Here is a 128837-nt window from a genome sequence, read left to right as displayed (position 1 = left end):
GCGAGAAGGGCGATTGGGTCTAGATGAAGAACCACATCGATCAGGGTTACAATTAGGGCGACCACATCGATGACAAAGAGAAGTGACTTCATCCAGAGAATGCCAGGTAAAACCAACTTTCTTGCGCATGAAATAGATTTAGCATTTTCCATAGCCGTTTCGGAGGCAAAGTGGCAATAGGCGTAAGGTTTGGGATTGTAGGAATTCATAGAGAAGGGAACATTGATAGATTTAGCGGAAATTTCATCGGCAATTTCAGCAAGATCGGCCGCTATAGTACCACGCGGAAGACCGGCAAGTAAAGCAACATAAGCGCGTCTTTCAGCACGTTGGTCGGGGAGAGAAAGTAGCGGGGCAAATTCGCAAACAATGTCCTCCACAAAGGACGCCCCAGGTAGAGTCGAGGTTCTGTAAAGCACCAGTAGATTCAAAAGTAATGTATGCAGTACGATAAAGTTTAGATAAACGGGTATGGCAACGAGTAATATTGCCGTAACGAGAAAAGGTACCACGCAAGAAGAGCGTCAGATAGAAAAAGGGGGATATCGGTAACCACCAGGGTACGCGCGTGTTCATCAGCCTTAATAGCCTGGGGATCGTATGCTATGGAAATGCAAGCCAAACAAAGATTCCATAGGGGAAGCTGTGGCTGTGTCAAGATCATCCTTTTTTCGGAAGTGGACGATGATCCTCTTCAAATCGTTGGATCCACTACACGTGGCACGACTACCATAAGAGGAGAACAAGGAAAGTTGTCGATCAACCGCGTCGCACGCGTCGCGGTTCGAAGCGAAGTGATTCCAAAAGCCATCGACGTCATTAGGAGCGGCCGAGGCGTAGAAAAGTGTAGGTTGAGATTGTACTGCAGCTTGGGACGCGTCGGAGAGGCAGCACGTTCAGGAAAGGAGAGACTGCGGGAGTAATTTCAGGGCTTTTGCCTTTATCGTTGTTGTTAGCAGGGGCGTGTTGCGAAGCATCGAGAGAGGAGGCATCGGGTTGAGAAGGTATCTCAGCGGAAGTTGTCTCAACAGGGCCAGGAGGCGTGAGAGGTTTATCAACATCCATGACAGAGTCTTCAGCACTGACTCTGGTACGTTTATTAGTAGAGGTGGTCGAAGGTGGAGTGTTCGAAGGGCCAGACATAGAGGAACCTTGACCAGAAACGTTGCCAGTTGGAGAGCTAGAGGCAGGACGTTTAGACGTAGTATCTTTGTTAGACTGGTTATTTTTCTTTTTGTTATCTTTACCCATTTGTAAAGTGTCGTAGTAGTTATCTAAAATAAAGAAATTATAAAGAAAAAGTAATAAAAAACTCCGAAAAAATTTTTTATTTTTTTCGTAAATATTGTCAAGTGAGCAGAACGGGAGAGAGTTAGTTTTATCCTTTTAGTTTTATCCTTTTCCGATCACTGGCTGACGAGTTATTCAACAAAATGTTAAACATCGGCATTATAATATTTCTTGATTTACGTTTACTGTGCCATTTAACATTTTGCTAGATTTCTCAGTACCTAGTGATTGTAAAAAGACGATTTATAGCTCGTTGGAATCGCCTCATCGAGACGAATCGAATGGTGGTAAGCACATCTCTCTGTGATCAATATTGACGGAGTTATTACTTAAAAACCATTTAATATTTTTTAATTTCGGAAATTGATCTAGTGATTGGATTTCGATGTATCTTATACCATTAGATTCGTCTCATCAAGACGAATCGAATGGTAGTAAGATCGTCTTTCTAGGATCAATATTGGCAGAGTTATTACACAAAAACCATTAATATTTTTTTAATTTCAGAAATTAATCTAGTGATTGGATTTCGATGTAGTTTATACCATTAGAACCGTCTCATCAAGACGAATCGAATGGCGGTAAGATCATCTCTCTACGATTAATATTGGCGAAGTTACGATACAATAAAGTTTTAAGTATAATTCTAGCTAAAATTATGTTAATTTTTGGCCGGAATTATGATATACAAATATAAGAAATTTTTTATATAGTCACATCTCTTTATAATCACCAAATATGAACTGTCCCAAATGTGTGACTATAAAGAGAGTTGACTGTATATACTATTTTTAGCACAAAGTTTATTACACAGATACGTAAAATTTTATTACACAGACCGTAAAATTTATTATACTATTTTTAGTATAAGTTTATTACACAGACACGTAAAATTTCATTACACAGACACATAAAATTTATGTTTATTACACAGACACATAAAATTTATATTTATTACACAGACACATAAAATTTATTATACTATTTTTAGTACAAGTTTATTACACAGACACGTAAATTTATTATACTATTTTTAGTACAAGTTTATTACACAAACACGTAAATTTATTATACTATTTTTAGTACAAGTTTATTACACAGACACGTAAAATTTTATTACACAAACACGTAAAATTTATTATACTATTTTTAGTACAAGTTTATTATACAGACACATAAAATTTTATTACACAAACACGTAAAATTTATTATATTATTTTTAGTTACAAGTTTATTATTATACGGACACGTAAATAAAATTTTATTACACAAACATGTAAAATTTATTATATTATTTTTAGCATAAGTTCATTATACAGACACATAAAATTTCATTACACAAATATAGACATGTATAAATTTATTACACAAACACGTAAAATTAAAAAAATAAATACAGTTGCCACTGGCTATAACAAACCTGTTTGTACCGAAAACTTGTTATATTGAACCAAGTTTCACAGAACTGATTTTTTTATAATTAATTGCACTGGATATAACGAAATCACATAATAAATTACTATATACCGCATCCGAACTTATTTTAGCCAGCCCAAGTATATTAGTTACATATTTAGTATACCGAATTATCACGTGACTTTAATTAGTAATATAAAAGAATGGACTACCGGAAAAATTATTTCTGCTAGTATCAGATAAAATTTTCATTTGAATAGCTGGTAAATACTTAAAAAATCGATGAACACATAAATTTTAAATAAAACATAGTGTTATCTGTTATAGTAAGTCATGTAATCATCCGAACTTTAAATATTACAGTATATGCTGCTATAATTTAATTGGATAAAATTCATATACCGAACAGTTCGGTATATAATATGAATATCATATATCGAATTCACCATATACTGAACCAAAACACTTGGAACGGCAGGTTTGTTATATCCAGTGGCGACTGTATGTAAAAAAAAATTTTTTATGGATATCCGTGTAATATAAAAAATTATAAAATAAAGCAAAAAATGGAAAGGGTATGATGCGTAACATCTAAAGTCATCAACAGTCTGAAATTTCAAAATGACGATTGTCACATAATTTATCATGTACAACAATTTTTATTGGATAAGGATAGCTTATACAAATGAATTTCGTTACATTGTTACATAAAAAAAAAATCATTAAAAACAAATTTAATCATTTGTAAATTTATTTAACTCTTCCAAAACACACTCTGAAATTCTTCTGTGAGATTTATATTTTTTTATAGCATACTCCACCAATTTTCCATCAATACCTTTTCTATAAAGGTCCATATAACACCAACATTTTCTTGAGAACTTTCTAATAGTTGTTAAGTTTACCGAATTAAGACTTTCAGGAACAATTTTTTGTAACCCTTCCCGCGAATAATCACAATTTTCACGCGAATATCTTTTAGCAGCACCCAATACCTCTCAATAAAGTTTAATTCGCAGTGAAATTTAGGGGGAAAAATGCATTTATGGCCTGCATTTTCAATTAATTCCTCAATAGCGCCTTTTTGAGCAATAAAATCTGGTTTCAAAGATATTACTCGACGTGCACAACAGGTAGTTCTTGAAATGTCTTGAATCTTTTCTTTGCATTCTTTGCAGACTAATATTAATCCTCCAGGTGGCCATTTTTCACGCTCTATTAATACTTGTTTATTAATTCCCTTAGGTTTACCACGAAGTTTTTCATCATGATATGTTATTGGAAACACCATTGTTTGTAACTGATTATTTGGCCCAAAGTAAGTATTCCGCATAACTGGTTGTTTACCGCTTAGGTTTAGGTTCATTCGGCTTGCAACTAAGGCATCTTTGCTAAAAGCAGCATGATTGGAACTATTATCAAAAGCAAACACAGCTACGCAATCTGAATATAAAGCTTCAAAAATAGGGATTACTTTACATTCAATTTGTTCAAGAAGATGTTCTGCTATCCAATAACCCTCTTGATTTATGCCAGGTTTTAAAAAACATCATGCTTCTTCAGGTACATAGGGATGCTTTTCTATATCAGCTTGTTTTAAATGTAGGCGTCCATCAATCTCAGTTAGAAACTCGCTTACTACTTTACAGAAACCTCAAAATTTTAAACAATGCCAAATTGATATAATAATGATGTTAATTCTATATCGTAGTGATATCGATTTGCAGATGATATCATTATAATATTAGGATAATATCGTTCCAATATTGATTTGATATATCAAAAAGATATCGTAGAGATATTTATTTAAATAAATATCAAATCGATATCACTTTAATATCGTCAAAATGACAATGATATTTTTTAAAAAAAATGTGAAAAAACACGATATTGATATAATATCAATTCAGTATTAAAAATATATCATAACGATATTATTTTAAAAATGTTAAATCAATAATATGTTGATATCGCTAAAACAACAAATAATTATCATATTGATATCGGTTTAATATTGCTAAAACGATTTTTTTACACTAGTTGAAAAAAGACAAGTCAAATTAAGGTCAAATTTTTTGGCGCAGTTTGGATGCCAATCGTCTTATACGGAAAGAATATTCAACTATCATTACACTACCGTTCAACCTAAATTTGACTATAGGTCTAATAGTAGTCAAATTAAGGCACAAGTTCGGATAAATATTATTCGACAAAATTTTAAGGTCTAAAGATGACCAATTTATTCTTCAATATTTTTTTTATTAATTTAGTTTAATATTAGTTCAATTTCAAATTTATTAATTTATTAAACGCTACAGTACACGTATATTAGCATTTATCTAATATTATAAATAAAAAAAAGATAAAGTTCAAATCACGTGATCGCATCTTGAAAAGAACGAATGTTAAAAGTCGTCTAACTATACCTAAAGAAAAAAAATAAAGTCCAAGTCCGATCTGAAATAAAAATTCGGAAAAATTAAACTTAAAAAAAAAGTTTCAAAATGAACCGTTTTGAAACTTACTGATCCGGGATAAGGAAGCCGAAACTACAAAAAAAGATAATAAAAAAATTAAATAATAATAAAAAAAAATTTTAAAAAAAGTTTTAAGTGAAAAAACTTACTAATTTGATCCGGGAAGTGTGAAACCATCGATTTTTACAAATTAAAAGATAAAAAAATTAATAAAAAAATTAATAAAAAAATTAATAAAAAAAAATCAAAATTAATAATAAAAAAATAAAACTTACCAATTCCAAGACATCTACACGTCCTACACGTAACATTTGCGAGTTATGCAACACGAAGGATTCCGTTTTCCTAGCGTACATGGTGGCTATGGTGTAAAAAAAAAAATTTTATCTAATTACTATGAAAAAACACCAGCTGCACCTCCCTTTCCCAGAAATAAATTTTTCAAAAGAAACTTACCAAAGCTGAAGAAAATTCCAAGGAACCGTCCTACAAACGTAAGAAATTATTAAAAAAAAGAAAGGAACGGTTAGTTCCAAAATAATAAAAAAAAACAAAAATCAAGATTCGTACTCGTACTTACGAATCTTGGTTCCTTCGATCTTCGGAAGCCAACCGAACCTATAAAAATAAAAGAAAAAGAACGGTTAGAAACCGTTCATAATAATAAAAAAATCCAAGGTTCGTAACGAACCTTAGTTCTCCTTTTTCCGATCCTCGGAAGCCCACAAACCTATAAAAAAAAGAAAGAATGGTTAGTAAACCATTCGTAATAATAAAAAATAAAAACAAAGTAAAGATTCGTACTTACGAATCTTTGGGTTTTCGTTCTTCGGAAGCCCACCCGAACCTATAAAAAATATACAAAAACGGTTAGTAAACCGTTTGTAATAATAAATAAATAAAAAATTAAAGATTCGTACTTACGAATCTTTGGGTTTTCCGTTCTTCGGAAGCCCACCTGAACCTAAAAAAAGAAAGAACGGTTAGTAACCGTTCATAATATTAAAAAAAAATAAACAAAACCAAGATTCGTACTTACGAATCTTGGTCCTCTTTTTCCGTTCTTCGGAAGACACCCGAACCTAAAAAAATAAAGAAAAAAACGGTTATTAGTAACCGTTAATAATATTTAAAAAAAAGACAAAACCAAGATTCGTACTTACTTACGAATCTTAGTTTTTCTGTTCTTCGGAACTCGGAAGCTCCACCAAAACCTAAAAAAAGAAAGGAACGGTTATTAGTAACCGTTCCATAATATTAAAAAAAAAAATAAATAAACCAAGATTCGTACTCGTACTTACGAATCTTGGTTCATCCATTCATCGGAAATACACCGAGCCTATAAAAAAAAGAAAGGAACAGTTAGTAAACCGTTCCAAAATAATAAAAAAAATAAATAAATAAAACCAAGATTCTTAAGAATCTTAGGTTCCAAAACCCCTTCCTCCTTCCCCTTTCCCCGTTTTTTACCTTAAAGTCCAGTTTCGTGAACAAGCCGGCGTCCTCCTACACGTCCTATAAAAAAAATAACGAAAAGAAACGTTAGTTCGTTTCTTAATTAAAATTAAAAAGATTAAAAAAAAAATTAAAAAAAAAGATATGTAAGTTTCGAAACGAAACTTACATTACTTCCAAGAAAAAGAGGCGGAAGAAGGTGTGAGAAAAGGGGAGAACGAAAGGGGAAGGGAAGGACGAAAGGGAAAGGGAGGATGAACGAAAGGAGGGAAAGTGGAAGGGGAAAGGGGAGTTTAAAAAAGATGATCCTTTTTTAAACTTTAAATACGCGTGACGTTTAATTAGTGCATTATTCGACCAATATCTAATGTAGATCATGGTCGAATTTTTGATTTTAGTCTCCTGCATCACCATCAAATCTGTGGTGGTACAGTTGGGTTCGATCATTTTTAAAAAGTCAGGTTTGAGAATATAGTCAAAAGTGATCAAAATCAGCAAATGAAATTAGAAGTATTTATACTAATAGTATTTATTAATTAAAATAGCAATAAAAATAAAAATAAAAACTACAATAATAAAAATCCCCAAATAAGAAAAAATGCAGAATTTTCCAAAAGATTATCATATTTCTTTTCCAATTCATAGGATTTATCTTTTCATCTTCTTTCTTCTTTGTCTTTTTGACGATGAGTATGACGCTGGAAATAGGTCTTTCTCGTCCTTTTTCTTGATGATCCAGGTGGCGACATGCTTTAATCAATTAATTGTTAATAGTAGCTTATGAATTGTCTCTCTATATGAATTGTCAATTATTAAATTCGTACCTAAAAAAATTTTTTCTGCTGCTGACTGCGCGTTGAATTAATAAAAAAAAAAATTAAAACCACTGCTTTGATTTTTCTATTAAATAAATTATCAATAAAAATAAATTAAATTATTGAAGTCAATTTATATAAAGAAAAAATTTTATAAATTCATACCTAAAAAATTTTCTTCCGCTACGTTAGAGTACTAAAAAAATAATCATTTTTTTGTTCTTATATACAAAAAAAAAGAGATAGCCTTGAGATCATTAATCGAACGATCAAACTCGAGGAATATTATCATTTTAGGAAATATTTATTTTATAAAAAAAATGACTTGTTTACATAATTATCACATAAAAAAATTCATCAATATTTTAAAAAATGTATACATATAAAAAAAACATGAAAAAACCATGTGAAAAAAGTTTTTTATTAGCGGATAAAAAAAATTCATAACTAGTAAAAAAGATTCACGTGTAATAACAATAAAAAAAAGTTTAATTGTTTGCTTCAGCTTCATTCTTTTCAATTTTAGTAGTACCCGTTTGCTACTAGCATATTACTAGTACCCAGGTTGTACGACGAGGACGTCGGTACTAATGACAACCCAAAAAAAAATGATACCAGTTATACAATGTCCATCGTTAGACGAAATGGTAGAGCAGAGCTAGATCTACCAATTGTACAACGCCTATTGCTAGGATGGTAACGATTTGTAACTACAATAAAAAATTTAATAATTTATAAAAAACTGTGAATTATGGGATTGAAGTATGCAATTACAAATATTCATGTTAAAATATCTAAAATATATTGTATGATTCTTTTTCCTTGAAGGAGAGGTCATGTTTTAATAATAAATATATAACTATATATTTACACTGATGCTGCTGACCTGTAACTTATATCATTACGTTTCAATCCAAGATTTTTTTTTTTTAACCTCCTTAAAAAAAATTTTTTTTGGATTTATTAATTAATTAAAAAAATCATTTCACAAAATTTATTTGAAAAAAAAATGTTACAGTTCCTTATACGGACGTTTAATATAATGGCAAGTGATTGCCTCGTGAGAATGATAATGAAATAATGAAGTCTCATGCCTCATGATGTTTTTTCCATAGGGAAAATGAAAATTCGAGGCTCCTTCTTTTCAATTATTAAATTATCAATTTTTTTCAACGATCGAATTTAACGAATTTTGAATTTTTGAATGAATTTGAAAAAAAAGAAGATTTCTAACATTATAAAAAAAGGTATAAAAAGTCATCATCCTTTAGATTTTTTCATTAATTTCATGTAAAAAAATATTTTAACAAAAAAACTTTTTACACCAATTGCACCCGAACCTCCACAAATACCATTTATCAAAAAATGTCCAAGTTTCTACATGGTTCTAGCGAAAGGCTCACTCAAGAGTAAGAGGTTACGGCTGTGTCAATATTAGACGCCAATGATCCAAAAAAATAATTATTTGAAAATCAAAGCCTTCATTCGGATAGGAATATTGAGAAAGATTTTGAAAAGGGAGATGTGATATTCGTTAGGAAAAAATTTATAGCGTGCAGGAGTTAGCAACGCGTATTAGACAAGGAAACAGAAATAGGTTTGTTACTAAAGTATATATAATTCGTTGACGAACCCTAATCAATTAATTAATTATTGTCTATCTATAAATAAAATTAAGATTATAAATAAACCTATAATAAATTCTTTAAATATTTTTCTTACATATATATAAAGATCATAAAATTCACGAAATTCACGTACAGTATAATATAAACATTTTGTAAATTTATTTGTAACAACCGTTACATGGCTTATCTAATTATGCATGATCGTTTTAGCGTTCACACAATATTTTGGATATTGTTCTACAATTGGGCTACGGTTAATTTTAACTACATCTTTTCTTTTTGGGTCAATATCAATACCAATTCTTTTATTTGGAGGAACGTTACAGTATACTAAAAAGTCGAATACACTGTATATTATTGTATATAAAATATGTTTTTTATGTTGTTTTTTATATCATTGCTCTTAAACGAAAAAAAATTTTAAAATATAAATAAAATACATATTAGTTACTACCTAAATCGGGTTTATAGCACAATGATTATGTTCCAAATTAATAATACACAAATTTTTTTCCTTTTTATCTTATGAAAATTTCCCAGGATACATACTTTGATCACGTAAGTTACCGGGTTGATTTGGGTTATCCGCTTTGCATTTCGGCCCCTTAAATTTTTTTTTGTACTCCTTGCACTGCACTCCTTTTTCAAATTTTTTTTTTTAAAAAAAATTTTTTTTTTTTTTGACTTCATTCTTTTATCATTTGATCTTATATGTGCATATCTTTGCCCAATTATTTAATATTCTTACATTACTTTAAATAATATGCGATAGGTCAATGATTACAGCAGTTAAGTGCATAACCGGAAAATTTTGTTATCGTGACTGCAGTATATAAACAGATCGATCTGTTGATCCGTTTACGATATATGTACATCTGTATCAGCCAATTTCCGATTTATGGAAACAAAGTATTTATCACAATAATTCTCATCCATTATCTATTACACAGTTTATAATAAATCATATGAATTAAAAGAGATTACAGTATATTATTTTATATTTCGGGAAATTGCCCATTCGGGATATTGGGTATAAGGATATATTAGGTTTCGGGATTTGGGAAATTGAGCATCAGGAATTTGGAATTCAGGAAATACAGATTCGTGAATATTTCAGGGAAAGATCCTATTTGGAAAATTGGCATTTTAGATAATTGATTTCGGGAGAAGTATATTCAGAAAAGTGGCATTCAGAAAATGGTTTGACAAGGCATGATTACCAATAAACAGGTTCTTATACTGCTAGAGTCAGATATAAATACAATAGAGCAAGAGACACTTTATTTTCCCAAGGGTTAAGATTTTTCTGATCTGATTGGTATTCTTAAATCATGGTTCGATCAAGTAATATTTGAATATTTTTTGGTTCCTTTTTTTTGATTTTTTTTGATTTTTGAATAGCGGTTTTAATGCTATCTATATAACAGAACCTACTAAAAAGTCAAAGTCCGCGGCAAGTCAAATTAAAGCTGCAGGAATTGCTCAAAGTCAATCAAAAGCTGCGAAAACTAATCAAGGTCGAGCAAAAACTGTATCGGGAACAGACGAAGAAGTTAATGATGAATTTAACGATGAGGATGGAGGAATTAACGATGAAATAAGCAATGAGGATGACGAAATAGATTTTCTCGGAGGTCAGTCATAGAATCTTAATTTATGAATTTAATGAATTTTGCATTTTATTATATACAATTGAAGATATTAATTTTTACTTAAAAACTATTAAAAACAAACAATAATAACACACAATAATAAAACAATAATAAATAATGATAAGATCTTTCCAAAGATCAGCAGAATCCTCACCATGGTCGTCAAGAACAAGAAGTACGAGAACGTCAGAATCCCCACCGTGATCGTCAAGAACAAGAAGTACGAGAACGTCAGAATCCCCACCGTGATCGTCAAGAACAAGAACGAGAATGTCAGAATCCTCACCGTGGTCGTCAAGAACAAGAACGAGAACGTCAGAATCCTCACCGTGGTCGTCAAGAACAAGAACGAGAACGTCAGAATCCCTCGTTCGTCGTCGAGAACAAGAAGGACGAGAAATAGAGAATAGAGAAAGAATTAAGAGGAGAAGAAATGAAAGAAGAAGATGATCAAGATTATAGAGAAAAAGAAGACGATAACTATTCTGGTAAAATCTTGTTTAATACAATATTTTGTTATACATAAATATCTTCATTTATTATTAATAAAATAAATATGACGTTAAGTTCCCTCCAATTCGAATCAATGACAAACCAATTGCAAATCTGCAATTGGCTAGTTGATCATCCGGATATCCTGCAGCTAGCCACTCAAATGTTAAATATGAAGGATAATACGTCACAATTAGCACTAGCAGTGCAGCAGCCAGCACACGCGCCATCAACCGCATCCAATGTAAGCGTTTATTGTATTTCAATCGATACATTCAGTTGTTGTGACTATAATTTTCATAAATATTTCACAAAAACTTTTATTATTATTTAGGAAAAATATAGGTTAATCGACGAAGAAATAAAATGTCTTTTTTTAAGATCTCGGTTCCCACCTGGTCTCGTTTTTGAAAAACTAGTACGAAAAATTTTTCCCGAATTTGAAACTTATAGTAGCACAGCGAAATCAATTATAGATCGATGTAGAAAATCCTTTTCAGACTATCGTTATCAGCTTAGGGTGTCAATTGAAGAATTAGTCCGAGAATTTCAAAAAAAATTAGAAAGGTAATCAATATAATATTATTTGCATTTATAATTGTATTTATAACTAATGTCAATATGAATTTCTTTCCTTTTTTTTTAAAGAGGAGGAACTACTACAGAAACAGAAACTCAAGTTGAGATTACCAATTTTATTTCATGTGAAGTCGCTATTAAGAGAATTCTTAACCGCTATTTTTCTGCGGTTGATATTTCTGAAATTTCAGAAATATCAATGGACAAACTAATTGAATTTTCGAGAGAATGTTTTAGTATTGCGTGGGAGGAAAGGAACGAAACCAACACTAAGGCTTTCTATAATCAAATCAAAAGATTAGATAAAAATACGGAAAATTTAGAAATTCCGTCCCGTAGTGGAAAGAATTTTGCTAGCTCACTGAAATTTTAATAAAAAAATGTAATAAAATGTAGTGAAGTTGCAATATATTCCCTATAAAAAAAGTCTGTGTGATTTTTGTTGAAAAATCATTCAATTAAATTCACTACGATTTCTGTATATTTGACCATACAATAATTGTGCTAAAAATTGCAATAAATCACACAATTATTGCATGGTAATTCATTCAATAATTATCCTATTTTTGACCTGAATTTATACAATTATTGTGTGATTTTTGAGCCAAATTTTTTTAGGCCATATTTTAGGAATTATAGGTTAAATTTTACAGTAATAACAGGCAATTTATAAAGTGAAATTATGAATTTTTTTTATTGACTTAAAATATAAAAAATATACACAATATTTCATAAATAAAATACTAAATTTGATATAATCATAAATATAAAAATTTGTAAGAAAATAAAATAAATAAAGTATGTTAGTAACGTGAAAGTAAATTAGTATTATCAAAGAAGAAAGTAAATTATTAGTGTAAGTAAATTATTAGTATTAAATAAAAAAGTATGAAGTTAGTGAAGAAAGCAAATTAGTAGTGTTAAAAAGTACTAAATTATTAGTGTTAGTAATAAAAAAGTATGAAGTTAGTGAAGAAAGCAAATTAGTAGTGTTAAAAAGTAAATTATTAGTATTAGTAATAAAAAAAAGTATGAAGTTAGTGAAGAAAGCAAGTTAGTAACATTAAAATGTAAAAAGTTAGGAAAATAAAAAGATAAAGAACACAAGTTTTTCTTACCTGATATTTTAAAAGAAAGTTGAAGAAAAGTTAAAAGGTTAAAAAAACATAAACAAAAACATTTCGCGTCGTCATATTTATTTTGACGATCAGATCACGTGATCAACATATATAATTTTAAGAGTTGATTTTTACCGCATAATTCTGGCCAAATTATAATTCCGGTCAGAACTAATTGTGTAACCTAATAAAAAGTTTTTGACTTTTTTTTAGTTACAAGATGATACAAAAATTTCACCAATGGGTCCAGAAGATGCCCATTTATAAGCAATTATGCAGTTGAATTTTATGTAACCTTACTGCATAAATCACTTTACTTAGGAAAATCTATTTGTAATGGTTAAAAGTGGTCTATTCGACCCTAAAAGTGGTCAAATGTAACCATACAGGTAAGATGGAAAGTAGTATAGTAGGATTACCCAAAAATTGCTTTCTGTATCCTAAATTTAAGTCTATTTTCAAGTTGTACAATAATCACAATTTTTATTGTACAAAAATTGAATGTTTTCTGTATCCTAAATTTAAGTTGTATAAAAATCACACAAAAATTGAACATTTTCTATATCTTAAATTTAAGTTGTACAAAAATTGCATACTTTTAATATGCTTTGAAAAACTTCATAGCTATTTTTATCCAAAAATCTGCAATAATTGTACAATTTCCACACGGACTTGAACAAATATTGTACAAAAATTGGATGATTTTTTTTCATAGGGATTGTAATAAAAATTATTGGTGTGATATTATTGTTGTGACAGAATATTATTGATGTATGATGTGATGATATATAAAGTAATATCATCATTGAGAATTCTTTTTTCTTAATAACAAATAATACACGATGATGCATAAGATAAATTTTGTTAAAGTGATATTTGATAAAATCTGCATGTTGTAGATTATGTGACGCAAGTAGATGTAATTACTACAAGGTCACCTGATTTATTTAATAATACCGATTGATAATAAAAATAAAATAATTTACCGATTGATTTCTGGCTAGGAAGAACAATATTGTATAAAACCTTATATAGAATACTGATCTACCGATGATTAATTCACGATTAATATTTAATTATGCAGACTTCAATTTTTACAATAGTTTTACAATTAAAATATATTATATGCAATTCTGTACGAAATACATTAACATTGTTAAATAACAATCATTGGTATCATACCACACCGATAATCGGTGTTGGCTTGACTTTTTTTTATTTTATATTTCCAACTTTATCGTCTCCTTTTTATTCTTTTATTCCCCTTTAAATTTATTTTTCCAACTTCACTAATAAATTTACATATATTAAAAAACATTATTATATTTATTTTATTGTTTTATTGTAATATTTTTATTTTATTTACGTGCTGTGATTTGATCGATGCGAAAGTAATACAACTAAAATAATTGTGTCACGTTCTATCAAGAAAAATGCATCCGTTGTGTTTGACTCATATATGTTTGTGTATTTTGATTATCTTTATCAAGAAAAGGACATATTAAGGTGAAACCGGGATTTTGTTGAATTTCGAGATATCAATATAAAAAAGATTGGTGTATTTTTTACTTGGCGATTCAGAGATTCAGCTTTCAGCTTAGCTCAGTCAACATACGTATATTTCAGTCACTATAGCCACCATATAGGTCAGTATAATAATATTTATTGCATTATAAGCAAATATACGAATAAGGCATTAATTTTTGTATATTCATAAAAATTTAGAATTTTGATTTTGATTGTTAACAATGTTGCGAAATAGAGCACGAAGGGATACTACTACATTACCTTTTCGTATTCGAAATAATTTTAGAAGGCAACCACAAGGTACAATAGTACCACCAAATGATGATAATGGTAGTGACAATTTTGATAATAGTAATGAACAACGAAATAATTATAATGTTGATATGCAATTAGAAAATGAAGAATATGACGATGATGAGGATGCAGGAAATGATGATATTTATGCAACATCATCAGAAAATAGTGATAATTATACAGCATCTTCAGAAAACGAAGAATATGATGATTATGGGAATGCAGGAAATGATGATTATGCAACATCGTCAGAAAATGATGATAATTATACAGCATCTTCAGAAAACGAAGAATATGATGATTATAATAGCGATACAGGAAGAACATCTCTAGAAGGTGAAAACCATGTTTATGCATCATCACAAAGTGATACAACAACATCTTGAAAGCGGAGAAAATATTGCTAATCCCTCATCGAGGAAAAAAATATTCATTGATAGAGCGCTAGATGAAAGCAATTTACCAAATTTTAATGGCAATTTTGCACTATATTTCCAAGATTTTACTACTGCTGCTTTATTTTGTTGGATTCATAAACATGATATCTCAACAAATGCGTATGAAGATCTTGTTGATATTATTATGAATCAAGAATTCAATAGGAATCATATTGTAAGAAATATCCGAAGATTTCGAACATGGAGGCAACATCTTCCTCTTCTTTCAATATCTGCAAAATCTATCCCAATTTCATCAAAAAAAACACCATCAACTTCTAAAAACTCAAAATTAGCATATCAACTTTCAATAAATGATATTATTTGGCATGTCCTTAGTAATCCATCATTAGTTAATAATATGTATTTTGGTCCAGGTATTCATTCAGAAATAAAATCTGAATACTGGCATGGAACTTTATGGGCAGAATGCGACTTTTTGGCCAAGAACAATTAACAATATTACAAGGTAATGATCATATAATCATATTTGTTATTTATTCTTATTCATAATTTGTGTAAAATAATTCTATTGTTTTTTTATATCTAATAGAGACATATAGATGTGGAGATTTTGTTTATTATTATGATAATGACAATAATGAACAATTACACCTTGGTAGATTGAGAGCAATATTAATGAATGAAGTTGATAAGCAATATTAGCTAAGAATCCAAAAAGTTCTATATTATAATGATTTGCCTGGAGCTTTTAAGGGAGTACTAAGATGGAACCGTTCTCTTACTGGTGAAGTTTGGTTACAAGACCTATCTTTTCAAATAATTGGAATATCACAAATTTCTAAAAAAGCTACTGTGATGATGATATTCCAGCATAATCTCATTCCTGAAGAAACATTGCATATTACTGAAATAGTTTATAGACATAATAGTTACTGGCGCATTCGTAATGTAGATTTTTCATATAAACACCCTGCTGATTATATCATAACAAGACTACCACCATCTCCTTCCATGAAAGTCTGCAAACTATTTTTGGATCTTTATTATGATGATTTTGGCACATACCGAAATGTCTACCATTCATTAAGAGGTGTTTATATACAATTTGGAAATATGCCAAGTCATCAAAGGAAGTTGCTTAAAAATCACTTTGTCCTTGGATTTGTCCCATTTGGTGGTGATTTTAATGAGTTTATAAAACCTTTTATTTCTGAAATAAAAGAACTTGAAAAAGGAAAAGTAATGAATATACAAGGACAGGATGTTTGGGTAATTGCAAGCATAGGAGTTGTAACAGCTGACTTACCCCAAGGTAATGATTTGGCTGGTGTATTGCGACAAAATGCTAATAAGGGGTGTAGAAGTTGTACTATAAGTAAAGATTCATTTACTGATTTTACTCAAGATATAGCTTTAACTTCTCGATATCATCACTTGACAGATTCTGAATTTGCTTTAATATCTGCTGAAACAGTTATTTCTCAAAAAAAACAACTTAGTAGGAAATATGGATTGAAATTACAGCCTAATATTTTAGATGAACTGAAAAGAGAGAGATATTTGCAAACACCACAAGATATTTACCATGTTACTGCAGGAAAAATTGGACGTCTACTCAAATTAACTTGTGAATTATTTTCACAAGAAGGAGAAAATGATTTCATTAAAACCTGGAAAGATTTTGAGAAACCAAAGACATGGTCACGTATACCAAATCCCATTAGCCACCGGGAAAGTTTTATGATGTCTGATTACCTTCGGCTTGCTATAATAATGCCTTTCATATTAAATCGGTTTTTAAAAATAACTAGTTTGAAGAATAATGAGGCAAAAAATATCCAACAACGAACTGGTGCATCACGTATTAATTTAGTAAAAAATATAATAATAACTTGTTGGGTTCATATAGCAAAAACAATGAGTATGGTCTTTAAAAGCAAGTTTACAATAAATTCTTATGAAGAATTACAGCAAAGTCTTAAAGAAGAAATGAATATTCTTCCAAAGGTATAAATAATTACTTAGTATAGCAATTTGAATTAATTATTTACTAATAATAAATGATTTTTAGGTTTTCTCTGAATTTGTCAACTTGCCAAATCTGCATGTTAGTGTTCATTTACTAATGCATGCAAAAACTTATGGTACTCTTATAAATACTCAATGTGGTATCAAAGAAATGGTACACCGGGTCTTTAAAGCAATGGTACCCGGACAAATCGCAAGAATATTGAATTAGATTTATTAAAACGATATACCACACTTTTTGCAATTCGTCATCTAGTAGATGGTGGTATAGATTATAGGTTATCTCAAAGTTGTAATGGGTTTGCTTCTCTGACATCAAATTTTAGGCATATATTAACCAATTGGTATATTACTGAAAACAAAGAAACATCAAATGAACATGATGAACAAGATAATGGTTTGTATTGTAATTTTATTATTTACTAAGTAATTCTAATCAAGAAAAATTTGTGCAAAATTTTTTGATACTATTTTTTTTTTTAAATTCAAATCTGATTACTGAATGATTAATTTTATACATTGTAATTTTATTATAGTAACTTCTCCAGTAAACTTTATTACACATATTACTTTAAAAAAGGGGGTATCCCAACAAGATCGTGAAAATATTATGTTGAACTTGCCACATTTCAATTCTGAGTTGCTCCTTTCATTTGAAGATATTGGATTTAAGTCAGCACTTATATATTCTCAAATGAGTTGGTATAAATTGGCAACCTATATAATAGAAGAAACTACTAGTGGTGTCTTCTCCAAAATCCATCTTCATATTGGTGACTTTGTAACAATACAAGAAGAAAATCATGATGAATGTTATGCAATTATAAAAGGAATCTTCAAATATAAAGCCAACAATAATAAATTTTATGCATTTATTATTATTGATTGGTTTGAAGAAATTAAGAGAGTTCACCATGTATTGAAATGTCCTCTTTATCGTATTCAGGCAACCTATGATACATGTTGGAGAAGAATATTCCCAATATCAGTAATTGACCGTGTGCAAAAGGTTCACTTTGTTTATGATGCAACGAATGAATGCTGGATAAAAAATGATTTTTTTTTTACTGCTATATGACTTTATAATAAGGACTTTTATTATATTTATTTGTAATTAGTAGGATGAAATTAATGGTGGTATCATTTAGTGTTATTTAAAATAATGCATTTAGCGATCGATCTTCATATTCGTGACTTAGCAATGCTATTTCACGTGACTGGATCTGATTAACCAATAAAAACCTTAAATTTTTTGTTTTTTGTTTTACTGATAAAATCCCTCTACGCCAAACTTTTTATTTTTAAATATTTATTTAAAGTTAAATAATTACCAGTTTCTTTGAAATTTGATACCTTTGAAGTTTGAAGTAAGTTATTTTTCAGATTAACTACTGTTTTTTTTCACAATATTAAGAAACCTAACGACAACAACTATAAAGGAAGAAATGAGAGTAATACTTGGAAAGGGAAGAATCAACCTGCGGGAAACGACAACCAGGGTGGCCAGTCAAACCGCCAGAGCTAAACAGCATAACGAAAGTAGCTACAAATCTTCAAAAATTCTAACGCGTTCAATACAACCACTTCAAGATGTACTAGACCTAGTAAAGTCATTGTTGAGACGCGGCTATTTTATGGTCACTATCGACCTCAATCAAGCTTTTTCTATCACATACCGCTAGCAGAGTTCCAACGAAAATATTTTGCATTCGATTTCCTCATGTTTACCGTTCGGCTTGACAACAAGTCCCAGAATATCGAGCTCAGAGGATAAGGATAGTGGATTATCTAAACGACCTGTTGATAATGGCTTCATCAAAAGAACAGGCTCAAGACCATGCTTCGATTATCGTAAAATTGCTAGTAGAACCATGGGTTCATAGTAAACGAAAACAAATCTTATCTAACTCCCTCCTGATGAACTTTTTGATAGCGCCTCCAGTTCTCATAGGACAACATCTTCATTCCTAATCATCCTCAGCAACAGGATCCTCTCCGGGAAAATCCTTGCGTGCAATATCTCCAGTCATGGTATGAAGTGAAAGGCTTGTTATCGATCTTCTCATCTCAACAATGAATCTAAATTTTACAAAGATAATGTTCTCGGCTCTCAGATCATGGATTTCTTGGTGCGAACTTGCCGATCACATCCTGATATTTAAAAATTATGAAGGCTGTTCATGTTAAAATCCTCCTACATCGCATGGTGATGAAGCTATAGATATTAGGACTTTATTCGTAATCTCGGCGATAAAATATTGCAAAAGGTTATTAATAAACAAAGTTTTTATAATATCAAAAATTATAAGTAAATTATATTATTACTCACTCGTTATCTTTATATCATATTCAACTAGAGTATTTTTAGGAACAATTGGAGATGTTGCTTCCATAGACTTGGCGGTAAAATCAAAACAATCATTCCATGTCCATCAGGGATTTAGTATGTGTTAAAACAGCACTTGTGTCTGCAATTGTTGCATCTTATTTTCGGTAAGTATGGTAGGTATTATTATTAATTACACGTATTTTTTAAAAACCGAATGGTATTATTAAATAATTGTAAATGCTTTAAATTTCACATATACTATGGAAATAAAGTTAGTTCTAGTAATTTCACTAGTAACGATGTTGTAATTATTATTTATGATCAGATATGTAATAAGTAAATTTTGATTATTAATAAAATTGATACTTTAATTATTGTCATAATACCAAGCTGATAACATTTAAATATCGTTAAGATATCATGATTGATATTCTGAATAATCATTAGTTGTTTTCTATACATCTCAACGACATCAATATGGGAACATATTGGTTTTATGCCGATTTTTAAATGATAACATGCTGATACAGTTATGATAATGTAATAATACTGCGACGATATCGTGCTGATACCAAAATGATGCTATCTTAGTGTCGGGATAATATCGTTTTGCTATCATTCACCGTATTGTCACTGTATTATTGCTGCGACGATATTGTGCTGATACCAAAATGATGCTATCTTAGTGTTGGGATAATATCGTTTTGCTATCATTCACTGTATTGTCACTGTATCATTGCTGCGACGATATCGTGCTGATACTAAAATGATGCTATTTCAGTATCAATAAATATCTGGATGATATCGTTTTGTTATCATTCACTGTATCGTCACAGTATTATTACGTTATCGTTAAGAGAGTCGTAACTATATCAATATGTTATCATTTTAGAAAATCGTCATGAAATCGTTACGATCTCATAATGATATCGTTAAGATATTATTTTAGATTTGAATATTTCAGTAAAGTATTATAGATCTCCCGTTTCCTTTTTTTCGAAGTGGCATCTCACCATTTTTAGTCCATAATCCACGTTTCCCATCATTTGAATAAAAAATGCATTCATCATGAACCACAAGAACTCTTTCTTTTTCTCCTTCAGGTAAGGTATATCCGATCCATAAATTCACCTTCATATTTGGACATGTATTTCTCATGATTAAATATATTTTCTAAAAATTTTTTTCGATATTGTAAAATGTCTTCTCTTTCATGTCCATCATAGTAGATTCCACGACGGTATTGTTGAAATGAGTAACCAAGAACCTTAAGCCCTTTATTTTTATATAACCAACAAATTTATTAATATTAATTAATATAATACTTGCATATTTAATCTTTGAATACTTACATCTCGTTGTAGTCATTATAGTAATAGATTTTTCTTTAGCAATTCCAATAGCAGGAAATAATTCATTTTCAACAAATTTTTTAAATGTAGCTGGTGTAGTATTGAAGTTTTGTTTTCGAATCCAAATATGACATCTTTCTGCAACATCTTCATCATCAATTACTCTGATCGTTTTTTGATATTTTCCGTGTCTAGATTCTGGAAGTTTATTATTAAGTAACCAGTACTTTGTAAAGTTTCAAATTTTTTGTGCTTTCCATACACCACCATCAATATAAATTTTTTGAACAACCTTCAAACTAATATCCACTTTTTCACATCCGTTATTATTATTTAACAAGGTAAGATATTCAAATATTGCTCTTTTATAATTGTATTCAATAACTGTTAATTGATTATGTTGTTTTTCTAACTGTTCTTTTAAATCTTTTATTTTTTCAGTTATTTGGTAATTACGTGAACAAACAACTTCATTTTATGAATTACTTGAATCTGTATCACTTAAAATATCATTTAATGTATCTTGATTAAACAATTGTAAATTGGTAGCTTGGATATCACTGTTATTAAAAAAATTTGTAATTTTTTTTGTGCCAGCTGCTGCTTTAGTTAATGAACCACTTGGATCATATTTATCATAATATGTTGACTTCAGTGTTTTACCTATCTTATATGGTCCATTAGTCCTCGTTTTATTTTTTCTAAATGATTGTCATCTTTCCATACCAAGCCAAAATTTTTTTATTTTTTGATAAATCTTAAGTTCAGCTTCCATATTCTCCAGATCATCCCATTCATTATCATCATCATCACCCCAATCTTCATTTTCATCAAAGAATTCTTCAACCAACGCATCACCACTATTATTATCAATTAATTGCTGGCTATTCTTATTTGCTTTTTTATCAAATTTACCATCTATAGTGTGTGTTTGCTCCTTTAATTTTCTTTTTTGTTTGGAAAGAAGCGGCATTTGCAATTTTTTATTGTCAAAAAAAAAAAATTTTAACAATATTTTATAGCGATTGATTGTTGTCGCGTGATTATGATCTCGCATTTTTATTGGTCAATTTGTAGATTTACCCCTGTAAATACCCCTGCAAAATTAGTCTGAATTTGGCCAACTAATATTAATGTACCATATTTTTAAATGCTAATAACTTCATAAATAATTAAGTTAATTGAAAATGTAAGCCGATTTTCTGAAAGAGAACAGCATAAACTATATAAAAATCAGTTTAATTATTTAATAATATACAAATTAAAAAATTAGATACATTTTAAATATATGCTAAATTTTTGATGACTTTAGATATTACGCACCATAGGTAGGATAAATTAAAGTTATTTTTATTTATTTTTTTTTTGTCGAAAAAATAATATATATGTTTGTAATTATTGATCAATTTTAAATAGGAACTTTTTTACATTTTTTTAAAATAATTATATCTAAAAATTAGGCCAATTTTGAAAGAAATAAAAACTACTAAATGTATAAAATAAATATAATCTATAATTATAAATGTTACTGAACTTGTAAGGTAAAAATATATGTGATTTAAAAATGTAACTGGAAAGGTAATAAAATTACTTAATAGAAGGAAAATTTGGAGTAAGGTAAATTTACATATAAATCTTAAAAATTTTACGGTGACCTCTATTAGAAGTAAGCAGAGTTCTGGTGTGACATAATGCAGCTACGATAAAAAATAAAACCCTTTCATAATTATCTGAATTTTAATATTTTAGCATTCTTTAAACTTTGTAAAAGAGTTAAATATGGTAAAAAAATTTATTTACAATTTCATTTAACTTATTATTTTTTTTTTCTGCAGTTTTATTAAAGTAAAAAAAACAAATTAGAAGAAACTATATATAAAATAAAGTTCTAATAATATCTACTCTAATATAATTAAACTACAAATCACTCGTCATACATATAGTACCCCACATGTGTACTGTCAAGTGATCATTTGACTCGATAGGTAGACTTCATTTAAAAACGAGTCATCTTAACTATAAGGTCCTATCTTCAACGTCAGATGATCACGAGATCTTCTACGCTGCATATTTATTATTATTATTATTATTATTATTATTATAATTTGTTATCTGTTGATTGGAGAATTTTCTGGATTTCCAAGGAGCTAATATACCAGTCGTAACCATGTTGAATAAGTGCTCTTTACATCTTTGTAGACGCATCATTGAGTTTTGAAAGTTTGCATTCTTTGTATACGGTTGAGGTGATCTGATTCCAATCATATTGAACATCTATACTTCTTTAATCGTTCTTGAAGTCTTAAGTTTATCTGGAGATTTAATATTTAGAGATGTTTTGAGTTTAATCATCATGTATTTAAATTACAATGTGATTTTCACATATAATTTCTAAATAAAGGCTGCGTAAAAATATTTAATAATTTTGTATGATAAATAAAAAGCAATCTTTCGTAATGTGAGCCTCCTAAGTTTCTTCACAATTGTGATAGAAATCAATCCTTACACATTTAACTTATTATTAAATTAAAATATTTAATAAATTAGTTGGTTTTTTTCCATTATTTTTTTATTTTTATAATTAGTTTTATTTTTTTGCAGAAATATTTAATAATTAATTATTATTAGTGTTTTGCAAATAATCTGATATCAAATTAAATTAATTTAAGTTTGATTTAAATTCAATTTAATTTAATGCCAATTTTTGATTTGTAAATCAAATCCAAATTTCAAATTTAAATTTGAGATTGAAGTGAATCAAATCCAAATTTCAAATTCAAATTTAAGATTGAATCTATCAAAAAAAATTTGATTTGAAATCAAATTAAATTTAAATTAACCTAAATTAAACTACTTAAATCAATTCAATTTGACTGAATCATTTGCAAAATACTAATTGAATCACAAATTTTAAAATTAAATTAAGTTTACTTGCCAAAATTATAGGATTTTACAAGTATATGCAAAACTATTAAAACTAATTTTACAAAATTACTCTAAAATGCTAAATGTTAAAATTTGTAAAATTATTTTAATATTTTATTATTATATATCATATAATATATATATAGTTTTAACAGTATATCAGATTTTTATTTTCTAATCAATTTCAGTATTAATCATATAACTTATCATTTACCAACATTAGAAAACATATATCACATAATAACAAAACTTATTTTTTTTTAATAAGTTTTAAATAAACTTTTTAAAACTTTTTTATATATAAAATTTCAAAAAATTTTTTATAATTTTTTTTAAGAATTTTAAACCTTTGAAATTTATTTATTTAAATTATTTAATTGCTGATCCACATGTGATCGATAGAATTTACATAGTAAAATGTGACGTTATGTTAATTAATAAAAAAAATGCCATTTGAAATCTCTGTTTCCCCAAGAAACAACAACGTCAAATACATACATAACTCCTAAAAAACTTGTTGCAACTGGCGCTATTATATCAGAACTTCATTATTATGTCCATATTTATATGACTTGTTTATTATTTTTTAAAAAAAAATTCAAGATAACTATTTCTATTTTGAGATTACGCTAAAACTTAATAAAAGTCCTTTTATTATTCATATATTTCATTATATTCATATTTTTTACAAACTGGACATATTTGTGAAAGAAAAAGAGATATAAAAGTGCGTAGTGTTATTAAAAATGTAATAGTTGACAGAAATAATAATCAAAAAAAGTTTTATAAGCGTCAAAGAAAAGTTAAAGAACTAGAAATCGTTTATACCATAGAAGTAAAATAGTAGTAAATACTATGAAATCTCCGTTTCCCACATATAAAACTTTATAAACTGCAAAGAAAAAAAACTTTTTATAAAAAAATTTTTTTTTTCTAAGATCTTAAACGTATATTGCAGGTGTTAAATTACGTAATTGTATAACAATATAGTTGCATTTTATTTGATATAAAAACATGATCGACATGGCTTATATATAAATGTTGCGCCGCATTTTATTATATAAATTCTATCGATCACATGCGGATCGGCAATTAAATTTTTTTTTATATAAAATTTGATTTTTTAAAACTTCAGTAATATGATAAAGCTTCAAACTTTAAAATTTATTTTTTAAATTTTATATCATATAAAGTTTTAATTTTAAAGTTTTAAACTTTTGAAACTTATTTTTTAAAAACTTTTTTATACATAAAGTTTTAAACTGAAAATATCAATATTGCCATAATAAAAAACTGTTATTTTATGAAATTACTACTTTGAAATTTATTGTTATATCATATATGTTATTGACTTTACTTTATAAAATGCAAAAAAAAAGTTAAAGATAAGTAAAATTTCAGAACTTTTTATTTTATTTAAAAAAAAGCATTAATTGACTAATATTTTTTTATTTTTTTTGTAAGTTTTTTTTTCAATTTTATACAAAATTATAAGTGCTAATAAGTTTCATAACTTCAAAACTTTATTTTTAACTTTTATTTAAAGAAATATAAACTAATTTTATTTGTAACTTAAATTTTAGATTTTTAAATAAATAACTTATACTTCAAAAAAAAAACTTTTATAATGCTTTTAAAAATAAAGAAACTAATGGGAAAACTTTACATTAGTGCAGAGTTCAAAGTTCAGCTATCCTATACATAACTATTATAACTTTCAACCTAGTAGGAGAAAAGCTTTGCAGAAGTAAAATGATCTTTAGTAAGAACTGTTCTATAGTTTTATAACTCCACTAAAAGTTTGAGTTAAAAGTTTGTTTGAATTTTGAAAGAATCTCTAAAAAGTTTCAAATAAAATAAAAGTACTCTATATTCATTTAAGTAAGAAAAACTAAAGTTTTTTCTTCAGTAACTTTTTACTGAAAAAATGGCTAAATGATTAATAGATGAAAAATATAGTTGATTATCTATAAAATTAAAAAAAATATTTACTAATTTTCTATTTTTTTTTTAATATAATTTTTTTAAAAAATATAAAATAAATTTTATAAATATTTTAAACCAAATTTTTTTTACTTAAAAATATTATTCTATTTTTCTTATAAAATTTTATATTTAAACTATTTAAAATATTTTCAAATAAGAAAAAAATCTGTTTTATATTATTTAAATATAATTTAATATATAAATATTTAAATAAAATTGATACGTATCACCACTGGTGTTACACCACCAGTATCATGTGTAGCCGCAGAATTATACAATATGATGTAATACTGATGTAAGATTGATAATAAATTAAGCTTTCGTTAAACTTTCTTAACCACTTATCCTCTCTCCCCTCTCCATTTAACGTCATAATTACACTTATTTGTTTTTATCCTTTCCTTCCAAATTTAACTCATAATATACAAATCATGAATAGTGAAATTGTTTTAAATAATACCAACCAAGATGATACATATGAAATAAAACTTCAGGTTGGTGATTTATTTGATGATTGGAATTCTGTTTATATTGCAGTTGAAGCATATGCAAAACAGCAGGGTTTTGTTGCTAATAAATACCGCAAGGATCTTGATTCTATTGACAAGTCCATTATTCGATATCAAGAATATGTCTGTTGGAAATTTGGAATAAATCGAACTAAGAAAGTTGAGGATATTAATACTCATCGCGATACTGTTTCAGGCAAAACAAATTGCCCATGACATGTTAATTTTTACTTTGGAAAACGTGCAAGTGCTATAAAACTCACCCAACTTTCAGATTATTATAATCATCAATGTAATTCAGAAATTATTGACTTAGCACCAAAAAATTTAAAACTTCCACATACTATCTTGAGTAAGATTGAGCATTATACTGTTTCCAGTTATTTAGGAGCTGGTCAGCAATATGATCTCCTGACTAAAGAATTTCCAGAACATCATATTAAAAAGAAGAATTTATATAATGCAATCAGCAAATTTAGAGGTGTACGAATCCATAATGAATTTGATGCTGCTGAAATGTTATCATATCTTCTGAAGCAGCGTGATATAGATTAAGATTATATAGTTATACCACGTTTGAAGAGTCCAAATAATGAACTTACAGGCCTTTTCTGGATGACTAGCCAACAGCATAATGATTTATGGCCAAAATATAATGACGTGATTATCCATGATAATACAGCAAAGACAAATCGTTATGATATGGCATTAAGTTTATTTGTTTGTATTGATAATAATTTCAAAACGAGAATTATTGGACAAGCCTTAATTAAATATGAAACCCAAGCTGCTTATGAATGGATTTTCCAATGTATGTTAGAATCAGTTGATAATGTTTCACCTAAAGTAATTTTTACAGACGGTGATCCTGCAGTGATTGCTGCTATTCAAGTATTACTCATCTCCAAACACAACATTTGTTATGTATTTATCATATTGTTGAGAATGTTAAAAAGAAGGCTAAGTCAAAATTACATGGTGATTCAGTAAAGAAGTTTGTTGAAGATTTTTATCATATGCGAAACAGCTATAGCCAAGAAGAATTTGAGTTAAGATATCAAAATATGTTAATAAGATATGAACCTTGTCGTTCTTATCTTAAAAATAAGCTTTATCCTAATCGGGCTGCTTGGGCAAGATATTCAATTACAAAGATTTTTACAGCAGGAGTTGAATCTACTCAATGTGTAGAGTCTATTAATGGGGTTCTGAAAAAACATGTTGATCGTGGTACTTTGTTAAAGGAATTAGTGATAGCAATTGAATGTGAATTAGAAAAAGAAGTTTCATATCTTTCGTATTAAAGATTATTATGGATCAAATCCATCTGTTGGACTTCCATCAACCTATAACAGTATATTCAAGGAGATTGATAATGTGTTAAAAGTTAATTTAGCTCCTATTCCTTTATCTCTTCAAAGAGCACAAATGAAACAAGCACTGCTATATCAAGAAATGATGATTTCTATTAATCAAGTAAGTTTATTGAGAACTATTAAGGTTAGTTAGGGTTAGGGTTAGGTTAGGGTTTGTTAGGATTAGGGTTAGGGTTAGTTAGGTTAGGGTTTGTCAAGGTTAGGGTCAGGGTTAGTTAAGGTAGGATTATTTTGGTTAGTTTACGAGCCTTTATGCTAATTATACAGAGGAACTAACTCTTTCGTTATTTTTTTATTTTTAGGCTAAAGAATCGAATAATGCACCTGATGGTATAATTGAACAATTATATGATGTACCACAAATTCGTTTAAAAGAATTACTATCTGGCATACTTTCCGACGATATTCAAGAACTTATGGAAGATTTGAAGATAAGACCTGCTTCAGATAAGCCTTTTAGACCACACTACGTCATTATTTTGAAAGATTCATCATCACTTTGTACTTGTATGTATATTATAAATCAGGGAATGCTATGTAGATACCAGTATTGAATTTTAATCCAATCAGAAAAAGCAGTATTTCATTTATCTCTTATTTATGGTCGTTGGTTTGAATCAATTCCATCAGAAGCATCAAATATTACAATTGTCAAAGGAAAAACAAGTAACACAGCTACACCTTTACATTATATTAATCAAATTAGACTTAACAATGTTTATACACCAGCTGCAAGAGAACGTGTTAATAAAAAAGTTCAATATGGGAATACAATGTCTTTGGCTAAAACAAGTATTCAAATAGCTGTAGCAGAAAGTGCTACTGCAGAATTGATTGGAATTTTGATGCAATTTATTATGAAGTATCGTAACAATACAGGTTTAGGCATTGAAGAAGTTTATCAGTTTAGTTCATTACAAAACAATGTATTGCAAGAGTCACTTATTAATACTGAAATTTGCAATAATACACAACAGCCTTTGGATAATCTCCAGATATCTAATCCAGAATACCACAAGGCAAAAGGGCGCCCTCCTAAGCGTTATAAGTCATCAGTACAGTAGAAGATAATAATCAAACTAGTATGGCAAAATCAAATGAAGGTGGTCTTAAAACTTGTAGTTATTGTTTAGGTAGAGGACATAATATTCGTGGGTGTGCTAAACATAAAGCCGATAAAGAAAATGTTAATCAGCATAATAATATTAATGGTTAGAAGCATTGTAGCAAAACTAGAATTTTAATTATTTGCATTTATATCTTAGAGTAAAACAGTATATAAATTATTAGCATTAGAATTGTATTTATTGTATTATTGTATAACGATAAATTATAAATTTACATTAACAATTGCTACAAACATTTAAGTGAGAATCACGTGTTAACATTATCATGTGACACTGGCGGTGAACGCCTGAGGCGATAAATAGCAAACTTGATATTTAAATAATATTTAAGATTATATGTATTATTGTATTTAATTTAAAATTACAGTGACACCTCTATAAGTGCATCCTCTATAAGTGCACGCACTATATAAATTCTCTTTAAGTACACAGTGGATCTGATCCCAACTTATAAGAACTCTTAATATTTTACTCTCTATAAATGCACACCCTCTCTAAGTGCACATTCTACTATTTTTTTACTATGGTCTCAAGGGGGTACACTTAGAGAGGTGTTACTGTACTTATATTTAAACTTTTTCAAAATTTTACAATTAGTTTTACTAAAATTTTACAATAATTTTATTATAATTTTAGAAGATTTTAGCAGTTTTAAGTTTTAACAGGATCCCGAACATTACATATACAACTCAGTTGCAACTTTTTCACAGATTAACCTAAATTTCACAAAAAAAAAATCAGTTTTTTGCAATTATTTTGGCATCCAGTGGTCCAGTTTATACAAACTTTTTTTTGTTTTGTAGCTCTCATCGAGCTCTACAAAATAAAAAATTCTGCATCATTGGATACCAAAATAATCGCAAAAAATGGAAAATAAAAAAAGAGCAAATTGGGTTTTTTTTGGCAAAAAGTCAGTTGTGAGTTCTATAAGAGATGTCTGAAGTCCTGTTTTAACTAATAAGTTTCATTAAGTTTTACTTTTCTTTAAAGTTTTACCAATTTTTTTAATAAAATTTTATTATTTTGATATTTTATTAACTTGTCAAAATCTTTTAGTTTCTTTAGTAACTTTAATTTAATTTATATTATATGGAATTTCTTTAATAAAAAATATTTAGAATTTTAATCCAATTACTTAATTTATTAAATAATATGCAAATTTTTAATTTATATTAAATAAAAAATTATTTTTATATTATATTTTAGTAAATATTAAAGTTAAAAAATAAAATTATTATTATTAATTACCGATTCAAATAAGATTAGCACTATCATAAAATTTGATAAATGTATAATACAATACAATATAAACTCTTTTTTTTTATAATAATATATGACTTTTTTTAGCTTATTATATTTTTTTGACTTTTTTTATATATATAGTATAAATTTTACAAAATACTAATCAGATTTCACAATTTTAATATTTACAATATTAAAAAAAATGCAAAATAAAGTGATATTTGATATATATGTAAGGATGTTAAGTAGTTTAATCTGAACTGAGTTTAAGTTTAAATCATTTTGATTTAACTAAAACTAGTTAAAACCAATTATTTTACTAGTTTAAAAACTAAGGCAAAATTAAAAGATCTTGATAGATTCCACTTACAAATATGACACATAATTATCTGGTAATACAAGCAATAAAGTATACTAAGTGAATAATCAGTATGGCAAAGTTTACAGTTAATTCAATAAAAACCCACCTGAATTCAAAAAAAGTTTGGAAATCTCTTTACCTTAAAAGTTGATTTGCAGCAATATTAATTGAAGAAGACTTTATAAAAGATGATAAGGATAATAATTTATATTAAAGAATTATTGTTTAATATTGGGATATTTATTTATTAAAGCATTATAAAATATTATAATTTATAGCTTCAAAATATTAAGTTATATACAAATTGTAATTTATGCAACTCTTGATTAGAAAAATGATAAACTACTTTTATACTTTTAGTTAAATCTAGTTTAATTGCAAGTTTAAAATTAAATAATCCATTTAAGATAAACTACTATTATGCTTTTAGTTAAATCTGGTTAAAACTAATTAAAACTAGTTTGACCATTAAAATTACTAGTTTGAAATTTAAAATAAACTAGATAAACCATTTAATATCCCTACATATATGTGATATAAACTCTTTTTTCCCAATAACAAATATATATTTATTTTAACTTATTTTATTTTCTTGAATTTTTATACATATATTTTATAATTTTTAAAAGACATCATTAGGTTTTTGAAACTATAGAGTTTAGTGAGGTATTTCTTGCCAATTATTTGTATAATATAAGTATAAAATTTGAAGTTTATACAATGTAAATTCCTTTTTTTTTAATAATAACTATACATTTTTTTTTTAATTTATTCTTTTCTTTAAATTTTTTTGCATATATAACTTGCTTTTTACAAATTATAAAAGAAATTTTACAATTTTAGTATTTACTTATTTTTTGCTAACCAGGTGCAAAATTTTAATATAAAAATAATACCAATTTTATTTGGATCACTAATTAAATTTCTTTTATTAAAATAAATTCAATAGTATAAATTTTATTAAATTTAAATTATTATTAATTAGCTAAAATAGGAATATATAAATTAATAAGCTTATTTTAAACATTTATATATAAATTGAATTATTTGAATTCTATTAAATTAAAAAATATTATTTATTAATAAAAATTTCTTTTTTCTGACTTCTAGAGTTCTAGTTTTATACAGATTAAAATTACTTAAATAAAATATTAATTAACTATTGATAAGTTATTAATTACCAATTGGCTATCTAATTAATAATCTATTAGCAGTTATAATATAATCCATTATTAACAGAATAGCTGATTATAACTAATTTAAAGTTTATAATAAATTTTGTTATAATTGTAAAATTGTCAATAGATTACCAATTAGATTGGTAAATGGTAACTGATATTAATAGTTAATTAATACTTTATTTAAGTAATTTTAACCCTGTATTAGAAAATTAAAAAAACTGATTTTTTTAATAAATAAAAATAATTTTATTAGTTGCAAATTAATGGAATTATATAAAATTGGAATTATTAAAAATGTAATTTTTTTTGACAATTTTAAACAAAGTATTTTTCATTTTAAACTAAAGATTTAACTTGCAAGATTATAAAATACTAGTAACTGAAGTTTATTTATATTTACAAAAATCCAAAAAGAAGTAAAATTAAAATTTTTTTTTAAAAAAAAAAGTTATGAGAATAAACTAAAATCATGAATATTTAAAAAATAAAATGATGAAAGTTAAAATTAATATATGTTACCGTATAAATCAATTTTATTGAAACTTGAACATTTTAAAGATATAATATATATCCTGCAAGTTAAAATACAAAGTTTGAACATGCATATAACATGTGTCCAGTATACATCGATTAATAATTAAAATTATATGGGGAAACGGGTTTTTTCTAATTTAGGCAATAAACTAAATTACAAAAAGTAAAAATTATAATATTATACTTCTATGCAATTTGACGACTACGCGATTATATACTTCTATACAATTTGAGAGACTGGTGGAGTATTATTATTTTCAATCTGATTGTTTTCATCATTTAACTCATTTTCAGCCTTTTCAAACCTTCTTCTAATCCAAACAGGTAATAGAACAGCAAAGGCAATTAATATTAAAGCAAAAACATTAGTAAATGAGAATATTTTAAAATCGGAAGCATTTGTTAAATGTTCGATAGTTAAACCAGCTTGTACATGAATTAAAGAAGGTGCAGCAACACCAAAAAATGTTCCAATAAAAAATACTTTTAAAGGAACACCAACGTGTGGAGCTGCTATATTAGCAAACCAATTAGGCGGAAATGGGGATAAACGAAGTACAATCATATAATTAAATAAATTTTGCGAATGCGATCGTAATTTTTCTGCCCATCTATCTAATTTTTCAGAGAATTTGTCTTTTACAAACGATTTTCCAAATTTATGAGATAATAAATAACAGTTGGTTGCACCAATTGCTGAACACTAAAAAAAAAGGGAAAAAAATTTTATTAGAGAATGAAGCATAACAAATTTGTTAAGTAAAGTGCATGAAATGGTACATACAAGGCAAACTAAGAAGAGGGCTACAACAAGATTAAACAAAGCACCACCCAATATCGATAACCACATACTGCCAGGTATAGAAAATGTCTGTAAACTTATAAAAAAATGAATATCAAATTTAATATAAACAAAAAAAATAATTCTCGCACTTTTAACTACTTACTAGATATATACAATCACAAAAACGGTCATTACACTATAATAATATTGGTCCATATATTGTGCTAATAATTTGTTCAATAATTGCAAATCTTCTATTCCACTTGGTAAACGTACCGATCGTTTTTGCTCTCTTAAATTAATTAGAAAATTCAAATTTAAATTAAAATCTTTTTTTTTAAAATATGGGATCAAGAAAAAAAAAAAATGGAATCAAAATATTTACTCGTTTAATGGTGGTAAACATATTTTCAGTATTAGATAAACTATGAAAGTAGATACTAAAAATATTAACAATAATCGAAGGATTGCTTTCAATGAGTTCCATTTTTTATCATTATTGTAAAATAGTAATCGATATTTAAAATCTAATAATTTTGCCGTGGAAGTTGGTATTACAACTGAATTGTATGGTTGAGAACCATTATTATTTCCTAATAGCGATGTTACTTCTGTCATTATTATTAATGTATAATTTTATAATTTTGATATTTTTATTAGTTTTTATATATAAAAAAAATTTAAATAAAAGAAAAGAGAAAAGTTTTTGTATTTTTTTTTTAAAAAAAAAAATATTTAAATTTATGACACACGGAGAATGTGCGATTATAATAATATTATGACATTCTGCACAAATTTTTTTTTTTACAATATGAAAATTATAAATAAATAAATATTAATGTGGGAAAGTGATATACTTGATTAAGTCACGAGCTTAGTATTAATTGAAACTTTATGAGTTTCTGAAGCCAATTACCTTTTTTAACATTCTAGCATGCTCATAAATCCTAATCCTATTAATCTTAGTAATTTTATATAAAGGATATAAATGGTATCAATGGTATCTCAAAATGCCAAACATGCTAAAGTGAGTCATTATATAATCATCAGATTAAAAATGGGGTTTACCATTATTATAATGATTATAATGATTACTAAAAATTATAGATTTATAATTTCGGCAAGTAAATAAGCCGAAGCCGAATTCATCCTTTCAATTCCTGTAACCAATCAAATTTCCATCAGTAAATCAAACGGGATTTTTATTATCCAAAAATAAATTAGATTGAGGCCCTTTAATGGTTAGGTGGTTTTTAAATTTTAAGATGACGATTTATTTGAAAAAAATAGTTTTTTCTTCTACGTGATGTCATTATTCCAAGTCATAAGTATCGTAAAAATAAAATTAGAGATAATTTGATAGTAAATTAGTATATGCGAAATTTTACCTCCTAATTTATTCAACTAATAAAATAAAGTTTTTCAATTTACAATACATTCAAATCTAAATTTTAGTTGTATTTCCATTTTTCTCTGAAGGTGTTAATGAAAAAAATGACCTTTTTTGCAGTTGTCCATAATATTTCACCCGTTTTCCATTCATTAATTATATATTATAATAATTAGGAAATAGGTTTTCATACTTCGTGTATGATAAACAATCTGAAGTGTATTATTTTCTTATTTTATAAGAAATTATAGTATAAAAACAAAATAAAACCCAGTTTTGTAATCAATAATAAATCCGTGCAATAATCAAATTTCATATATCCCTTATATCATTATATTGCAATTTCTCAACTGGTGCTATTTTTACATCTAATTTTCTGTATTTTCTAACAGTTGGATAAGTGAGAGGTACCTTAATTTACTGTGAAAATAGGAAAATACCAGAAAAAAAAATTTAAAAATTGATTAATACATCACTTATATATTATATATATCTCAATATCTTAATCATACTTATCTAAAAAAACATATTTATATTATTGTAAAGCAATTTATTATTACTGGTAAGTGATTCACAATAAGTTAATGCAGAAAAGCAAATTCAAATACAATTCTTTATCTGTTATTACCATTATTTCTATAATATCTATATATATATATATGCAAATAATTAAAAGTATAATAAAAAACTTTAATAATATTAAGTTATATATAAAAGTCAAAGTTTACAATTATTATTAACTTGTATTATTATTATTTGAAAATGCAATATATAATATGATATATATTGGGATGGTAAAAGAGTTGACAGACACATTAGGAAATTTATAGATAATATATGTGAGTCTGTACTAGAGGTAGCATGGTCTTTTAATCGTGCATACAGAACAATTTTTCAAGACACAACATGTGTGATAGAAGAAAAAGTCACGTGGGCATTACTTAAAAAAAACACAGGTCTCAATTGTACAACATCAACAATAAATGACAGATTTATTAAGCACTTAAAACTGACAAATAATCTGCTACCAACTTTAGAGATTATGAAAGAAAGGAGATACAATTTATATGGAGATGTAAAATGCAGAATGTGTCTTGAAGAAAATGAAGACAATGATCACATAATCTATTGTCAGCAACTTAGAGATAAATGGTTAATGGTGGCGAACAACACTATGCATAAATGTGACCAAATGCTTAAAGACTTGCTTTCACAAGAGAAATATCTCCAACTAAACCAAGAGGATACACAACAATTACTTTTGTGGAATAGAAATTTTTTTGGCCATACAATAGATTCTAATCAAGAGTTACCTATTCCCTTCATACATTTAATGCTAAAGAATTTTTTTCCTAAAGAAAAATATAGAGAAATCAAGCTTATTGTTAAGTCAGAAAAAGCTACACTAACAATTACTACTTTTTTTTTAGAAATATTTGTTAATGAATTTTATAAAATCATTTGACAACCACGCTGCAACTTAATAACAGAATGGGAACGCACAAAAGGAATCAAGAAGTAAGACTTAAGGAAGAAAATACCAGCACATTAATATATTACATATGAATGAACTCTAACTCAACAAATAGAAGGTGATACTTATAACTTAAAGGGAAGGAAAATTTTTAAACATAATGAACAATGGTCAATTGCTCTTGGAAAAACTAGACAATATATAGACCAACTTATCAGAAAAGGAAATAGGGTGATTTGGAAGGTATATAATAATACTAAGATGTACAAATACAAATATAATTTTTTCTTTTTGTTTAGAGGATAGTGAAAGCACATACTGAAGCCATATGATAATAATGATCCTATATAATCTGATAGCTACTATGGGAGGATATAGGTGAATTTTATATTGGTGATGGTAGGGCACAGGGAGCAATCTATAGGATGGGAAACTGGTTCAGAGTTTTAATAGATTAGTTATACACTTAGCAGACACTCCTGTACTTTCATATAACTAATAAACTCATGAATTGCACTATCTTGCAAAAAAAAAAAAAAAAAATGCAATATATACTTTTCAAATATTTATTTTGTTATATTATATTTATAGACTGTTATTAACTTTCTCTCTGAATAAAGATTATCTAGGATAAGTGATTCACTCATGATGATTAGCTAAATTTTTTTAAATATATAATAAATATACTTATATTAATTTTTAGATTTATTGATTGAAAAAAATAAACTCATACTATCCAAAATACTAAATTTTTTGATAGGGATAACAAAAAAAAAATGAGTTACAACAATAAAAAAAAGAAAATATGTAAATGAAAAAAGAAAAAAAGAATAAAGGTAAATGAAAAAAATAGGAAGAGTGAAAGGAAATAAAGAAATAAAAGAGATTGAAGGAGAAATAAAATGGAGTAAAGGAGAGTAAAAGAAATGAAAGAAATAAAAAAGATCAAATAGACACTAGTCGAAATAGTCCAATTCGGCCAGATTTCATATAGGCAAATTTGGCCCGAATTATGGCTGAAATTTGGCCGAAGTTAGACGAATCTCTTAACCAAAAGTTTTTATCAAGTGTTACCATTCAGACTGCCACTCGTCTAAATTTTAACTAAACTTCAGTAGATTTTGATCTACCATTCGCATGACTTTCAGAATAAAAAATCGTATAACTTTCAGATAACATTCATTATAACGAATACTTAACATTCGGTCAGCTTTTAAACGCAATAAATTGTTATTTATTTAATAAAATATTTAATACTATATATTTAATACTAATTTATACTAATTATTATAATGTTCAATTTATATGCTACGCTAATAATAATATATTATAAGAATGTCCTATTTATATAATATAACACCTTCAAGACGACTTTCATCATCAACTTCATTCACAATGCTAATTTTTTGATACAATAAACAAATAAAATAAAGGTTAAAGTAAAATTATACTGAAATAACATTGAACGTTAAATTTTAGCGAAATAATATCAAATGTATATAATAATTACCAACACTCCATTAAAACGTGTCAGCATCATCATACATATAGTCATCATATATACTCTCGTATCCTATATCAGAATCATATACGACATTACCATTTTCTGGTTCTACACACGTCCATTGTGGTGCATCGTTTGGAGGTTGGACGTCAAAATTTTGCAACATATCGTCATAATTTCTACATCTGGTTAGTTGTGCGTTTTGTTGTGTAAATGAATAAAGATCCAATACTTCCCTAAAAAAAGTTTTTAACTAGAAAGAAACAAGTTAGTGTAAATCTATAAATTACTATAATAAGTCGAAAGTTAGTACATACCTCCGATGATTTCCATGATCGATTATACACAACTATTTGACGTTTTTCCGACGCATTTTCCTCATCCATTTCACTCAACTCCGGTGAATAATATCTGATATCTTGAATGATATTGATCATCTCTTGTTTTTCATAGTGAGCAATTCTCACGTCGTCTTTATCATATAAAGCTTTGGCAGCTTTTAGTCAACGAATTTTTTTCTAAACGCAAAATAACATGGGTAAAACGTTTATATTTAACTAAAAACAACCAAAATTCTTATGTCGTTCATCCTCCCATTTGTGTGTAGATGACGATCGTCACTATTGAGTTTTCCCTTCTTCTTGTAATTATTCTTACTCGTCTAGATTTATGCAACGACATTAGCCATTTCGTCAACTTATCGTAGGTGGAGTTAAAATTTGGCTTTAAGCTCTTCATTAGTTCTGGTATTAATTGTTTTTTTATGTCTACGTTAGTTTTGCTCATAAACGTTTGATCATAGTCCAGGTCAAATTTGGCAGGCATAGTTTTCAAAATGGTCTTCATTTCCATCTAAATTATTAACAGTAATAAAAAATTTGGTAAATATTAGCACGAAACCATTTTTTAAAATATTACTAACCCTTGCATCTTTATCGTCCTTTTCATCCTTATCGTCCTTTTCATCCTTTTCGTCTATTTCAACATCCACGTTAATAATTTCGTCATCTGAATCTTCACTATCATTATTCCTAACGTTGGCAAATAAAAGGTAATTAATTATACGAATAGTTATAAAACGGATAACAAAAATTTATGATACCTTTGATGTTTACGTTTAGGCTTTGAGCTTTTTTTCATGCTTCTTGACATCCGAAGGTTCTTATAAAAATCGATTCGTTCATAAAGTCTGTCGGTCTTTTTTCCGAATTCCTCATTTATTTTTATTAGCATTTCATTTAATTCTTTCAACTCTTCAAGTTCTTTATTAAGTTTATCTATCTTATATTGCAATTCCATATTATTGGCTTTTAATTTCCCATTTTCTACCTTCAGATCTAAAAATTGAAGGTTTTCAAATATATATCTATATATCGTAAAAACATTCGTCAATAAACAATTAAGAATCGATAATCAAAATTTACCAAAATTACTCAAATTTTTTTCCAATGATCACAAAGTTTTGGTTGCTTCAACTCAACTTTCATCTAGAATCATTGATTTCGGTAAATGGATTTTTGGAATTTTTACTTGTAAGCCTGCAAGCTTTGATTTAATAATATTTGACGATGATTTCGTATTGGAGAGAGAAGTTCGTGAAGCACTCAGTGATGAAGATGATTTCATATTGGAGAGAGAGGTTCGTGAAGCACTTGGTAATGAAGATGATTTCGTGTTGAAGGGGGATCTTAAAGTACTCGGTGATGAAGAAAATGATTTCATGTTGAAGGGGGATCGTAAAGTTTCTGATAACATGTTGGAGGTTCGTAAAGCAGTTTCTTCCTCATCAACATTAGGGGGGACGAGATAAAAACATCTCTTTCGTTTCTTTCAGTTCCTTCTTTCTCTCCCTTTTTATTAATATTCTTTGATGTGTCCTTTGACATATTTGAAAAAAATAGAACTTTTCTTAATTGTTAAAATAGCCAAAATTTATTTACTTTTATTAAATTTATTAAATTTGTAAAAATATATAATAAAATTTTACACGAAAGTATTTTGAAATTGTAAGAAAAAAAAAGTTAAGTTCTAGGACGAAACTTTGAAGAATCGAGTTTTTTTATAGTTTATTTATAGTTAAAAATTTGATCAAAAGCTTAATTTATACTATTAAATTCTTAAATTTGATAAGTGATTTATTGAATTTTTTATTAATAATTCGATAAGTTACTTTACGTTAAATTGATGGAAATTTGATAAATCAATTTTAGTTGATGTGAAATTCGCCAAATCACTTAAATTTGATGAGAATTCAATACATCACTTAAAGTTGATGGAAAATTCGTAAAGTTTGATGAGAATTCAATACATCATTTAAAGTTGATGGAAAATTCATAAAGTTTGATGAGAATTCGATAAATCACTTTTAAGTTGATCGCTCAAGTTGAAAATTCGTTAGTCGAAACTTCACTAGCAACAATTATATGATAATTATTGAATTGAAACAAATTTCAATACAATTCCATAATTATCAAAATTATCTGAAATTTTTGACAAAATGGGACGAAAAAGAATGATATCTAGTGTACTTGATGAAAATCCTATTACTACCAGATCACCTCGAGTTACTACTTGATCAATCGTTCAGCCAAGAATTCGTAAAGTACCCTGTTTCTGTAGCGATTGTAAAGGAATGTTAGTTGCTCCTTGCACAAAGAATCGACATGAATTATCGAGCCAACTTTCGTCAGATGTTTCAGAAGTAATTATCAAAAATACTGAAATTCGGGATAATGAACCATTTGAAGTTTTGGAAAATACTGAAAATATTAATGATGAATCATTTCAATTGACTATTTTAAATGAGCAAAGAGTTGACTGATTGCCTCGAAGATGTAGATCAAGATACATTTCGACCAGAGTTTCCATTGGTAACATTGGTAACATCGAACAAGATTTATTACTGAGAGAAAGTACAGCCGAAGATCAAAGCGAAGACACTAATGAAGATAACGAATCGAATGGAGATGACGAATCGGAAAATAACAATTCTGAAACTTTTGAAGATTATATGCCTTTCTTTCGAACCATATCAAGACCCAGATGTCACTCCAACTCCAACTAGCGATGATAATAAGTTTTTATGGATTTTAATATGGATTATGAAATTTCGAATGAGATTTAACATTTCAGAAACAGCAACTAAATCACTAATAAAGTTCATAAAACTAGGACCCCGGATATCTAATATAAAGGTCATAATGGACTTTTGGCCAAAAACACCCCTTTTTGCTGAAACTCAAAAAATCGTTTTTTGTAAATATCTCAGCATCCAGTAATTCAATTTTAATGAACTTTTTTTTTATTTTGTAGCCCTCATTTAGCTCTACAATTTAAAAAAAAGTTCATCAAAATTGGACTACTGGATGCCGAGATATTTACAAAAAACAATTTTTTTGAAATTTCTGAAAAATGGGCCAATCTGCCGAAAGTGTGACTTATGACCTGTTTTGGAGATATCCGGGGTCCTATAAAACTGTTATTGGATGAAATTGGCAATACTGCATTTGAAAATTTTCCCGTCACTTTATACAAAGCGAGAAATATTCTCAACATAGAAGATTGATTTGTTCTTTACGGCTATGTACGTTCGTCACAAATTATACAACAAACAAGAAGTAGAGGAGTTTCGTTAAGATGAAATTCTTGCCATTATGAAATGTCAACATATCGAATTTCCAAATTCATCGAGACGTCAGAAGTGCCAAACTCCTTTATCTCATCAAATAAGATTATTAAATAAAGTGTTAAATCGAATTGAGATGATTTATCCATTTTCTACAATTCGTCAACAATTAGCAACCCTATATCTTCGATCAGGATTCGAAAGGTCACTCAGATATTAGTCCGATCGATCACATTCTGAAAATATATTGACCGACATTTACGATGGTCAAGTGTGGAAAACATTTAAGGATACTTCTTATCATGATTCGCCTAATTTTTTTCAGTTTGAAGTTGCAGATTAACACCTCAGTTTAATGCTGAATGTGGATTGGTTTTAACCCTATGAAGGGACAATTCACAGCACCGGTGTGATATATGTTGCCATTTGCAACTTGCCTTACGACATTCGATTTAAAAGAGAAAATTTATTAATTTTCAGAATATTACCAGGTCCTAACGAAGTGAGCCTACACCAAATCAATCACTATTTAGCACCAATTGTCAATAATTTAGAATTACTATGGAGTGGAATAACTCTAAATCAAACATTTGAGTGCCAAAACGGAAAAAATATTCGTGTGGCTTTAGTACTAGTTTCGTGTGATGTTCCTGCGGCAAGAAAGATATACAGGCATATTTCAGCGCTTACATCATGTCACCAGTGCAAAAAACGAGCAAATTATGAGAATTGACAAAATAATTTCGCTGGGATGGACAATATAGACGAATGGTTTGTTACTCAAGATTTGGCCAAGTTTCGTGAAAATGCACATGAATGGCGATGTTGTAGCTCTAATGCTTCACAAAAACATTTTACGAAAGATACTGGAGTTAGATGGTCAGAATTATTGCAGTTGTCATACTTCGACCCTATAAGGTTCATTGTTGTCGATCCAATGCACTGCTTATTTCTAGGCATCGCGAGATGGATAGTGAAAAGAATTTGGGTTGATGAAGGAATTTTGAACTAACAATCGTTTATAAAAATTCAAAAAAAAATGGATGAGTTTCAGATTCCATCTGATTTGGGATGAATCCCTGGGAAAATCCATTGCAGAGAAGGATTTTCAAATTTTACAGCAGATTAATGGCGAATCTTTTTCACAATTTACGCTATGGTATCGCTATGGAGTCACCTTTCGGTACATGATCGGTAAATTCTCAATCATTTTGTGAGAGTTTATACAGCTTTTGTAAGTCGAATTTTAGAACTTGATGCTGTGAGAGAATTGCATGAGAGATTGATTGAAATTGTGAAGTTGATTGAAGAACATTATGAATGAGATAAAATTACTCTTAATCTCCATCTTTCACTTCATTTGAGTGAATGTATGTATGATTTTAGACCTTTATACGCATTCTGGTGTTTCTTCTTCGAATGCATGAACGGTGTATTAGGTAAACTATAACTATTTATTTAGGTTTAATATTCTTATTCTTAATTTATGCATAATTGTAATTTTAAATTTTAGGCACCTTACCAAACAGCCATAGGAAAATAGAACCAGAAATTATGCGACAAATGATGGCTAATATCCACATTGATAGTATTGTAAATTCTGGAGAAAATGTAAAATGACTAGAACTTCTCAATAACCGAGCTTTTGTTGGATCCTTGGCAGAGGCTGACGAATTTTCAGCTGATGAAATGGAACGATTTTAGTTGAATTCGCAGAATATTCAACAATCAATAGTCACTGGAAGCGAGTCGTTTCCAGGTGAAATGTTGGGTTCTGCCTCTGAAAATGTAGTTATGTCAAATTCAATGCTTGATTTACTGGTCGAATACTATTTGGTGACTTATGAAACACTTGAGTTTCGAAAGCCATTTGGAGAAGGCCACGAGAATTCAAGGATTATTTCCGTCAAAATGAAACAGTTCGGTAGATGTAGAATCGGTTCAGAGACATTTGGATCAAATATGTCAGCTCGACACGTAAGGAACTCGTATGTTTTAGCCAAATTTATAACACAAGACGGTAGTGTCGATTGTTATCCTGGACAAGTTCAATTTTTTTTTCCCACAAGGTTGACTTACCGGATGGAGAATTGGAACATAATTTGGCATTCATTCGATGGTATCAACCAGCGAATTCTCGTTATTATTTCAGTATTGAAGACGATGAAATTTGCAATGTCGAACTTTAGGGTACTGAATTTTACCCAGAAGGTCGAGATTGCATAATTCCAGTGCATAATATTCTCAGTAGATTTGTGCCAATAAAATATAAAATTTCGGATAGGAAAAATGCGAGAGAATATTTGGTCGTAAATCCTGTTAATAGAAAATTTAACATTCGTTAAAAATAATAATAATAAATCTTCATTTTTGTTAGTCGAAATTTGACGGAAGTTGTTGCTTTTTATTGGATTTTACATAAATTCTTTTTTTTTGAGTTTTACATAAGTGTCACTTGTTCATAATAAATTTCAGAAACTGAGTTTTATATAATGATCGGAACTTCGGAAAATCAGAATATCAGAAGAACTTCAGAAGAACTTCAGAAAAGAACTTTGGAAATCATGTAAGTTGAAATTAAGCCGAAATTAAATTCAGACGAATTTTGGCTGAAATTTATTCCGAAACTTAGCCGAAAGTTACATGTCCAAAATTTCTTATTTCGACTAGTTGAAAGAAATGAAAAAAAAAGAATAAAAGAAAGATAAAATGGAGCAAAAGAAAAATAAAAAAATAAAAGAAATAAAAATAATATAAAAAAATGAAAAAGATGAAGTGGAAATGGAAAAAAAATGAAAATAATAAAGAATAGTATAAAGGAACAAAAATAATAAAATGGAAATAGAAAAAAATAAAAATAATGAAAGGTAGTGTAAAAAAATAAAAGAAATGAAAGGTAGTGTAAAGGAACAAAAGAAACAAAATAAGAACAAAAAAGTGAAAGAAACAAAGAAAAAATAAAAAGCAATAGAAAAAATAAAGAAAGAGAAAAATAAAAAAAGCAAAAGAAATAAAGAGATAAAAAGAAAACAAAAATGGGAAAAGAATAAAAATATGATAAACAGAAAATTAAATAAAACCAACCCTATAAAATAAAAGAAGAAATAAAGTTAGTAGAAAATAAAAATTATATATAAAAATAAATAAAAATAAAAAAATAAAAAATATACCTTAATAGTTATAAAGAAAAACTGAAAAATCTAAAAAAAATAAAATATAAAATCATTAAAATATAAAAAATAAAATATAAAATAAAAAATAAGAAAAAACAATTATGTAATTCTGAATATATATACTTTAATAATTGTAAAATAAGGATCTAAAAAAATAAAATAAAGTTAGTAAGAAACAAAATGCAAGAAGCAAAATAAAAAAAAAAGAAAATGTACCTTAAATGCTATATAAAAGAGCGAAGAGATTTAAAGAAAAAAAAGTTTATCTAAATACGTTTAAAAATAATCAGCACATTAATTAGCCAATAAAATTTGAATGAGGTAATATCATTAAATAAATTATATAAATTATTAAATTAAATTACTTTAGAATCCTGCTTACTTCTAATAGAGATTTTTAGAAAAATTTCAAATTTACTAGTAATTTTACTAATGATCCTATTGGTTAATTGATCTAAAAAAAAAAATTATAATAACTTAATGTAATCAGTATTTCCTTTTTAAGTGTAATTTATCTATATATAGTAGAATCTTTAAAAATTCTGAATTATAAATTTTACTTTAAATTTCTAGTAACTTATCTTATAAGTAAGCAGAATCCTATTATAATAGAATTCCAAATAATACTAATACAACTTACAAATAAACTTTAAAAATATATTTTAAAATGTGATTTTACTGCCAATAGAATCCTTTTATTAAGATAAATTTAATAATATAAATTTTATTAAAATTGAATCACTAGTTATATTAAAAATAAGATATATAGTATAATGAAATTTTAAAAATACCATATATCACGGGCTACAGTATCACAGGTATTTTAAAAATTCTGTTTTTTGTGAATATTTCACAATCTACTAGTTCAATTTAAGTGATTTTTTTTTTATTTTGAAGAATTCAATGAGAGTTATCAAACAAAAAAAAAGATGGCTTAAATCTGATCACTGGATCACAAGATAAATGTAAAATATCCCCTGGATATTATACAATTCTATAAAATTTTTCAAGAGGAATATTATATATAGGAGGGTACTATAGTCCACAATATACAGTATCTTGCAATTTTTGAAAAATTTTTAATATAAACTTTAGGTAAACTCAAATGTGAGTTGTATTAGTATTGTTCAAACACTGGTAAAAAAATGATTTATCCTACACATATCTTACACATATTGGGTACTTAAAATGTAGAAAATCATACACAAATAATACACATATCATACACATATCGGGTACTAATATATATATCATATATATATCTGGTACCTGATAGGTATACTATATATATAAGTACCCGATATGTGTATGATATGTATATTATTTGTGTATGATTTTCTACATTTTGAGTACCCGATATATGTAAGATATGTGTAGGATATGTGTAGGATAGACCATTTTTTTACCAGTGAAAGTTCTATTATAATTTTATTTTAAACTCTTAAATTATATTTGTATAAATAAATATAAATAAGCCTATTTAATTTTTATTTTTTTACTTAATTATTAATAAATTATATAATTTTTTAGTTTTATGATTACCAGATATTAAAAATAGGATTAAAAGACTAAGAAAATTCATTACAAATAAAATCTACCTATAGAATTAAATAATTATTTAATAGTATATACATAAAGTACTTTATGTATAACAAGTAGTTCATATGTGCCGATTTTTGGAATTAGTCTAAATTAAGATTTTTATAAAAATTTAATATTTTACGTAACTCAGTAGTGATACCGGGCGAAACTATTTTTTTCAATCCGAAATATTTCGTCTTTTTTTTTTGAAGGATAAATTTATTCTGAAACCTAAACTTATTCCGAAACTTAAATGTATATCCAAAATGATGAAATATGTATTTATAGTACAACATAGTATTTAAGGTTTAGTAAACTAGCCAATTATAGTATAATTATTTATTTTACGTTTAGTAAATGTATAATTTTAATAAATTTCAAAGAAAATGTAACACAATTTTCAACATATTATTATCAAAAAAGTTATAAGCATGTGAAAAAAATACGATTTCTAATATAAAATTGATTATAAAGTGTCTCCTTCTAATTCATTATCAAGTAAATATTGTTGAATTAATTCTTCAATATCATAATTACTTTCCATTTCTACATTTTACTATCATCTAGTTCATCTTCACCATCAGTTTCATTAACATCATCATTAATATCACTATCATCCGAATTTTCACCATCATTATTCAAACATTTTACTGCATTTTTTAAATTAAACATTTCTTCAATAATCAAAACCCGTACTTCATGATTAGGAATTTCTGAAATAGGAATATTTCTTCTATTATCAATTTCATCTTCCTCCTCTTCAAATTGTAAAAATGTTGAATCATTAATCATTTCATGCACTTCGTTCTCTGTATATTGTTGACTAACATAAGCAAGCTCATTTTTAATATTAGATACATAAAATGACCAAATTTTTGCCATAGCCTCAACCTTTAAAAGTCCTAATCGTTGCCATCGTATACCATATAACCAGCCAAGAGTGGAAAAAATTCTTTCGCATCCTGCACTATGTGGAGTGATAGAAAACACCATTATAGCCAATGCAGGAAGATAATCATACTTGTCTTTGATTGTCACCAACTTTCATTGGTGTTTCAAGATGGCTATCAAACTCTTGATTATATGGACTCTTTCGCAATTCATAATTATGCATTTGTGCCAAAAGACGATTACATGACCTCCTGTCACCACCATTGTTTTGCCAAATCTGAGCCGCGGTAGTAGTGATAGTTTTCCAATATACTGCTTTTAATCCACGTGCTATTAAATATTTATAAAAAAATCAATTTATTTTTTTTTAATAAATAATTTCATTAAAAAATTAGGATTTTACTAACCGCGATAGGCAGGATGTAAAAAATATGCCAAAATATAGATTTTTGGATCAAACTTGTCCCAATATTTGTTAAATGATTTGATACAATGTTGATGAAATTCTACCATTCCTCGAGAAGATAATTTTTTTAATAGTATTTGCTATTAAAATCAATTGAAGAAAGCAATCAGCAAGGTTTGCATTAGCACTTTCAAGTAAGGTAATTGCAGTTTTAATCGGCTTTAGAACTTTGGTTAATTTATCAACGTTTGAGAAAAATTCTGAGCTTTGAATATTTTGTCTAACACTTTTATTTGTGATTTCATTAGGATTATTCTTCAAAACCTATAAATATTTTACGAAATATTATTAATAATCAGTAATATTACAATAACAAAATAAGAATTTATAGATATTGAAATAAACTCACATGTTCTAATGCCATTCGTAAACGAGACACGGAACTTACAGCTTCATACATGGAAGTCCATCTTGTTTCAAAGTATGTTTTAAGCCTTCCTCCTACGATTTGTAATGTAGTAGTAGTATCGGTCAATAATTTTCCTACTATATGAGAACGTTTAAAGAATGATGTAATCTGATTACAGCCACTGATCGTTATTTTAGCCAAATCATGTTCTAAAATTAAAAAAAAAGGTTAAAAAGATGAATTTTTAACAATAATTCATAATTATTTTATAGAATTTGAAACATACCCATAATCTGTTTGGTTACTAAATTGACGAAATGAGCAATGCACTGAAGATCAATAATGTTTGGAAATTGGTTCGTAACAATTTCCCTTGCTTTAACGCAATTCGCAGCATTATCAGTAACTAATGCAGAAACTTTTTCAGGGCCAATTTTTTTGATAATATCCGTAATTTGGCTTGCAAGAAAATCTCCTGTATGATGATCGCCTGAGTAGTCATGAAGAGCATAAAGGTATTGTTCTCGATCAGGAGTTAGGATTACATAGTTATAAACAGAAACACCATTCGGATTTGTCCAGCCATCAAGTGCTTAAAGAGTTAAACAATTAGAATTTAAAATTTTTAAATTTTTAAAAATTCATTTGATAACAAAACTTACCAAGTGTTAAATTCTCAGAATTTTTAATGATCTCCTTAATCTTGTCATTAATTCTTGCTGTTTCTTGATTTAAAAGTTTACCACTCAGCAATTCGCTTGTTGGAGGCTCATATCCTGGTCTCATTTCGTGGAGAAATTCAATAAAAAATGGATTCTCAATAATTGAGAACGGAATACCACAACATATAAATGCGCGCACAAGAGCACGAGTAATAGAAGCCTTTTTTTGAGAATTTATGTTAGTTGACTCAAACCAATCAGTCAACTCCCGCTGGTCCACCTGAGTTTTTCTTTTTTTACTATTTTCTGGCGAAGAAAAGGTATCTTCCCTTCCAAAATCCTGCGCAGAAACTACACCTAAGTAGAACGAATGAACAAGTTCTGGAACTTCTCTACAGTTGTTTGCTAAGTGATCTTCTAGCTCATTTGGATGACCACGAGGCCAATATGTCCTACAATAATTACATTTGGCCGAAAAATGACCAACAGACTTGAGCGGTTTGGCTTACTAATGTCTCCCATACTTCACTTTGAGGACGACCACCTTTCTTCTTTTGTTGTTCAGTTGGAGTGTCCATTTTTTATAGAATATTGAACATTTATGAATATAGCAAAACAGCGAAAGTAATACATTGACGTGACTTTTGGCAATATATAAAGTCATTTGGTATCTCGTGCGGTCGCGCTCGTAGGTTTTTTTTTCTATTTTAACAGTTATTGATTATCATTGATTTGATCATAATTAAAGTTTCACAGTCCGTATCAAAACTGTGCTACATGATAATCCAATATAATATTGATCAGATGATATCAGATGATCAATTTTTTTCAACTCTTCGTCTATTTTTAAACCTATCTAACTTGGAAGTTAGAATAATCTGACAATTTCGCAGTAGTAGTCGGTTACTAAACAACAGTTTAACTTTAGGACGTTCAAAGTACGCTGAGGGCAGAAATTGTGACTCGGAAAGGTTTTGTAGTTAGAGTAATTATAGATTTAGTTACGAGGACATTAAAGTACGCCGAGTGACTTGTAAAGATTATAGTTAGATTTGATGGATTAGTTGATTTCTGAGGGATGGTAAGTTTGGTAAGTTAGATATAGAATGCATCGTGTCAGTATATAGAAATCTATAAAAGGATTGGTACAATTTTATTCATATGGGATGAAAGATTATGGTATCGTGAGAGATGTCTTGTACTGAACGGGTAATTATTTTATGGTGTATAATATAATAATATTGTTATAAAGCTGTGTTTATTTGTTAATATTTTATCATATTGTATGTATAATATTTAATAAATTTTACTAAATTGTGTTTGAAAACATGTCGATTTATTTGTAAAATAAAAAAAAAAACTAAAAATATATTTTTCAGTTTAGTCATAATTTCGGTTTAGTCATGTAACGAAATATTTCAGAATTTCGTAATTTGAAATGCATTGACGAAACAATTTCGGTTTCGTCACATGACTAAATATTTCAGTTTCGCCCGGGATCACTAACTTTTTGGGATTATACCTACAGTGAAACAAAAATTACCTTTATAGATTTAATTAAAGGTATAATCTCTTGTGAGTTATCAGCATACATGTCCTTAATTTTTGAAAATCAAAATTTACAAAAAAAATTCTTAGTTTTATTAAGGAATTTTATTTTTGAAAAAAGTTGGAGCTTTTGGATTGATAGATGTTTGAAATAAAAAGAAAAAGAAAGGAGATTAAAAATTAATCTTAAGAAAGTTAAAGAAAATCTTAATGAAGATAGATATATTGATCCTAATAGGAAACTTAATCAACTTAACCTTTTCAGTGGTTTAGAAAGTTTACGATCGAATTTATATTTTGGAACGAATATGCAGGGTTTTATAGTTTTAGTTAACTATGCTCTGCTCTTTTTTATTTTTTAGAAAGGTATGTAGTTGACTGGTGGTTAGTAGTTATAAGGAGATGAAATAAAAAATTAATTTTATCCTAGGAATCAGGTTTTTAAAGTAAGGTTGATAGAACGTCTTAAGTGTATGTTACTATAATAGGTCTCAAATTCAGGTTAAAACTTATAAAGAAACTAGTTGGTTAGTATTCGTTAGTTTAGAATCTGGTACATGCAACTATTATTATAAACTTTTGTATATTTGTATGGTTCGTTACAATTTATCACTAATAAAAAATAAAAAATAAAAAATAAATCAGTCCATATATATGCTAGTTTTTGATTAGTGTTAACTGTTAGAATAAAATATTGGCAATAAATTATTTTTTTGTAATAATATTTAATTAAATATAGTGCTCTCTATAAGCCATTTAAACTAAATAAGCTTTATCCAAAAAGGCAAACTTTTACAAGTTTTTATCAAATTCTCATTATTAGTTAAGATTATGATTAATTAATTAATCAATAAAGTTTGATAAGATTTGCATTTTTAAATAAGGCTTAACTGGCTTAATATATAGAAATAATTTATAGAGAGTATTAAATTTAGATAGTTTACTAATTTTAATGTAACTAAAATACATGAAATACCTTTAAAAAAAAGATTAAAAAATATTATAGAATTATCAAAAAAGAAAGTTCTAATGCAAAAAAACTTAAATAAATTTAATAATCAAATAAGAAGTTAATATAAATACTCATTATGTGGAAAACCTGATTATTATTACCTGCCTATAATATCTGCTAAAATTAGTAAATATTTTATTAGATATAAAATTTTTACTTTCAATTAGTACTTTCCTTAATTCTAGTAACTTTAATTTAATTCTATTAAAACTATTTATTATATATTCCTTTTATATAATATCCAATATCTTATAAAGTACTTGCAGATATTATATAATTTTTAAATCAAATATTTTGCATAATATTTAAGATATTATATGCAGTGTAATACAGTATAAAAAAAAATGTTCAAATATTTAAGAAAATGATTAATATAAAGATATATTATACTTTTGCAATTTGTTTTTACTATTAAAATACCATAAGAATGCAATTTTTTTATTTGATTTTTACTGTATTGATGGTTAATCTAATTGATTTGTAAATATAATTTTTTATAATCAATATTAAAGATTACTTATGTGCATATAATATCAAACTTTAATTTAAAAAATCAAATAATAAAGAAGTGAATATTGAAGAATAGAAGAACAGGTGATTGGAATGAATAGTAGAATAATTTTAAGTTTTTACACATTTATTTTAATGTAATTCACAGTTTTTATAAATAATTACACATTTTAATGTAATTCAACCATGTTTTTATCTAATAAACCAGTTTACTTTATTAATTACTTTATCTTTTTTTTTTATATATTAATTACTTTATCAATTATTGTTTATATATTTATTATATGAATAATTTATGTATTTTTTATTAAACATGAAAAAAAAACTTTTTTTTGAAATGTAAATTTGATGTTGCATAATTTGGTAATTTTTACCTGAAACAAACATTAAAATACTCTTATTATATTATACTTTTTTATTTTTTAAAAAAATTTTGGCTTTAATAAATATGAAAAAAAAATTATAATAATTATTATAATTTGTATTTTTAATATTGCTTATATATATAAAAAAATCTTAAAATTTTATATAATTTATTATAATTTATTTACTGATAAATTTTACTGGTATATATATAAATATATAATACTATAAAAAGTTAAAAAGTTATTACATTTTTACTAAATGTTCTGAAAGGCATAATTTTTTGGTAAAAAAATCATACTGATAATTATAACTACTAGCTATAATTAGTTATAATTAGAAAAATTCTATGCACAAATAGCAAATTTTTTTCTTTTTTTTAAATAAATATATATATATATATATATGTATGTAATGTATGCATAGTTTTTAGAGTAATAAATAGATAAAAAATGTTTTTAGTATGAAATTTCATATGTTCTGATATGAACATATAAAGTACCTAAATATGAAAAGATATTTATAAATGCAACTATCTAGATAAAAAAAAAAATAATTGAATTGAAAATATATTGTATGTTAATAAAAAATAATGATCAATAAAAATTATGGTTAACAAAATCAAATATGAATCATAACTAAAATACAAATACATCATATCCAAAATAATAAATAAGGAAAGCTTCCTAAAATTTGACTGAAAAGTTAATACTTAGTATTTTGTACAAGTCATGTAATAATATACAGTAACAATAGAATTAACATTACTTCTCTATTCTTTGTAGGGATTTAGCTTTAACTATTATTTATAACTTGATCTACTATTGCTTTCATTTTCGGAGGTTCTCTTAACCTATCTGTACCACCTTTGGAGTATTCCATTTCACTTAATACCCTTAACCAGGCTGAACCACCTTCATTTCGCAATTCTTCTATCTTGCGTCTATAATCTTCCCCTGGTGACAAAACCATCTCATCAACGGAAGGAGATAAAGGTGTGGATGGTCTAAGTTTTGGTGAAAATTCTGATTCATTTGCGTCCGGCTTCTTTTTGCGAAGGCGTGAATTTGCGTCATTTTCAGCAGCGACTGCTTTTTCAACTTCAACAAGACGATGTTTGATCGGGATAGGTTCATTTTTGGCTGATTTTTTGTCTTTCTTCTTCTTTTTGTCTTTACTAGATTTTGATTTAACACTTGCTACGTCGGATCCAATATCTGAGTCACTGTTTCCTCCGTCCAAATTAACAACTCTTTTGTGAAATTTGCGACTCTTTTTTGTTTTTAATATTGGAACTATTGTTGTTTGGTCGTTTGATGATATTACAGGGTTAGGTAAGAGAGAATCACTACTTAAGATAGCTACAGGAATTTTTTGATTTGAAGGTGAAGCTTTTGGAGACCCAATTTGGCGACGTTCACTAAAACTAGGACCCGAACCATCCAAGATAATATCCTTATTATTTTCACGATAAACAGAAAATATGCTCACTCGATAATTAGGCTAAAATTACATATGTTAAAATATGAAAACATATAATCGGTTAGCACATTTTCATTTGCTACCATATTAATTTGTTAATAGACTCCTTATAACAAACCTGAAGTTTCACAAAAGGATTTCCTTCAACGTAAATCTGTCTTATTTCTTGAAGCTCTGTCATACGGCCAATTTCAGCCCAATCCGTTAATCTATTTTCCCTAATATCTATATATTCTAACGACCATAATCGTTCAAGACCACACAAATTCTCAATACGGTTATTCCTTAAATCCAATCTGGTAATATTACCAAGTGTTGTATAGATTCCTGTTACAGATTCGATCATATTATTACTAAGATTTAAATTTTGTAAGTTATAAAGTTGAGATAAACCGGAAGGAATGGCAAGAAGTAAATTTTGTGATAAATCTAAATTATTGACTTTATTAATGTACGCTAATGGTTCATTAGCAACAAAAGTAAGTGAATTATCGGAAAGATCAACTTGTTTAAGATTTGACCAAATTCTATGTGGTAAAATACTATCCGGTAAATAACCACCAGATTTTCGTTGTTCAACCAAATCTTGAGGTTCTTCAGTAACTTGATCGTTGGTTACATTGTCTTTTGATTTTCGTTTTTTCATACTATCAACCACTACGTCAACAAATAATTCATAAATATCATCGATTGAACCCTGCTGTAAAGATAAATATTCTAATTTCTCTTGTAAAATATCCCATCCATCAAACATCTTTGGTGATAACCCATGAATTTCCAAATGTGTCAAATGCTTAAGAAAGGTCAATGATAACATTGCACCCATTGGCCAATTTTCGAAACCGTCTATTCTTTTTTGAGTAAGAATTGCAAGCCTTAGACCAGTAAGCTTTGTGAATGAACGATAAATGTATTGTATCTCCATATTTATTGGAACAGTCTCATTTTTTAAAGCGGCAGAATACCATCCTTGCCAACCCGAAAATAATGAAAGGGAGGACATTGCGGAAGACATAGAACTAATAGAATTCGCGGATGTAATTGATGAAGTTTCAAGATCTTTAATATCAATATCAAGAATATCACCATCACCTTGCTTGAAATCAGCAATAGCTTCGAAAACTCCAATATCAAGCCCTAAATCACTAAACTTCGCCAATAAATAATACAAATGATGAGGATCAAGAGTTACCAGAATTTTATTTGGATTAATTACTGAACTCGGAGGTGAAGTCGGGGTTGTAGATGCTGTTGAAATTGTTGGCTTCAGACTTGTTAGTGCAGTAGAAAAAGACCACAAGTTCGACATTGAAAAACTATTTCCTCCGCTATCAGACCTTCTATGACCAGATAAATGACCTACCGAGGTAGGTGGAGGTGAACTAGTTGCCGTTAACCTCCTTTCATTGGAACGAATATATTGAGCCAATGTACGAATATATTGTTCTCCGGTTATATTCATTTTAACGATAAAGTCAAAACCGATTAATTTTGTGGATTTAGCTTATCTTAAAATATTTTAATAAAAACGAATTAACGAAAATTAAAGAATAAAAGAGTCTAAGAGTTTGAATAAATTACAAATATACTTTTTTTTATCCCGAAGCCATGGTATGAGCATTACTCCTGGCAGTTGCCACATGACCTAATTTGGTTGTATCAAAACAGTTTAATCATCCACATGCATATATATAAACCATTGTTTTCCAGTTTTTTCTATTTCACGGTTTGTCTTTTACTCTTTTTTCAGTTATAATAAAATGAACCTTTTCAGTACAAAAACAAAAACCATAAAAACATATGGGAAAAAAAATGTCGAACGCGTCGTTAATATTAACACTTGGAATTATGAAGTGGATGAAAAATTAGAGGAGACCGTTAACTTATCGGAAAGCAACCCAATTCATGATACAGCAAAGAAAAATTCTTTGAAGAGAAGCACAACGCCCAAACAAACAACTAAAGATGTTACTAGTAAAAACGCAGAAAAGAAACCAACCAAGCGTAAGACATTTACGAAAGGATTCACTAAGTCAAAACATTACGTTTCTCCACTTCAACCTTCACAAAAATCAACACACACCAAAGAAACTTCTTGTAATATGGAAAATGTTTCACCGAAACTGTCAATATCCAGTAAGACCATAGTCCGAGAAAAAACGCCATCTCCAATTAAGTCACATCGAATGCCGCTTACACCGAAGAAGCCTAAAAACAAATATCATTCACAAACCGAAGATCACGATCATCTGCCTTCAAGTCCCTTTAAGATTTTATATAATAAAAAAGATGAAAAAGAGAATGTCTTCGATGACCGAAATGAAAGAATGACATCTTTTATCGATATCAAGCATTTAGAGATTGATAAATTGATTAAAGGACGTGAATATATCACGGTTGAATTGACAGAATTATTGAAAATTTGTGATCAAAAACAATTATGGACCTTTGAAGAATTCCTTGGGATAGAGTGGGTGGAATCTCCTTTAACTTAGATATTTATTTTTTTGTATTTTCAAGGTATTCATGCTTGAAGTCTCGCATTAATGTTTAAGTTGCCTTAACAATGCTATAAAAATTGGAGAGGCAAGCTTCTCCGAGGTATATTCGGCGTACGCGCCTGAATTTACTACCACAAGAGTGAAATGTGTTTTCAAAGTTGTTCCTTTTGGAAGAGGAAAAGAAGTACTGGTAAACGGCGAGGAACAGGGTAGTATAAGAGATATAACTCAAGAGATCAAAACGACGTTAGAGCTGGGCGGACGAACTGGTCTTGATCCGGAATTGCGAGTTGGTTTCTTGAAATTGTATGGGTAAGTTATTTACTGCTTTACATATGTAAACATGGATAGGTAATGCTAAAACTCTACATGATCGCCAAAATCTAAACTAATCACTAATTATATATCTGTCAAGTGTTGGTGTTTGTTGTGGAAATTATCCAAAGGTTTTATTAAAAGAGTGGGATCGATGGGATAAAGAATATAAGTCAGAGAATGATCGTCCAGGTGTTTATGGATTTCTTTTTTTTATACGCATTACATTATTTGAAGCTAATTAAATGTATCTTGTAAAGATTATTTTGATGACAAACAGCTTTATGCCGTGTTAATTGTTGAATACGGGGGTGTGGATCTTGAACATGTTAAATTAAAAAACTGGATGCAAGCTTGGAGTGTTCTTACACAAGTCGGATGGAGTACAGCACAAGCCGAACAGGTTGACATCCATTAATAATTTTTGCTTTTCATAAAATTATTAACTTACATATTATTCTCTTTTAGTCGTTAAAATTCGAAGTAAGATATTTCTTCTTTACAATTATTAAATACGATGATTATCTAGAAAAATTTCTTTTATTATTAAGCATCGTGATTTACATTGGGGAAACATAACGATAAAACCAACCAAAAGCAAGTCTGTATCATATAACTTGCTTTTAGCTAACATAAATGTTGAAGTCGAAACTTTTGGAGTGCGAGCTTGTATTATAGATTATACGTTATCTCGGATGGAACGTGGTTTGTTAACAACAGAGTACTTGTCTATTTATATTATCGTATTTGGTCCTCTTTTCACTGTTAATATTATTTTAGGAGACGAAGTTATTTACGTAGATATATTAGATGAAGGATATTTTACCGGAAAAGGTAAGTCGTTAATATGCTCTGATTATTTAGCAAATTAAATTATTCACACAATTTCAGGCGATTATCAATTTGATATATACCGTATGATGCGAGAGGAGTCTAAGGGCGATTGGAAGTCTTTTTGGCCAAAGACTAACGTGTTTGTAAGTATTTTCCGTCTTATTTTTTATGTATTATGTCTTAATAACTCATACTATATTTAATACATAGTGGCTTCATTATATCGCGGATAAATTATTGACTGCGAAAAAATTAAGCCGACCAAAAAAAGATAGCGATCAATATGATTATTACAATGCAATTGTGGGGTTTAAGAAGAGGGCATTAGCAAAAAATGGTGGTTATAAAAGCGCGATGGAGGCGATGAATCAAGACGAAGCATGGCGAATATGAAAATGTTATGGTATTTTTGATAATTAATTTGAATATATTTTTTTATTCAAAATAAAAGTAAATAGAGGAGACAGGTCTGAGTGACTAGTTCCGTTATTTATCATAAATCCTTATGTTACTTCCGTATTTTTGTCTTAACCAAGTCTCGAGAATATTCAAATTGTAAATATTTGCTTTATAAAAGACATCGATAACATCGCCTAACGAAAGAGTGATTAATAATGTAGAAATAATATTAAAGTTAAAGGAGTTAAAAGATGAATGGTTTTTCTTACCAACGACGGGTATAATTCCGATAATGCAGTCAATTAAAACATGCATAAACATTTTTAATAAAAGAGGTAACGGCACATCGAAGAAACTTATCAAATAAATTTGATATAGTCCTAAAATTAATCCGACAAAATCACCTATAGAACAGTATCAAATTAAATAAATTAAATCTTGCTAATTGAAGGAAATAAGATAATAATTTGTGAACTATACCAATCGTCGGTATAATAAAACCTATTATTGACTCCAAACCAAATGGCAAGTTAATTCCATTTAAAGGGAGTGAATCCAATCTAAAAAGGATCACAATACTTTAATATACAAATTTGATATATTGTATTAATTAAATACCATAAATACAGTAAAGCTGTTTTTCTTATACGATCATATAACGCTTGAGCTTCTCTCGCATTCTGAGGAGAACTTCTTGGTGGAAAAGGAAAATTACTGTCGTTCATATTAAATAAATATTATATGTAATAGAAATAAAAATAGCGATGTGATAAAAATAAAAACTTAAAATAGATATTCAAAACGGATCCACAATGCATCCCTTAATTCGTATTGCACAAAAAATTATCTATATGTAAAAAATAAAAGCCGTAAGATGTAACTATTTAAAGACTCTTACATAGAAGTAAGATATACAGTATATATAACTTGAAAAATTCTTTTAACCCTTACTTTCTTTCGACAATATGCATTTCCTTTCTATCCTTCACCAATCTTTAACAATAACCGCTCTGGGAGCGACATTGTATTTATATTATTATACGGCTTTTTGCGGATGGAAATGGAAAGGCAAGTGTAAAAAACCAAGAAAACTTTTATTAAGGTTAATAAACTAACATTTCGTTTACCTTATAGACGCTGAAACAAGAGTATTGTTCTTAGCCGACCCACAAATAGAAGGAGATGCGAAAATATTTAGACAAGGAAAAAGAGGTGAGTATGAAAGAAACGGCATTTCTTTAGACAAGATGACTAATTCCCCTGAATGAATGGGTTATTTAGGCGAAATTGATGTCTGGGCCAATGACATCTATCTTCGACATATATACACTTCATTCGTATCACCTTATTCTTTATTTACCCGTAAACCTACACATACCATAGTTCTTGGCGATTTATTCTCGAGTCAATGGATAGGACAAAGAGAATTTAACGAACGTGTAAAAAGATATAAATGGATTTTTGGTGATACAAGAAAGGTTAGTTTAATTTCAATTTCTTTTAAAGGTCGAATAAATTTTTTTGGATGTATATAAACTGATTTTTTTCTAAATTATTCTTTAGGAATATAATCACAAATTTATTAATCTAACGGGAAACCATGACATAGGTTATAATTGGGATATTAATCAATATAGAGTAAATAGGTGGAAGAATGAATTTGGGCAAATGAATTTTTTGGATTGGATTCCTTCAGACAAGAAAAAAGTACATAGGATGTCTGTAATAAACTCCATGAATGTGGATGGACCTGCATTAGATGAAATATCACGTTCTGAGACATGGTCATTATTAGATAATTTAGCAGAAGAGAGAGAGAAAGATAATTACCAAACACCATTAATTTTCCTTACACATATACCAATATATAAAGAGGAGGGAATTTGTGTAGATGGACCAATGACAATTTATGATGATACTGGCAATTTTATAAGAGAACAAAATCATCTTTTACAAAATTCATCAGAATTTATTCTTACTAGACTAAGACCTAGATTTATTTTTGCAGGACATGATCATGAAGGTTGTGATGTTACTCACGTAGTAAGAATGAAAGAAAATAATGAATATTTAATAAATCATTATAGAACTCAAGATTTTGAAAATGAAAAAAATCAAATAATTTTAAAGAATGATTATACTGAAAATGGTAAGTTAAAAGAAAACATTTGGATTGTAAGAGAAGTTACTGTAAGATCTGTTATGGGAGCGTATAGTGGCAATGCTGGTTTATTTGAAATCAACAGACAGATAAATAAAGATGGTTCAGAAGGTATGAAAAGAATTTAAAATTATTACCTCTTTTTCTATTTGCGAGTTAACTTGTTATTTATATTGATTTTTATTTGAAACAGAATTCGAATACAATTATTCATCATGTCCTTTTGTGATAAATCATATACCATGGGTTGTATTTATAACGGACATTATAGTTATATTAGGATGGATAATTCGATATACATTAGCAGATCTTAATATAACATTTCCAAATCATCTTAAAAAACTTTTATTATCTCGAGAGAAACAGAAAAAGAAAATTGTTAGAAGAAATAGTTGTAATAATATTTTGAATAATATAAAATAATTTAAATTAATTTTTTTTTCTTATATAAATTAATTTTTGTTTCTTATCCTTATAATAATGTAATATTTGTAATCAATTTTTTTTTGATTATTGTGTAGATTGTGTTGAGTGATTTTGGTTACTATACGGGAAGCAATCAAGAACCAGAAATCTTTAATATATATATATACATATCATTTGTAAAATAAGTTTAAAATAGATTATAAACATATTCATTAGAAATTAATCTTTTTCTTTTAATTTTTATGGTTTAAAACAAAATAAATCATTATTGTTTACATTTTAGATAATAAATGATATACAAAATACAATTAATCCAAATACAAATAAATATTTAATTAGTTTTCTTAATATCAGATGAAGCAGACGTACTACCGTTAGCAGCGGCAGCTTTTAACTCATCAGCTTGCGTTTGTCTCTTTTGTCTATAAGCTTTATATTTTAAATCAGTACCCATTAAATAATCCCACCATCTAAATGATGTAGAGAAACAATTAACGAAAGCCATATGATGATAATCGTGGTGTTCAGCTCCCGCCCAAAATGGTAAAAAGTGCCTTAAGGACCAAGGAAAGTCATAACCAGAATGTGCATCAATAGCTTGAAATAATCTTAAGCTAATCCAAATAAATACTGTTATAAGATGTAAATTATGCGTAATTGATACCCATAATAATGGTCCTCCTATTGTGCCTGTACCTAAAATAAGTACTTCGAGTGGATGTGCATATTCTGCTGCCTAAAGCATGGCGAATTGAGGAAATATTAGGTAAAATTTTTATTTTTATTTTCTAAGGTTAACACTTACCAAACCAAATGGAGCAGAATATTCGTGATGTTGTTTATGAATATATTTGTAAAAAGGACCATAATGTAACAGTCTATGGAACCAATAATGAAAAGTATCTTCCATTACAAAAAATAATGCTACTTGATAACATATAGTTTGCCAATGTGGAAATGGTACTGTTGTAATGTCCATACCAAAGAATGTTGCTATAGGATGAAATCCAAAAATTAATGGTAATTCCATTAAAAAATGACTAGTTAACACTGACTTTAAACATATCCATTGTTCTTTTGCCGTATTAACTTTGGCCTACAAAAATGTGAGCTTTTTTTAATTTTTTAAAACAAAGGGAGAAAGAAAGAAAACGGCAAATATCTTTACTTACTGGTTGCAATTTATACTTGGCGAAACTTGGTATATAGTCTGCGATAATAAACGGAACACAACGACCAAAATAAACAATTTCATGCAAAACAAAAGCGATTATTGCTGTCGCTATCGCTTCCTTTTCAAATAAATTAAAATAATCCGTCCATGCTTTTTCTATAAAATTAAGTTCTTCATAACTCGTACTAAACGAGTTTTCCAACGTGTTGTTATTCATATTCTGAAGAAAAAAAAAACCTTTTTTTTTTCTCTATAAGACGTTTCAAAAAGAAAAAACTGTCGAAACCTTAAACTTTATATAGGAAATTTTGATATGATCGAGATCACAATTTAAATCTGTACGTTGGTATGATAATGGACTTACTTCTATGTGTCACAACTCACAAGATAATTGCATATAAATATTTTTAAAATTTATACCTAAGGGGCGATACAAAATGTAGAGCTTTCCTTGAACGGATAATACCCTAGGATTTATCTGGATTATCCTAATGGATAATCCTATACGGATAATCCTCTAGATTTAGAATAATCACGATATTATTTTTTGTATTTCAATATGTACAAAAATAAAGTTTATATTAAATTTACTACTCTATTTTAAATTTTTTAATAATGATTTCGTCATATTTTATCCTAGGGCCTAGGCTAATCCGGACTACGTCTATCAAAATGTCTCGATTAGCATTTAATTTTTTATGTGTTATATATTGTATGATTTGTATCTCGCTGTGACGTTTGCCGTAAACGTAACTATCCTTGGTGTAAAAAATGTCTATAACCCTAGTCTCGATAGTTTACAAATGTACGAATTGGTTGCTTATTTCATTTTTAAACTTTATGATAAAGCCACTAAACATTTTAATTATAGGGCAGACTGGGCAGTTCAATTCGTTAAAGCTATCAAGAGATTTGAAGTTTCATAACAAGAGCGAATTGCCAATACAAAGTACAAGTTAGGATTCGGAGTATGTAGGCTAGTAAACTTTGCCTGTGACAGTGAATCCGTCGGATGGTTATTTATTTTCTGATTTAATGTTATTCACTACGAAAATAAATAGGTTTATAAGAATCAATGCAATTGAGAGCAAGGGTACGGAGATGAAAACACGTATACGTCGTATCCCAGATTTCGATAAGTTGAACGTGTAAAACAATTAGTGTATTGACCTAACAATTGAGCCTTACTTGACCGGAACAAGAATGATGATTTGAGACAAGGGTGCTTCGTCTTTTTAATTATGATGAAATGCCTTCATGCTGGCAAAATATCTTAGTATAAATGCTACACAATTTTTGGCAGTGGAAATTTAACACGCTTGTAATTATTCCATTGTATATATTGTATATATAAATCAATACGTTATAATAAAAAGGACGTGCGGAGCACCACATTTTTTAAAAGATTACGTGATCCAGAATGCCGAAGCTATTCCTAATCAATATGATCAGATGGAACGGTATATAGAAAAAAAAATTTTATTATATAGAAATATATTTATTAGTTTTTTTTTTTGGTTGGTCTATTCCGAAAGTTGGAACACAATCTGATGATGATCAGCATTAATCATGTTTCAGGCACGTCTGGATTCAAGATAAAAGGTGATACTGTGGAGGTCGTAGAACATAAAAGTATATGTTGTAGGATACTCATTGCGATTTTACCCGATGAGGGATTGTATGAACTCACTATTTTTATATATAGTAATTTGACAATATTCGTAGATCATAAAGAACAGCCTTTTAATAATCTATCATTCGGTTAAAATTAAATGTAATTTTATTTAGTCAAATCTTCCCGAAGTTGAAAATAAATCAGTCTATTGATATGATACTATTAAATGACGAAAAAATTTACTCGATGACGTGAAGATCTTTCTTTTTTATAAACTACGAAACAAGCATGAAAAATGAAACAAAATTTCGAAAAAAAAAATTTACAAAAAAGAGATACATGAATTATGAGTTCGTGGTAAATTGATTTTTCGTGATACAGTATATACAAATTACTTTTTAGAAAGGGTGTTGGCAACTGCCGAGAAGCTGGTAAGAATTTTTTTCTGTAAAATAAATGAATTGTTAGCAATGTAATCAGCGAACCATACTTTTGAATAAACAAAAATTCCCAATCTTACTGAAGAATATTTCTTCTAAAAATTGATTACTGATTTAGAGAAACATTTGTATTGGTCAAACTTGCAGCACTTAATGAAGTTTTGGAGGAAGCGTAACGATATTTCGATTCAAGTTTTTTAAATACATTATAAGCAGATACTACAGCCAGAAACGAAACATCAAATAATATGAGAAGAAAAGCTGGTGCTATGAGTATAAAAGCACAAATATAAGCTATGGTCGTTAAAAATTCTAACATTGCGTTTCTGAAGGGAAAAAAGTAAAAGATAAAAAATGAAATGAAACTGAGATCAATTTATAAATAAATTTTTATTATTAAATTTTTTTTATTGTTTAAAATTTTTTTTACTGTAATGATATATGGAAAAGGGTCTGTGAAAAAAGGCATTATTTTACTACTTATTAGGTAAGGTTTGAATTGATACCAATGTGAAAAATTTCTTTTCTTTACCAAAAAGTTTAATTATTAATCAATATAAAAAAAAAATCGTGAGAAGATTTGGATGGCTTCGGCTATTTTCGGAAAATTTGATAAGTCAATAAGTGGCACAAAAAATTTGGCTACGTCATTCCAATAAACGTTCATGCATCTGTATGTTTATTTCTTTCTCTCCTTTAAGTTTTGTGTGTGGGGAAATTTCGTGAGAAAAAAACCTCACGAGAGAAACTTTTAAATTAATATATATGTGATTTGTGTGAATATTTGTGCATAAGGTTATGTAAAGTTAGTTATTTCACTTACAATGAAGTTAACAATTTTGGATACCATCTGATGTTTCGTCCAAAATCCTAATCATAATAAAAATTGGTGAAATTCTCCCGTTTTTAGAAAAATTTAATTTGTAATCTAGATAAAAACTGGTAAGCGAATCTATTATTTAATAATAACTATACCGAGTTCCGCGAGGAAATAAATAACAATGGAACAGATCGGATCACTCTTTATGTAATAATGAAATTCATTAGATACAATTATATTGTGTTCAATTCGCTGCAAAATAGTCTTTTAGGTTTATTTTACAATAAAGAAAAATTTGAAATCAAAATAAACATGATTAAGGTATTTTTAATTTGAAAGACATCATTTATGATCATTTTGCAAATTTTGCAAATATCGTACAAACTATGCTGACTTGACCTTGTTTGTACCACGAAGCAAACCACTTCTTCTGGCCGCAATTAAACCGACCTAAGATGATATTTTATAAATGATTACAAAAAAAAAATTCCAAGTAAAATTTAAAAAGAAAAATAAATAAAGAAAACATACTTTTTGACCAGGTGCACTTTCTCTGGAGACTGTAGATGCATGACCAATGTGTTGATGGTTACCACCACCATGAGGATGGTCCACGGGATTCATAGCAACACCACGAGTCTTGGGCCAGCAATTCCTCTTTACACGATATTTGTGATATGCACGTCCAGCCTTAAGTAAAGGTTTATCAATTCGACCTCCGCCAGCTACAATACCTACTGTGGCGCGAGCACTAGAGTTGATAACCTTTTTAGCACCTGATGGAAGTTTAATACGAGTCTTGCCTTCATCGTGATTATGACCAATAATAGTGGCATAGTTGCCAGAAGCACGAGCTATTGCACCACGGTCACCAATCTTTTCTTCAACGTTACAAATGATTGTACCTTCAGGCATTGCACCAACAGGAAGCACATTTCCAACAGTTAAAGTGGCTTTTCTTCCGCAATAAATGAATTGGCCAGTGTGCAATCCTTCTGTAGCAATAAATGTCTGGAAACGGAGTTTATATCTACAAAATTATATTAATTTCAGATTATTATTAATTAAATTAAAATTAACTAATTGAATTGAATTGATATAATATCTGATATTGAATTCCGACATACCGATAAGGATCACGAAATTGAACTTTAGCGAGAGGGGCACCACGGCCAGGGTCGTGGATAATTTCTTTAACAATACCTCTTATATATCCATGACGTTCTGCATAATCTAGAGGTCTTAATTTGGCAGCTCCCTTGCGAAGTCTAGTGTGGGATTTGAAAATTCCACCGGGACCTTTTCTTTGAGAACGAATAACACGACCCATCCTTAAGTTTAATTATCTAAATTGTAATTACCATAATTTTCTTAATAATTGAACATTTTTATTCAAATGTTTAATAAAATTTCACAGAATGGCTAAGTCTGTCAAGACAACATCCATCCAAACGTTTCATATCGAAAAATTTGATTTTATTTATAATATATACTTGGAAAGTATATGACAAAAGATAAAAAGAAAATAATCTTTGTAAAAAACTCTCACCGGTAAAATTCACCCCAAATAGATAAAAAAAATCTTTGGGATATGGAAGAGGAGGTTTACTAATTGGTGGATCAAATTTTTTTTTTGTACTATTGAAGATTCATTCACGTGATTACGTTAGATTTATATGCGCAGTAAAATTATAAATAAGGTAAACATGTAGAAAATAACAAACATCATTTTTTTGATAGAATACTGATGACATATATACTTTACTAAAAATGGCTATCTTTTTTTATATGATTTTGACATGACTCTTATAAAAGAAAACTTTAAATTTATCTATCTAGTAAATAGAGAATTATAACGAAACTTGCATCAACGTGAACTAAACAAAAGATTACAAATTAAATCAACGTTAATATATAAATCAAACTTGCAATTAAATGTAATTTCTTTTTTTCTCTCAGATTATTTTCGTCTTCAATGATTATCAGAAGTCTAACATATTTCTAAAAAAATAACATCATTGGAATTAAATATAATAAAAAGAAGTGTATAAAATACTTACACAAGAGATTGTTGTAATAAGTTAATTCATGATGATTCTTTTATCCATTTGCCTATATCATTTACCACGCGTTGCATTTCACTAGTTGAGATTGAAGTGCCGCCTATGTTGCTACCACTTAATTGCTCACTGACGCGTACATCATTTAATGCATTATCAATGTCTTTTTCGTCTCCATATTTACGACCTATTTAATGATGATAGTAAGTTAATTCACATAAAATCGATAGCAACAAACAAATTCATATATAAAGGAATCAAGAAGAAAATACCTTCAAACGAGTCTTCTAATGCATTAATTAGATTATGATATTTAATATTTGAAGGCGTTAGAGTAATAGCCGTGATAATTCCATTCTTCGACTCGAATAACGCTTTCTGTACACATTGTAAAGATTATATTTAAAATGTAATTTTTCAATAAAGCAGTATCAATTATATAGAATTTACCACATGACTCCACTCAAATTCCTTTTCAAATTTGTGAGTAAAATCTGGCGTTTGTCCATAAACCCATTCCCAAGTCTATAAAGAAAGGAATTTAGAATTACAAAATAAAATTTGAAAATTTTCAAATATGGAATGATAAACGCATGTAAAATGCCTTGAATTCTTCACGATATTCGGCAACTTTTGGAATGTTAGAAATAAATTCTTCATCGACAGTAGTTGCCTAAAAAATGATTACATAAACATAATAAGCTAAAGATTTTAGAATGTATATAGTCTAGTTACTTACGCTTTTGTTAGAACCATGATTCACGTAATCACGATAATATTCTGTAAAGTAGTCTTTTACTGCCTCACAGAAGGATTCGTGGCTCACGGTAGAAGAATAATTACAAAGATTTGTAACAGGTGATGGGAATGATTCAACACCCTTTGTGATAAGGTTTTGCTAAAAAGAAAAAAAAAATCTTTTTATCAATATTTGCAATATTAAATTAAGTTATATATAAATTAAAAATGTGTACCCTCTCAACGTTAAGATATCTTTTTATCCTGTCTAGATCTGTATCAATAAGCATAGTACCATGATGATATGCTCTTCTCATAACTAATTTAAATGCAGAACCAGAAACGTATTTTAATCAAAAGTTAAAGAAATTAATTATTTTAAGAATATTTAAATTATAACTAAGGTAAATTAAGGATATTTTAAGTCCATTAACTGCTATATCATGTCTCTCAGTTACGTATGCTGGTATATCAAGTCTTGTTGTTAGAGCCCTTACAACCAATTCAGCCGTATGTTTACGAGTAAAATCGATTCTAGGCATTATAAGTGTATAATTTGTATTTCCAATATCCTTAAATATATTGTTTATTTTAGCTAGAAATAATTAACATTCGTCTTTGAAAAATGTTGAATAATAGAATTACATGAAATACTGTGCCGCCGCCACTTTTTCTTCTTATAAGTGGAATATCGTGCTTTTGAAGTAATCTTACATTACATTCTTTCCAAGGGTTCTAAATTAAAATATTTTTTTTATTTTTTTTATTTTTTCAAGAAAAGAGAAAGATATGAAATTATTTAGGTCACTTATTAAGCCATTAGATTTAAATTAAATACATTCTAAGAATGAATAGATATATAAAAAAAAATACCTGATTTCTCCCGATAACAGCGCAAGAATTATTTCTCCACAAAAAAAGTATAATCTCTTGTGGATTTGTATCTTTAAATAGCCTTTTCTTATTTCCAAATAGAATAAAATAAAAATTTTAAATTTTTAAAATATGTTAATATATGCAAAATAAGATTCGAATTAAATATTACTAACTGTACCACTCTTCGAATGCAATATTCGTCCAAGGATCCATTGATTTTGATATAAAACATTTGAACTAATTTATTAATGTTTAACAAAAATAAATTAAATTAAAGAGATTAAAGAGCAAGATATAATGAGTAAGAATACACCTACAACAAGGTCACGACTTGATATTTCGTCACTGGAAAAAAATCGCGAGAACTGCTGTGACGTACGTGATTTTATTATAATGTTACGAACGAGTAGTGGTGGGAATAAAGGTCGCATTGTTTAAATGATCTATCCCTTAAATTACAAAAAACTTGTTTTTAATTCGTTTATTATAAAATTGTGTATCTCTTATGGGTAATGCTGTTAGAACAACGGCCCTCTTTTTGAAGACTCTGTTATTTTATTCTACAGCGACCAAAAAAAGAGATTTAATTTATTATCGGCCACATTTTGACTCTTGGAATGTTAAATAGAGATTCTTTCGAGCTTCGATAGGGCCTATACTTTTTAATATTTTCAAATAACAATCACTTCTTTATATTGCGTTGGCGATATAATAACTTACTAGTAATATCAACTATGACACCCGTTCATATTCAAAAGAATTATTTAAAATAATGGTTGAATTTATAGATACGGAATTTTTGTAAGAGATTATCGAAAAAATTTTCTGATCCGCAGTCATAATTAATAAAATATTTGGTTACACAATTTTTTTTATATATTTCAGCTTTAAATCAACCTCGACCCTACAAAAAAATGATCTTTAAAAATAAGAACAACCCTCTAGAAATTTATTTTTATTTTCGCAATCTCACCTTCCATACTCAATTTTTAACATATAAATTTTTAAGGGGTTTTCTCGTATTTAATATAAACTAATTGTTTAATATTAGAACAAGAAAATCTAAGTAAAAATAGCATGTTTTATAATTCAATATTTTTGAATCCTCGAAAATTCAAAGTAACACTTAAAGGAACAAGATATTTCGCAACGATAGCATTGTTTTACTTGCCACTTAGTAATTTTGCACGAACAAACGCATGTACAAGTGTCATTAAAACAACACGCCCAACAAAATGTATTATTGTTCAAGAATCAAAAGAAATAAAACTAAATAATTTTTTTTCCAATCGGAGACCGAAATATTCAATTGACTTTTCATGTAAATTTATAATACCTTTATCATTACATAATAAACATAATAAAATACGGAAAAGTAGTTCTCTAACAATTAGAGAAAAAAAAGACACTGTTACTTATTTAAAGAACAAGTTAGAACAAAATCAGTTAGATGTAATTGAATATAGAGATGAAAAAGAAATTAGTAATAATTTAATTCAATCACAACAATTGATTGAACCCAAAAAGAAGATTACGTCAACTATATTCAGAAAGATTATTCAAACTAATTGTTTGACAAAAATATGGGATACTTATAAATCATTGGTAGAAGATGGTAATTTAAAATATTTAAAATCTCGTCATATTAATAAATTAATGCGTTTAATCAAAGAATTTGATAAAGATTCCGTTAGTCGTTTAGAGAAACTCCAAAAAATTCACAATGACATAGAGAATGTAGGGATGAAAGAAACGCAAGGAGTTCAAATTTCTTTGATAGAAGCATATATAGATAACAATATGATAGATAAGGCGCGTGAAGTATTTAACAAAATTAATGAGTGGAAATATATTGGAAATGGTCCTCTCAAAAAACTCGATTTTTGTAATGCGTTCAATATTATGATTGCTGCTTATGGGATGCGAAGTAAGCCAGGAACAAATCTTGAAGAAGTAACAAAGTTATTTACATTAATGCATGAAAAAAATTTAACACCTAACGGAACAACTAAAACAATTCTCAAGGATATTTTTCGTTATCATTTAAATAATGATGCAATTTCTTGGATTCGAGAGTTAAGAGAGAAAAATTTTATTGATGTAGGTTTAGAGAAAGAAATTTTGTTAATATTATTGAAAAATAATAATCTAAAAGAAGCCCTTCGTTCTTTCGAGGATATGAAAGCAAGAAATTTGAAGCCAGATATTTATTCATATGTTCCGTTGATTCATCAACTTGCACAACATGAAAGGGTTGATGAAGCATTAAAGCTAATAGAAGAAGTTAAAGAACAAAAAGTTCATCTAAACACTGTAGCTTACAACGTTTTTATTAAAGTATATATTATGGCATCAAAATATGAGCAAACAGATCAAATTATTGGGGATATGTTAAAACAGAACACTGAACCTAATACGCGTACATTTAGTCAACTCTTCAATGCATACGCCAAAGCGGGTAATGCCGATCTGGCTCTTCAAATTATAAAGAAAATGTCAGATATGAACATTCAACCTAACGAATATATTTATTGTTTAATGATCGAAATGTTTTCAAATTTATCAGATATCCAATCAATGGAAAATGTATTTCGTCACATGATCGACAATGGAATAGAATCAAAAGGGGTCGCTTATTATTATCTATTATTGGGTTATACTCGGGTCCAAGATTTTAACAAGGCACTTCAAACTTGTCGACTTATGATAAAATCAGGGATTGAACCTAATGTACGCACATATAACGCATTATTATCACTTTTTGCTGAGAAAGGAGGCAAAAAAGGTGCTCGTTTGTTGTTTCGTGAAATGCAACGATTTGGATTATCTCCTGACGTATATACTTATACTTCACTTATCAACGCTTATGTGAAAGCTTCAGATATAAACAAAGCAGAAAAAATTTTCTCTGAAATGAAAAAAGCTGGAATTGAACCATCAATTACAACATATAATGTTTTAATGAGTTATTATGCAAAGAAAAAGGATATAAAAAAATTGAGACAAATATTTAATGAAATAGTAATAAGAAACATTCAACCTGATAATTTTACTTATTGCTGTCTTATGGATGGATTTGTTTCTAATAATGACTTCCGATCTGCCATCACTCTTCTGAATGATATGCAAAATAGAAATCTAAAACTTGATGCTCACGTATATACAGTTCTTATCAAAGCATATATGAAAATTGGAAATTTTTCAAAGGCAAAATCTCTTTATGAGACCATGATCAAGGATAAAGTAGATCCTACTTTCGTCACATATGCCGTTTTAATTGATGGCCATGCTAGAATTGGAGAATTGGATTTTTCTAGAAAACTTTTAACAGAGCTTATTTCTCATGGAACTATGAATCAAATAGCTTATAATAAAATATTAAGTCCTGATATATTTACTCCTTTGATGGACGCTTATGCAAAACAAGGACTGACTGAACCTGCACGGGCAATATTTGAAGAAATGACAACAGTAGGAGCTAAGCATAATTTATATGTATATACTATACTTATGGATGCATATTATCGTGGTCATAATTATGAAGCTGTGTGGCAGATGTGGAAATTGACGAAAAAATTTTTCGTGACTCCTTTATCAAAATCAAAAATATACGAACAATTATTAGATTTACAACAAAATCAACAAAATGAACATAAAGAAAATTCTTCTACCATGACATTAGCGGAGTCAAAATGGTCCTCTTCATTATTGATATCATTTAGTTTATTATATAGTTTGAGACCAATTACACAATCACCACCAAATCAAGCATTATCAATAATGATAAACGCATTAACAGCAGCAAAAAAATTTAAACTTATTGAACTAGAATGGAATAAGCTAAATAACGAAGATTTTGAATTTGATTGTCTAAATTATAATGACTATATACAAAGTTTAATAATATCAGAAAAAATTAGATTAGCCTGTAAATTATTGAATGAACATTTAGTTAAAGGTTGGGAAAAGGGTTTAGCTCTTTCAAATATTTATGAAGAAAAATTTTCTACACAAAGTGTAAAATATAGACAAGAATTATTGAAAAATTCTGCAAAATTTTATCCTCAGAAAAAAACTTTATTCTTATTGGCCAATTATATAAATCAAGGGAAAGATAATAAAAAGATTACTCAATATTTAAAAGAACTTAAAGAAGAATTTCCCGAAGTTTTTTATATTACTCGGGAATTTGCTAAATCCTGTAAATTAAAAAAGCTCAAATGTTATCAAGATAGAAGTCATAGCGGATAGTGAATAACAAACTTCTTTCAAATTTTTTATCACGAATATCTAATTCGAGATTCAACACAATTCAGATCAAAGAAAGTTGATGTTTCTTAAAATATAATGGATCAGAATTGTAGAAGGTCGACCGCGATAATCATCAGTACGTATCATTTTAAGGTCACGTTAAGTCGAATTTTGTTTCAAATAAATTATTTAATTGCAAAAATTTTATTTTAAAACAAAAAATTTCAAATAAATTGATCTCTGATAAGATATTAAAATACTTAAATATTTGATTTTGATTTTGTTTGTTTGTTTTTTTATTACAATATTTGCACTTATATTATTTATGTATAAAAAATTGCTAATTTATCATACTATATTTCACATAATTTACAGATACTAAAGATACTAATCTACAAGTAATTTCTAACTTCCCCCTCTAACTTCAAAGTTCAAACTGCTTGTCCACAAACTTGAACAAATTTCAACGTTTGACCATTGACTTCTATCAACGTTTGCCTTAACTTCACCAGTTTCTGCCCAATTTATCGGTTCACTATTACCACCTCTTATTGCCCAAAGTACACTACCAACAAATCCTCTGATCATTTCAACAACTTCTTCGCCATTTATTCCACCTTCAACATGTACATTTGCTTCAAGATGACGAATAATATGAATCTTTCCTTCATCACTTTCACAAAACAAAACTCTTCTTTCGTCAATAACTTTTGAACTAAATAATTTTGAATTACGAAGAAGACCAAGAATTTGTTGTTTCTCTTGTTCACTTGATACCGGACAAATGAGATGAATAACATATATTTTAGATAATTGATGTAGGAAAGGAACTATATTTTCAATAAATGCATGATTTGGTGAATCAGGATCAGACGATGGATTCCATAACAAAGTCTATATTTTATTTAAAAAAAAGGAAGAAATAAATAAATGAATCGTTAACTTGAATATAAAATTCAAATCCAACATAGATAGTCACTTACATTCTTCATTGAAATAGAGATAGTTTTCTTTTTTGGTGGTAACAATGCATTTCTAAATAACCTAGAAGCAAGGTTCCTTTGATCTCTTTCTGTACGTGTCACTCGACGTGTCTCAGGACGTGTTGGAGCCTATGTAAATTGTTTCTTAAATTGAATTCTTTATGCAAAAAAAAAACTTGCAAGAATATCACAGCCGGTAGTATTCTCTACCTCATCGTCTTGGTCTCTTCCACGTCGCGGTTGTGGATATATTCTTCTAAATACAAATACCGCTAGAAAACCAACAGCTGCTGCTGCCAAAACCGCATAAGTAATAGCGGAGGATGTTGGTCTTTGTGAAACTGTTTTTGGCGGCATTTTGAAAACGCGACTTAAAGAGAAAGAAATTGGAAAACCGCTAAGATGAATATAATCTGTAGCCCCCACAGAAATCTGTAATATCACGTGACAAATTTACTGCATGGTCACATTCGTATTTTTTAAAACTATTTCTTGAGACTCGGATTATTCCCATCCGACTTTTTTCGTTTTTTCTTTTGGATCAACTCTATCACACATTACTATATATTACTAAAAGTATCAAAGTTTCTTTTTTATATCTATTTTTTTTTCTTCATAATGGATTTCCAAAATAGACCAGGTAAAAAAGACAAACATTTTTTTTATTCTTAACGTTTAAATATGAGCAATCTAACCAGATTCTTGAAACATTGTAGGTTCGAAAGTTGGTAGCGGTGGTGTAGCCGGTTACTCAGAAACCAATGTGGATAGACGTGAACGTCTTCGCAAACTTGCTTTAGAAACCATCGATTTAAATAAGGATCCATATTTTATGAAAAATCATCTTGGATCATATGAATGTAAATTATGTTTAACACTACATACAAATGAAGGAAGTTATTTAGCGCATACTCAAGGAAAAAAGCATCAAACAAATCTTGCACGTAGAGCAGCAAGAGAAGCGAAAGAAAATAATAACATTCAACCGGCGCTACAAGCACAAACTAAAGTTCAAATTAAAAAGAATTTAGTTAAAATTGGTAGACCGGGATATAAAGTAACAAAAGTTCGTGATCCAATTACAAGACAACTTGGCTTATTTTTTCAAATTCAATATCCAGAAATTGGTTTGGATGTTATACCAAGACATCGGTTTATGTCTGCTTATGAGCAAAGAATTGAACCTCCAAATAAAGCTCATCAATATTTATTATTTGCTGCTGAACCTTATGAAACTATTGCTTTTAAAGTACAAAGTAAAGAAGTTGATAAGGGTGAAGGAAAATTTTTTACTCATTGGGATCCGGATTCAAAACAATTTTCTTTGCAGTTCTTTTTCAAAAATGATAGACCTGGAATGTATTCTGAGGGAATTCCACCCGGAATAGAAAGAGCTCCTATGGTTAATCCATTAAATCCCTATAATGCACCAGCAATGCGTGGGCCAACTTTTGTACATAATTAAATGGTAATTTAGATTAGATAAATTATCTAAATTGTTTGCATAATAAAATTTTTATGGCAGTTAGTACGTTTATGAAATTTTAAGTCATGTGATTTACATAATAGTGACAATAGATGAGATGAGATAAGATATGTGACTATTTATAAACCCTTTTTTTTTTTTTTTTTTTTTTTTAAGGGAATTTCGTTTTCAAAGGATAAAAATGCTGAAATTTAGCCAATTTTGAGTTTTTTAAAATAATAAAAACAATGATATAAAATTAACAAGGAATTCCTTTTGAGGATATTAGTTTATTAAAATTAAATTGGCAATGATGATTTAGTAAAAGGTTTGATTTTTCTTAAAGAAAAATATGATTACAAACTTTAAGACCTTACCTTTTCCCTGAATTTAATATCCTGATCCGGGTTTTTATATAATCAGGAATGTGGGGGTCTGAGCCAATTTTACATTATTTATCTTTATTAATGGTGTTATTAATGTTTGTGTGTCCTTAAAATTACTTATAATTAAAAACGTCAAATATAGACAGCATGAATATATATTTTATTATTGATTGGTTTTTTATTTTTTAATAAAAATCTAAATGATCATCTTAACTCCTTTCAATCATGGGATCGTAAGGTGTAAATGCTTCTCTAAATTTATTTGCATCCAATCGTTCTTGTTCTTCATCTAATTTGCATGCTCTCCAATCAGTGCGTTCACTACATCCCAGCAAATTTGCAAGAACTTTCCTACAAAATATTTTCATTGAAAAAAAATAAATATATTAATATATTAAAAATTTTTAACACACAAGTTTTGATTTTTACATACCTTCCAAATTGAACGTCAAATTTTTCATCAGGATTAATTTCATGAACCAATGATGTACCCTCGGGTAAATCAACTTTAAAATAATGTGAAGGTAGCGATGTTGATGTTGGATGTAATTCGAATCCAGAATCTGAAGCTTCTTTTACAAAAGCTTCTCTTATCATATTTGAATTAAATCGAATGGGTACAGGAACAACCTGTAGATGATAGTGTTGTTGTGTCCCACCAGCTCTAGATACTTCATATATAACCATATCTGCATCATATTTACGAAATAAAGTTTTCAATGAACTTTTATATTTCTCAAGTTCATTCATCATATTAACTTGATCTTCAATTGGAACGTCTCGAAAAGTTGGATGGTGTTGAATTGTTACTAATAATACATGACCACCTCCAGGAACTTGCGAAATATTTTTATCTTGGCTATCAGTCAAGGGACCTTTAGCTAACTTTAAAAAATGTTAAAATAATATTAAGAAAATAGATATTCTTTTACAAGGTAAACTATTTTATACCTACCGACAAATAAATTTCATCACCAAGAGAAACAATTAAACTTTTAAATAATAATGATAAATTACTTAGCAAATTAGTACTAATAAATCATTACAAACATGGTTAATTAAAAGAAAAATACATACTGTTTGACTGTTTTCGGATTTGACAAACAGAACCAACATGGAGGAGTAGCTAAGTGAAAAAAAAAATTATTAATATAGATACAAAGCAAAAAAAAAAAATATTATTATAAATACCTGTTTTGTTATGATTTTTCTTACTCTTGTAAGGGTTAGGACAATCTTTGACCAAATGGCCATTTTCACCACAAAGATTACACGTGTATTCAGGACAATTTATGATATAGTGAACGCCCGCTTGTTTACATTTATTACAGACATAATTTTTGGGCGGTTTTCTAGCACCGAATTTTTTATTCGGATCTTTCAATTCAGGACATTCTCTAATGTGATGCCCAGGATTATTACATTTATTGCATATATACTCTAAATTCAGAAAGAAGAAAGAATGCAAAGTTATTATAAATAAGAATCTAATATAGAAAATTTAGAAAAAAAAAATTCATTTTATTATTTTTTTTCTTTCTTTTTTTACCGTGATTATTTCGTTTACCACGTTTAGTAGATGGTTCTGATGTATCACCTGTATTCCAAAAATAATTATTTCCCTAAAGGAGAAATTTTATAATTAAAAAAAAAGAAAAGAAAAAAATATATATAAATGAAATAAACGTAAATTAATCTTACAGCAGACGAATCATCTCCAAATCCTCTCTTTCTTTTAATAAAAGGACATTCGGTCAACCTATCTGGGGGACTTGCGAATGCCGACGGAGATAAATGTACAAATGGAACAAGATTGAAGCCATAGTACCACTTTTATAAGATTTGCTGTTAATAAAGGTGTTTTTTAAAAAGAAAGATAATCATACATAACATTTTCCTGTTTATAACTAACCTTTGACTTTGAAGAATTACCCACTTCTGCTAAACCAATAAACCAAGTTGGATGTCCAAATTGCATTTGAGAATCATCATCATTATTTATTAAATGTGGAGAAGGAGAATTCTGATAAGGTTCTCTTTGATAGAAGATCTTTTCTGAAGAAGCAAAATGATACCTTGGCTTCACAGCTAAAGCTGCGTTTGCAACATGCTCTGATCCTTTGACATTCGTAGGTAGATTCTGTGTAGAAAGGTTAGTCACAGATTCTGGCCATTCATGTGTGAGAAGAATATCCACCGTATTAGGAAGATCGGTTATCGGTGAATCCAATATACCACTAACGAACGCGATTTTCACACCATGTATTGTGTTAATGCTACCTTTTTGACCTTTATTAAGGAGAGACTCGTAAATACAAAGATAATAGTAAATAACTCAAGATTACGCGTATATACTGGTATCTTACCAAGGTAAAACAGATTCGGGCAAAATTCACCATTATTACTTGCAATGCGCTCTTTTACGATATCAGGTAATTCACGTTCACCATACATGAAATAGGACGTGATTGGCACTATTAATTGAAACGAATCATGAATTTAAAAATTCAAAAAATGAAATTTTACTTTAAAACTGAATGCGTACCTTTGATTTCACCAGAAATTAAAGATTCTATCTCCGTGTTATCTTCTCCGAAAAAATCACCAACACATAATAATAAATCGAAAGGTCCGAATTTATTGTTGATCTTATTAACTCCTGCAAAAAGTTCGGCGAGTTTCCCATTTGCTGAACCAACAGTTAAACTACAAGAAAAAAAATATATAAAAATTAGATCAAAAAGAAACAATAATTCTATCGATTGTTTCTTTTACTTACACTTTGATTGTGGTCATGATAGAACAAATCTATAATTTGGGATATGGCGTAGAATAAGACTACTTGTAGTAGTCAGTTACACAATAAATGTGATGTAATTTTTCATATAAAAATATCACCCGATCTTTAATCCGTCACAGTTTTCTACATTAATAATCAAATAATAATAATAATTACAAACTAACAAAAATGGGGATTCCTTTCAGTTGCCTTGGAGTTGGTGCTGCGTCTTGGATAGCTTCTACTGTTGCTTCTTGTTTTTCTGCAGCAGCCTGTACTTTAGCTTTTAAATCATGTAATTGCAATAACTCTATTGCTACAAGGGTCGGGTTTGCGGTAAGAATAAACAATGTTTCAGTTATGTTGTATATCTTGATTGAGCTAACTTTCAACCTACTTTCATAGATAATATTTCTTTTGAATTCCATGGTAAGAATTATCGAGTCTTTTTTCTTTAATTTTTCCTTCGTGCTTCTAATTTCAACATGTACATATACATACATAGTTCTCATGGATAATGTTATCCGACTGGGCAATTAGACAACTAGAGAAAGTGACTTACGATTACCTACACCTGAAATGTAAAGACGATGGATCTTGTTATGGAGTGCTTGCAGTACATCGTATTTGCTTTGCGCTTTCATTGTTCCATTTCTTTTTGGGACTTTTAGTAATTGGAGTCAATGATACCCATGATAAGCGAGCATCCATTCAAAATGGGTAATTAACAAAAAATTGTTGTATTTTCGAATTTATTTTTTTATATATTACTAATTTTTTATGATTTTATAGATGGTGGGGACCGAAAATTTTATTATGGATAACATTTGTAATAATTTCCTTCTTTATTCCTAATGGATTTTTCATGTTCTGGGGAAATTATATTGCATTATTTGGGGCAACAATATTTATATTAGTTGGATTGGTATTATTAGTAGATTTTGCGCATACATGGAGCGAGAAATGTTTAGAAAAATATGAATATGAGGAGGATAATCGATGGAAATATATCCTTATAGGATCAACAATTGCAATGCTGATCGGAACAATTGCACTAACAGGAATTATGTATGGATACTTTGCTGGATCTGGATGTAAACTTAATCAATTCCTTATTACATTTAATCTTATATTATGTTTGATTGTAACTGCTATAAGTATTTCACCGAAAGTACAAGATGCGAATCCAAGATCAGGATTACCACAAGCTTCAATGGTTATAATTTATTGTACTTATGTTATATTGAGCGCAGTTGCAAATGAACCTGATGATAATATGTGTAATCCATTAACAAGAAGTAGAGGAACAAGAACAACCACCCTTGTTATTGGGGCTTTATTTACCTTTTTAGCTATATCTTATTCAACATCAAGAGCCGCTACACAAGGGAGAGCATTAATTACGAAATCTGATTACCATCCATTAAATACAGCTTCGGCTGTGCCTTTAGTGACAAGCCAACCTGAAGGTTTTCCAAGCAATATGAGATCTGATGCATTAACAGCCGCTGTTGAAAGTGGTGCTATGCCTGCTTCAGCTTTAGATGATGATGACGACGATGATTATGATGTTAAAGATGATGAAAAAAATGGGGTTGCTTATAATTATGCATTCTTTCACTTAATTTTTGCTATAGCTTCTATGTATGTTGCTATGCTGCTTACTAATTGGAATAATGTTACTACTATTAATTCTGATGAAAAATTAGTTGTTATCGGGCAAACTTATATTGCTGTTTGGGTAAAAGTTATTTCTAGCTGGATTTGCATATTATTATATTCTTGGACTCTTATTGGCCCAGTTCTTTTACCTGATAGATTTGTAGTAAGTTTGTGATATATATTTTTTAAAAATATGTTATAATTTAGAAATTAATTTAAATTTTTTTTTTTTATAGGATTATTTTTAAGTTCACATCATATTAATTATAAGGGAAACGTATATCAAATTTATTATTCATTAATCATTCTATTTTGATGTTTAATTTGTATTTAAGTATTTAATATTATACATAAACAATAAAGAAATATATTAATATCAATATTTTCATATGATATAACTGAAATATGACAATATATATATATTATAAGAAATAACAAAATTTTTATTTTCAAATATAAATGAGTAAGCAAAGAGTATGCCGCCCCATGTGACACCGTACTCAAGTGATAAATAAAATGGGCGGCCTACATTAAAACCTATCATTACTAACAAAACCAAGTTTAATTTAGGCAATAATAAGTTCTGTAAGGGTCAGCCTAAGCTGACTCTTTTTCCTTTTTTGTGAGACATCGTAAGAGCACCATTTATAAATTCTTTAGATCCGCTTAGTTTTTTATGGATATATCCACAGAATCCACAAGTTTTGCTTGTTTAATCTTCTGTGCAAATTACACCATGGATATTCACGTGCCTTATGGATCAAATGCTATCGAAAGCGAAAATGTGACCATGTACACATGGCTCGAAGCAGTCTTGGATCCAATTCGTCGTTGCCCACGTCGGATCATTTCTTGAGTGCGGAATTCAGGTAGTAATATAATATGATAATTCTCACAAAGCCATTTAACCAGCTTATAATGACAATCATTCACAAGACAACGGATTTTCTTAAAATTATCATAATGCGTGCTAGCCTACACGTCTCCAATGTTTTCCAATAGAGATGGGTAACTTACCAAACTTTCAGTAACTAATCTTCATGCAACAAATGCAACAACAAACGTAGATATTTGGTTAATTGTACAGTTCACCCTCGCTATAGTGAATTTTTATATAGTGAATAATTTGCTATAGTAAAGAAAAGCTCAGGTACGGATTTTTAATAATTCTTAATACAGTTCACCTTCGCTATAGTGAATCCCTTACTATAGTGAATCTTAACCTTCAGCCCATGAGCTTCACTATAGCGAGGGTGAACTGTACATATATAAATAATATAATTTTATCTCCAGTATAAAAATAGGAACGTACTAAATATCTTTTATTATTAGAAGCAAGTGAATTTAACAATTCGCAAACGATCGTTCCTTTATCGAATCTTTTTCTATAAATGTAGGTTTAATTCCCAGTAATTTACTGTAGAATTACAATGACATTCAAAATATGATAGTTACTTGCTGCAGAAACGCTTTGCGAAGTAAATTGGAATAATTTTTCTCTAGGTCAAAATACTGATATACTTGTTCTTTCTCGTAATACTACAAGATTTTTTCTCCTTGTTTGCTATTAATTGCTCATTTGTATTTTTTATATTTAAAATTACCTCTTCATAAGCGGTCTAGCCATTGGTTCGCATATCCATTCAGTCTACCTATTATTTTCTATCATCACATTATACTATACTTCATCTTTGATTTTACCACATCATCACCACGCACTCCTTCATTACATCGTATATTATATTATTTTAAATCATTCCTACTTAAAACATGGTCATATATAAATCACATTTTCTTATACTTTCCATTGTATTAATTGTTTGTATATTTAGATAAGATTTTCGGAAGAAATGACATAACGCTTCTGTAGGAAGAATTTTAGAATAAAAACAATTATGTGAATATGTATGAAAGAAATAAACTATCACATGACTGTGATCGCGAACTTGCTTGAAGAGTTAACAACTAAAACAATATTCTAACTTATCTTGGGGTTAACAACTTCGCTAATTTAGGATCATAATAGAGCTGATTCCCATAATGGCATAATCCCTTAACGCTTGAAAGAGGCGCTCTGATTCTATGACTTGCGTCTCCGATACATTAGTCTGATTGACATGTCTCTGATTCTTGATCTTGAATTTTTAGTTTTAACGTATTCCTAATTATGCACTGCGCCTAAGTTGTGATTGATTTGTAAATCATTTCGGTTCTTCACACACACCCGCAAATACAGAAAGAACGAGAGAAAGGGAGTAGGAGTGGTGTGGGTGGGGAAGATAAAGGACAAGGGAAAGGAAAGAGAGGGTGAAGGGACCACTCTCCTCAAAAATATAATTAGTATTTCTCAACAACTTTTATGTATGCTTCGCAATCGTGCTGCCGTGAACTTGGAAACTATCACTTTCAGAAATTATGATAAATTTCTTAACATCTCTAATCATCTCACGAAACCACTCAATAAGTTATTCTGTCATAGTTTATTATTTTTTTTTTTTAAAAAAAAAATTTATTAATAAAAGGTCCTTTGCAAAATATACAAAGCGTAAAACCATTTGTTTAATAAATATATTGCACTAATCAAATTAAATCAAATTACTAAATGTTTTTTTTTAACTAGCACAAATTATCTAATTAAATTTTAACCCCTTTAGCAAGATATTTCTTATATTCTTCAATAGTACCTTTCCATGTGGTTACTTTTTTATCTTTACATAACCATATATCGTTTGCTACCTGAGAAATTAATCGGAAATCGTGGGATACTAGCACTACGCCACCCGAATATTCTTTTATAGCTTTTGCAAGTCCGTCAATACTTTCCATGTCCTAAAGATGGATAATTTCGTTAAATTCAAAGTTTTTCAATGAAAGAAAGTACAAAAGAAATAATTACCAAATGATTTGTAGGTTCGTCCATAAGAACAATGTCTGGTTTCGATAATACCAGTTCGGCGAAAACTAATCGAGATTTTAATCCATCACTCAAAGTCTTGATGGCATTCGTTTGGTGAATGCCTGTAAGACCATATCGTCCGATTTGACTTCGCCAAAACTATTTTAATTCCAAAAAAATTAAAAATAAAAATGTTATACATGAGATAATGATCAAATAGCATCTGTATTTATATTTGCATAAACTCACATCAATATCTCCATTCAGATGAGCAAAATTTTTTCTCATATAATTAATTGGACTCAAATCCATATCAAGTTGATCAGCGCTAAAAAGTAATCAAATCAAAATGTTAGAAAATTAATGTATGAGGAACTAAATTTTGAAAAGTTTGAAAAGTTTATATACAGACCTATGCTGGCTGTATTTGGCCAATTTCAAATTAGTATGGCGAGCGATTCTACCTTTCACAGGTTGAATCTCGCCCATCATCAATTTTAACAAAGTACTTTTCCCCACGCCTAATTAAATTTTAAAAATAATAATGTAAGTATAAATATTTTTATTATTTTACAATAAAATTCAAACCAATCAAGATAATCACCATTAGGTCCCACAAGAGCTACACGAGAATCCAAATCCACCGCTAGATCAAGATCTTTATATAACAAATCTACAGTTTTACTGCTTCCGCTATAAGAGAAAGATACTTGATCGAATTGTAATACCGGTGGAGGAAGTTTTTCAACATTTTCAAATTTGAATTTGAATGTGATGGGTGGTTCGACCTATAATAACGTCATATTAAACCGTTAGAGAAATTCAAAATCATGATATAAACATAAATAAATATACACGTACTTTTTCAATTAAACCGGCAGCTTCCATCTTGTCAATGATTTTTTGTTTACTTTTGGCTTGCTTGACCTATTAGAGGTTAAATTTATACGAATTAGAATAATATTAATAATAAAATTATTCGTCAATTTCTGTAAAAAATATTCGTTATTCACTTACAAGATTAGCGTATGTACCAGCCGAAGCAATGAATTTTTTAATGTGTGCAATTTCTTCCTGTTGTTTATGATATGCCTTCATTTGGTTTACTTCCATTTCTGCTTTAGTCTTTACGAAAGAAGAGTATCCACCTCCGTAATAATTTAATTTTTTCTTTTCCGTTAAATGCATAGTTTCATTGCATACACCATCAAGAAAATCTTGAGAATGACTGACCAAAAGTAAAATACTAAAATAAAAAAAAAATTAATGATATTAACATTCAAAATATAAACTTTAATAATTTCTACTATTTTTGATCTAACTTACCGATTATAATTCTTTAAATACTCTTCGAGCCAAACACAAGCTTCCAAATCCAAATGATTTGCTAAAAAAAAAAATCATTATTAATAAAAAAAGATTGAAAACATTTTAAATAAAAAAAAAAGATTATATAAATTTTCTTAAGCTTACTTGGTTCATCTAACAACAATAAAGTAGGTTTAATGAATAAAGCTTTTGCGAGCGCTACTCGCATTCTCCAACCACCAGACATATCTCTAGTTTTTTTGGCCATCATTTCTTGAGAGAAACCTAATCCATGAAGGAGAGTGCTAGCACGAGATTTAAATGTCGACTCATCGAGAGCATTAATACGATCATACAAATCTTCTAATCTTAGGTCTTCCGCGCCTTCTGCCTCTGCCAGTATATCCTCAACTTCTTTTTCAAGACTAAAAATTAAATACAAATTGAAGAAACCTTAATAAATTCTAAACCAATATTGCATACATTATAAAAGATCTTTGATAATTACCGAGTAATTTCACTCTTTGCTGCCAATATGACATAGTCGATAGCATTAAGATCACAAGGTTCCGCTTCCTGATTTAATAAATATATCTATAAAATGCAATGAAATGTTGATTAATCTTCAGTCGAATTAAAAGTAATAAATGAAAGCAAAAATATTAATTTATACATACATCAATGTGCTCCGGAATTGGAGCTTCTCTCGCGGCCAAAGACGCCAAGAAAGTGCTCTTTCCTGAACCATTTGCACCTATTAGACCATATCTAAATTTAAAAAGACCGGTCAAATTACTTTACTAAGTATTCAACAACTCGAAAAGAATGTCAAAAAAAAAAACGAGTAGATCAAATAACGTACCGTCTACCGAAATTAAGTTCAATTGTTGCATTATCGACCAACACACGCCCATAAAAAGATAAACTATATTGCTCAATCTTAATATCTCTTGATCTGGGCTGTGAAGCCAATACACCAGTAGCAGTTCTTTCGCCAGAGATCTTTAATGTTTCCAAAGACAAGCCGTTAGCAGCGGCTGCAGTACTATTCTCAATAGTTTCTTTATTAGTAGATGAGCCGTTTACATCGGGTGTTTCTTCTGGCTTCTTTGAATTTTTGGCGGCTTTTTTGGCCAAACGTTTTTGTTTTGAGACTGATGACATTTTTTTTTGTTTGTGGGTTTAAGTAATTAAAAGGAAACTCTTTTGACCAATGAATGTGTTAAGAGTTTAAAGTAGTCACCAAGTCTACTAATCAAGATGTGATCGAGCGGAACGAATAGATCTGAAGATGTCGACTAGTTTTCTTACCCGAGAAAACTTATTTCAAATTCTCGAATGTTGAGATGGATCGAGAATTCGGATTAAAAAATAATTTATATACTATTATGGATCGGGGCATCGGTAGGACCCTTGCGTGTGGCATATAAAATTACTTAATTTGGTAACAATTTAGTTGCTGCGGTATCGTTTTCGGAGGTTTTGCAATAATTATTTACCTAAAAAAGACCGCATTACATCATAATTGTTATAATTTCAAGTGGATAGAAGTAGGATCTAATTGAAAAATCAAAAGTAGTAAAGGCAACGTCGAGGCTTAGTTGCGTTTTTTTTATTTTGTATTACTGCAAAAAAGATTAGCTTTTCAAATTTAACAAATGCTATATAACTGCGTAGTAACATTTTTTGTGGCCAAGTATTTGAAAGTATTAGGTATACTATTAATAGCGCCGCAGTTATTGTCTAATTGGCGTAGTAACATTTTTTGTGGCCAAGTATTTGAAAGTATTAGGTATACTATTGCTCTGAATTAATATTTTTATACGTTTTATGTGGAAGGCACATATGATGACTGCGAAAAATTTTACGGAATATGTGGAGAAAAATTGTTTTTGAATCAGCGCATAGGTAAGTATTAAATAGTATTGAACTTTCATTTTATTGTTTAGAGCTAGAGATATTCTCATTAAATGTTCGTTACTCGGATATCTATTATTGTATTCATTTTACAAAACAAATTATTTCTCTGATTCGTTAATACAGAAACATTTGTACGAATATTTTAGAATTCTCATTCTTGAGGGAAAATTCTTAACCCATTCAAAGAATAACGACTACTAAACTGGACCATCCGAGACACTAAAGAAGGATATTCATTCAGTGAAACGGAGGGGGCACACAAGGCAATCAAACCTAAAAATTTAATATTACGAAAATGAAAAAAAAATGCTATAATGATATTGATACTTATTCTTCTCCACAACTTCATAATTCTTGGATATATTTTATAAAAATCACTATAAAAATCACAAACATCATGATTACTTTCACATTCATTTAAAAGAAAGTAATAACTAAAGGGATAGCCGGGGATTTATTATTACAATATTCGGCAAAAAAATCAGTTACTCGTATAGTGTCTGAATTTCGGCGTAATTTTACCATTTTAACCTCGTTATTATTTTAAGTGACAGGTAAAATTTCTCCACGTTCTTCATAGTTCCTTAGCTTTAAATCGGAAAGGAGCCTAGCCGCTCTCATAATTCAAAGAGTCAGCATTGCCACGTATATGTTGTGATCATTCAAGCGAGTTATAATTAGAAAATCATTGTTTCGCTATTCCGGTAAACGCCTGATTACAATTGTAGACTAGTTTAAGCTTATAAGTGATTTTAAGGTGACTATTAATAATTTGATATCAATAAAATATACTTCAAATTTTTCCATAACATATTTCCTACTTGCAAACTTAATTTTTTTTTCGAACTTTTTCGAACTTTTTAAAAACAATGAGAAACTTAAAATGAATTATTAAGTCTCTAATAGACAAATAGAAAATTCAGAACGGACAAGTAAATATTGACAAAACCCATAAACGATACTTTCTGTATATGTTAACCAAGTTATTTCTCTCTTTTTTAGTACCTTGGATCTCCCAGTATTTCTTACAAAATGAAAATTTCGCTGATCTGAGGCAAAACAACTGAATGATTATGATCCGCCATGAATTTAATGATAAATTGTCGTAACGACATTCTATTATCATAAGATGCGGTGGGTAACTTTAAACTTCCTGAGCACTTTGTTCTTGTTCAGAAATAGTTTAGTAGTTGCAAACTGTCAATATCGTACTTCACCTTAAAGAATGCACAATTGCAGATCTTTGTCTTTCGGTTTATAGAATAAAGCTGAACTAATCGACGTAGAGCCATTCGATTTATCCTGGAGATACATAATAATAGATACTTATTTACCCAAAATAATTGGCATAACAACGTTTTTCATTTATCTGTGTAACCTCTGGTTGTACTTCATAAGTAACATTACTATATACCAATAGGAAACTTTAAAAAAATTACTTTTTCTTTTAAATAAAAATTATAAGCAAAAACTGTAGTTATAAATAGTTGAGCTGAAATTTTAACTCCTGAATTTAATAAAATGATTTATTAATTACATAATTTGAATGGATAAAATTTTTTCACATAATTTATATTACGTAAAAAAAATTAATTTTATCAGATAAAAAATTATCGAAAGGGTAGATGGAAATAATAATCATATGAACAATGCAATAGAATCATCTTATTTTGCGAAGGATGACAATCATTACTGTATTATTAAAGGATATATTAATAGATCTCTTTTGATCCAAAAAATTTCGATAAAGTATGACTGATTACTTAAGAAAGTAATTTAATAAAAAAAATAGTAATTTCATAGAGATTACGATCAGTTTAGTCTCTATATTTAGTATCGACTACGTTCCATTACCCAATTTAGTATTAAACATTATATTTAATAAAAATAGTTAATAAGGAATTGTTCCAAAAAAAGAAAAAATTGTTTTTAATAATAAAAATAAATCATAACGCCACTTTAGAGTTTCCATAAATTATGCACTCCGTTACACAAATATAAAAGATCAAATCATATTAAAGATTATTATGTATATCAATTTTTACCTCCAAGCAGAGATGTTGTAATCGGTTAATCGAAATTTTCTATATAATGGGTTAAATTTTCTTATATCTTTTTTTTTTCAGTTTTAAAAAAAAAACTTTTTTAAAAATCCAAAATATACATATATATATATATACATTTTTTTTTTAGTCTTTCTAATTCTAATAATTAATAATGAAACCTACAAGTTTATTATTTGTTGCTTTGGTCGCCATCTCTGCTTTGGCCCCTACAAGCGAAGCGGTATGCGCTAATATGGCAGTATACACCGATTGTAAAAATAGAGGCACTGCTCAATTAAACGGTTGTGCATTCGACGATTGGAATTGTAAATGCAATGCCAATAATGGTATGTTCAAAAAAAAAACAAGAAAAAAAAGTTATTTAATATAATAATGATATCCCGAATAACCTTTTCTTCTTTTTTCTTCTCTCTCTTTTTTTTTTATTTTCAAAAAATCTCTTTACTTTTAGCTCTTCAAAATTGCTACCTTCAATGTCCTGATGATCTTGATATACAAAATGAAGGAAAAGCATATCAGGTAAGATTCTCAATTTTTTTTTTTGTTCATTTCAATGTAACACGTAATAAATTTTTTTTCTTTTAAATAAATTCAGCCAGCAGTACAACAATCTTGTCAATTAGCTGCAAGTCAATCATCGGCTAAAGCAGCAGCGACTCCTGTAGCTGCAACTCCTTTAGCGACACAACCCGCACCAGCACAAACTCCTCCGCCAACAGTTTCATCATCGAGTCCATCAACTCCATCTGAAACACCCAAAACTAACAACGCCAAATCTTCTGCTGATAGCAATAAAATAAATGTTATGATTGCTGCTGTTCCACCCGTTGCTGCTCTTATAATTGGACAATTCGTTTAGATTTTATTTTTACATTTTTTTCTAATTTTTTTTTTAATATTTTAATTTGTTCTCATTTAAAATTGTACAAAAATAATGTGTTCGATTTTTTAATTTTTTTATCTCGTAAATCTTACCTTTTTAATCTATAGAAAAATATGCAAATGATCATTTAATAAAATAGTGTCGTACACAAAAATATGTATTGGCAAATTTTTACTATATATGGTGGTAAAGAATGATCTTCATACATTTTTAATACGAAACTTCGGTTCCAATTATCGCTTGTAATCCTAAATACATATGCGCCTCATATATTATACGCAGGAAAATAGATCACTAAATAATAAATTCAATTCAATCTTAATACTATCTCTGAGAAGACCCCCTATTTATACCACATTAACATAATTTTGTACTATCATTAATTAATTAAATAATCTAGAAATTATTATATTGGAAGACAACCATATTATAATTGTACTTTAATATTTATATTCCTTCGAAAGAAGTAACAAACGTGGGTGTTATGATATTAACGTACGAACTGGCCTTCCACGTGCAAGTGCATAACTAACTCCTAAACTTTGGTAGGATGTGTAATCACGATCAATATAATTCTGGTCAGGGAACTTTTATCGTGAGAAATTAAATTAAAATGGTACATTATGAGAATTGAAAATATATATGTATATATTAAAAGTTGAGAAAAGTCGCTTCAAATTTTCGAAATTTCAACAACCCCAGTTTCGGAAAACTTCCTATATTAACGTATAGATTTACTACTCGTTAATTCATAAGATAAATAATAATATAATTTTACGATCACCTGTTTTATGACTAATAAAGAATTGATCTTATCTGTTTTTTTTTTTCTTCAAAGGATGAAATAGAATAAAAATTAACCATCGTCACAAACCGGTTAATGCTAATAATAATTAATTTAGAATTACCTTTCTTTATTAAGAAACAATTCCAATATTAAAATATCCAATTTAATCTAGTAGACTTAATGGTTTCGATCTATTATATCTACAGTATAGATTTACTGCGAATACGTCAAAATAACAAAACTTGTTATTGTCACGTGATAAACAAGAAAAATTTGAATTAACTTTTAAAAATAAGAATATCAAAACAAAAATGATGAAATATTTGCAAATCATCATAGATCGACAACCCCGCATGACACTATAATTAGTCAACGTGACATCTTTTCCCCGATTTTTTATTTCTTTAAAAGAAAAAGTTAATATATCATAGTCATATAAAAATCTTTAAATAAACTCATTAAATCAACTTATAATCATCATTTAGTATAATCTGTGAAACATTCGATTTTGAACACGAAGCTCCCATTAGCGGCATGTGATGTTAACTCCTAAATAAGTATCTATTTATTTGATAGTCATAGTCATCAGATAGCAAATATTTCAAAGTAGAGTCTAATAATTATAACTATTGCACAATTTTTATTCTTTGTGGCGTCATATTCATTTGATCTTGTCCTCCTATAAAGTTCATATGAATTTATTGCACAGCAAAATTTGAACTCCTTGATCCCTATCCTGACACGTCTTTATTTAAATATATACTCTTCATCTTTATAAATTTTTTCTTCTTCATCTAGTATTCTAGTAGTAAAATTTCTCTGCTTTTGCTAGAAGAAATTGATGGATTGCTAATCGGAAATATGAAATATTGTGAATTTAACCGTACCGATTTAACAATTTAACCGAATTCCGTCACGAAATGACAATGGCAAAATTTGCTCAGGAATTGCGTCATTCATATCCAATCAAATTTTGTTTGTTTATGCCGTCTTTTTTTGGTCTCGTCAATCAATAATTTGTAATCAAAGAATTTTGGATACCGATTATATGATTCAGAAAAAATATAAAATGGGTCGAATTTTTCCTTATAACAAAAAGAATAACCACTTTTTTTAATCACCTATTCCAATTCAATTTATCAATTTATATCAAACACATATTCTTCTTTTAGGATATCTTTATCGTATACACGTGATCATCATTTAAAAAACATTTAACAAATTAAATATATATTAAATGGACTCAATAAGTATGGAAACAGCTTCAAATTATGGAATAATTTTATCAAGAACAATAGGATGGGTAAATATTTATTTTATCATATTATTTGAAAATATAAGTGTGACGCAGTTAACCTTTATTTCTCGCATATTATAGATATATTTCTTTGCATGGTCAATAAGTTTTTATCCACAAGCGATATTAAATTGGCGAAGAAAAAGGTATTTAAATTGATTCTTATTGTTATCTATTCTAATCGTTAAATCGTTAATATTCATTTCAAAAAATTAACTCTCAACTTTTTTTTAAAAAAAAAAAGAGTACATGGATTATCCATAGATTTTCTATGGTATAACGTCTTTGGATTTGCATGTTATACAATCTTTAATTTAGCTTTTTTTTCATCCGAACAAATACGTAAAGAATATCGAGATAGGAATAATGGCAAAGATAACTTGGTACAAATTAACGACGTAGCATTTTCTTTACATGCATTAATATTAAGTACAATCACTTTAGTTCAAACATTCATATATAAGGTATGTCACATGTCATTTTCTTTTCTTTCTTATTATTTTGCATTTTATTTATATATATTTTTTATTTGATTTTTATAGAGAGACCAATCTCAACAAATATCAACTGTTGCATTCTCATTAATGTCTATATTATTGTTCTTTTCATCTTCATTGTTGTTTGGAGCTATCTTTGGATTATGTCATTGGATTGATCTGTTATATTATTTGAGCTACGTCAAGTTATGTTTTAGTTTCATCAAATATGTTCCCCAAGTAAGTTATTTTTCATAAACAAGTCTTTATTACGCCTCGCTTTGTGATCTAATTTAAATATTTCGTTTTAGGCGTACTTAAACTTCAAAAGAAGATCTACTGTCGGATGGAGTATCTATAATATATTATTGGTAAGCATATTATTATTTAAAATTTTATTTTCTGCTTGTTTATTATTTCTCTTATTTAATTTAAATTTTTTGATTTAGGATTTCACCGGTGGTATTTTATCTATCTTCCAATTAGTGTTGGATGCGTACTTACAAGATAATTGGCACGGCATATTAGGGGTAAGTTATTATTAAATAAAGTTATTTTGTTATCACGTGTTTTGTGAAATATTTAGACTAATTCACAACTTATTCTTTTAATTTACTAATAGGATTATGTAAAACTGTAAGTTTTTTTATTTTGATTTTTGATATAATGTTTCCTTTTTTCAAAATTAATTCTAAATTCTTTTTCTTTTTTTTTTATTTAATTTATAGTGGTCTTGGATTTCTTAGCATATCATTTGATTTATTGTTCATGACACAACACTATATACTTTATCGTAATCGGGAAGATCCTGATATATTGGATATATTGCCAGATGAAAATTCGGAAAGTACTCTTTTAATAGCACCACAATCAGATAAACAATTAAACAGATACGTATAATATAGTATAATATAATAATAATATAATAGTATTTAGTTATATGATTTTCAAAAGTTATATAGAAATATTATAAATATTATAGAAATAAATAGTAAAATGTAAATAAATAAATTACCTTTTATTTAAGGGGAGGGCCAGAAATTTTTTAGACCCCCTTCCCCCTTATTTATTATTACTTATATAATAATTCCCCCTTAGCGTGTGTTTTCTCAAAAATTATGGTAATCAAACTTGCTCAGTACCCTCGAAAATAACCGGAAAAAAGATTTAATTAGTACTATTTTTTTTATGAATTTTGTTTTTTATCGCACCCGCGAAATATCGCATTCCCATATAAAGTCGAAAACAGTATTCTTTGATATACTAAATAAAAATTGTAAAGCAGGCATACTATATGGTTTTTAAAAGTGTTACAATAGATACATAAAAGTTGCGTCAAAAATGTAAAAAAAAAATCAAAAGAAAAATTGAGAATTAGAGCGATATCGCACTGATATCGCGTATGCGAAAAAATATTAAATCCTTTTTTTTTTTATATTGCAAATATCGTAAAATAAAAAAAATGAAAAACTTATATGTGAAGTATATGCTGCGGAATTAAATAATTATTATATTAATAGCTATGAATTTTCGTTATTTTTATTTTGAATTTATTTATTTATTTTATTTTATATGCCTAAATAGGACCGGGAAAACCTATAATGGAGGTCACTGTAGTACCCGGCACACTAGTAAAATCCATTGAATTTTTTATATATACAATTTTTAATGAAGCCAAAATGTGTGGATTAAACTTATCTGTTTAAGTTTAGAGTTAAATGCATGATTTATACACTCAATTTAGATTTTTATATATTCTGTGTAACACAAAAAGGTGGTTCGCATAATTAGTAAATTTTTTAAAAAGTGGTTCGCGTTATTATAAAATTTTTTTCGGAAAATTTAATGATCTCAGTTAATATTGATATTAAAAGAATAATTTATGATTCATTTTATTTTTCAGACATTTCTGTATGATTTGTTAGATTTTTAGTTTAATTACTTAAGAAAAATTTTTATTAATTTGGGCAAAACCATCATTTTACTATTGTCCGGTGACATTTATTATAAGTTTTCCCGGTCCTGCCTAAATGTAGATGAATTTTGGCGAATTGCCGGACATATTGGATCACGTGGAGAAGTGCACGTACACGTCACTGAAATTTGTGCAAATATTAAAATTTGTGATACGTAATAAACAAGATAAATAAATGTTACAATACACGCTCCGGACCCATAACGGTTTCCGTTCCGTTTCCTAGTAATAATTTGTAATTGGTTTTGAAATTTAGGATTAGATTTTAGTAATTCGAATTTTAGCAATATGTAATATCCAGGAGTACAGTAATTAATTTGTATGTTTTACAGAATTTCTTGTATTTAGTGAATAAAGAAATGAAACACAGCTCATTATTGTAAAATCATTTCATCACATGGTAGCCAAAAACAACAAAATATTAAAACAGTAATGTAAATATTATATATCCAAATAATTGGCTAAATTTCTCAACATCTGTTACACCTAGAAACATGAAACCACCATCATTTGACTTTTCTTAATTGTAACAATTCTGACGGCTACATTTCACCCTTCTGTAATTACTGAATGCGAAGGAATCCTAAAAACAAATTATTTTTTGAATTTCATGTGATAACTAATAGTATGTTAAACTTTATTGATATATTAATCCAGGACTTTGTCTATAGTTCATTTTACGATATTGATATATTTTAATCTAAATCATAATACAGCTTATTAAATTTTTTTCGAGATCAAACAAAATTTAATTTATTTATGGTTTCCACAAAGTTATAATCCCATCATCGGAATAAGCAGCTAAAATATTTGAAAATGGATGATGTGCAAAGCCGATCACTTCTGCATCAGATAACTGTTAAAGAAAAAATTAAATATTTTTAATTTAAGAATACCAAAATAAACAGTATTATTTGCACGTAAAAAAAGGTACCTTTAACGTTGTAGTTAATTTTCCTGATTGTACATTAAAGCAATACAAACTAGAATCTTCACCTACACAATAAATAAAATCTCCTTGAGGAGACACTGTACAACTAACAAAATCACCATCGGTCTTCTTTTCTGAAGTAAATGATTTAGTTATCTGAAAAAAGAAGGGGATTAAAAAAGGATCGAAGTATGCTTCCAATAATAATAATTACATTAAACTTTCTTACTTGTCCCTTTATTGTCATTAAATAAATTGTCGAACTTTTATTACATACTACGAATTGATCAGCATTTTTCGGCATTTGAACAACACAATTGACTGTTACTCCTCCAGCAATGAATGAACTGTCTCGATTACTACGACCACCAGTTTGTGGAAAAATTGTATGTAGACAACCAGTTGATTTACTGTCCCAAATCTAATAATTAGAAATATCTATAATTAAATTGCCTCTTTTAAGATATTTAAATTTTTCTTAAATATTACTAACTTTTACTGTACCATCACTACTAGCACTTAATATTCTTGACATGTCATGCGAGAATATTGCATTATTAACAAATGAAGTATGCCCTCTGAATTCTTTTATTGTTTTACCAGATTTCAAACCATGAAGTCTGTCATAAAAGATAGTATAAAATATTTTATTTTCAAATGACAAATTATTAAATAAACATAACATCGCACAGACCTGACAGTATGGTCAAAACTAGAACTTAAAATTTGAGTTCCATCCCGATTAAAACACACAGAAGTTACACCTTGGCTATGAGCTGGAGAAAACCGTCTCGTACATTGGCCCGTTTGAATTTTCCAGACCTAAAACTTTACGTCTTGTAAATTATTCTGTAAATAACCAATTTTTTTTAAAATTTAACTACCTTGATAATTCCATCCTGTGCACCAGATACAAGCATTTCACTATCTCTGCTAAAACTTAGACATAGTACAGGATCTTCCATTAACATTGAATTATCCTAATATATATAATAACATATAACATTAATGAATCGTCTCTGAATCGATACTTGCCTAGAAAATTAAACTTTTAATCTAACCTCTATTTGGTATTTAAAATCTTTTCGAAGCTTTCCAGTTAAGTAATTCCATATTTCGATAAATCCATCCAAACTACCAGTGGCTAAATATTGACCGTCAGGTGAAAATGCGACAGCTTCAGCGTGATGTTTTTTTGGAAACTTAATAATAGATGAATGTAAAACGATTGAACTTTACACTTAATTCCCCATATGATTCTTAAATTATAAACGATTATATATTTTACCTTAATTTTATTATAGCATCTCGTAGGAACTGCATCGTCCTCAGCTTTTGTTGTTGGTGCCGAACCTCTAAAAAGATCAAATGCAGTATCTGGTGGCAATAATCCTTGATGCTGTTGCCATTTTAAAGCTTGTCCAAGGAGGGATAAAAGTCTCGAAGACGGTACCACAGTAACTTCACTAGAAAGTTCTGTAAAAATAAATATTTAATTAAATAACAGAATATTAATCATTAGATTATACTAAAACGTATTTAACCTTGTGCAATAACCTGCCGCCTCTTTTCTTTTGTCATTCCTGATGGATATGCCTTAACATCAATATTTTAATTAATTAGACAATTAAAATTTTTTGGTAATATGAATAATGATAACTTACCTCTTTTTGATCAAACCATGTTCGAGAAAGTAAATTTTCAAGGTGAAGATATCGCTCAGAATAATGATCTCTCAAAAGTTGCATTGGATCAGTTTGCCTTAATAAAGTTCTGGCTGCACCTAGTTCTCGCATTTCGATTAATTCTAAAACAATCTAAAAAAATGGAATTATTTTCATCATTGCATTTACCTTGCTACACTATAAGGGAAAATTTAATAAATATAAAACCTGTTCATAGAGGTCAATTAATTTTCTCTGGGGTATTTTCAAATTAGACACAGTGCGCAATACAACTTCCCAATGTCCTTCTATAATTTCATTAGTAAAAGATTCAATTGAATCAACAGTATTAAGAGCTATGGTAGATTCTTCCTAAAATCGATTAATTTGTATGAGAATTCAAGAAATTGTAATACCGCGTTAATGAAGAACAAACCTGTAAAGCGGCATAACTATTTGGAAGGTTACTTTCTTTCAAAAATTGTAAAATTAATCGAATTACGCTATAAAATGAAAAAAGAAAGATAAATATTCAATTTATAAGATATAGAAATAATAACTGTAAATTTAGTATTTTTTACTCTGTTGACTCAATTTCCATGGTTTATGTGCATATATAAAAACTTATCGAATTTTGCGTTTCAGTTTATTATTTAATCTCACATTCTGATCTTCCAAAAATGGAAATCCCTCATCACAATTTTATACGATCGGTACGACAAATAATCGATATAACTGAATCAACCAATCTTTTAGTTTATTTTGTTATCTTCATTATGCAATTTACAAGGTTTTTTTTTCCTTCACTTCGAAATGAGTTTATTTTTAATTGCCGCACGAAATTGAAACCAACGTATCATACCTGGCATGAGAAAGTTGCGAATGTTTTACCAAATAATGTCGACAATAATAGTGACGTGTTTAAGGTAAGTACTTTTTTTTACTGTATGTTAATATGTTAATAAAAATTTTTTCATATTGAATTTAATTATTGTAATAGGAAAATGCTGACAAAATGAACATTTTGGTCGAAAATTTGGAAAATTTAATAAATAAAATCGTATTAGGTAAAATCAGTTTATCCATTTAATTTTTGCAAAATTTGTAAATAATTTGTCTTCTGAATTCCTATCAGGTGGAGGTGAAGCAGCTCGAAAACGTCATTTAGAACGCGATAAGTTATTACCTCGTAATAGGTTGACCCTAACTTTTTCTTTACATCCTGATTCGTATTGTTATACATAATCTTATATCTAACCCTACTCGAATTCGTTCCACTAAAGGATAAGTCGTTTACTTGATAATGGGTAAGTTTATTTATAATTCCTTCTATATTAGGCGACACAAAGTGGTAAAAATGGTTTTCATAGTCCGGCCGGGTCAGTTTTGTTAAGTCTTAAAAAAAAATTTTTTATATTATTACTATACCGGGTGAGAATTTTTTAAAAATTGAAAAAAAATTTCGCATATAAAATTTTTGAAAAAAAAAATTAAAAGCCGGGTTGCCGGGTTATTGATGAAATTTTTATATTATGAAAACCATAAAATCAAGTTTGTATGGCCTTAGTTCCTGATTTTTTAATTTTAAAATAATGATAATGATTTGGACTATATTTAAAGATCTCCCTTTCTAGAACTTTCACAACTCGCTGGTTATAAATTATATACAGATGAAATACCCGCAGGTGGAATAATCACTGGAATTGGATGTGTTAAAGGGTTAGCCTTTATTCTATATAATGATTACTATTAAAAAAAAAATACACAGTTGATGAAAGTTGAATATTTATTTTGTAAGTTCTGATGCAGGGTGGAATGTATGATTGTTGCTAATGACTCAACAGTTAAAGGCGGAACATATTATCCCATTACAGGTATAACTTTTTAATCGGTTATAACTTACAAACTTTTGTATGTAGATATATTGACTTTTATTTTTTAATCCTTATAGTAAAAAAGCATTTACGAGCACAAGAGATTGCACGAGAAAATCGGTTACCGTGTATATATTTAGTAGATTCAGGAGGTGCTAATCTTCCTCAGCAGGCAGAGGTTTTTCCAGACCGCGATCATTTTGGACGCATTTTCTTTAATCAGGTAAGAGTTATAAATAAAATAATCAAAATTTATTACATATATTTAATTGATTGATGTTTAATTTAGGCTGCTATGTCATCCGAAGGTATATCACAAATAGCCGTTGTGATGGGATCATGTACAGCAGGTGGCGCTTACGTTCCTGCTATGGCGGATGAAAGTATTATTGTTGCAAAACAAGGTACCATTTTCTTAGCCGGGCCTCCATTAGTCAAAGCAGCCACTGGAGAAGTTATTTCGGCAGAGGAACTAGGAGGAGCGGATTTGCATTGTAAGTAAATAATCATTAAATTGAAAAAATTAAATATAGTGATAACTTTTAATATGTCAGGTCGAATATCTGGGGTAACGGATCATTACGCTAGTAACGATGAGCATGCCTTACAAACTGCAAGAAAAATTGTTGAAACGCTTAATTTGTCAAAGAAACCTGATGTAAATGTTCAAAATTATAAATGTATACGCATATATATATATTTCATAAAACATGGAGGTTAAAAAAAGCTTATCATTATTATTTTAAGTTATTAATTAAGAAGCCCGAAGAACCTCTATATTCTGCATCAGAGCTCGGTGGTATTGTGGGTGATAATCTGCGCAAATCTTTTGATGTCAAAAATGTCATTGCGCGTATCGTAGATGGAAGTCGATTTGAAGAATTTAAAGAATTATATGGAACAACATTAATTACTGGTAGATTTTTATTTAACTTTACAACTAAAATGTATTCATTTATTGATATATTATGAAATAATTTGACAGGTTTCGCGCATTTATACGGTTACCCTGTTGGAATTGTTGCTAACAATGGAATCCTTTTTTCCGAATCAGCTCTTAAAGGAGCACATTTTATTGAGCTTTGTGCGCAACGTGGTATACCACTAATCTTTCTTCAGAATATTACAGGATTTATGGTTGGTTCATCCGCAGAAGCCGGTGGTATTGCCAAGAATGGCGCGAAGATGGTGACTGCAGTATCTTGTGCCAAAGTTCCAAAACTGACGGTTATTATTGGTGGTAGTTTCGGTGCCGGAAATTATGGAATGTGTGGAAGAGCATATAGCCCCAGATTCTTATGGATGTGGCCGGTTAGTCCAACATAAAATAAGATTTCATTAGTCAAGAAACTTTATAATTAACTTTACTTGTTTAATATATAGAACGCGCGGATATCAGTCATGGGAGGTGAACAAGCCGCAAGTGTTTTGGCTCAAATTAGAAAAGAAGCAGAAGCCAAAAAAAAAGGTGAAACGGTACGTGAATTTTCATTAGCAATGATAAAGATTGATATATGTAAATGTTAATTTAAATATTCATCGACAGTGGTCAATGGAAGAAGAAGAAAAATTCAAGAAGCCTATTCGTGAAAGATTTGAAGTTGAAGGTCATCCATATTTTTCCTCAGCGCGTCTTTGGGACGATGGAATTATTAATCCTGCTGACACACGTAAAGTTCTCGGATTAGCATTAAGTGCTACACTTAACGCACCAATCGAGAAGACACGTTTTGGTATATTTAGGATGTAGAACCTTTGATACGTTTATTGTAAATTCTATAACAAATAATTAATTTTAACTTTATTTTTGTCAATGAGATGATCAATTACTGTGTATAGCAGCTGTATAATTACGTATATGAATAGTGTATGTAAATCGGGCGTTTATTAATCACAAGACAATATGTATAACATTAAATTAAAATCTTCGCACACTTATACAATATGACAGACTTTCATGTATTATTTCGTCTCAAAGTACATATATTTTAGGGCTGATACGACCATTTAGCGTCATGACCAGTATCTTTAAATGAATAAATTAAAAAGTTTTTACATGTGAACGATGTTCATACGCCCGATATACGCCTATATAAAAATTTATTGGGTATATTTTTATTCATATATATAAAGGCCATTTAAAGTCGTATTGATAACTTTAAAGTTTATCAAAATAACAATAAACTGAAATATATATCAAAGAAAATATTACTTTTTTTCGTGTTCAAAGACTTTTCAACTTTTTTTCTGTATATAATAAATTTATCAAGAATGAGCGAGGGTTCATGTCAAATAATATTTTAATTTCTTTTCGTTTATATTTTTATGTTGCTTTATAGCTCATTATTATTTCAAATTTAGTCAAGAAAATCATTCGTTTCAAATCAGATGCAAAAGATGAGGACATCGAAAAAACTGAGAAAAAAATTACAGAACTTGGTACAAATATTTTGTAAAATCGTTTGTAATACTTTATTAAAGATCCATCTATTAATATGATCGATCTAATAATCTAAAATAGGAGGTAAGATCACAGGCAAAACTACAATAACAGGAAAAACTCTCATGGTTACCCTACCAGCTGGCACCATTAGTAAGCATATTAAATTATAAACTATTTTTTTCTTTTTAATTTAATATGCATAAAATATATTTAATATATTTTCACTATTGCAGCTACTTTTGATGCTGATAGTCACGTTGATGGGATTGAAGACGATGCAGTAGTTACAACTCAGTAGATTTTTAGTTTTGAGCATTTTTCTTTTTTTCAAATATATGTTATTTTAATTTATTAAAATAAACATTGAAAAAATTCAACGAAAGAAAGTTTATATTTTATATATTATAATTAATAAATTAATTAAATTTTTCATATTTCCTAAATATCTAATTAAACCCATGTACAAGTCTTCTAAAGTTTCCAAGATTTCTTTTTTGACGTTCCTATTTTCAAGAATAAAAAAGAATTACGGTTAAAAAAAAATTTATTTTTATCTAAATCAATTAATATGTTAATATAAGATCATTTTTTTTTTGCGTGATATCCTTTATCAACACTTTTATTTCAGTGGATTGACAGATTAATTTAGGTTTAATCATATCGAAGTGAAGATACAAAAAGAAACATTCGAATTTACCTATGTAATAAAAATTATTATAAAATAAAATTAATAAATATTTAACAACAAAAAAATTTGCAAATGTAAATGAAATTTATATATCAGAACTTCTTAGAGGTTAAATTTAATAGTCTTCATGTTAGTCTGAAACTTTTATATCATCACATATATACATTTAAAAAAAAAAACTTTTCGCTTACCTTGAAGAAAAAAATTTTTTTTCAGTTTATCAGCTGATGATAACAGATTAAGTGTGAATTTATGGGTGATCATAGCCAGTGATGTAAAAAAGTGATAACGAAACACGAACTTTTTTACTGTAATTTGAATGTGTGACAAATTAAACTCGTTATTTTATCCGTTATTTCAATGATTTTCTCACACCTTCTTTCCTTCTTTTGATGATAATAAATTATCACATTTATCGGGATAAATTATACGTCTAAAATACTGAATTTATTTTTTTTTCTCTTGTTGAAATGACTAGTTCATTTAGTTCCGAGGAGGCTGTGGAAAAAGCTTCAACATCGACTCGTGACGCGTATCAATCGGAAAAAGACGCGACTTCTTCACCCCCTGCAGAGTTTTCCGATTCTATCGACAAATCGAGAGAATTGGGTGAAGGTACGAGTTCGAATTTAGCTGAAAAAAGCTCGATTAAGGAGATGGTGAATATATGAAGTGGATTCTTTGTTCTTTTAAAATTCAATTTGTATTTTATCGAATTTGGATGATGTTCATTGACTTTCATTTTTTTGTGCTCAGATAATTGATCAATCAATTATCAGTGAAGAAGAAAGACAAAGTAATATAGAATTTTTTGTTGGAAGAGGATTGAAAACGCCTGAACGTTACATGAAAATTAGGAATTATATTTTAAATGCTTGGTTAAAAAGTCAACCGAAATTCGTTTCTAAAACAAGCGTCAGACCAGGACTTAAGGTATTTTCATATATTATCCATACCTTATTCTTTTTTAAAAACTAATAATTAATGATGATTTGACCAGGATTGTGGTGATGTAAATGCGATTGGACGAGTTCATTTATATCTGGAGTCAATAGGAGCAATTAATATTGGCAAGGATTCCGTAAAAAAAGAGAAGCGTCCTGTAAAGAGAAAATCACTTGATGAGACTACAAAGAAATCAAATACTAATATAAAACGTAAAGGGAAGTTGGAAGATAGTGACTATCGTCGAGGACGGTAAGAACAATGAATCATATTTTGACAAATTGCTTAATTTGATAGGAACGTTTTGAACTTTAATCCTTTTCGATCATAAAGTGGGATCAAAGTTCTTAACGATAATGGCGAATGGTAAGAGCAAATAATTCTTTTTAAGGCTAATTATGTAAATTTCATACATTTTTTTACCTTAAAAAACATGTATACATTTTTTTTTTTACGTTCAAGGGAAAATCTAAATGGATCTAAAGAAAATAGTGTGGAGCCGACGGGAGGTATAAATATTATCGAATTGTTCTTTTTTTTTTTGAAAAAATAATAGCATATTCGATCAATGATAAATGAAGTGTTATCGTACTTGGATAATAATTAAGATGACGTTCCCATACGCCGAAGCAAAAGGTCCCGTACCAATAAAAATGGGGGACGAATCAATTATAACGAAATATCCTTCTATTAAAAGAAATTTATAAATCAACTTGTAATTACATTGTAATACCTTAACAAATAACGTTACGATGCTCTAGCATATGATATGGTAGGTTCTTATGATCCTTTTCGGTTGGTTCCACCACATCATTATACATCGAGAAATCCTGCGCCGTTTCGAGTATCAGTTTCGATGAACGTTATGGTATGAGTAATATGCATTTGGAAAAAAAATCTTTTCGAATAATCCTTAATTGATGTGATTGTAAATTATAGCTCTTGATGGATTTCCACGCTCATTTGGCGCATACGGAAATAATTGGTTTACTTGGTGGTCATTATTTTTCTGATCGTGAAATCATGGAAGTAATATACGTATATCCTTGTAAAAGTTCAAGTACTGGATTTCAGGTATTTTATTTTAATACTATTTAATATTAAAATATTTTTTTTTGTAGTGATAGATATTACGTTATTATAGTGTGAAATGGATCCTGCGTCTGAAGTTGCAGCTAGGGAAGTTTTCGCTGAGAAAGGTCTTGAATTTGTTGGATGGTATCATTCTCACCCAACATTTGATCCTCAACCTTCTATTAGAGATATTGAAAACCAGACTCAATATCAGGTAAAAAATTATAAAATGAATAAGGGGGTATATTCATCGTTAATATGTTCCTTTCTTATTAATAGGAAATGTGGCGACGCGAAGACGGTGTGGAACCATTTATCGGTGTTATTGTTACACCGTATGATATTGAACATGATTCTAATGTATCAAGATTTCAATTTTGGATGAGTGGTACAAATTACGATCTTTCTGGACAATTCAGTCTGTATTAATTTCTATTTAATTTAGTTCTTTATTCGGGTTTATTGTTTGCGATTAGTAATTCTTTATTGCGCTTTACCTTTTCAGGAACGCCTTATTCATGCCAGCATTCATTTTTACAAAATGAAAACTTGCAAGAAGAAACATTTTCACAAATGGCGAGTTTAGTCGAAGAATATCATAATTACGATCAGTAAGTATGATATATAAAATTTTGCCAATGGTTACAATAATACACAATGAATTAATGGAACAATCATTGTTCATCATATGCAGGCGCGTTAATATGAGTGAAACTTATCGGAAAGATGAAGAAGTTTCAAGGCTTGATAAATTGATCGAGTCATTGTCATCACATATAAATGTTTCCTCAAAGGCAGCTGAAACCTTTATTTCTCAAGTAAGGGAATTAATGAGTGATGACTTCCGTCCCAATAAGAATGAAGAAGCAAGCAAACTCGGAAGTGATGCAACAAAAGAATCAATATTAAGTTAAAAGCTTTAGGGTTTAGAAATAATTAAAGTTATTATTACTATTATACGTTATTTCTTATTCTTATTTGATCAATTGTGTTTTTTTTTGACATTGGTCAGATCGTTGGGGTTTGTGTTGCAAATTAGTTTTTGAATGCATCGGATTTTTTCATTGTACCAAAACTTGATTTTTTTCTTTTCACAAATTTAAGATTTACATCTCACATGACACATAAAGTAGAAATTCAGCCAACTGTCCCCAACTTGTATACAAATATTGTAATTGGCGGGTATTCTAACCGATTTTGTATTTTTGTTTATTGACAGTATTATATTTATCAGATTTTTTCAAAAAAAAAAAAAAAAAACTGGTGATAACTGGATAACTTGGATAACTGATGAGTGATGAAAAAGTCGTTATAATCCCCGTACGGGTTAAGTGTAATTTGCACAACCTTTAGTTTTAGTAGTATCTACTGCAAGAGAGAAAAAAATGAGGCTATAGAGGAAAGAAAGAGAAAGAAAATTATTTACATATTAAATAACCGTTTTAAGTTACCAAAATTTTTCTGCCGCACATTATAAATACTTATTGTAAAACTCTAATATTGTGAATCCTTCACCCTTTCTTCCCCTTTTTCTTTCTTTTTCTTATTCTTTTTCTTTCAGTCCTCTTTTTTTTTTCTTTTCCCCTTTTTTGTTAAGAAGTTTATATTATATTGTTCTTTAAAAAAATTTTTCTTTATTTTAAACCTTTTTTTTATTGGTTTAGTATTCATTTTTTTTTTTTTAAAAAAAAACAAAAATAAAAATAATATATATATTAACTTGTGACGTTTTACGTTGTCTCTTTTTTTTAAAAAAATATTTTACTACGGTACATCTCATATATATTTCAAGTATACTTTGATCTTACTATTTTTTTTCTAATGACCTTATAATAATACGTTATGTTAAAAACGTGAAATTTTTCTTTTAGACACTGTCTGCTTATAATATAGTATGCCAGCACTTGATAGTTCACTCACAATGAACGGGCAAGAAAGTTTACAACAAATGAACGAAACAAATTTTATTCCTTTAATACTTCAAGCACAAGATCTTGTAGCTAAATTGGAAAATAGGGTTGTTGAATTGGAAAATGATTTGGAGGTGTGTATTGTAAATCTCGGATGTTATTATATATAAAGTTTGTGTAAATCTCGGGGAATATGCGTTTTTTTATTTGAAACAATCTTTTTAGCATAGAGTATCAGTTGAATCAATATATCAATCTATGCTGCAACGATGGTTGTAGAAGTTCAACAAACTTCGCCAGCGGATGATAATATGATCGGGCATGATAATTTGATAAATTAAAATTTGATAATAAAATCTTTAGTTAACATTATTTTTATTTTTGAACCAGGTTATAAACGAATCTCATGAACAAGAACGTGACCAATTGCTTCAAGAACTTGGTGAGAAAGATGAGTATGTTCATAATTTGAAAACAAAGATTAGCAGACTCGAATTTGGAGCTCGAGAGGCAATAATTGTATTGGCAAGAACTGTAGAAACATTTAGAGCTCAAAATCTTGATGACGATGATGATAATAGCAAAGATGATGATGATAATGCTACTGCGGTTGAATCGAACGATTTAGAAGGACAATTTTTAGATAGTATTAAATTATGCCTAAACTATTTAAAAAACGCTCAAAATAATAATAAAGTTACTTCTAAAGAATATAAAAAACAGCACTCATTCGTCTCAATGAGGCGTGATTCAAAAATTCAACCATTTAACGACGATTACGAATCTGATAGAATAAATGATGAACAAAATCCTGCAAACGATAATGATAATGATAATAATGATAATAATAATAATAATTCTCAACAGAAACCAGACGATGATAATAATATCTCAAGAAGAGAGTCTGTCTGCAGCGAATTTTCTGTCAGTCTTGATGATGTTGATTTAGATGGAGATGAAGACATTGCAGATTATCCTGATCCTCATGACCCTGAAGAAATTGATGATACTTACCAAACTTCAATTAATTATGATAATATTGATGATGAAGAAGAATTGGAACATCGTCGACGCGCAGACTTTGCAATGTCTAACAATAAAACGTTAATTAATAATTATGTACATGATGAACCAGAAGACATTGACGATCGAACAGAACGTGAAGAAGAAGAAACAGATCAGGAAGAAGAGGAATCAGATGATGAGCTTGACACGCATATTCATGATCATCTTCCTCCACAGGGACCTGTTCCTGATTTATCTCAAACAGCAAATCTTTGTCCAAATTGTAATACATTACTTGCGCAAGTTGATCAACATATTGAAGAACGTGCTTATCTTAAACGAGATCTTTCAGCTCTTGCTATATCTCTTTCGGAGGAACAAACTCTTCGTGCTCAACTTCAAGTTAGTAAGGAGAGTTTAGAACAAGAAATCGATGATTGGATAAATGCAATGTTTGATAAAGTAAATCAAATGGTATTTGATGAAGCTAATACCCATGAAGAACTAGAAATGTTAAATAGAGAATTTAAAGGTAAATTAGAAGCCTCTATCAAATCTTCGGGAACTAGACAAGACCGCTTAAGAGAGTTGAAATTATTATTGGTTCATCTGGATACAACAAAACAACGACAAACAGCGCCAACTCCAACTAGTGGATTAAACAGAAATTCTGTCATAAGGAGGAGCTTAATGTCAAATTCCCCTGTAAACAGTCCTCGTTCTAGCAGAATATTTGGAAACTTTGGACATATGTCGCCTAGTATTTTCTCTACTGCTTCTGTTGATGAATACATGCAAAAGGGTAGACGCGTATATATTGATGGAGTTGTGTTTGAAGAATTCCAAGAATATGTTAAATCATTTGTAACTTCTCCTGTTCCTACAAATTCTACGCCTACTCATGCATTTATGAAACGTTGTATGGTTGAAGATATTCAACCTTGTCTTTTTGAAGGAAGCAGTGGCTGGAAATCACCTTTCTACAAGAGACGCTTATTAGATGCCATTATGAAGAATCAATGCGAAATTCAAACTATATATTTCAATTCTTCGAATTCTACACCAATGTCCAGTCAAATTAGCAATACGTCAATTACACGGCAAAATAGTTATCAAGAACCTCCGCCATCCCCAAAAGTTAAATGTGGCCTTTGTGGTCATTTAAGAAGTTGTGATTTCCGTATGAGACTTTCTGGACCTGATGCAGTTGTACCACCATCAGCTACAACAATGTCATCTTCACGAACATCAAGATTCTCTGTAACTGGAACCCCTGGATGGATTCCTCTTGATCGATTCTGTAGAGATCGCGTTGTTGCTGTTTGCGATTTCTATACTTATCTTTCACATTTACGTCAGGGACTACTTGCTAATTCAGCTGTTTGGACTATGTATAAACAATGTCTTAAACATCGTAGAAAGATGGGAATGGCACGTGTTGGTAGTTTGAGTATGTTCGAAGAAGAGGAAGCTCTTAACAACGAACTATTAAACAATCCTGAAATGGAAGGCATGGTCGTTATTGTTCATTAAAAAGAAAAAATATAATTTGCTGGACAATAGATCGACGGGGAGCCTAATTCTTAATGATAGAGATATAATTATTTATTCTCCGTTATTTGTATAAAAATTTTTTACGCGTGTAACAACTTCTGGAAGTATCTCGGCTTTATATTTTGTCCAAGATTCAAGAATTCGGGACAGAACAATAGGTTGAGACGATCTAGATTCTTGCACTTTGGATAATCTATAAAAAAATTAGTGGGTGTCTTCTATATAAGTTGGGTTTATAAATCAGATTCAAAAAATTTTTTAAAAAAAATATATATATATATATATTACCAAATACATATATAAACTTTTCTTGTTTAAATTCTGACAAGAAGACAAAAAAAAATAGATGATTTTTATAATATATTAAAATATACATATATGTAACAATATATTTATTATTTCTTTTTTCTTTTATAAAATAAAAAAAAAGCTAATTCAAAAGCTAACATATATATTATATATATTACTTTTCTGTTTTCCTTTATTTTCATCTATTTTTGTATTTTAAGTGATAACATTATTTTCATTATTCTAAAGATCCTTATTTAATATCCTTATTTAAAAATTCTTGTTTTTTTATTTTTTTGCGTTGATTTCAAATTCAAATTATTGTCTTTTTTTTTTGAGTCTATTATTGCGATTATTGTTTTTTCCAGAAATAAAAAAAAGCTTTTTTGAAATTACATGTCATGTGTTAGTACAGCCAACCAGATTGACCTAATAGTGTAATCTCTGTGTGAAAAAAACGGAAATTTCTGGCACGTTCTTTCAACACGTAACTGCGGAAGATCTATTTATATATAACGGGTATCGGCGTGTTATTTTTTTCAATTTACGAATCCTTACCAACTTTCGTTTCAAACCTTTTTATGCTTAAATAAAAAAAAATTTGTAATAATGAGTGTAAGTATGGAATGAAAAGTAACCAAAGTAACCAATTAGAAATAATAGTAACATATAATTTTTTTTATAGGCTGAAGAATTGAAAGCTAAAGGAAATGAAGCCTTCTCCGCTAAAAATTATGAAAAAGCAATAGAATTATTTACTAAAGCTATAGAAATAGACCCTACAAACCATGTGCTTTATTCAAATATGTCTGCCTGCTATGCGTCGTTAAAGCAATACGATAAAGCTTTAGAAAGCGCAAATAAAACTATTGAATTGAAAAAAGATTGGGCAAAGGTATATACTTCAATAGAAACGCGCCATTCTTCGCTTGATAATAATGAGGTTGTTCAAGTTAGTAAAAAGGTAATATAATTTTATTTTACTTGGAATAGGGCTATAGTAGAAAAGGAGCAGCTCTTCACGGTCTTGGAAAATTAGAAGAAGCTCGTGATACTTACCAAGAAGGCCTTAAACACGACCCAAATAATGCCCAGCTAAAAAAATCATTCGATGAAGTTGAGTCAGCCTTAGATAATGGTAATAAGAATAAATTCGAAATTTTGTCGTAAACTATTTAGATGGCTAATTTCCAATAATAATGCCGAATTCTATTCAATGATTATTAATGATTCTCGTAGATTTTATTGGTTTCTAACTCACAATTTAAATTAATAGGTCCATTTGGTAAAATATTCCCCGATGATATATTGGTTAAAATCGCGTTAAATCCACAATTGAGACCGTACCTAGATCAACCTGATTTCGTTGAAAAAGTTAAAGCTATACAAGCTGATCCCAAACAATTTAACGCGTAAGTGTATATAATATTAATGAGTATATTTGTATGAATATATTTAACTTTTATAAATAGCCATTTACAGGATGACCGTATAAAGAATGTATTTATGTATATACTGACTGGTTCAGTGAATCCTCAAAGTGGTCCACAAGAACCACCACAGCCACAGCAACCACAGCAACCACCGCAACCTGAAGAGGTATGTTATAATAAAACGGTTTAAACCTTCAAGGACAAATAAATTGTAACTTATTTTTGTTAGCATAAGCCACCTGAACCACAGGAATATGACATTCCTGAACCAACGGAAAAAACCGAAGAAGAACTTAATAAAGAGAAATCCGTCAAGGAAAAAGAACTTGGTAACACAGCATACAAGAAGCGAGAATTTGAGGAAGCATTAAAACATTATGATAAAGCTTGGGAATTAGATCCTACTAATGCATCAATTTTAACAAATAAGGCTGGTGAGTACAGTAATCGGTAACGTATATTTAATAAAATAGCTTTTAATTATGAATTTTTTTATTGTAAGCCGTATTATTTGAACAAGAAAAGTACGATGAGTGCATCGAAACTTGTGAGAATGCTATCGAAGTTGGTCGTGAACATCGTGTAGATTTCAAATTGATTGCTCGGTAAGAATCAAAAAAATTTTATTTTTTTCCCTAATCGATTTAAATCTAACTTCTTTCCTTTAAATTCATAGTGCATATGGAAGAATTGGAAATGCATATTATAAATTAGATAAATTGGATGAAGCAATTAAATATTATCAAAAATCATTAACAGAACATCGTACACCAGATACATTAAAAAAATTAAACGATACAGAAAAATTAAAAGTCAAGAAGGAGAAAGAAGCTTATTATAATCCTGAATTATCTGATAAAGCACGTGAAGAAGGAAATGAGTTATTTAAGAAAAATGATTTTGCTAACGCCGTAGCAAAATACACTGAAGCTATCAAACGTAATGAAAAGGATCCAAGAGCTTATAGTAATCGGGCTGCTTGTTATACTAAATTAATGGCTTATCCCGAAGCATTAAAAGATTGTGAAACTTGTATTAGTCTTGATCCTACTTTCGGTATGCTAATTATTAATTATTTCAATATTATAAATTATTGATCATCGCATTAACTATTAACTTTTCTTTACAGTTAAGGCATATATTCGTAAAGCTGCTGTTGAATTCTCGAAAAAGGAATATTCAAAATGTATGGAGACTTGTGATGCAGCTTTAAAACATGATACAACCGGCCAACATGCCGCGGAAATTGCTAAACAAACACAAAAATGTCGCGAAGCGATGTGGCAAAGTAATGCCAGTGGTTCACAAGAAAGTACCGAAGAAACTTTAAGAAAAGCCGCAAGTGATCCTGAAATTGCGGTAAATAAATATAATAAATATTTATAATATTTATTGTAATTGGGTGAATTTTAATTTTAATTCTCGATTTTTACTTAATATAGAGAATTCTTCAAGACCCTGTTATGCAACAAATTCTTCAACAAAGTCAGGAAGATCCTCGTGCTTTTAAGGAGTATGTACAAGAAAGACTTGATTTCAATTAAATTTGCGATTTATTAATAATATTTTTTACATTTTAATTTTAGACATTTGAAAAATCCTACCGTAGCAGCGAATATTCATAAATTAATCAATGCAGGAGTTTTGAGAACTGCCTAAAAATTTATTTTAATTCTTAAACTAAAAAAAAAATGATGGCTGTTTGTTTTATATAATGTATTTATGTATTATTTGCATTTAATAAAATGTTAACAAATTTACAAGTAAATCTTTTGCATATTTAAATAAAATTAATTCATTTAAAAAGTATTGTTTTAATCAAAAGTTTTTTTTTTCATATAATTAAATGCCAAATGCTGAAGAATTAACAAAACAAAATCCACAATGATAATGGTGTGAAATTAAATCAATTACCTAAAATTTTTTAGTTCGGTTGTTTTTGTTATTCGATTGTAATTAAAAAAAATTAATACACTTAGAACAACACAGAATAAAAAATACAAATTGTTACAGTCTTTTGTCACAGTTAATAAATCGAGTCAAAATTACAAGTCAATCCAACCTAAATTGCAAATTATAATTTAAATTTTGGGAAAAAATAAATATCCATCTTTGAATGAAACAAATATATTATTTTTTGGATGTTTTCCACCTTTCGAAAACACAATAATTTCTATCAAAAATAATTCTATCCATTAGCTACCAATAATATTCTTGTATTTTTGTTCTTAATTTTTTTCTTTTTTAAATAAAAATAAAGGCAAATAATAAATATACTTCGAATAATGTCAAGTAGCATTAATTAATCAATGCCTTTTCTTTTTACAACTAATATATTCAATCCCTTTCCTATGTCCATTAAGCCATTTGATACGGCAAAGTATTTATTTCTCTTTGGTTATTATATTTTGGATCATGATTATTGTTATGGTGATGGTGTGCATCACTTGTCATCGTTGAATTACCAGGGACAGTCGGACTTATGGGATTTGGTGACGCTCCTTGTGATAAGGAGGTAGGTCCCATCTGTGAAGAGGAACTGTTGTGATGATGATTATGACCAAAATTATGATTTTTTTGAAAATATGACGGTAATTGATGAGAAGTAGTAGGCGAAGAGGATATACCATATCCTGATTGTGAAGAATTGTTTGGTGGATATGATGGTGAAGTAGATGGTGATATTCGATTATTAGGATAATGACGATGTGATTGATGTGAATGAAGATTGTATTGATCATAATTTGTTGGAGGAGCTAAATTATGATGATAATTTCCCGATAATGCTATCGAAGATGGTTGCTTTGGCTGTGGATGAGTCGCAGGTAATGGAAGTTGGTGTTGATTCTGTGATGGCTGTTTCTGCATCATATATGGTGAAGTGCTAGGTGTAGTAAAATGACTTGGTGAATTACGAAACGATAATGGAGACTGATTATTATTATATGAAGGCGACGAGCGGAAGTTAGAAGGGCGAGGCTGTGCATGGGTCATTATGGGTGAGACTACGTTCACAGAAACTGCAGGTAATGGTGACGGGTGGCGTAATCCGGACTGCTGGTAATGATGATGTTGAGGTAATACTGATGGTTTCGATGATGATGAGGGTGACGATGATTTCCATGATTTATTATTGCTGCTATTTTGAGCACTGTTTTTTGACTGTTCAATTTGTATCTGTTGGAGTTGTTGCAGAGATTTTTGATGATATTGCTGTGTTAAATGTAGCGGGGGTCCAGTTGAACCAAGGATGCTGTCGTCCAATCCACCGCTTGTAGTTCCCAAACCTGCTATTACTCCGTTTGGCATACTACCAGGCATAGTTACTTCATTAGTCTTACGTACCCTCTTCTCGTTATTTATATTTTTTATATTTGCAGTGGTATTATTATCATTTGAGCTGTCAACCCCTCCTAAATCATTTGATGTTGTTATATGCTTTCGCTCGTCCTTTGGTGACCGTTCATCTTTTTGATTTCGCCTTTCTTGTTCTTGCCAACCACCAGATGATGTATTATTATTAGGACCATTTGTCGAATCGGATGTACGTTTAACATCACTATCCACTACAACAGAAAATTGCTGTATTTCATGTTGTTGATCTTGTTCTTGCAATAATTGCAAATGAGGATAATGCTGTGGTAATCGCCTTGGATCTTTTTTAGGATGTTCCCCTGGTGATGCACCAACACTACCCGGAGTAACAAGTGCTGCGGCTCTCTGTATCTGTGGTGGAACTTGAATGTTTCCAATCGTGCTAGCTCTAGGTCTTAATGAACTTATGCTAGATTTTGGAACTAATGAAGACATTTTAGTCGAAGTTTGTTGCTGCTGTTGTTGCTGCGACGGTTGTCTTGAAGATGAAATTTGACTGCTAGAAGCAGCGGCATGAGAAATCGTCACTGTAGGCATATCATGAGCAAAAGAAGGGTTCTTTTGTTGTATTTTTGGTGAATTATTTGATGCTTTATATTTTGTAGGTGAGGGTATTTGCATCAAACTTGGATTCTGGGGGACCGATGAATTTGAAGATATAGGCTGTGCTGTTGATGACCCTATCTTATTAGGCGTTTTCATTAGCATAGGCGGTGTAAATTTACCAGTGAACTTTTCACCTGTTATGAATGGATGCAATTTTGCTTGCTGTGGAGACCAGCGCTCTAAAGGGTTAAGATTCAATAGTCCTTGTACAAAATCGATAAAAGCCAGTCGATTTTGCATTTCTATTTCAAAAGCAAAATGTATTTATTTTATTTACTTATTTATTTTTTTCTTTTTTTTTTATAAAAAAAAAATAAAATACAATAATTCAAGATAATTAATTACCTTTATCTATCTCTTTTTGAGTCAGCCCTTTTCTCATTACTGGATATGATTTAATGATTTCCGGGAGCTTTACTGCCGAGAAATATCTCTTGGAAGGTTGTTCAATAGTATTATGTTCTTTCATATATTGTTCCATGGACTTCAATCGATATTTCTTTTGACCATGTTCATTTGTGTAACGGTCGAAATATTCATGGGCGGTTTTTCCATTGGCAATCATATAAACCGGGGGAATACCCAACATCTCGACAATCCGAGACACTTGATTATATTCGGAACTACCCGGAAACAATGGCAATCCAAGGAATAATTCGACTGCAATACAACCTAATGACCACATATCAATCGACGATGAATATCTACAAAGGAAAATGGAGAAAATAAGTTACTTCAAATTAATAAATATTAACTAAATAAATAATTCTTACGGTAATCCTAACAGTACTTCAGGACTTCGGTAAAATCGCGATTGAATATACGTATAGACTGTTTGACGTTCATGGCACGCGGAACCAAAATCAATCACTTTAATCGTCGGTGATTCTAAACTAAAAAAAAAAAAAAATATGAAACACATAAAAATATTTGACATGTCTTATAACTTTCTTTAAAATTAATTATATACTATATTTATAACGGATGATTCACACACTTTTTCAATAGCACATTTTCCGGTTTCAAATCACAATGAATTATGCGTGCTTCATTTAAAATCGTCAATGAATCCAGTAATTGAGCGACAAAAACTCTGACAAGATTCGTACTAAGTCCTCGAAACTGATTTTGTTTAATCAGTTCATAAAGGTTAACGGACAAAAGTTCGAACACGAGACAAAGATGTCGACGGTGAATAAATGTATCCAAAAGTCGTAAAATATGATGCTGATCTTGATTATCCCATGTTTGGTTTAACTAAATTAAATTAGAAACTAATAAATACTTTTTCAATAAAGAATACAAACAACAAGAAATAAACAAATTTATCTCTATATTTATAAATTTGCTAAATTAAGAAATAATGCTAATTATTTTATACTCTACCAACTCCAATATAGTCACTTCCATCATACTCTGATTAAAATAAGCAGGCTTATTTTTTACAACTTTTACTGCTACAATTTCCCTTGTCTTCAAATTCTGGCATTTTACAACTTGCCCAAATGTTCCTTGGCCTAGAATATCCAGTATTAGGTACCTAAATATACAAAAATTAAATTTAATATAAAAACGTCACGAGTTTCTGTTTCTATAAGAAAAAAAAGAGAGATAAAATTTTACTTTTGTCCTTCTTCACTACCCAATATATCGTTCACATATAAAATATAATCGCAATCCTCGTTATCGAACCCATCATTTTTAACACCTTTTGATGGTTTTGTTAATACGCGACGTGGATTATAAGCTAGGTCGTACCGGAAATGAGGATTGATATTCTGGTACGTTAACGTTAAGTTTACAGTCAACGCTTTTAATGGCTGTGTTCGTGATTTGAATATTTACGAGCACAATTTTGTTATCCCATGATACGGCAATAAAAATGAGGATGACAGCTAAGGTCCCTGCGAAATATCGAAATGTTAATAAAATCGCACATACGTTGACAACGCCTTTCGTAAGATCTACTCGACGTGCTGGTTGAGGTCGTAAATCTGATTTAGATCGAACTCGTCGAAACGCGGTAGGTCGATATTCTGATTTACTGCTGCCGAAATCTGTTCGAGATTGGTTTAATTGTTGAGATGATGACTTATTCGGGGAAGCAGCTACTGAAAAAGCAGGTGGCGCTGGAAAAGCGTTCGGTGATGGAGGCTGAGAACTCGGAGAATATGTCACTTGAAAACCAGTCTGTATAGGAGGAGCAAGTTTATTCGGTAATGGAGGTGGGGGCTGTTGTCCACTAGATTGTTGTTGTGAATGTGGAGGACGTTGATGTTGACGAGAATTAATATGAGAAGATTGATGTGTTTGATGAAATGAAGAAATCTGTGAATATGATTGACTCTGGGAAGACTGCTGTGACTGGTGTCCAGACAAAGACCGTTGATGATGACGCTGAACATTTTGATGCTGAGAAGAGGGTAATACAGTATAATGTCCAGACGGTGAATTTGAAACATAATTATCCAGTCGTCGTCTACTATGACCTTCTGGTGGTTCTTGCTGTTGAACAGAATTTTGAACTGGGGGATATGAATTTTGACGTTGTACATTAATTGGTAATGATTGTTTTTGTTGCGAAGGTGATGAAGTATTATTCATTATGGGTAATGTGTTGAGTTGTTTTTGTGAATAATCGTCGCTTATAGTTATTCCAACAAAGTCCATTCTTTCAGAATTGTTGTATCTGTGTTGAGGAGATTGATTATATGATATATTATGATCAGAGCGCCTTCGACTATGCGAAGCGCCATCCATTTTTCAAATATCTTACCTAATAATAATAATAATAATAATAATAATAATAATAATTTTTAATTAACTTTATATTAATAAACGATAATTATTAAATAAATAAAATAGAAGGATAAATACGATAAAACAAAGATAAATTTAAGCGAATCTATTATATTCGCAAGAAATAACTAATGTAAGAATTAATATTGAATTAATAGGACTGGACAAGCTCGCGAAGTTTGAACGGTCAACAAGTCCTATTACGATAAAAAACAACAGAGTTGAGTAATAAATCAAACATTTTATCATGGACAAAATAAACTAACATTGGGCGCGTTCTCACTAACTGGATGTTGGCTTCTTTCTATGTTTGAAAAAATCAAAGCAAGGTAAACGAGTCAAAGTTAAACAAATCAAAAAGAAACGCGGAAAGTCTGTAAAATATAAATATAAATTTAAGATTAAAATAAATAGTCTATAGACATAAATGATCTTAAAAGTCTAAATAAATACTTACCCGAGGCGATATCAAAAGTCGAGGAATATAAAAGGTATTAAAGGAATTAATTTTTACAGGGTTAAGAAAACGAAAGACTGCAGCTTTCCAATTGTCTTATAAAAGGCTCAATTGGTAGTATGCAACTCGGTATGTATTAAAATTTTAAGTAAACCAAAGAGTAAAATATTACTAGAATATTCAAACAACTAACAAGCTTGTATTTTTCGTACACTTTTGAAAGTCGAACTAGTTTGAATCGCCCAGACCAATTCTGTGTTCTAAAAATCGATCACATGATTTAACATATTAACGAGATTTGAAAAAAAACCAATTTATGCATGTTATTTAAATTTTTTAGTACAAAAAATAATTCCTAAAATTTTAACAAATAAAAATTTCTTATAAATCTTGTTATAATTTTACTATTTTCTATAATTTTTAATATAGAATTATTAACTGAAAAAAATCAATTTGCATATTTAAAAAAATGCATTCATTATATATTTAATATTATAATAAATTACTAGAATATTAGTACAACTATTCTATTAATAAATAAATTCAACTATTAAAAACTGCTAATTAAAATCAGCATTTGATAAATAAAATTAACCAAAAGATTTATATTATATGATTTGTAATTAAAAAAAGTCAAAAATTAAATTTTATAAAAAAAATTTAAAATAAAATAAAATATTTATAAAAATACTTTTGTAAAAAGATTTAGAAGTAATCCTAAAAACTTTTCTATACCTTTTTTTTAAAAAATAATTTTAATACTTATTAAAAGTTCTAAAACTTTATAAAGCCTTTAAAAAAAAGTTTTCAAAAGTACTGTAAAAATAAAATTTTACCAAAGTTCTGGAATTTAAATTAAAGTTAAAAATCTATACTAAAAAAGTAAAACTATTAATATTAATACAGCCAATCCCCTCTATAAATACATCTAAATATAGTTACATTTCCCTTATAAGTACATTTATGTTGGTCTAAATTAAAATTCAGAATTTTATTTTTCTGTTCTGTTTTAGTTAACTAACTGATATTATCATAATTCTAACTTTAAAAAATATGTATAATCAATAATAAATTTTTTTTACTAGATTTACTTATTTTAATATTTTTCATAGTTCTTTTAAGTTAATAAAACCCTCTTTTTAGTTATACTATATAGTATTTTTATAATTACAGTCGTCCTCCCATATAGTCACCCCCTGTATAATCACAACTCCCTTATAAGCACATTTACATTAATCCCAAGTTACTAATAAACTTATTAAAAAAACCTTCCCTTTAATCACATCATATATAATTTTTATAGTCACACCATTTTTTTATGGTCCCGAAGGATGTGATTATATGGGAGGATGATTGTATATTCTTTTTTTAATTTTAAAAAGTATCTATAAAAAGATTAAATGTATTTGATTTATAATTTTATAAAAATCTTGTTATAATTTTATTTTTTAATTTCTAATTATTAATATAATTTTATTTAAAATTTAACCTTTTATTATTTAATTATTTGCTAAATATTTTAGATTTATCTAAATATTTTATAATAAATTTACAGGCTTTATAATTAATGAAAAAAAAAAATTTTTGGAAATCAACTACATTTTTCATTTGCTAATTATTAAGCTGTTCTCATTTAAAGAACTGTAAGATGTTTTTATTCAGTTTAAAGACTTTAAGAAAATTTTTAAAATTTATTTGAATTTAAAACTCCTAGTTTAGTAGAATTACTTAACTTAAAGCAGTTTTTACCAAAAGTAATTTTATTTTTGCAAAACTTTTCTCCTACTAAATTCCTAAAAGTTGTAATATAATTACATATTAGATAACTGAATTTTAAACTCTATATTAGTGTAAAATTTTTCATTAGTTTCTTTATATTTAAAGATTTTTCATAAAGTATTAGTTAAAATAGTGATGACCATTTAGAAAATAAGCTTCTTTTTTATTATTAATTATTATTTAAGAGATTAATAGTAAATAGAAACTTGACTTTTTTCTTTATTTAGTTTTTCTCTTTAGTATACTAGGTGCTATCGGAATTCCCTAATTACGACATTTCGGCATTACGACATACAGTCAACTTTCCATAAATGCACCCCTTTGGGACTGGGCAACTGTGTGCATTTAGAGAGAGTGTGCATTTAAAGAATATATAGTAGTAATTGAAATATTATTTATTATTATAAAATTGAAGAATTACAAAATTACAAAAATTACAAAAAATAAAGCAGTAATTACTATCTAAAGTATTGATCTATAGTAGTTTGTTGCATTGATTTTACTTATTTTCTTTTAATGTATTTTTCAATAATATCCACTAATTTTATATGTTCATTTGCATTTTCTTGTTGAAGTAAAAACAAATTTAGAGTTTTTAAGCATTTTAAAGCTTCATTAATGCTAATGATTTCTGCTTCAGTACTATCATCTATTTCATCAGGATGATTGGTATTTTTTTTAAATATGTTTGCAAGTTCTGAAATAATTTCATCTTCAGAAATTTCATAAACAATATTTTCTTCAGGGAATTGTTGGAAATTCTTTTAATTGCATTATATTGGGTAAATAAAGAGCTTTAATTGCCTTATTAAGATCATCATCAAGTACTGAATCGTCATCATCATCATCATCACCTCCGTTATCATCATCACTTCTGTTATCATCATTATCTCTGTTATCATCATCATCATCATCATCTCTATCATCATCATCATCTCTATTATCATCATCTCTATCATCATCATCCCCATTATCATCACCATTTCCACCAAGAATTTTAGTATGATTCCAACAGTTTCGAATAGTATTGACTGAAACTTCATCCCAATTTTGAATGATGTATTGTATTGCTTGTAAAATATCCATTTTCAAATCTTGTATATGTTGACCAGCTTCAACTTTTTCTAACATCCACCTAATATTACAAAATAAAAATTAAATTAAGATTTGAATTGAAATATTACACAATAATGCATTATAAACAAACTTGCCTAATATAATAACGCCAATAGTGTTTTTTAAAAGACATAATGATACCAGCGTCCATTAGTTAAAGTTTTGAAGTTGTATTAGGAGGTAAAAAGCAAACTTCAACATTAGAAAGGGTTAGATTTTCTAGCTTATGACTTGTGCAATTATCGAAGTAATAAAACACGTTGCCTTCGTGTTTTATGCCCACTTGATAATCAAATGCTGAAGCCATCTTGAAAAGAGTTGTTAACATCCAGGACTTTAGAATTATTCTGATAAGTCATTGGTAAATTTCTGATATTGATGTTTTTAAAACATTGAAAATTTGCGTATTTACCATTATCAATGGCTTCGTTTATGTGAACTATCGGCATTTGAACATAAAGCGACAGAAAGGCGTTCTTTGCATTTTTTCCGTCCAGAAAGACGCTGTGTAGCTAATATTCGATCTGATTCTAACCTAAAAAATAACTGATATATCAGATGATAATAAGCTAATACAAATAAGGAAAACTTAAATATTAAAAAAAATTACCGATAGAAAAGCCCAGTTTCGTCCATATTGTAAATTTGTTCAGGAGGATATTTGGAACATTTATTTCTAATTAATGGCAAAGCTTCAGCAATGGCATCTACGTCAGCCGCGTCTGCTTCTCCTCAAGTTTTACCTGATGAATATTATTACGGTCTTTAAACTTTTCCAAGCCAGCCGAAGAAAATTGTAATGTTCCTTAGGAACATTTAACTCATCAGCTAACTGTTTTGCTTTTTCGGTTAAAACACCATCACTCAAAATTGTTTTATGCTGATAATTTAATACAAATTCCTTTAGTGCAAGCTCGAATTCTGGAACAAGAACAGATTTATGGCGCTTTGCTTCTGGATTAGCAATTTCTGTACCAAGTCTCTTATTCTTACTTTTCAAAATTCTTGTAATTGTGAACTCATCAACTCTAACTCCCCATTTCTCTTCTATCCAGTTCACATATTGGGTTCAAGTTTTTTTATTATCATAAGCATAAAGACAGAACTCATATTTTTGAAGGTCAGTTAAAGTGACTCTATTTTTCGGCATAACTATTTACCGGTATGAAGTTAACTAAACTGCGCGTACTGCGTGTACTGCGCATACTACACGCAATTATATAGGTTCAGTAATACATGTCTTAATTGACAACTTTTAGTAATTTTTATTAATATAAATAGACAAATAAGGAATAGAAAATCAATGTAATACATGTAATACATTAAATTAAATTGAGTATTTTGGTATCTATTTCATGTAAAAATCACGTGAGTACATTTATAGAAAATTACACTATATAATTGAATTAAAAAAATTATTACACGTGTAGAACATGGAGAGTGTGCATTTAGCATTAAGTCCCAAGTTGGGAACAGGCAAAAGAATGCATTTGTAGAGGATGTGCATTTATAGAGAGTGTATTTATAGAGAGTTGACTGTATGTCATAAATAATGCCGTAACCGTAATGTGGCGCCGTAATTAATCATGATCACGTGACTTTTACAATTGCTAAATGATTGACAGGAATATTTCCTTTTTTGGAAACTCGTGTAACCTTGTGCAACCCATTATTCAATTTTATTGAGGGACAAAAATTCCTTTTTTGGAAATCTGTGTAATGTCACATGATAAAACGCAAAAAAAAATTGACCCTGCATTACGAACTTAGCTGAAATTAAGTTTAGTCTTATACTCTTATTCATTTACGGCATATATATTTACGACATTATGGTGTTAAATTAAATTACGGCATTACAGCTAAAGCTCCGTTTTAGCCGCTTTGAAATGAGCCATGACGTCTGGCTTCGAAAAAAATTTCGAAAAAAATTCTGCTGGAAGAATGAATGAGTCGATAAAAATTTCAGCTCGAGCTAAAGTGAGCTGAGCCAAGCCATTAAAAACCTGGCTCGAGCCAAGCTAGGCTCGAGCTTTATCTTCAGAAAAACGTTTCGCAACATTTTTTATTAAAACATTGAAAAAAAACGTTGCAAAACGTTTTTTTTTTAAATGTATTATTAAGAAAAATGTTTTCGCAACGTTTTTTAATTAAAACATCGAAAAAAACGTTGCGAAACATTTTTTAATTAAAACATCGAAAAAAAATGTTGCGAAACATTTTTTTCTAACATAATACTTTGAAAAAAACGTTTTCGCAACGTTTTTATTAAAACATTGAAAAAAACGTTGCGAAACATTTTTTTTTAAATATATTATTAATAAAAAACGTTTTCGCAACGTTTATTTATTAAAAATATTGAAAAACGTTGCAAAACGTTTTTTTTAAATATAATATTTTGAAAAAACGTTTTCGCAACGTTTTTTATTAAAATATCGAAAAAAAACATTGCGAAACGTTTTTTTCTTAAATATATTATTACAAAAAAATGTTTCGCGCCATTTTTTAATTAAAACATTGAAAAAAACGCTTGCAAAACGCTTTTTAACATAATACTTTGAAAAAACGCTTTCAACGTTTTTATTAAAACATTGAAAAAAACGCATAAACGCTTTTTTTAAAATATATTATTAATAAAGAAGCGTTTTCGCACCGTTTTTTATTAAAAATATTGAAAAAGCGTTGTCAAAGCGTTTTTTTAAATATAATATTTTGAAAAAACGCGCACGCTTTTTTATTAAAATATCGAAAAAAACGCTTGCGAAACGTTTTTTTCTTAAATATATTATTACGAAAAAACATTTCGCGCCGTTTTTTAATTAAAACATTGAAAAAAAATGTTGCGAAACGTTTTTTTTAATATAATACTTTGAAAAAACGTTTCGCAACATTTTCATTAAAATATCGAAAAAACGTTGCGAAACATTTTTTTTAAATATAATATTTTGAAAAAACGTTTTCGCAACGTTTTTTATTAAAATATCGAAAAAAAACGTTGCGAAACGTTTTTTTCTTAAATATATTATTACGAAAAAACGTTTCGCAACATTTTTTGTATGATAACTTACAAGCCAGCTCGAGCCTTTTGAGCCGAGCTTATTACCGGCTTGAGCTTTTGGCAGCTTTCCACCGATTTCGAGCTCTTTTCGAGACTGGCTCACTGAGCCACTGAGCCAATTTATCATAGCTCAGTTCGGCTCCAGCTTGAAAAGCTCGAGCCAGCTCACGAGCTCGGCTCAGTACGCGGAGCTTCTTACGATGAACATTACTTCAAAACTTAAACAGTCCTCAAGGCCTAAAAGTTTGTCCAAATCTTATTATTTACCTTACTCATCTTTACCACCTCCAACCCATGTTGATTCACGTGACTCTGGAACTGATTGGTTAAGAAACTCGATGAAATATAGATTATCTTAGTTTAATCATATGTCAGGTTTTATGGGTCGTCTAACGGTGCTACTTAATAACAGCCTTTGCAGGATGAAGTGTCGAGTTTAATAGTGGGTACGTTATTCGTTATTATGTTAGCATAGTTGCTTCTACTTTGGTTAGAATATATCAAGAGAGAAGATCTAGGAAGTGTTAGTATTAGCGATTTGTCTTTTGAATTTTCTTTTAATTTTAATTTCTTTCTAGGAGACTAAATAGTTTTATTTTTAGTTAGTTTTTATTTTATTTTCTATTTCTTATGTATATAAATTTGTAAAGTTCAATAAATAATTAATAAAGATAAAGGCTGCTATGCCATGTTTGCCTGAAAGTGTGACTTATGACCTGTTTTGGAGATATCTGGGGTCCTATTTTGATATTAAATTCGATTGGCAAAAAAATATACTAAATACATTAAAATAACAACGTAATTAAATATTTTTTATCTGAATATATAATTTGATTGTTTAGTCACCCAGTTCATAAGACAAAACGTCTAGCGTGATTTAGTTTTATCTGAAGATGTAATTCGATTTTTTAGTTTACAAAATATCCTTTACCAATAAAATATTTCGATATTAAAATCGATTAGCAAAAAAATATATTAAATATATATTTAAAAATAAAAAATAAAAAATACAAACATAATTAGATAATTTTTTTTTTATCCAATTTTTTAGTCCCCAATGTGATTTGATTTTATTTGAAGATGTAATTTGATTACCAATAAAATACAATGATATTAAATTGATCGGCAAAAAATATACTAAATATATACTTAAAATAAAAAAATAAAAAATGGTAGCATTTACACTTTATCACGTGTACATATATAAATAAATGTTAATCCTATTCTATATGCACAAACATGTGATTGCTTTACAATTGTATTATGTATGCAAATTGTTTAAATGCAAAATGCCAACATAATTAGATATTTTTTTTTTATCTGATGTAATTCAATTTTTTGGTTTTTCAATTCACAAGACAAAAATGTCTAACGTAATTGATTTTTTTTTTATATAATATAGTTCAATTTTTTTTATTTCAAATTTATAAACTAAATTTCTTTCTTTAAAATAAGGGTTTCTTCCTCTTACAATATTCACAAGCTATATTATAAAACAAAAAATTTAATTGAAATAAAAACTATTACCATATTTTTTTTTAAAGAAAAAAAAATAATACACGTAGTAAATATACAAAATGAGCATTCTTCACATATATCATTATAACGAAGTTATTAACCAAATTTTACATTATATTATAGAAAAGACATCACAAATATGAGAAAAACTTCAAATAAAAAGCATTCCAAGGGAGGTAAAGTTTATTTTATGTTTTTATCTTTTATAAAAAAAGCAAAAAGTAAAATTCTTTTTTTCTTTTTTTTTTATAAATAATCTTATTGATAATGAACAAAAACCTTCATACAATAAGAAAGTTAGAAGTTCAGGTGTGTTAAGGTTTAACATTATTTTATAATATTGTATAATATAATTAAAATATAAAATTTAAATCTTTAACGATCTCAAAGATAATGGTAATAAATTATATCCTAAGAAAGGAGGTAAGGTCTACTTCTTTTTTTTACCATTATTTACAAAAAGCAATAAATAATTATTATTTTTCTCATTTTATAAAAAGTTATGATGATACCATCACTGAAAATCCTAGTAATAAAACTTTAAATGGTACAAATTAAGATTTATTAAAATATAACCTTTTTTTTTTACTTAAATATTAACTTTTTAAATACAGATGTCGAGAATGATAAAGACAATGGCATCGATAAAGATAATAACGATAATATAACTGATAATCCTAGTAATAAAACTTCAAATGGTACAAATTAAAATTTATTAAAATATAACCCATTTTTTTTACTTAATTATTAACTTTTTAAATACAGATATTGAGAATAATAAAGACAATAGTATCGATAAAGATAATAATGATGATATAACTAACGATCCTAGTAATGAAACTTTAAATGGTACAAACTAAGATTTATTAAAATATAACCCATTTTTTTTACTTAATTATTAACTTTTTAAATACAGATATTGAGAATGATAAAGACAATGGTGTCGATAAAAATAATAGTAAAGATATAAATAATGATAGTAAAGATAAAAAAAAGAGACTTATTAATTAGGCTCTAATATTATTGACGAATGGCTTAATTCTTTGAGAACAATGAAGAAAATGAATATTAGCAGTGTAAATTTAAATTCTAACAACAACACAGTGCTGATGACTGAAGCCAAGTTATGGGCACTTTAATTTTGCACTCGTATCCGACGACAGCATACGAAGCTTAAATATCAAGCTCAATATTGCACAAGAAATAAAGAACTACTGTATATGTTTATATTCAATTATCAGGTAAAGGTATAAATGGTAATGGATTACCAAATAATGAAAGGAACCAGAAGCTTAAACATCGGGCTCAATATAGAAAGAATAAAAAGAGACTTCATAAAGGAGAATTGTTACCTATCAAAGAAAATCTGAAATTATTCAAGGGACCATCCAAGAGACAACTTGAGGAATCATCTGAAAGGCTGAGACCTGTCAAAGAAAATCCAGGATTTGAAAAATTTGAAGAAGTATCATCAGACAACAAAAGTAATGGAAAAAATCATAAAAAGGATGAAAAAAAGTATAATCTTGATGATAAAGCTGTAAATCTTGATAAAGATTTACACAAAATATTGCAATTTATCCATAAATTGCCAACTTGTTCTTCTACTCGTGATAAAAAGATTTTCTTCTGAAATAAATTATACAGACAAGCCATTATAAATCACCTAATAAACAATTCAGAATTTTCATTCTTAAAAGGCTTCAAACAGTTAATTGGTGACTTTTTGAATGATATAATTTTGATGGATATTTCTTCTTCAAATTGTACTAGAATTCCATTTATAGCTAAAGACGAAAATGAAATTAAAAATATATTATATAAATTAGTAGGTAATATTTTTAATTCTGTCACAGGAAGTACAAAAAGTCAAGTCGTCAAAGAAATCTTGCAACGTAAAAATCTACGCTTTCACGTGAAAGTCTGGAAATCATATATTTGCTTGCAAGCATTCTGTTCTGCAAATCTTAAACAAAATAGAGGGAAGACAACCAGATCACAAGCCAAGAAAAAAATAATAGAAGAATATACCAACATAGATCTTGGAGATTTAGATTTAATGCTTCAGATCTTGCCAAAAATATATAGGTTATTACAAGTATTCAACGGCAATTGGGTTCTCTTGGATGTATTTGAAGAAATTACACTCACATTCTTCAAAAGTAAAATAAAAGTTGATGCTAATTTTGAAATTTGGCTTAATTTGGTAAGAACGGAATAAATGGCTGATTACAAGAAAAGCGTCCAACTACGTGCGGAGAGAAAAAATGGCGAAAGAAGTTGCTTCGATATTATTAAAGCATATTTTAATTCCAGAAACGTTCCTAAAAAAAGGAAGAAAGAGGACTGTTAATAGAGGATCCCGAATATTACTAAAAAACTCAGATCTGAATTTGTATAAACCTTATAATTAATTTCTGTTCCAAATGTATAAAGTTCACTTATATGTAGATTTTAAACTCAAAATTAGCTATCTCGGGATCCAGTGATTGGATTTTAATGATCTTTGGCTTGTTAGATTCGTCTTAATGAGACGAACATTTTGATATGTAATTCATCTTTTAAGGTGTAATATTGACTGAGATATCGCATTTTGAAATTTTAGTTACACAGGATCTGAGTTGTTTTAGTAATATTCGGGGTCCTGTTAATAGCGTTCCTAAATCAAAAAATAATACAAAAACATAAGAAAAGAACATTAAAGCCTAAACACTTACCCTTCTGAAGTCCAAAGCCAAAGTTTTGGTCCAAAAATGTTTCTAAAAAGAAGAAAGAGGAATGTTAGTAGCGTTTCCAAGTTAAAAACAATAAGAAAAATACAAATACTTACCATTCTGAAGTTCAAAGCTAACTGAAAAAGTCCCTAAAAAAAGAAGAAAAATTAAAAAGGAACATTAGTAGTGTTTCTAAACCAAATCAAAAACAATACAAAAAAAAATACTCACCAAACCGTAATCTGAAATTCAAAAGCTAAAGAATTATCAAAAAATAAAAAAAAATCACGTCATATTTTGCGTCGCAAAAATGGGTGGCACAAATTTTTTACCAATAAAACTCGGTAACATGACTCTTGTAACATGTCACCATAGCAACAAAAAACAAACCCTAAAATGATAATTGAAATGACATCGAAATAATATATTTAAGTTTAACTTAAAGATGTCATTTTGATATCATTTTAGATATCATTTTGGTATTAATTTAATATTGATTCAATATTAATATGATATCAAAATGATAATACTTTATTTTGATATCACATCTAAAGTTGCTTGCCGAAATCTAGAGGTTTAGACAAGATGGCGTTTCGCCGAAAAGCGAAATTCTGCCGAAACTATATTAAAGTTATATTAAAAAACTGGCGAAACTTTGAAGAAAGGCGAAACTGCCAAAACTTATTATAAATGCTAAAACTGCTGAAACTCTGCCGAAACTATAATAAATCTATAGTAAAATTTTGAAGAAACTAATCGTAGGATTTTGAAGAGGTTTAGACAAGCAATCTTAATCACATCAATATTAAATTGATATTAAATTAATATCGAAATAATGTCAAAATAATACCGTTAAGATAAACTTAATGATATCAATTCTATATTGGTTAAAAATGTTAAGTTTCTATAACATATCTGCCAATTTGCAGAATTGAGAATTAATCATCCCTTAGTCATTTAGTTTATGATAAAAATATTTCAAAAACTATTATGGAAATGATGGATGGACAATACTATCATGTGCATATACTATTTGTAATAAGCGTATGTAAAATTTTCAAAAAACTCATATATTTTAACATCCTATTATTTAAACCAAACAAAATTATTCTTAATTGAAAGCTCTATTTGAGTAGAATCTACTAATAATATTTTCATAAAAATAAATTTTATATTAGTTAAGTTATTAATTTTTGTAATATATTATTTATTATTTAAAAAAAAATGTAATTTATGATTCAAATATAGTAAAATTATACCAAAATAAAGCTTTAAATAAGATAATTCTAATGATATTAAAATAAACCTATTATTGACAAAAAGTTAAAAAAATCACATAAGTTTTCCACTATCAGATTTTTGAATAAAATTTGCCTAAATTTAAAATAAATAATAAAACTTTTTCTTACTTAAAATTCTTTAAAATATGATATAAAATAAACAAATAAATAAACAAATAAATCATACCAAGTTTTGCTTTAAGTTCTAGGCTTTTACACTTTTTTACAACTTTACTACATGTTAAAAACCTTTAGAAACAAATAAAAATAGTTACTTATTATATTTAATATACAAATAACATAAAAGACTTTTCTATATCATAAACCCATCTAAACATTAAAAACTCATCTTCTTTTGCGTTGTTTATTTGTGTTTATAGATAGTATATTCTTTATTTCAAAAGTAAAAGTTCTATTTTTTTTATCAGTCCGCAAAAGATGATCATGTAATACAATTAAAATTAGAGGTTGTGAAACAAATATCACATTTTTCAAAATTAAATTGTTAAATCTTTAATTTAGGCCAGTTCTAAAGATCAGTGCATATGAAGTATATTTGATCATTTTAAACGAAAATTTCTCAAAAAAATCTCCATCCAAATAACAGGATCCTGAACATTACATAAAAAATTTAAATTTCCAAAAATAATTTTTCCAAATAAACTCTTAAAAATTTTTCTATCAAAAAATATCTTAAATGATTGATCCTTTTGGTTAAAAAATTCTTAAAAATAATTTCTCCAAATAAACTCTTAGAATTTTTCTATTAAAAAATGTCCTAAACAATCCCTTTGAGCGAAAAGCGGAAAGCCACTTGCACTAAAAAAGAAATTATAATAAAAGAGATTACTAACTAAAAAAGGAAAGAAAGATATTAGATTTGAATGAGATTAAAAATGATTTGATCTACAATTGACTTCAATATTAATGTAATTCAAAAAAAAAAACAAATTGTAGAAAAATAAATTATAGGGCAGATCCCATTATATCCCTTAATTCCTTTCTCAAAAAACAATTTTTTTAAATAAACTTTTAGAAATTTCTCTATCAAAAAACACTTTAAATGATTCTTTTAGTTAAAAAATTCTCAAAAAATAATTTTTCCAAATGAACTTTTTTAGAAAATTCTCCATCAAAAAATATCCCAAACAATTCTTTTAGTAAAAATTCTCAAAAAATAATTTTCCTAAATGAATTCTTAGAAATTTTTCTATCAAACGATATTTTCAGTTAAAAAATTCTCAAAAAATAATTTTCCCAAACAAACTTAGAAGCAATTCTCTATCAAAAAATACTCTAAACAATCCTTTTAGTTAAATTGAAAAAATGATATTATTTATAAAAAATTGAAAATAAAAAAAAATGAAAAAGAATTTGAAATTATTGATGTTAATAATAAAAAATAATTAGAAATTATTTTTGTTTATTTTTAATAGTACTTACTGTATTTAGAGTTTATATCCGTTATCCGTTAAAAAATGAATATCCGCAGATATTCGAATATCCAGATTGGACGGATACAGAATTTGGGATATCTGGATAATCTGATGGATATCCAAATATTAGTTAAAAGTAACTTGGACAAATTTTATAATGTCGGCCAGAATTATGACAAAATCTTTTCTTTTTTAGACATTAATATTACATAACCTCTTAAAAAGAAAATTTTTGAATTTTAGAAAAATAATTTTTTGTGGAATGGCTATCACCAAAAATGGAAATGATCATCTTACCAAGGCGTAATTCTGGTCAGAATTATAAATTTGGCCTGAATTAGTCTGCAAAAATAATTGGATATCCAGATAATTTAAGATATCCGGGTAATATCCGGATTATCTGGATTATATCTGAATAAATCAGCTGGATATCTGGATAAATGGATAACGCAAAAATTGGATATCCAGATGGACGGATATAAACTCTAACTG

The 128837-nt window shown here is 28.5% G+C and overlaps 32 protein-coding genes across 33 annotated transcripts; 18 read left to right on the top strand and 14 right to left on the bottom strand.

Annotated features, from left to right (window-relative positions):
- Positions 1–3440: 3440 nt before the first annotated feature.
- OCT59_017599 (uncharacterized protein) lies at positions 3441–4039 on the bottom strand (the record flags this gene model as incomplete). The annotated part of the gene is made up of 2 exons (XM_066137589.1): positions 3441–3591; positions 3702–4039. 2 exons carry the CDS (start codon positions 4037–4039, stop codon positions 3441–3443), a joined length of 489 nt encoding a protein of 162 aa, XP_066004152.1.
- Positions 4040–10412: 6373 nt separating this feature from the next.
- OCT59_017598 (uncharacterized protein) lies at positions 10413–11136 on the top strand (the record flags this gene model as incomplete). Its single annotated transcript, XM_066137588.1, has 3 exons — positions 10413–10425; positions 10509–10715; positions 10859–11136. The coding sequence occupies 3 exons, from the start codon at positions 10413–10415 to the stop codon at positions 11134–11136; spliced, it is 498 nt and encodes a 165-aa protein (XP_066004151.1).
- A 30-nt stretch (positions 11137–11166) lies between these two features.
- OCT59_017597 (uncharacterized protein) lies at positions 11167–12177 on the top strand (the record flags this gene model as incomplete). Its single annotated transcript, XM_066137586.1, has 4 exons — positions 11167–11221; positions 11354–11469; positions 11560–11792; positions 11874–12177. The coding sequence occupies 4 exons, from the start codon at positions 11167–11169 to the stop codon at positions 12175–12177; spliced, it is 708 nt and encodes a 235-aa protein (XP_066004150.1).
- Positions 12178–14670: 2493 nt separating this feature from the next.
- Positions 14671–15846, top strand: OCT59_017596 (uncharacterized protein; the record flags this gene model as incomplete). Its single annotated transcript, XM_066137585.1, has 3 exons — positions 14671–15079; positions 15243–15557; positions 15734–15846. The coding sequence occupies 3 exons, from the start codon at positions 14671–14673 to the stop codon at positions 15844–15846; spliced, it is 837 nt and encodes a 278-aa protein (XP_066004149.1).
- A 540-nt stretch (positions 15847–16386) lies between these two features.
- Positions 16387–17383, top strand: OCT59_017595 (uncharacterized protein; the record flags this gene model as incomplete). The annotated part of the gene is made up of 2 exons (XM_025311897.2): positions 16387–17151; positions 17216–17383. The coding sequence occupies 2 exons, from the start codon at positions 16387–16389 to the stop codon at positions 17381–17383; spliced, it is 933 nt and encodes a 310-aa protein (XP_025167321.2).
- A 3217-nt stretch (positions 17384–20600) lies between these two features.
- Positions 20601–21826, bottom strand: OCT59_017594 (uncharacterized protein; the record flags this gene model as incomplete). Its single annotated transcript, XM_066137584.1, has 5 exons — positions 20601–20776; positions 20854–21079; positions 21146–21279; positions 21340–21516; positions 21580–21826. The coding sequence occupies 5 exons, from the start codon at positions 21824–21826 to the stop codon at positions 20601–20603; spliced, it is 960 nt and encodes a 319-aa protein (XP_066004148.1).
- Positions 21827–32314: 10488 nt separating this feature from the next.
- On the bottom strand, positions 32315–33496 carry OCT59_017593 (uncharacterized protein; the record flags this gene model as incomplete). The annotated part of the gene is made up of 4 exons (XM_025322041.2): positions 32315–32797; positions 32879–32972; positions 33042–33170; positions 33264–33496. The coding sequence occupies 4 exons, from the start codon at positions 33494–33496 to the stop codon at positions 32315–32317; spliced, it is 939 nt and encodes a 312-aa protein (XP_025167320.1).
- Positions 33497–37262: 3766 nt separating this feature from the next.
- Positions 37263–38545, bottom strand: OCT59_017592 (uncharacterized protein; the record flags this gene model as incomplete). Its single annotated transcript, XM_066137583.1, has 4 exons — positions 37263–37499; positions 37564–37742; positions 38147–38277; positions 38349–38545. The coding sequence occupies 4 exons, from the start codon at positions 38543–38545 to the stop codon at positions 37263–37265; spliced, it is 744 nt and encodes a 247-aa protein (XP_066004147.1).
- A 149-nt stretch (positions 38546–38694) lies between these two features.
- Positions 38695–39056, top strand: OCT59_017591 (uncharacterized protein; the record flags this gene model as incomplete). The annotated part of the gene is made up of 2 exons (XM_066137582.1): positions 38695–38751; positions 38832–39056. The coding sequence occupies 2 exons, from the start codon at positions 38695–38697 to the stop codon at positions 39054–39056; spliced, it is 282 nt and encodes a 93-aa protein (XP_066004146.1).
- A 12514-nt stretch (positions 39057–51570) lies between these two features.
- Positions 51571–54493, bottom strand: OCT59_017590 (uncharacterized protein). Its single transcript, XM_066137581.1, has 2 exons — positions 53027–54493; positions 51571–52929 (listed from the first exon to the last, which is right to left on the bottom strand). Exons 1-2 carry the CDS (start codon positions 54368–54370, stop codon positions 52222–52224), a joined length of 2052 nt encoding a protein of 683 aa, XP_066004145.1. The 5' UTR covers positions 54371–54493; the 3' UTR covers positions 51571–52221.
- A 138-nt stretch (positions 54494–54631) lies between these two features.
- On the top strand, positions 54632–57057 carry OCT59_017589 (uncharacterized protein). The gene is made up of 9 exons (XM_025334010.2): positions 54632–55378; positions 55464–55721; positions 55825–55916; positions 55985–56127; positions 56193–56207; positions 56276–56429; positions 56505–56558; positions 56616–56701; positions 56769–57057. The coding sequence occupies exons 1-9, from the start codon at positions 54669–54671 to the stop codon at positions 56949–56951; spliced, it is 1695 nt and encodes a 564-aa protein (XP_025167317.1). The 5' UTR covers positions 54632–54668; the 3' UTR covers positions 56952–57057.
- On the bottom strand, positions 56957–57774 carry OCT59_017588 (uncharacterized protein). Its single transcript, XM_025322039.2, has 4 exons — positions 57585–57774; positions 57438–57517; positions 57227–57361; positions 56957–57151 (listed from the first exon to the last, which is right to left on the bottom strand). Exons 1-4 carry the CDS (start codon positions 57680–57682, stop codon positions 57045–57047), a joined length of 420 nt encoding a protein of 139 aa, XP_025167316.1. The 5' UTR covers positions 57683–57774; the 3' UTR covers positions 56957–57044.
- A 70-nt stretch (positions 57775–57844) lies between these two features.
- OCT59_017587 (uncharacterized protein) lies at positions 57845–60081 on the top strand. Its single transcript, XM_025334011.2, has 5 exons — positions 57845–58025; positions 58092–58169; positions 58239–58435; positions 58521–59229; positions 59312–60081. The coding sequence occupies exons 1-5, from the start codon at positions 57923–57925 to the stop codon at positions 59539–59541; spliced, it is 1317 nt and encodes a 438-aa protein (XP_025167315.1). The 5' UTR covers positions 57845–57922; the 3' UTR covers positions 59542–60081.
- A 3685-nt stretch (positions 60082–63766) lies between these two features.
- Positions 63767–65207, bottom strand: OCT59_017586 (60S ribosomal protein uL2). Its single transcript, XM_025322037.2, has 4 exons — positions 65143–65207; positions 64721–64939; positions 64125–64623; positions 63767–64043 (listed from the first exon to the last, which is right to left on the bottom strand). Exons 2-4 carry the CDS (start codon positions 64921–64923, stop codon positions 63978–63980), a joined length of 768 nt encoding a protein of 255 aa, XP_025167313.1. The 5' UTR covers positions 64924–64939; positions 65143–65207; the 3' UTR covers positions 63767–63977.
- Positions 65208–65328: 121 nt separating this feature from the next.
- Positions 65329–67698, bottom strand: OCT59_017585 (uncharacterized protein; the record flags this gene model as incomplete). Its single annotated transcript, XM_025322036.2, has 12 exons — positions 65329–65470; positions 65654–65840; positions 65926–66031; positions 66104–66178; positions 66258–66326; positions 66393–66551; positions 66628–66735; positions 66811–66963; positions 67037–67126; positions 67265–67346; positions 67446–67504; positions 67585–67698. The coding sequence occupies 11 exons, from the start codon at positions 67696–67698 to the stop codon at positions 65680–65682; spliced, it is 1176 nt and encodes a 391-aa protein (XP_025167312.1). The 3' UTR covers positions 65329–65470; positions 65654–65679.
- A 646-nt stretch (positions 67699–68344) lies between these two features.
- Positions 68345–69786, top strand: OCT59_017584 (uncharacterized protein; the record flags this gene model as incomplete). The annotated part of the gene is made up of 2 exons (XM_066137578.1): positions 68345–69686; positions 69758–69786. 2 exons carry the CDS (start codon positions 68345–68347, stop codon positions 69784–69786), a joined length of 1371 nt encoding a protein of 456 aa, XP_066004144.1.
- A 1985-nt stretch (positions 69787–71771) lies between these two features.
- Positions 71772–72873, bottom strand: OCT59_017583 (uncharacterized protein). Its single transcript, XM_025311896.2, has 3 exons — positions 72712–72873; positions 72502–72630; positions 71772–72412 (listed from the first exon to the last, which is right to left on the bottom strand). Exons 1-3 carry the CDS (start codon positions 72856–72858, stop codon positions 71924–71926), a joined length of 765 nt encoding a protein of 254 aa, XP_025167310.1. The 5' UTR covers positions 72859–72873; the 3' UTR covers positions 71772–71923.
- A 1348-nt stretch (positions 72874–74221) lies between these two features.
- OCT59_017582 (uncharacterized protein) lies at positions 74222–77148 on the bottom strand (the record flags this gene model as incomplete). Its single annotated transcript, XM_025322034.2, has 11 exons — positions 74222–74703; positions 74786–75237; positions 75308–75344; positions 75430–75478; positions 75544–75792; positions 75902–75974; positions 76054–76182; positions 76265–76641; positions 76719–76826; positions 76898–77058; positions 77132–77148. 11 exons carry the CDS (start codon positions 77146–77148, stop codon positions 74562–74564), a joined length of 1794 nt encoding a protein of 597 aa, XP_025167308.1. The 3' UTR covers positions 74222–74561.
- A 124-nt stretch (positions 77149–77272) lies between these two features.
- OCT59_017581 (uncharacterized protein) lies at positions 77273–79194 on the top strand. Its single transcript, XM_025322033.2, has 5 exons — positions 77273–77467; positions 77537–77560; positions 77637–77851; positions 77924–78956; positions 79030–79194. The coding sequence occupies exons 1-5, from the start codon at positions 77321–77323 to the stop codon at positions 79039–79041; spliced, it is 1431 nt and encodes a 476-aa protein (XP_025167307.1). The 5' UTR covers positions 77273–77320; the 3' UTR covers positions 79042–79194.
- Positions 79195–81276: 2082 nt separating this feature from the next.
- Positions 81277–84345, bottom strand: OCT59_017580 (uncharacterized protein). Its single transcript, XM_025322032.2, has 12 exons — positions 83860–84345; positions 83675–83765; positions 83506–83591; positions 83163–83422; positions 83016–83076; positions 82707–82935; positions 82551–82616; positions 82294–82477; positions 82102–82210; positions 81939–82017; positions 81690–81848; positions 81277–81622 (listed from the first exon to the last, which is right to left on the bottom strand). The coding sequence occupies exons 1-12, from the start codon at positions 84159–84161 to the stop codon at positions 81428–81430; spliced, it is 1821 nt and encodes a 606-aa protein (XP_025167306.1). The 5' UTR covers positions 84162–84345; the 3' UTR covers positions 81277–81427.
- Positions 84346–87041: 2696 nt separating this feature from the next.
- OCT59_017579 (uncharacterized protein) lies at positions 87042–88325 on the top strand. Its single transcript, XM_025311895.2, has 3 exons — positions 87042–87309; positions 87435–87502; positions 87579–88325. Exons 1-3 carry the CDS (start codon positions 87135–87137, stop codon positions 87840–87842), a joined length of 507 nt encoding a protein of 168 aa, XP_025167305.2. The 5' UTR covers positions 87042–87134; the 3' UTR covers positions 87843–88325.
- Positions 88326–89905: 1580 nt separating this feature from the next.
- OCT59_017578 (uncharacterized protein) lies at positions 89906–91436 on the top strand (the record flags this gene model as incomplete). Its single annotated transcript, XM_025322031.2, has 8 exons — positions 89906–89956; positions 90032–90096; positions 90195–90414; positions 90493–90666; positions 90738–90797; positions 90876–90956; positions 91049–91062; positions 91155–91436. The coding sequence occupies 8 exons, from the start codon at positions 89906–89908 to the stop codon at positions 91324–91326; spliced, it is 837 nt and encodes a 278-aa protein (XP_025167304.2). The 3' UTR covers positions 91327–91436.
- A 1565-nt stretch (positions 91437–93001) lies between these two features.
- On the bottom strand, positions 93002–95597 carry OCT59_017577 (uncharacterized protein; the record flags this gene model as incomplete). Its single annotated transcript, XM_025322030.2, has 13 exons — positions 93002–93257; positions 93336–93488; positions 93562–93753; positions 93826–93952; positions 94027–94154; positions 94217–94312; positions 94394–94534; positions 94621–94808; positions 94877–94928; positions 94997–95149; positions 95225–95368; positions 95433–95499; positions 95578–95597. The coding sequence occupies 13 exons, from the start codon at positions 95595–95597 to the stop codon at positions 93159–93161; spliced, it is 1560 nt and encodes a 519-aa protein (XP_025167303.1). The 3' UTR covers positions 93002–93158.
- Positions 95598–95772: 175 nt separating this feature from the next.
- OCT59_017576 (Methylcrotonoyl-CoA carboxylase beta chain mitochondrial) lies at positions 95773–98931 on the top strand (the record flags this gene model as incomplete). The annotated part of the gene is made up of 13 exons (XM_066137576.1): positions 95773–95922; positions 95997–96063; positions 96132–96192; positions 96280–96303; positions 96617–96715; positions 96806–96870; positions 96948–97093; positions 97160–97364; positions 97425–97528; positions 97618–97786; positions 97856–98181; positions 98254–98346; positions 98417–98931. The coding sequence occupies 13 exons, from the start codon at positions 95773–95775 to the stop codon at positions 98618–98620; spliced, it is 1713 nt and encodes a 570-aa protein (XP_066004143.1). The 3' UTR covers positions 98621–98931.
- An 80-nt stretch (positions 98932–99011) lies between these two features.
- OCT59_017575 (uncharacterized protein) lies at positions 99012–100164 on the top strand. The gene is made up of 4 exons (XM_066137575.1): positions 99012–99151; positions 99232–99309; positions 99392–99463; positions 99547–100164. The coding sequence occupies exons 1-4, from the start codon at positions 99142–99144 to the stop codon at positions 99609–99611; spliced, it is 225 nt and encodes a 74-aa protein (XP_066004142.1). The 5' UTR covers positions 99012–99141; the 3' UTR covers positions 99612–100164.
- A 254-nt stretch (positions 100165–100418) lies between these two features.
- Positions 100419–103209, top strand: OCT59_017574 (uncharacterized protein). The gene is made up of 12 exons (XM_066137574.1): positions 100419–100660; positions 100758–100934; positions 101002–101198; positions 101280–101312; positions 101409–101455; positions 101555–101625; positions 101698–101814; positions 101886–102020; positions 102091–102234; positions 102300–102438; positions 102526–102631; positions 102715–103209. Exons 1-12 carry the CDS (start codon positions 100472–100474, stop codon positions 102932–102934), a joined length of 1575 nt encoding a protein of 524 aa, XP_066004141.1. The 5' UTR covers positions 100419–100471; the 3' UTR covers positions 102935–103209.
- Positions 103210–103662: 453 nt separating this feature from the next.
- Positions 103663–107171, top strand: OCT59_017573 (uncharacterized protein). 2 transcript variants are annotated; one of them, XM_066137573.1, is made up of 3 exons: positions 103663–103678; positions 103914–104064; positions 104156–107171. In XM_066137573.1, the coding sequence occupies exon 3, from the start codon at positions 104669–104671 to the stop codon at positions 106466–106468; it is 1800 nt and encodes a 599-aa protein (XP_066004140.1). In that variant the 5' UTR covers positions 103663–103678; positions 103914–104064; positions 104156–104668; the 3' UTR covers positions 106469–107171. The 2 variants fall into 2 exon arrangements, with proteins under 2 accessions (XP_066004140.1, XP_066004139.1); XM_066137572.1 differs by lacking the exon at positions 103663–103678 and adding an exon at positions 103753–103811 and having other exon boundaries at positions 103892–104064; positions 104321–107171.
- Positions 107172–107323: 152 nt separating this feature from the next.
- OCT59_017572 (uncharacterized protein) lies at positions 107324–109975 on the top strand. The gene is made up of 11 exons (XM_025322026.2): positions 107324–107392; positions 107463–107672; positions 107771–107915; positions 108054–108189; positions 108250–108376; positions 108440–108644; positions 108713–108815; positions 108887–109266; positions 109340–109569; positions 109653–109723; positions 109797–109975. The coding sequence occupies exons 1-11, from the start codon at positions 107387–107389 to the stop codon at positions 109867–109869; spliced, it is 1686 nt and encodes a 561-aa protein (XP_025167298.1). The 5' UTR covers positions 107324–107386; the 3' UTR covers positions 109870–109975.
- Positions 109924–114951, bottom strand: OCT59_017571 (uncharacterized protein; the record flags this gene model as incomplete). Its single annotated transcript, XM_066137571.1, has 7 exons — positions 109924–112433; positions 112537–112895; positions 112965–113084; positions 113189–113448; positions 113578–113731; positions 113815–114011; positions 114133–114951. The coding sequence occupies 7 exons, from the start codon at positions 114949–114951 to the stop codon at positions 110569–110571; spliced, it is 3774 nt and encodes a 1257-aa protein (XP_066004138.1). The 3' UTR covers positions 109924–110568.
- A 3016-nt stretch (positions 114952–117967) lies between these two features.
- On the bottom strand, positions 117968–118312 carry OCT59_017570 (uncharacterized protein; the record flags this gene model as incomplete). Its single annotated transcript, XM_066137570.1, has 1 exon — positions 117968–118312. One exon carries the CDS (start codon positions 118310–118312, stop codon positions 117968–117970), a length of 345 nt encoding a protein of 114 aa, XP_066004137.1.
- A 4996-nt stretch (positions 118313–123308) lies between these two features.
- On the top strand, positions 123309–124548 carry OCT59_017569 (uncharacterized protein; the record flags this gene model as incomplete). The annotated part of the gene is made up of 6 exons (XM_066137569.1): positions 123309–123343; positions 123416–123462; positions 123530–123613; positions 123681–123764; positions 123832–123894; positions 124157–124548. The coding sequence occupies 6 exons, from the start codon at positions 123309–123311 to the stop codon at positions 124546–124548; spliced, it is 705 nt and encodes a 234-aa protein (XP_066004136.1).
- A 111-nt stretch (positions 124549–124659) lies between these two features.
- On the top strand, positions 124660–125136 carry OCT59_017568 (uncharacterized protein; the record flags this gene model as incomplete). Its single annotated transcript, XM_066137567.1, has 1 exon — positions 124660–125136. One exon carries the CDS (start codon positions 124660–124662, stop codon positions 125134–125136), a length of 477 nt encoding a protein of 158 aa, XP_066004135.1.
- Between the last annotated feature and the right edge of the window lie 3701 nt (positions 125137–128837).

The sequence above is a fragment of the Rhizophagus irregularis genome, chromosome 26 (assembly GCF_026210795.1).
Source record: "Rhizophagus irregularis chromosome 26, complete sequence".
Classification (NCBI taxonomy): domain Eukaryota; kingdom Fungi; phylum Glomeromycota; class Glomeromycetes; order Glomerales; family Glomeraceae; genus Rhizophagus; species Rhizophagus irregularis.
This window is presented reverse-complemented; position numbering and strand designations above follow the sequence as displayed.

What these genes read in the sequence shown, in the direction of transcription:
- OCT59_017590 (XM_066137581.1), bottom strand. Translation starts at nt 54,370, where the DNA reads ATGAATATAACCGGAGAACAATATATTCGTACATTGGCTCAATATATT. An exon ending in ATCCTTTTGTGAAACTTCAG is followed by an intron (nt 52,930 to 53,026) that starts GTTTGTTATAAG and finishes ATGTAATTTTAG; the next exon opens with CCTAATTATCGAGTGAGCAT.
- OCT59_017589 (XM_025334010.2), top strand. Translation starts at nt 54,669, where the DNA reads ATGAACCTTTTCAGTACAAAAACAAAAACCATAAAAACATATGGGAAA. An exon ending in GAAGAATTCCTTGGGATAGA is followed by an intron (nt 55,379 to 55,463) that starts GTGGGTGGAATC and finishes TTAATGTTTAAG; the next exon opens with TTGCCTTAACAATGCTATAA. An exon ending in GGCCAAAGACTAACGTGTTT is followed by an intron (nt 56,702 to 56,768) that starts GTAAGTATTTTC and finishes TTTAATACATAG; the next exon opens with TGGCTTCATTATATCGCGGA.
- OCT59_017588 (XM_025322039.2), bottom strand. Translation starts at nt 57,682, where the DNA reads ATGAACGACAGTAATTTTCCTTTTCCACCAAGAAGTTCTCCTCAGAAT. An exon ending in ATAAGAAAAACAGCTTTACT is followed by an intron (nt 57,518 to 57,584) that starts GTATTTATGGTA and finishes GATCCTTTTTAG; the next exon opens with ATTGGATTCACTCCCTTTAA. An exon ending in CGGAATTATACCCGTCGTTG is followed by an intron (nt 57,152 to 57,226) that starts GTAAGAAAAACC and finishes CTCTTTCGTTAG; the next exon opens with GCGATGTTATCGATGTCTTT.
- OCT59_017587 (XM_025334011.2), top strand. Translation starts at nt 57,923, where the DNA reads ATGCATTTCCTTTCTATCCTTCACCAATCTTTAACAATAACCGCTCTG. An exon ending in TTTTTGGTGATACAAGAAAG is followed by an intron (nt 58,436 to 58,520) that starts GTTAGTTTAATT and finishes ATTATTCTTTAG; the next exon opens with GAATATAATCACAAATTTAT. An exon ending in AAATAAAGATGGTTCAGAAG is followed by an intron (nt 59,230 to 59,311) that starts GTATGAAAAGAA and finishes TATTTGAAACAG; the next exon opens with AATTCGAATACAATTATTCA.
- OCT59_017586 (XM_025322037.2), bottom strand. Translation starts at nt 64,923, where the DNA reads ATGGGTCGTGTTATTCGTTCTCAAAGAAAAGGTCCCGGTGGAATTTTC. An exon ending in CAATTTCGTGATCCTTATCG is followed by an intron (nt 64,624 to 64,720) that starts GTATGTCGGAAT and finishes ATAATTTTGTAG; the next exon opens with ATATAAACTCCGTTTCCAGA. An exon ending in AAAGTGCACCTGGTCAAAAA is followed by an intron (nt 64,044 to 64,124) that starts GTATGTTTTCTT and finishes ATATCATCTTAG; the next exon opens with GTCGGTTTAATTGCGGCCAG.
- OCT59_017583 (XM_025311896.2), bottom strand. Translation starts at nt 72,858, where the DNA reads ATGCCGCCAAAAACAGTTTCACAAAGACCAACATCCTCCGCTATTACT. An exon ending in GAAGAGACCAAGACGATGAG is followed by an intron (nt 72,631 to 72,711) that starts GTAGAGAATACT and finishes CAATTTACATAG; the next exon opens with GCTCCAACACGTCCTGAGAC. An exon ending in TCTCTATTTCAATGAAGAAT is followed by an intron (nt 72,413 to 72,501) that starts GTAAGTGACTAT and finishes AATAAAATATAG; the next exon opens with ACTTTGTTATGGAATCCATC.
- OCT59_017581 (XM_025322033.2), top strand. Translation starts at nt 77,321, where the DNA reads ATGGGGATTCCTTTCAGTTGCCTTGGAGTTGGTGCTGCGTCTTGGATA. An exon ending in CTACAAGGGTCGGGTTTGCG is followed by an intron (nt 77,468 to 77,536) that starts GTAAGAATAAAC and finishes CTACTTTCATAG; the next exon opens with ATAATATTTCTTTTGAATTC. An exon ending in TATTTCTTTTGAATTCCATG is followed by an intron (nt 77,561 to 77,636) that starts GTAAGAATTATC and finishes ATACATACATAG; the next exon opens with TTCTCATGGATAATGTTATC.
- OCT59_017580 (XM_025322032.2), bottom strand. Translation starts at nt 84,161, where the DNA reads ATGTCATCAGTCTCAAAACAAAAACGTTTGGCCAAAAAAGCCGCCAAA. An exon ending in TATTTAAAGAATTATAATCG is followed by an intron (nt 82,936 to 83,015) that starts GTAAGTTAGATC and finishes TTTTTATTTTAG; the next exon opens with TATTTTACTTTTGGTCAGTC. An exon ending in ACGAACCTACAAATCATTTG is followed by an intron (nt 81,623 to 81,689) that starts GTAATTATTTCT and finishes ATCCATCTTTAG; the next exon opens with GACATGGAAAGTATTGACGG.
- OCT59_017579 (XM_025311895.2), top strand. Translation starts at nt 87,135, where the DNA reads ATGAAACCTACAAGTTTATTATTTGTTGCTTTGGTCGCCATCTCTGCT. An exon ending in TAAATGCAATGCCAATAATG is followed by an intron (nt 87,310 to 87,434) that starts GTATGTTCAAAA and finishes CTTTACTTTTAG; the next exon opens with CTCTTCAAAATTGCTACCTT. An exon ending in ATGAAGGAAAAGCATATCAG is followed by an intron (nt 87,503 to 87,578) that starts GTAAGATTCTCA and finishes AAATAAATTCAG; the next exon opens with CCAGCAGTACAACAATCTTG.
- OCT59_017575 (XM_066137575.1), top strand. An exon ending in GAAAAAAATTACAGAACTTG is followed by an intron (nt 99,310 to 99,391) that starts GTACAAATATTT and finishes AATCTAAAATAG; the next exon opens with GAGGTAAGATCACAGGCAAA. An exon ending in CCTACCAGCTGGCACCATTA is followed by an intron (nt 99,464 to 99,546) that starts GTAAGCATATTA and finishes TCACTATTGCAG; the next exon opens with CTACTTTTGATGCTGATAGT.
- OCT59_017574 (XM_066137574.1), top strand. Translation starts at nt 100,472, where the DNA reads ATGACTAGTTCATTTAGTTCCGAGGAGGCTGTGGAAAAAGCTTCAACA. An exon ending in CTTAACGATAATGGCGAATG is followed by an intron (nt 101,313 to 101,408) that starts GTAAGAGCAAAT and finishes TTTACGTTCAAG; the next exon opens with GGAAAATCTAAATGGATCTA. An exon ending in GTTCAAGTACTGGATTTCAG is followed by an intron (nt 102,021 to 102,090) that starts GTATTTTATTTT and finishes ACGTTATTATAG; the next exon opens with TGTGAAATGGATCCTGCGTC.
- OCT59_017573 (XM_066137572.1), top strand. Translation starts at nt 103,915, where the DNA reads ATGCCAGCACTTGATAGTTCACTCACAATGAACGGGCAAGAAAGTTTA. An exon ending in AATTGGAAAATGATTTGGAG is followed by an intron (nt 104,065 to 104,320) that starts GTGTGTATTGTA and finishes TTTTTGAACCAG; the next exon opens with GTTATAAACGAATCTCATGA.
- OCT59_017572 (XM_025322026.2), top strand. An exon ending in AACCACCGCAACCTGAAGAG is followed by an intron (nt 108,377 to 108,439) that starts GTATGTTATAAT and finishes TATTTTTGTTAG; the next exon opens with CATAAGCCACCTGAACCACA. An exon ending in AATTTTAACAAATAAGGCTG is followed by an intron (nt 108,645 to 108,712) that starts GTGAGTACAGTA and finishes TTTTATTGTAAG; the next exon opens with CCGTATTATTTGAACAAGAA.